A 144179-nucleotide genomic window follows, 5' to 3' on the forward strand; every position below is an offset into this window, starting at 1 on the left:
AGGGGAGAGCCTAAGCCTGGCTGTTCTCCCCACCTCGCCTGGGGTTGGCTGTGTGACCCAGTGCCCTGGTGGTCTCCTCTGAAACATTGGTCCAATGGGGAGGTAGTGCGGTAGCACATATGGAAATGTGGGGCAGTCTGGCTCTGCACCTTACTGTCTGTGTGACATTTGACCCATCCTTGTGTCTTTTGGGTCCTCAGAGACAATGTGCTGTTCCTAGGAGTGGGTCTGGCTCAGATTTTCTGGATGGCTGGGGCCAGGTCTCTTGACCTCTCCCTGGGTTCCTTTCCCATTAAAGGAGGCCCTTCCAGGTTAGGTTGGCTGTGGTTAAGCCCACAGTCCTCTAATTCTATGATGAATGAATCACTCCTCATCATTTGTCCCTTCATTCCACCAAGAGTCATCGAACCCATCAGGGGTGAAGCCCAGCTGGGGGCAAGCAGGCAGCATAGACCCAGACCCCATCACTGGACTCATGGGCCCCTCATGCCCACAAATCCTCCCACATACACCGTTGTGTCTATACTGCCTGTGAGCTGGGAAAGTTCACACCGGGGCTCTCAGTCAGGAAGGCTGACCAGAGATGAGTCTGGAGCTACAATCTGAAGGGTGTGTAGTTCACTAGTCATAGAAGGAAGGGAGAAGCCTTCTAATAAATGGAACTGTGTGTGCGAAGCTCTTGGGGTAGGAAGGCGTAATGTTCATTCAAGGAGCAGAATGCAAGGTTATTCTGGCTGAGGCCAAGAGCTGGAGTGCTCTGCAAGATGGGGCTGGGGAGCCTGGTGATGCCTGGAAGCCTTAGAGTTTTAAGGAAGAGAGGGATTCAGTTGATATATGTTTTAGGAAGGCCCTTGGCTACTTGGAGGATTGTGGATGAAAGGGTGCATTTGGGGTGGGAGGTGATGGGGAAGATATTCTGGGCTGAGCTGGGGCCAGGAAGGATAAGAGGGGAAGGATGGACTGGGGACTTGCAGGAGGTTAGGAGCTGCCATGGAGGTGGCTGTGACTGGCCAGGGAGGGGTGGGGTGGGAGGTAGGAGTCCATGGAATTATGTCCCCATATGACACATGAGGAAACTGATGCTCAGAGGGGTTCTATGACCTGCCCAGGCCTTGAGGTTAAAAAGCAGGGAAGGGAGAGCTAAGATGGTGGCATAGAGAGGAGTGGAATTTTGTAAGTCCCCTGGAGCAACTGATAAACAACCAGAAATGACTAGTAAATAATTTGGAATAACTGCTGGGAGCCAACCGTGACTGTTCACACATTATATAGCAATATGGATTGGGAGGAATGCCTGAGATTGCAGCATAAAATCTGTAAGTAAAATGTGCAGAACCATGCTGGGAGGCCCCTCCCCCCACAGCAGGCTGAGCTGCAAAACCTTGCTGTGGCAGAAATCAGCACTCTCTGAGCAAGCAAATATAGCTCAGCCAAACTCCAACTGGGGATTTAATAACAAATGTGGACTGCTGAATACAAGCTACAAAAGTCTAATGAGCAGACAGATGCTTTTAGTAATGACTAACCTTAAAGAACCAGAAAAATCCACTGTCCCAGGAGAGAGGGCCCAGAAGACCAGATGCTACCTCTGGCTGACTAGTGAATCTTGGGGGCCATGGACTGGCTCTGAAAGGGGGCTTTCTGTCCCTTTTCCTCTCTCTCCACCTGAGGGTCTCAGTGGAGAGAGACTCAGACACTTTCACTTCACAGCACTCTTATCTAGACAGGGGTGGAGATAACAGAGCCAGAGAAACAAAGAAGCTATTCAAATGCAGATGATAACTCTGTGATGGTTAGGTTCATGTGTCAACTTGGCTAGGTGATGATACCCAGCTGTCTGGTCAAGCAAGCACTGGCTTAACCATTGCTATGAGGATGTTTGTGGCTGATTAATAAACCAACAGGCTGGTTTATTAAATCATCAGTCAATTGGCTGCAGCTGTGACTGATGACATCAATGAAGGGTGAGTCTTCCACAATGAGATAATGCAGTTGACTGGGCTTAATCCAATCAATCAGTTGAAGACTTTTAAGTCTGACAGATAGAGGACCTTCACTTCTTCTTTGGCTGACCAGCGAAGTGTTTCCTGAGGAATTCATTGAAATTGCCAGTTCATTTCCTAAGGAGTTCATCAAACATCTTCATCGGGGTTGCCAGTTTGCTGCATGCCCTATGGAATTCGGACTCATGCATACCCACAGTTGCATGAGACACTTTTAAATATCTTATATTCATAGATACCGCTCATTGATTCTGTTTCACTAGCTAATGCTAATATAACTTGGTACCAGGAGTGGTTCTTGAGAAACAGAATCTTAAAATGGGCTTTTACAATTTGTTTTCTACTCTGATTAGATTCAAAGGCACTAATGTCTCCATTTCCAATAAGCAAGAGGGAACTGACAGTCCATGACCTGAGTCGGTAAAGGAGATATGCAAAATAGCACCATTTGATTCTCCTAATCATACTCTTGCATGAAGCAAGGCTCTGGGTTACAGTGTTTTCAACACCTTCACAGAGTTTTGCAGAATTAAGAGGTATAATGATGTTGGCTGGCTGCTCTTAGATACATTGGATAAAGTTATAAGAGAAAGGGATCAGTTAAAGGCTTCAAATTTAAAACTTAAATGCTGTATGGCAGATGTAAAGATTTCTATGTGTGCTCTGAAAGAAAATCTTATTTCCTGTGGCTGCAGACTTGAGATATCTGAAAACCAGATGCAGACTCTCATTGTGGGAGTGGCAGATTTACAATGCAAACTAAAATCTCAACCTCTCATGGTGTCTGCTGTTAAAGTAAAGGCATTGATTGGAAAAGAATGGGACCCCAAAACTTGGGATGGGGTCATATGGATTGGTAATAATGGCAGTGAGGACACCGGAACCCTGTATTCTGCTGAGTCATTGTCAGATTTTCTTGTAGAGTGATGTCCTGATGAAACAGCCCCCCCCCCAACTCCAGCCCACTCTGAGGAGACAGCTTCCCCACCTCCAGTCTGCCCTAAGGAGCCTGCCATCTACACTCCACCTAAAGAGATTAATTCTTCAGTAACTGCTAATCCTGTAATCACCTCCCCTGAGGAAGTAGCACTCGTGCCTCTGTCTGCAGATATTAATCCTGTTTTAAGAGATGAAAATGCAACAGAATGTCCTGAGGTAAATGGCTTGAGGGATAATTCTACTTCTTTTCATGACCCACCCCCACTACCAGTCTTTGCTTCAAGACCTATAACTAGACTTAAGTCCCAACAGGCCCCAAAGGGTGAGATACAAAGTGTGACCCATGAGGAAGTATGCTATACTCCAAAAGAACTGTATGAGTGTTCCAACTTGTACAGACAGAAACTGGGGGAAAATGTGTGGGAATGGATATTAAGGGTGTGGAATAATGGTGGAAGGAATATAAGACTGGATCAGGCTGAATTTACTGATATGGGCCCAATAAGCAGAGATTCTGCATTCAGTGTTGTAGCTTGAGGGGTTAGAAAGGGTGTTAAGAGTTTGTTTGGGAGGTTGGCTAAAACATTGATCAACGGTGGCCAGGCCAGCATTACCAGAGGTTGAAATACCAGAACTGCTCTGGTATAATGTAGAAAAGGGGATTCAAAGGCTTAGAGAGATTGGAATGTTAGAGTGGATTTATCATGGAAGACCTGCTCACACACCCCTGGAATGTCCAGAGGACACACCTTTTACCAGGACTGTGAGGAATAAATTTGTGAGACTAGCTCTGTCATCCCTGAAGAGCTCTGTAGTCACTCTTCTCTGTAGGTCAGATATTACTGTAGGAACTGCTGTCACTGAGCTGCAAACCTTAAACACAATGGAGATAATTGGATCCTGAGTTGGCAGAAGCCAAGTGGCTGTAATTAATTGCCACAGACAAGGTGGGCATGGCTACCATAATGGAAAACAGGCTCAAAGCAGTAATCAACATAATCTGACTTGTAGGGAGCAATGGCATTGGCTAGTAGATCATAGAGTACCAAGTGGTAAAATAGATGGGCAATCAACTAATTCTTGGTTGTAATATATAAGCAGAAGAATTCTAGATCAATTGAACAAAAGTCTACCTTGAATTACAAAAACAGAGAGTCATGGCCCCTTAATCTATTCCCAGACTTGAGACAGTTTACAGATCCAGAGACCCTTGAATGAGGGAAGGCTGAGTACCATTGGGGAAGGACCCTGTTTCACTGCCAAAATTTATACAGTTAATCTTCCTCCCAGCCTTCCCCAGGGGCACCTACAGCCTTTTACCAGGGTAATTGTGCATTGGGGAAAAGGAAATGATCAGATATTTCATGGATTATTAGACACTGGTTCAGAAATGACATTAATCCAAGGAGACCCAAAACATCACTCTGGTCAATGAGTCAGAGTTGGGGCTTATAGAGTTCAGGTGATTGATGGAGTCTTAGCTCAGGTCCAGCTCACAGTGGGTCCAGTGTGTCCCTGAACTCATTCTGTGGTTATTTCCCCAGTGCCAGAATGCATAATTGGAACAGATATACTTGGCAACTGGCAGAATCCTCACATTGGTTCCCTGACTCATGGAGTGAGAGCTATTATAGTAGCAAAGGCCAAGTGGAAGCCACTAGAACTGCCCCTGTCTAGCAAAATAGTAAACCAGAAGTAATACTGGATTCCTGGAGTGATTGCAGAGATTAGTGCCACTCTTAAGGACTTGAAGGATGCAGAGGGGGTGATTCCCAATACATCCCCATTCAACACTCCTATTTGGCCTGTGCAGAAAACAGATGGGTCTTGGAGGATAATGGATTATCATAAGCTTAACCAGGTGGTGACTCCAATTGCAGCTGCTGTTTCAGATGTGGTATCATTGCTTGAGCAAATCAACAAATCCTCTGGTACCTTTTATGCAGCTACTGAGCTGGTAAATGCTTTTTTCTCAATAGCTGTTAGTAAGGACCACCAGAAACAGTTTGCATTCAGCTGGAAAGGCCAGTAGTTTACATTCACTGTGCTACCTCAGGGTTATATCAACTCTACAGCCCCATGTCATAATATTGTCCACAGGAAACTTGATCATTTCTCCCTCCCACAAGACATCACACTGGTACATTACATTGATGATATCATGTTGATTGGACCTAGTGAGCAAGAAGTAGCAACTACTCTAGATTTGTTGGTAAGGTATTTGCATGGCAGAGGATAGGAGATAAATCCAACAAAAGTACAGGGATATTCCACCTCAGTAAAATTGCTAGGTGTCTAGTGCTGTGGGGACTCTTGAGATATCCCTTCTAAGGTGAAGGACAATCTGTTGCATCTGGTCCCTCCTATGACCAAAAAAGAAGCACAGCACTTAGTTGGCCTCTTTGGATTTTGAAGACAACATAGTCCTCATTTGGGTGTGCTACTCTGGCCCATTTACAGAGTGACCAGGAAAGCTTCTAGTTTTGAGTGGGGACCAGAACAAGATGAGGCTCTGCAACAGGTCCAGGCTGCTGTGCAAGCTGCCCTGCCACTTGGACCATATGATCCAGCTGACCCAATGGTGCTGGAAGGTTCAGTGGCAAATAGAGAGGTTGTTTGGAGCCTTTGGCAGGCTCCTATATGAGAATCACAACATAGGCCCTTAGGATTTTGGAGTAAAGCTTTACCATCTTCTGCAGGTAACTACTCTCCATTTGAGAAACAGCTGTTGGCCTGCTACTGGGCTTTAGTAGAGACAGAATGCTTAACCATGGGCCACCAAGTTACCATGAGACCTGAGTTACCTATCATGAGCTGGGTGATGTCTGACCCACCAAGCCATAAAGTTGGGCCTGCATAGCAGCAGTCCATCATAAAATGGAAATGGTATATATGAGATAGGGCTTGAGTGGGTCCAGAAGGCACAACTAAGTTACATGAGGAAGTGGCCAAAATGCCCATGGCCCCCACTCCTTCCACCTTACCTTCTCTTTCCCAGCCCATAGCTATGGCATCTTGGGTAGTTACTTGCCATCAGTTGACTGAGGAAGAGAAAGCTTGGGCCTGGTGTACAGATGGTTCTGCACAATATGCAGGCACTGCCTGAAAGTGGACAGCTGTAGCACCACAGCCCCTTTCTGGGATGTCCCTGAAGGACAGTGGTGAGGGGAAATCCTCACAGTGGGCAGAACTTCAAGTGGTTCACCTGGTTGTTCACTTTGCTTGGAAGGAGAACTGGCCAGAGGTGCATTTTTATACCGATTCATGGGCTCTTCCTAATGGTTTGGCTAAATGGTCAGGGAATTGGAAGGAACATGATTGGAAGATTGGTGACAAAAAGTCTGGGGAAAGGGTATGTGGATAGACATTTCTGAGTGGGCAAAAAACATGAAGATATTTCTGTCCCATGTGAATGCTCACCAGAGGGTGACTCCAGCAGAAGATTTTAATAACCAAGTGGATAAAATGACCCATTTGGTGGATACCAATCAGTCTCTTTCCCCAGCAACCCCTGTCATTGTCCAATGCACTCATGAACAAAGTGGTCATGGTGGTAGGGATTGAGGTTATGCATGGGCTCAGCAACATGGACTTCCACTCACCAAGGCTGACATGGCCACAGCCTCTGCTGAGTGCCCAATCTGCCAGCAGCAGTGACTCACTCTCAGTCACTGATATGGCACCATTCCCCAACGTGATTAGCCTGCTACCTGGTGGCAGGTTGATTACATTGGACCACTTCCATCATGGAAGGGGCAGTGATTTGTTCTTACTGGAAAAGACACATACTCCAGATATGGATTTGCCTTCCCTGCATGAAATGCTTCTGCCAAAACTACCATCCATGGGCTTACAGAATGCCTTATGCACCATCATAGTATTCTACACAGCATTTCTTCTGACCAAGGAACCCACTTCAGAGAAAATGAAGTGAGAGAATGGGCACATGCTCATGGAATTCTGTGGTCTTACCATGTTCTCCATCATCCAGAGGCAGCTTGGTTGATAGAATGGTGGAATGGCCTGTTGAAGATTCAATTACAGTACCAACTAGTGGATATACCTTGCAGGTCTGGGGCAGTGTTCTCCAGGAGACTATGTATGCTCTGAATCAGCATCCACTCTATGGTGCCCTTTCTCCCATAGCCAGGATTCAGGGGTCCAGGAATCAAGGGGTGGAAACAGGAGTGGTACCACTCACTATCACTCCTAGTGATCTGCTAGGTAAATTATTGTTTCCTGTCCCTGCAAGCTTAAGCTCTGCTGGTCTACAAGTCTTTGCTTCAAAAGGAGGGGTGCTTCCACCAGGAAACACAACAATAATCCCATTGAACTGGAAGTTAAGACTGCCACCTGGTGACTTTGGGCTTCTTATGCATCTGAATCAACAGGCAAGGAAGGAGATTACTGTACTGGCTGGGGTGATTGATCCTGACTATCAAGGGAAAATAGCACTGCAACTACACTTTGGAGGTAAAGAAGAGATTTCCTGGACATAGGACAACATCTCCCAGAACAACTGCAAAAAGAGAGCAAGGTGGAAAATACAGAAAACAGGGAGAGTCAAAGAGAGACAGGAATCCAACACAGGAGATCAAACATGTCAATCATAAGAGCCCCAGAAAGGAAAAGAAAGAAATGGAAGAGAGGGGCTCATAGAAATAACAGAAGATAATTTTTGTCTTGTAATGACTTTTTGTTTTCATTACTAGTATCTGAAAATAATAGTCAACTGCAGTAGCACCAACTTCACTGTCCTTTACCATTGTATCTCCTGACTGCCCTTGGTCTAGGGAAGTTCTCTTATCACTCCTGTTTTCTAGTTGAAGAAACTGCAGCACAGTGAGGTAAATTCAGCTGTCCCAGGTCACACAGCTGTGGTCAGTGATTAAAGCCAGGATTTGACCCAAGATCCAACCCCTGAGCAATGTGCCTGACCATTCTGACAATCCCTGTTCTTGAGGGAGCCCAAGAAATGAGTCCTGGGGACTTCTTACTTTAATCTTTCCAGGTCCCTTGCTGACTATGAATCACATAAACAAATTATGACTAGAAAGAAAGGATTGTCTACACTCTGCTATGTTAATGTGACCTAACATTCTAGTCAGGTCTGCACTCTCAGCTCTGTGACCCCAACCTCTCTGGGCCTGTTTCTGCAGGTGGTAATGAGGAGCTGGAGCAGATGTTGCTTGAGGTCATGGATGGTCCATTGAGTCTGCAGGCCAATTTCTGATCTTTAACCAAGTGAAAGGCTGCTCATGGCTCCAGGAGGACAGGCAGGCACCTTTTCAGGGCCTTCCATGTAGATGGTGAGCTCCATTTGGCATGGACTCTGTTCATCCTGCTGGGCTAGGAGCCATGCCCTGGCTGAGGGCCTGACTTGTGCTCTCATTTCATCCTCACATCCACACCTGAGGAAGACTTACAGCACATGAAATTCTCACCTCTGGACAACAGCAATCACAAACTTCAGAGGCAGCATGCAGGGCAGCATCATGTAGGACATCCTCTGGGGGAAGAAGTTCCCCATCTTGCTCATGTGGCCACCTCTGCCTTCACTGCTTCACTTAGTGCAAAAGGAAAATTAGGTGACTCCATGTAACCCTTTTATCATAGTAGCACATGAAATTTCTATGAAACACTCCCAGCTGCCTTTTGAGGATTGAATCATGGCCCCTACAAAAGGCATGTTCAAGTCCTAACCACCAGTCCTGTGGGTGTGAAGATGCTGTAAGTTGTTAAGGTGCCCAAACTGAATGCAGGTGACCTTAATCCAAAGAGGCTGAAGTCCTTATAAGCCAAGGAAACTGGGCCCAGAATTAGAAGGCAGAAGTCAGCAGAAGCTAAGGGGCAGACACAAGGAGAGAGAGAAAGAGCCAAAGTCTGAGGATTGCCAGAATGCTACAGATTCTGAGGGAACGTAAGGCCTGCCAACACCATAATGTCAAACAACTAGTCTCTAAAACCATGAGGCAACAAATTCTTGTGGATGAACCCAGCCAGTTTGTGGTATCTCTCACAGCAGACCTGGCAAGCTAAGTCAGAGCCAGAGTCAGAAGCATTCCCAGCGAGAAATGGACTGGTCCCTCTCATGGCAACAGCTTGCCAGGATCAAACTGGGAACACAGCCCAGAAGAGCCCCAAGATGGTCTCCAGGTTTCCAATGAACAACTCTCTTTTACACTGATACATAGTTTTGGAGAAACATGAGAACTCCCTCTCAAATACCCTGTTTTATGAGCTTCTCCTTGCACCTCTCACCTAGATTGATCTTCTTCCCAGAGCCCCAATTTTTTCTTATTTTTAAAAAATTCTGTTTACTGAGGTCTAGTCACATACCATACAGACATCCACAGTGTACAGTTGTTCACATCAAATAGCTGTGCATTCATCACCACAACATTTGAACATTTTTATTACTCAAAAAAAAAAAAAAGAAAAAACATATAAAGGGAAAAAGAACACCCAAAACATCCCATCCCTCCAGCCCTCCTTATTATTAATTTAATTTCTGTTCCTGTTTTTCTACTTATCTGTCTATACACTGGCTAGAGGGGGTGTGAGCCACAAGTTTTCACAATCACACAGTCACACTGTGTAAGCTATATACTTATACAATTGCCTTCGGGAATCAAGGCTACTGGGTTGCAGTTCAACAGTTTCAGATATTTCCTTCTAGTTTTTCCAATACATTAAAAAATTAAAAGGAATATCTATTTAATGCATAAGAATAACTTCCAGAATGACCTCTCAACTCCTTTTGAAATCTCTCAGCCACTGTTGTAGATGTGTGAGGTTACAGCCAGTTCATCAAGTCTCCAGGCTGTTTCTCAGCTTGTGCCAGATGACAGGGTGCTCAGGGATCCAGGAGCAGGTGGACACCTTTCTAGAGCCTTCCATATAGACTGTGAGCTCTGGTCTGCAGGAACTCTGTCCTCCTGGGCCAGGAGCAACACCTTGGCTGAGGGTCTGATCTGTGCTATCACAGGCCTGACATAGAAGCTGGTTTATACAACCATCTACCAGTCCACCCAATATTTGCTGAAATTATAAAATATCCCACCTTTCCACAGAGGTTTATAATTGTTGATTTGAAGGAAGGGGGAAATTAGGAAAGTCATCTCTAGGAATGAGACTTTGTGATGGGTCAGTGGGCAGAGAGCAGTTACTGGGACAGCACTTGAAAAGAATGAGCCAGTTCACAAGGCAGAATACCCATGGGTGTAGAGCAGCTGACTGTGAGAGGTGGTGGCCCAAGCTTCAGCTATCTCTGTTTGCTCTGCCCCATCTCTTCCCAATCTGGCAGCATCATCTTACTCCACAACACACAGGAAAGAAACTCTTTTCTCCTTCAAACTTCCAAAGAAAACATCATTTGCCTGTTCCCACCCCCTGAACAGTTGGTACCTACAGTGAGTTTGGGGCTGAGGGTCTCCAGCAGCTCATCTCCTTTGGACCATGTCCCCAAAAGGGAGCTGCCTCCCAGGGAGCTTCTAGGCCCATGTTTCCCCAGCACAGGGCAATAACCTCCAGCTGTCTTTCTTCCAAGGATAAATTCAGACTCCACTGTGACCTGATACAGATGCCAATGAAGGGACTGGGAAAAAAACATCAGTCTGATTTGGGAATTACTTGCCTACACACCCACCCAGAGAACCAGAGGGTAGGCAAGCACACATAGGGGAAACTGCAGTCCTGTTATTAGCTGAAACCAAGGACAGACAGGCATTTCTAATAAAGAGAAACAGAGGGGTTCTTTGAAGCTAGATAGATGTCAGTTCAGCTCCTGCCTCACTCACTAACCAGCTGTGTGGGTCCCACATCCATATCTGGATTCATGCAGTTGAAAGATAAGGGTTATAATTAAGGTCTATAACTGACCCAGTGTTTAAGCTGTTGCAGGCACTGATCTAGGAACATCGTATTCAGGCTTGACAGTGGCCATTCAATTGCTGATATTATCATTTTCTCCATTTTTTCTGATTCAGCTGAGGAATCAGAAGCACAGAGAAGTTAAGTGACTTGTCCAAGGTGAAACAGCTAAGTATGTGACAGAGCCAGGAAATGAACCAGACTGACATCCAGTATGGCACTCTTCCATTACACTGCCTTGCCACTCAGTCACCTACTGGTGAAATAAATGGAAGGAGCACTAAGTAAGGTGGCATCAGGCAGGTTGGGCACTGTCCTAGTTGCTGACCCAGTAGTCAATACCAGGAAGTGCTTCCTGACAGGTAGTCATAAATGCCCAGGATTGTACCTGGTTCAACTCTCCAACCACCCTCAGGGTCAAAAGACCAGGGGCTGCTCCTGAATGGCCACACCTTGCTTCCCAAGTTACATCTCACTTGTGTGATTCCCTTTAGATGTTTCTAGGCCTCTGTTAATCACACTGCACACAGTCTGAGGTGTCACTTTCCCCCAGGAACATTTCAAAGATTCCATTCACAGAGGAATGGGATGTCAGGACAGCAGCACTCTGTCCGCTGCAGAGCCCCAGGAAGGCCAGCCTGGTCAGGAATCTTGCTTCAGTCTTTAAACCCAAATCTAGCTCAGAGGCTATGTGGGCTTGGTCCCCATTGATCTTGTACAATTAGTAGGAATTACCTAGACATCCTTTAATTCAAGCTCACCTTGCTGTGATGTGGACAACTAGGACCAGGCAGTGAAAGGTTTGTCCAAATTTGCCAAGTTAGGAAATGGCAGAGCTGAGACCAAAAGTTATGCCTGCTGAGTCAACTTTCAGGGTCCCCTAAATTTCATCCCCAGTCCTGGCTTCCCTCCCAAACTGCAGACCCCAGTACCAGGCATGCAAGTATTCTCCTGGGGAAACCCCCATGCTGTGAGTACAACATGGAGCACACCAACATTCCTGCAAATCTACTCCCTTCTGGGAGTCCTTTTGCTGCTGGAGCCAGAAGCCTGGGCTTTACCCTTGACTCCCTCTTTCCAAGCATCTGGTCCTCCCCAAGTCCTGTTCCTTGGACCTCTTTGAGCCTGTCTCTCTCTCTTGCTACCCTCACTGCAGACTGTTGCAATGTTTCCTCCCTCCCCTCTGGATGTGCTGCTCACCCTCTTCCCCCATTCCTCACAGTGCAGCAGAGGGCCCTCCAAAGCTCTCATCTGATCCTCTCACTCCTGCTTCAGCAAGCCTCAGTGGCTCCTCCTTGCTCTGGGATGTCAACTCCTCTCCATGTCCATAGGCCCTGCCTCACCCTTTAATTAACTCATCAGCATCTTGCCCCCTCTCTGTCCATGTCTCCCTCTTTCCCCATCCCCTGTCACTGCAACTCTATAGATCTTCTTTCCTTTCCTCCACCAGGTCACACTCTCTTGCCTGCTGCCATTACACCCATGTCCCGGTGCCTGGAACTCTGTTACCCATCCCCATTCTCAACTTGGATTCACATTCTCCCAGAAGCCCCAGTTCCCCTAGGGGAACATGAGGAGGGGGCAGCATGCAGGTCAGGCACTGTCCTAGGTTCTGGGACCCAGCAGTCAACACCCAGAGATGGTCCCTGACAGGTAGTTAGAGATGCCCAGGGCTGCACCTTGTTCAACTCTCATGAGATCCCTCCTGTGTGATTCTAGGGCATCTAGTGTCTTCCTGCCAAGTTTCTTATCACATTTCCACTGACTTCTCTGCCTGCCTGTTCCAAGACTATAAGCTCCAGGAGGGCAGGAGCCACATCTCTGTGTACTGTAGTACCTCTAGCTCATAGCCACTTACATGGCATTCAGCAGGGACAGAATAAATATTTCCTGAGTGGAGAAATATGTACATAGTCATTTCTTGTTATTTACAGTAAAGTTCTATAAAGTCACCACCAACATTGAGTTAATGAATATTGAACCATTTCTCCTGGGAATGTACAGGCTTCAGTTCCTGCAAGCCTCTAGTCACAATAAATTCATCAATGACCTTGTTTTCTGCTTGTTTCTGTTTAAAGACACTTTATTTAATATTTACTGTGTATCTTTTTAATATACATTGTTTTTACTAACATTGAGCTCATGGGCAACTGCACAAGAACTTGTGCCTGAATGCAGGTGATCTAACACATATATTTTCTCTTTGAGGCCCAACCCAGCTATTTCACAATCAGGGACACTAGACAGCTCTTTGGCAGTATGCTTGGGGCCATTTAAACAGTGAAGTCTCCAAAAACTGGTACAAAAATGCAAATTACATGACACTAAGTAGACTGTGAAAAGCTTATATGTTTGCAGTATGACCACTGAGATGAGAAGGCTGAGCACCACCTTGCTCGATCTCAGCTAGGAATGGGTGCTTTGGGTCACTCAAACCTTTAACCTTTCTGTGCATGGCTGTGCATGACCTCAAAGGTGCTATGAGCATTGATTTTGGGTTTACAGGCACATTTTAGTGAGTGGTCAAAGTTGCAAATACGGAATCCATGAAGAACGAGGATTGGCTATATGTCTTTTTAATCACACTGTCTCTGCCTTACCACAAACAAATCCAGAGGTGCAATAAATCAACAAAGAATACAACCAAGTTTTAGTACTCAAGAAAAATAGCTCAAAACACATCTAATGTTTGACTCTGCTCTAATGCTTACAGATGCTGGAAGAGCTGGGATGAGTTGAAGATGCCATTCTGCCCCAGATAGAATAACTAGCTTACCAGGTTGGAGCCAACTACATTGCTTGCTTCATTTGAGACCCCAGTTTTGACTTCATCCCCTGTTTAATGAATGGTTTGCTATGGTTCAAGCAGGAAAGTAAAACAAGCATAAGTGCCTGCAGATGAGGTGTCTCTGGGGGAGGAGGAAGAGCCCTGGGGTCACAAGTTTCTGGGGTAAAATACCAGCCCTGCCCCTCAGTGCCACATGGTCCTTGCTAACCTCTCCATGATTCTGTTCCCTCATCTATAAAGTAGGACAAGGATTTCCTGTTTCACTTGGCTAATATATGGATTGGGCAAAATTGGTGTGAAAGTGATAAGCCCCAGGAGATGTAACTGAGGCTCAGTCTTCTGTTTCCAAAGACTGCCAACAAGAGAGCCTGCTAAAGTGGCTCATCTGACCTCCCACCCCACATGTATCCTGCTCTCCAAGAATCTAAGGGTGTCCAAATATCCTCAGAGGCATATGTCTTCAAGTACCTGTGAGCAATCAAATAAGGTAACTGCAGAAAGGAACCCATAAGTGCCATTTAGTTAAACATCATCTGAAGACTGCAGAAATGCAGTGAAGGACTCTTCAAATCCTGAGCTCCTCTGTATGCTTTGCAGGGCCACAGCAAAGCCGAACAAGGAGCTTTGTGCTCCTGGGAGACAGCACTCCCTCTCTTCTTTGGGACTTGGCTCAGATGTCACCTCCTCCATGGAGCCTTTGGTGGAAGCCAGGCAGGACAGGTATTTGTTTCTTTGGTCTCCCTTTGTCCCTGGGACAAGCCTCCCTCTGACATATGTCAGACATGGCCCTAGTTGTCACTCTCCCAACAATAGCTGCCTCTTCTAACCAATGTATGACATGCTCCCCTGCTCACTGCAGCAAGGGCAGCAACAGTGTCATGGGGTCCCATAAATGACTGATTTCTATAAACTACACAGGAAAACCAGTTCTGTTGTACAGCAGTTCCACTCTCTGGGAGTGTCAGCTGTTGGTATACATTGTTTCACACAACACTCTTTTAGGAGGCACTGACAGTGAATGCAGTCCACACATTCCCTATTATGGCCAGGAGGAAGGCACACTAAAACAAAAATGCCCAAACATGGTAAGCCACTGAATGCCATAGTTCTTGACTGTGGCTGCCAATAATAATCACCAGAGGGACTTAAAAAAAGATTCTCATGTCCATGCTTCACCCCTGACCAATCTCTAGGAGTGGGGTCTGAGCACCAGTTGTGTTTATATGTTCCAAGGTGATTCCAATAGGCAGCAGGATTGAGAATCACTGAACTTCAGGGAAAAGCTTTGTTTTTCACCTAATGTTTTCAATGACTCTTTCTGCTTATTTGTACAGAACAACTGGTATGTTCTGGCAAACATGAAGACAAAAGAACTTCATGCACAGACATGTGCTCACACACACTTACCTTGAGGTCTGAGAAGAGTATTCTGAGTATAAGGTAAGAATTTGCTGAGCAGAGAAGCAAACTGAGTTGTTGATGTTCACATGAAGAAAGTTTGTGGACTTGACCTTGAGCAGATGTCATGCTCCCCTAGAAGGAGGATACAGTGATGGTTGTTTTGGCATCAGTGAAGGGCACATTGTCAGTCAAACCTCCATCCATGTATCACTGTTAAGGGAGGAAATCAGGATGCATATTGCTGGAAGTTTTGGGCTAGAGATTCATAGGTTTTCCTGACAATGGGGAGAGGCTCCTCAGAGTTGCTAGCAGGGTGATGCAGTGGGAGACTAGTAGCTTTGGAATCACACTTACTCAGTCTTTCAATGAATCTTTCATGAGTACTTCTATGTCAGGCACTCAGGGCTGCCTTGAACTATTGTGTAGTTTGTACAATGCACAAAGGTGCTTAGCCAAGAGGCAAGATGGAGGCTGGAGGCCATCCACCATCTGCTAGCCAAGTCCTATGCCCAGGTGGGCACCCATGTGAGTGCCTTTTATAATGTGCATAAAGGTGGCATGTAAATGAGGGCTCCCAGTGAGAGGGTTGTTGGAGACCTGGCTACTGCCCTAGAGGAGACAGGTGGTCATGGGTTCAAAGGCAAACCTCCTTGGTGTTTGGGAAATCTTAGACAGGAAACTTAACCTCTGTAGATCTTCTCCCTGCACACCTTGAAAATGCAGATAACCATCACCTTGAGAACTGCTTGAGACTTTAAATGAAATGGTGAACCTGCAGCCAAGATGGCCCCTAGAAGATGGCCTCTTATTGTCCAACTTCAGAAGTGGCATTTTGAACAAATTTTGCTGATGATGAGTTTTCCTTCATCTACATGGTTAAAAAATCTTATTGCCCACAGCCAAGCTGGGACAGGCAGTTGTTGAACAGAGTTTCTGCCTGTGGAATTGGTATCTAGAATGGTTCTCAAACTACAAACAGCCCACCTAGTTGTCCGGATGCCCCCAGAAGAATGCCTTCAAACACACAAAAATGGAATATGTTCCTCAGTTGGTCCTTCTAAGTGGCAAAGTGCAGAACTTGTCTGAAAAGAGGCCCAGAAAAGAACTCGCCATCATTAGCCATGTTTTGACCATTACCAGAAACTTCTCTTGAGTCCAAAAATTATCAGATAGGTACACAGAAACATCTTCAGAAGCATAGCCTGTACATAATTTCTGTGGAAGACATAGGAAGGCATCAAAACTTCCCTGGCATAAAGGAACATAGAACCAAATTTCAGAAATCTCTACTTAAGGATTTCTACATTGGCGGCCACTTTGACTTTTTCCATTTAAAGGATATTGCAACATCCAGTTTCTCTGCCATATAAAATTTTTCCTTCCATTTTGAAGTTTTCTACACTAATGTTCAGAGTTTGCTCTGTGGACTCCCAAGAATGATGAGTTGAGCTTCTCAGCAGGGTATAAGTGAGTGTACTGAAGGGGTGATTATATAGCAGACATAGCCAGAGTGGCCTGGGGGCCGGGGTCACTTCCTAGAAGAGTGCTGCCAAGAAGCCCAGCACAGACCCAATGCCTAGGCCACAGCCCGGAGATCACCTCGACTCCTGGTTCCTTGGCCCCGGCATGGCCCAGGAATCAACCAGTGCACTTATTTGTTGAATTCAACTGAATCCCAGCAAAGTCTGATTAAACCTTTGGGCCAAGGACGCTTTTCCCTTCCCCGCCCTCCCCCTGCCCTGCAGTCCCTCCCAGGGACCCCTGCGCGGCTCGGAGCGGGGCGTCGGTGGCGGCTGCACTCTGCTGGGTTGCACCTCGTGTCAGGCTCTGGTGTGCGCGCAGCCCGCTCCGGCCCGGCGGGGAAGCCCTTAGATTCGCGGCACGTCGAGTGAGGGCGGGTGGGGTAAGGGTCCCAGGAGGTGGCCGCCAGCCTTTGGGCACTGACTGACTGCACCGCGCTGGGGCTCGCCACCCCCTCCCCCGAAAGCAACCCCCGGGTCGGCGGCCCCACGCGGAGGACGCCCGGCTGCGCAGAGCGAGGAAGCAAGAGGGGCCGTCCTCCTCCCGGAGTTGGAAGCGCCTTCCACGGGTTCAAAATGCCCAAGAAGAAGCCGACGCCCACCCAGTGGAACCGGGCCCCGAATGGCTCCGCGGCTAACAGGACCAGCTCGGTGTAGACCAACCTGGAGGCCTTGCAGAAGAAGCTGCAGGAGCTGGAGCTTAATGAACAGCAGCAGAAGCGCCTTGAGGCCTTTCTTACCCAGAAGCAGAAGGTTAGAGAACTGAAGGATGATGACTTTGAGAAGATCAGTGAGCTGGGTGCTGGCAACGCCGGGGTGGTGGTATTCAAGGTCTCCCACAGACCATGCGGCCTGGTCACGGCCAGAAAGCTAATTCACCTGGAGATCAAACCTGCAATCCGGCACCAGATCATAAGGGAGCTGCAGGTTCTGCATGAGTGCAACTCCCAGTACATCATGGGCTTCTATGGTACATTTTACAGCGATGGTGAGATCAGCATCTGCGTGGAGCACATGAACGGCGGTTCCTTGGAGCAAGTCCTGAAGAAATCTGGAAGAATTCCTGAACAAATTTTAGGAAAAGTTAGCATTGCTGTAATATGGGACTGACATATCTGAGGGAGAAGCACAAGATTATGCACAGAGATGTCAAGCCCTCCAACATCTTGGTGAATTCCCGAGGGGAGATCAACCTCTGTAACTTTGGGCTCACTGGTCAACTCATCGACTCCATGGCCAATTCCTTCCTGGGCACAAGGTCCTACATGTTGCCAGAGAGACTTCAGGGGACTCATTATTCTGTGCATCAGACATCTGGAGCATGGGGCTCTCTCTGGTTGAGATGGCGGTGGGAAGGTATCCCATCCCTCCTCCAGATGCCGAGGAGTTGGAGCTGATGTTTGGGTGTCAGGTGAAGGGAGATGCAGCTGAGACACCACCCAGGCCAAGGACCCCTGGGAGTCCCCTCAGCTCTTATGGAATGGACAGCTGACCACCCATGGCAATTTTTGAGTTGTTGGATTACATAGTCAGCGAGCCTCCTCCAAACTGCCCAGTGGAGTATTCAGTGTGGAATTTCAAGAGTTTGTGAATAAATGCCTAATAAAAAACCCTGCTGAGAGAACAGATTTGAAGCAGCTCATGGTTCATGCTTTTATCAAAAGATCTGATGCTGAAGAAGTGGATTTTGCAGGCTGGCTCTGCTCCACCATTGGCCTTAACCAGCCTAGCACACCAACCCATGTGGCTAGCATCTAAGCATTTGGGAAGCAGCAAAGAGCGAGTCCCCTGCCCAGTGGCATGCCATTGCTTTTGGGCCTCTTTGTCATCCTTGACTCTGATGAGGCATGTATTTCACCTATGACAAAGGATGAAGAACACAACATGTGCCAAAATTCTACTCATGTCATTTTTACTCTTGCTGTCTTTATTCTTATTTACACTTGTTTCCCCTGAGTGGATTGGCTTTGTGCTTGGGGCACTTGTATGTATGTTGCTCAAAACATGTGCAATGCTGAATTACAGTGAAACTTTGGTGACTGTGGGTAATTATTCCTACTGAAAACTGCACTTCTCTTCCCTCACCTCGACTAGCTGGCTGCCTTTGTTTTCAGGATTCTTTGACACTTGTTGGTATTTCATTCTTGCCAGGTATACCTTCTCTCTATTCAGTGGGGGGGAACCCTATGAGATCCTTCACAAGCAGTGCATGTGAAGAATGCTTTGCTGCTAGGAAAATAAACATCAGAAAGTGTACATGGTGTTATTTTATTTTATTACTATTTTTTGCTTTTTTTTTTTTTTTTTTTTTTTTTTTTTTTTTTACTATTTTTTGCTTTTGATGTAGAATTCAGCAGTTTCCATCAAAATCTAGCCAGATCATACTGTGAACAGTTGACTGTATACCATGGATGATTGTATGGTATGTGAATACATTTCAATAAAACTGAATTTAAAAAAAAATCTAGCCAGAGCCCTTCACTGCCATGATAGATTTTCCCAGTCTGTCTCCTGTGATGACTTGTAGACTTCTGGTTGTATTTCTATATTTATTTTTAAATATACTGTGTGGGATATTTAGTGGTGTATGACTATTTAAGTTTGGATTGATGTCTCTAAAATGGCGGTTATTTTTGACTGCCACAAATGGATCAAGGCATTAAAATGTGTCAGATTTATCTTTTCCTGAATCCAAGTGCTGATGCTATTGTTAAACAAGTGTGTACAGTGCCTAAAAATTATATGAAAATCCTTTTAACCATTTTAATCCAGATGTTTACCAAATATAATCTTTTATTCTATTAAATATACTATCAAGTTAAAAAAAAAAACAAACTTTGGGCTGAAAGTGACTAAGACCCCAAAGGGACTGGATCTCTCAACCAGGAGGAAGAGCCAGAACTGAAGACTATGGAGTCAGCGGCCATCAGTAGGAGGCTCCTCAGTGCCCTGGAGGAGCCTAATTCTGGGGGAGGTAGAAACATCCATGTGCAGCCACTGGTGGGGCAGGGAGCTCTGCCTGGGCCAGGCCAAGTTGTGACAACACCAGGATCCAAACCGTGCTTGGAGCACTTGGTGCCAGATCTGAATGGCCCCGTGCAGCCCTGTGCTTGGTGGGACTGGGAATGGGGGAAACAAGCTTCCATCCAGGTGGACTAATTCAGACCTCATCCTGTCCAAAGGTGGGACACAGACTCCAGCCTTCCTGACTGTGGTCCCTAAGGGTGTGGCAGTCACTGCATGTCCCTGATTCTCCACTTTCCCACCAGTCACATGGGATGAACAATTGCATTTCCCTTTAGTTGGCAGGACTGAATAAGATAATGTCTATGAAATAGATTTGAACCTCATTAGTCAGGGATTCCTCTTTATGGCCATGGTCATTTGTGGATCTGCACAGAGCAGGGGTAAAATCTGGTGGGCTCGTTCCCTGGTGAGGTCAAAGAATCTCATACTGTAAATAAGTGTCCTCACAATATATTTAGTGACACATTTTAAACATTTTTGTGCTTTTTACAGGTGAGTTTGCTGTTTAAAAGGCCAACCAGCCTAGTGCTGAATTGCTTTCTAGTGTCCCTGTTTGCAAGAAAGCTGTGGTGTGCCTTTTGGAGAAAGTATGTGCCTTAGATAAGTTTCCTTGAGTTCTGTGTTCTAGTGCTGTTTCTTGTGAGTTCTGTGTGAATGAATCAACACCTAATTTAATTACTCCACCCACTCCACCCCAATACAACTGATGATGAAAATTGCCTAAATTTATATTCTGAGACTTTGCCATATGTTGCTCTAAAATGTCCTGAAGGCAGTTATACTTTTTCTAGATGTGGATTTAGGGGGCAGAGTATCTTAAAGGCAGTGAAACAAAAAACTTTCTAGGGAATCATTATATGCAAATTTCAGAAGGAAGCAAAAGATATAAGGTGTCTTTAAATAGATACACATCTAGAACATGGTTAATGTTGTGGGACTGTTGTGATGAAAGGCTCCCAGGAACCTAACCCCCATTTCCCCTAGGGGCAGTGTTCAGTCCTGGCCACTTCAGTGTTCTGGAGACTTCAGAGAACACAGCTCCTGTGAATACTGAGATTGACTATACTTGGTTTTTATTAGCTGGTTTGTAAATGTGAGTTCTCTCTGCAAGTTGGTTCTGCTTATTTTGCAAACAGGGTTGTATCTAATATTCTGTGGCTATTCCCATAAGTACATAAATGTCCCTAAAATGCAAAGATTTTAGAGCTTAAAGTTTGTCTTATACCACAATGTAGAGAAACAAAATAAGACAAAAAGGTTGTGAAGCCAGATTTGCAGTCCTTTTGGTTTAGAAAACATATTACTTTTATATTTCCCCCTAAGAATCAAGCTCCACCTTACATGTGTGGTACATTGGAAAGCATCTGATACCGTAGGCCACTGGGAATCAACCACTGGGACTTGGTGAAGATGAAGTAAATGAGCCAGATTACCTGACAGGTAGCCAGGTAATTATGCACAGTGTTGCTTTTTTTGCTCAGGTGACCTGGAAGGGGGCTGGCTCTGGCTTCTCATTTGAAAGGCTGAGAAGCACAAGGTTCCACATATGGGGATGGGGGAAGGAGGGGAGGCGTTGAGCCTGGTGCCTGGCAGGAAGGAGTGGAGCAATCACAGCTTTAAAGGAAAGCCCGGGGGACTCAGCCTTAGTAACCACCAAAAAGCAGACTTATGACACCTCTGAAGGAAGGAGGTGTCAAGCCACAATAGGAAGGGACAAAGCAGGAACAAACCAAGACCCGTGAAGACATAAGGAAGTGAAACCACTGGCCAAAACATAGTCTGCCTGCCTTTTATTCCCCTGGCCTCTTATAAATCTTCTTCTAACAAGCAGGCAACAAAGGTGAAAATCCTCTTTGCACAGAGGAGTGGATTCAATCAATGATGACCCAACATAGGACTTGGATTTCAGGATGTGTAAGCTCCTTAGCCAAAGCATCCATGAGGGACTTAGACTTCCTTTTCTCCACAAGAGATCTGTGCTAAGACCCTGCAGAAGGACCAAGAGTTACTGGCTCTTTGACAGATTGGGAAAGAGCTAAACTGGGGGCTTCTCAATCACTGATGTTCATCAGAGTCATCGGGAGAGTGTGTTGACACCAGGATTCTGGTCTCCACTCTTAAGATTCTGATCTGTGGGACTGGGGTGACTGCCCTAGAGTCTGCATTTCTAACAACTCCCAGGTGATGTTGCCTTTACAAGGACCTCACTTTGAGTCATACTGTGCTCTAGAAAATTAAGCAAGATGGAAAACTGATTCATGGAGAGCTAGCCATATGGGAATGGACAGGTGCTGGCTGCCTAGCAAAAGCTTTTGGAAATAAGCAGCAATGAAAATGGGCTACTGAGACACTGCTGGGCTGCTGGTTATGGGGCAAGGTTGCTGTCTCAAACAGATCTTTGTTAAGCATCCACAAAATTAAATGGTATTTTGATATTTCAGGTGATCTTCTCTGTGCTGGGACCTGGGGACAGAGGCAAGGAAGAAATGCTCCCACCCTTGTGTGGCCTCAGTCTAGAAGGCCTCCTCATGATGGAGCACATGTAGACTGTGTGGTGGTGAGGACCACACCCTGGAAAGGTTCCCTGGAAGAGGTGGTCACAAGCTGAGTCTTGAAGGATGAGCAGGGATTACTTGAAATGTAACTGTCTTGGAATATTTAGGGTTTACAGATGCTACAGATCAGACCACACAATGGACACAGAGTTTATGCTGCTCTGCAACAACCCTGCATCACATGCAGCCAGCTTCCCTTGGATCTCAGGAGATGGGGTAGGGGGCCTAGAACATCCCTCTCTGTGTTGCTCCCAGAATTAAACTTGACACCACCCAGAGAACTAAACAGATTGTGTCCATGACTTCCTCTTTGGACTGAAAATCAGACAGCAGCATATTTTCCCTGTCAGACACAGCTGGCGGATGTTGTCTGGGAGGTGTTTGTGGAGGTCCTCTAGAAGGTACTTGCTGCAGTTGAAGGTCAGGTGCAGAATGCCAAGTTTCCATTCCTGACACTCTGGACAAGGTGGAGGATCTGTAAGTTCTGGTCTGGTGGCTGAAAACAAATACACACAAAAATGTATCACAGATTAAGCCTTAGAGCAAGGAGGCTGCCCCGCTTTTCTCTCCACCTCTGCTGTCCAATACATTAGCCAGTGTTAAGCCCTTGAAATGTGGCTGGTCCAAACCAAGATGTGCAAAATACATACCCAATTTCCAAGGCTTAACACACATCCCAAAGAATGTGAAATATCTCATTAATCACTTTTCATATTGAAACGGTGTCTTTAGGATGGGACATTTATCTCCTAAATATTAGATAAAATGCTGTCTTTAAGCTGTTTGTCCCAAAGGGGGCTCCTCCTCAGTAAATGGTTCTAACCATAAGACTCTGAGGTAAGAACCAGCAGCCTGTCGAGTGGGTGGGGCACGTCCAGGCTCCCCGTGACCTCCCTCGCTGGCCAGCACGGTCCCTGCAGGGCCCCTCTCCAAGCCTGACACCTGGTCCACTCCCTCCTTCCTAGCACTCCTGAAAGACTGGGGTTTCAGTCCTGGGGCGGGGTTGTGGGGAAGGCATGAGCGTCGCGGATCCGGAAATTCACGCTCCGGACCCCCACTGCCCTGGGCCGGGGCCGGAAGAAAAGACCCCCAGGCGCAACCCGCCTTGGGGCCGGCATCAGATCGCGGGGCTCGAAACAAGAGGTCGCAGCAGAGAAGAATGCCTCTGGGAAGGGCAGCTCTGGGATGCATCTTCTGTGCCTTCCTCCAATCACGGCCCTACGGGGGCGTCCCAGTCCCAGGAGAGCCCCCTCCCCTGGTAGCCAGGGTGGCGGCCCGGGGGCACCCAGCGTGATCCCGGCGACGAAGGCGGCGCAGTGCAGCGCCCCGGGATGAGGAGCCCAAGAACATGCGGGCGTCGCGGAGGAAGTGCGGGGTGCGCTCGCTCAGGCCCAGGTCACCCGGACGAGGTAGAGACCGAGTAAGCCGAAGCCCACGGACAGGCTGCAGCCGCACTTAGGGTCGTCCCTGACGGCGGGAGGTCGCCTGGGGCCTTGTTCTGCTGCTGTTGTCTGGCGTAGGCGCGCCCTGAACCTGGAGTCCCGCCCTGAACCTGGAGTCCCGCCAAGGCCTGGGAATTCCCCGGCTGAGACTTGTCCTGGGCACCAGCCCCTGCCTCGCCCCATGCAACTGATCCCTTTCCTGCCCCCCTAACTTCAAAGGACAAGAAGATCCTAGAGAGAAATGCCTTCCCTGAATCGGTGCTACAGATTCCTTAGAGTCCATTTGACACGTAATCTCCCTTAAACAGGCACCAGTATTGAAATAGAATTTAAGGTCTTTGCTTTGCTTCCTTGTAGTTTTTCTGTATGAGGGTCTTGGATTCATGGCAAGTGGTAAGGCTTTTTCATTTAAGATAGTGACAGAAGTTTCCACCTTAGCGATTCACTTGTAAGCAAGCACCATGAATATCCTGTGCTAGGGGTGTGTGTGCAGATAGGTGGGGAGTCTGAGAGGCTTGAATAGTTGGCACTGGTGCCTTTAGCAGGTGCCTACATGCCACTCGCCCTCTGTGTGCACACTCCCTGCTGTGACCGGCACAGCAGCCACGTGGAGAGGTTAGTCTTTGCCCAGAGTACATAAGCAGTGGGTGCAGGGTTGGAAGCCATCACAGTGCCTGGGTCCCCACCTCTCTCTCGTGTGCTCTACCCCGTGCCCACTGTTCCTCTCATTCCCTTCCTCTCTCTCCCTCTCTCTCTCTCTCTCTCTCTCTCTCTCTCTCTCTCTCTCCCCCATCATGTACTCATGCACTAACAGTGACATTTTATAAAGAGTCACCTGGACACTGCTGGTGGTGGGGTCCCAACCTCAGTGCCATCACAGTGAACCATAACACCCACTTTTATCTGTCATCTAGCAAAACACTTCTGCACATCTCTTGAACTTTTTCCTTAGAAGAAAAGGTGACAGCCAGTGAGAAGATGTGTGGGTTGTGCCACTGCTTACATCAGACAGACATTACTTTGAAAAAGGGGGAGGATTGGCAGCCAACACACTTAGGAAAGAGAGAAGTTGAATTAACTTACCAAATGCTTATCAGAGAGCACAGAGGCAATTAACTCTTGCATAATGCTGCTTTGTTTCCCAGACAGGCCGAGTGTTCTTTGTGGAACTCGAGGTACCCATGATATAGCATGGCATTGGCAACATCTGTGCCTGGAGGCTGAGGCTCGTTTTGCAGTATTAAACAATTTATATCACTTTTTACAATTGTGCTTAAATATACATATTCTACATATCATTATAACCATTTCAAATGGACATGAAGTACACTGACAAAACTATGTAACTTTTATCACTATCTATTTCCAGAATATTTTTATCATCCTAAACCCAAGCTCAGCAATAGCTCCCCATTCCCTCTCCCCTCACCCTTGTAACCGCTATTCTGTGTTCCATCTTTATGAATTTGCTTATTGTAATTATTTCATTTCAGTGAGATTGTACCATATCTGGTCCTTTGGTGTCTGGCTTATTTCAGTCAACATGATGTCTTTCAAATTCATCCATGTTGCAACAGGTAGCAACACTTCACTTCTTTCTACTTCCAAATTATATTCCATTGTATGGATGTAGCACATTGTGTTTATCCATTCATGCGCTGAAGAACACTTGGGCTGTTTCCACCTTTTGGCTGTTGTGAATAATGTTGCCATGAACACTGCTATAGATATATTTGTTCAAGTCCCTGTATTCATTTTTGGGTGGTATATACCTAGGAGTGGAATTGCTGGATCCTATGATATTTCTATATTTAACTTTCTGAGGCATAGCAAAACTGTTTTCCACAGTGGTTGCACCATTTTTTAAAAATTCATTTTTATTGAGATATATTCACATACCATACAATCATCCAAATTGTACAATAAATTGTTCACATACCATCATAGAGTTGTGCATTCATCACACCAATCTATTTTTGAACATTTTCCTTGTACCAGGAAAAGCAAAGAAAATAATTAAAAAAAAAGTAAAAAAGAGCACCCAAATCACCCCCAACCCTATTTTTCATTTAGTTTTTATAGCCATTTTTCTACTCATCCATCCATTCACTGGATAAAAGGACTGTGATCCACAAGGCTTTCACAATCACACTGTCACCCCTTGTAAGCTGTATTGCTATACAATCATCTTCAAGGGTCAAGGCTAGTGGGTTGTAGTTTGATAGTTTCAGGTATTTATTTCTAGCTATTTCACTGCACTAAAACCTAAAAAGGGTTATCTATATAGTGCATAAGAATGTCCACCAGAGTGACCTCTCAGCTCCATTTGGAATCTCTCGGCCATGGAAACTGTTTCATTTCATTTTGCATCCCCTTTTGGTCAAAAAGTTGTTCTCAATCTCATGGTATTGGGTCCAGATTCATCCACAGGAGTCATGTCCCATGTTGCCAGGGAGATTTACACCCTAGGAGTCAGATCCCATGTAGCGGGGAGGACAGTGAGTTCACCTGCTGAGTTGGCTTAGCTAGAGAGAGAGGGCCACATCTGAGCAACAAAGAGGTACTCAGGAGGAGACTCTTAGGCACAATTATAAGCAGGTTTAGTCTCTCCTCTGCAGTAACAAGCCTCAAAAGGGCAAGTCCCAATATAGAGGGTTTGGCACATCAAAGCTTCAGTCCTCAATGCTTGTGAGAACATCAGCAACAATCCAGGTGAGGAAGCCTAGTACCTCTGCACTTTCCCCTGGCTCCTCAGGAGGGCCCTGTGTATATATGTTTATTGTCTGCCCAAATTATTTTGGGATGTGTTGTTATTTCACAGTAACCTATGCAAACGTACCAGATCTCACCTCCTATTAACGTTCCATGTAATTATGGTATTTGAACAAACTGTATGAGTTAAAGTGTTTAGGAAATATAGCTCTTGCACCAATTAACCATCTCTTCCCTTAGTCTCATATGGAATTTGAGTTTTTAAAATGCAGTCAGTATTGTCTTTACCCTTTGGCCAGATTTGCCCTAGTCCTAACCATGTCTGCTTCATTCATATCTCTAGTTGAAATCTGGAGTCTTTTTCAGCTTTTTTAACAGTTGCTGTATGTTCTAATACTGACATTCATGTTTGCCTAGCTCTAGCTCTGAGTTTCAGTTGTCACACAGATACCCAGTGTTCTAGAGACCAATCAGGTTATACACAAAGGGATCAGCATCTCAGAGTTTGGAAACAGCCATTATAAGTCAGGAATAGATTTGACTGCTGTAAGAGATTACAATCTAGGGACCATTAAAATAATTGTTCCCCTGTTAGGCTGTGCTGTAAGATTCAATTCTGAGTTTACACATTGTAGTTAGTCATATTGGAGAGGCATTATAGTGTTTGCCTTTGTTTCTGTTGTAGTTCACCCAGAATGCTGTCCACAGGTTCCATTCCCCTTGTCGGGTATCTCACAGCTTCACTCGTTCTAACAGTTGCTCAATATTCCATCGTATGCACACACAACAGTTCACCATTCTGTTCCTCAGTCGATATACTCTTAGGCCACCTCCAACCATTGCAAATCATGCATATTCTCTCCATAAACACCAGTGTGCCAATGTCCATTCATGTCCCTGCTCTCAGATCCTCCAGATAAATGCCCCCTAATGAGTTTGCAGGACCTTATGGCACCCACATACATACTTAGCTTAATTTAGAACCACCCCACTGTCCTCCAGAAAGGCTATACCATTCTACCTCCTAACTGACAGTAAATATGTACATCCTTCTCTCCATGTTTTCTCCAGCACTTTTATCCCTGTTTATATTTTTCATAGAATTTTATAAGAGCTATATTCACAAACCATATAATTACCCACAATGTACCATCAGTTGTTCATGGTATCATCATACAGTTGTGCATTTGCCACCACAGTCAGCACTTGAACATATTGATTGCTATGGAAAAAAGTTTTTTCAATGAATAATACAAAAGATAATAAAAAGAAAAAAATCATACCATACAATATAATAGCAGTTTCAGACAACACCACTACCAAGAATCCCATATCCCTCCCTTATACCCCCCTCTCATATGCATTTACCTTTGGTATATTGCCTTTGTCACATTTAATGGAAGCACATTGCAATGTTACTGTTGACCATAGACTCCAGTTTGCTTTGCTTATATTTTTACCCAATTGTTCTAGTTTGCTAATGCTGCTGGAATGCAAAACACCAGAGTTGGATTGGCTTTTATAAAAGGGGGTTTATTTGGTTGCACAGTTACCAAGGCCATAAAGTGTCCAAAGTAACACATCAGCAATCAGGTACCTTTACTGGAGGATGGCCAATGGTGTCTGGAAAACCTCTGTTAGCTGGGAAGGCACGTGGCTAGTGTCTGCTCCAAGTTCTGGTTTCAAAATGGCTTTCTCCCAGGACATTCCTCTCTAGGCTGCAGTTCCTCAAACACATCACTCTTAGTTGCATTTGGGATATTTGTCCTCTCTCAGCTTCTCCAGAGCAAGAGTCTGCTTTCAACAGCTGTCTTCAAAATGTCTCTCATCTCCAGCTCCTGTGCTTTCTTCAAAGTGTCCGTCTTGGCTGTAGCTCCTCTTCAAAACATCACTCACAGCTGCACTGAGTTCCCTCTGCCTGTCAGCTTATTTATATAGTTCCACTGATCAAGGCCCACCCTGAATGGGTGGAGCCATGCCTTCATGGAAATATCTAATCAGAGTCATCACCCGCAGTTGGGTGGGGCACATTCCATGGAAACACTCAAAGAATTACAATCTAATTAACACTGATAATTCTGCCCATAGAAGATTACATCAAAGATAATGGCATTTGGGGGACATAGTATATTCAAACTGGCACACCAATACCATCCTCTTTCCAACACTCTGCATAATTGACATTCATTTGTTCTCCCACATGCAAGAACAGTTTTATATTCGTACATTTAGCCACAATCCTTGACCACTCCATTTTTTGCTAAGTTAAATAGTCCTGGTCCTTATCTTCTATCTTTACCTCAGGTGTCATTCAGACCCCTAGCCCACCTCTTTCAGCTTTACTCAGAGACATCTTTGTTCAGTGTACTTAGAATATTGTGCTACCATCATGCAATATTATGCTATTTCTGGATCTACACAATCAATCCTGCTGAACATTCTGTAGTCCTTCTGCATCTAATGCCTGATCTCTACCCTCTATCTATCTCCTGGTAGCCTGTTTCATCCAGCTTTTAACTCTCAAAGTTTGCTTATTAATGTTAGTTCATACTAGTAAGACCATACAGCATTTGTCTTTTTGTTTCTGGCTAACTTTGCTCAACATGATGTCCTCAAGGTTCTTCCATGTTATTATATGTTCCATGTCTTTGTTCTGTCTTACAGCTCATAATATTCCATCATGTGTATGTACTACAGTTTATCCACTTGTCCATTGATGGATATTTGGGCTGTTTCCATCTCTTGGCTATTGTGAATAATACCACAATAAACATTGGTGTACAAATGTCTGATCATGTCTTAACTTTCAGGTCCTCTGAGTATATACCTAGTGATGGAATAGCTGGGTCATATGGAAAATCTACACTTAGCTTCCTGAGGAACTGCCATACTGTCTTCCAGAGTGGTTGCACCACTCTACATTCCCACCAATAGTGAATAAGTGTGCTTCTTTCTCCACATCCTCTCCAGCACTTGTAATTTTCTGCTTTTTTGATAAAGGCCATTCTGGTAGGTGTGAGATGATATCTCATTGTGGTTTTGATTTGCATTTCCCTAATAGCAGATGAAGCTGAGCATTTTTTCATATGTTTTTGAGCCATTTGTATTTCCTCTTCAGAAAAGTGTCTGTCCATGTCTTTTGCCCATTTTTAATTGGGTTGTTTGTCTTTCTGTTGTTGAGTTGTAGGATCATTTTATATATTCATGATACTAAACCCTTATCTGACATGTAGTTTCTGAATATTGTCTCCCATTGTGTAGGCTGTTTTTTTTATCTTTCTGACAAAGTCCTTTGGTGTACAAAAGTGTTTAATTTTGAGGAGATCCCATTTGTCTATTTGTTCTTTGGTTGCTTACACTTTGGGGTGTAAGGTCTAGGAAAACACCTCATATCACAAGATCTTTAAGAAATTGCCCTACATTTTCTTCTAAGAGTCTTATGGTCTTAGCAGTAATGTTTAGGTCTTTGATTCAAGTTAATTTTTGTATAAGGTGTAAGATAAGGGTCCTCTTTCATTCTTTTGGAAATGGATATCCAGTTCTCTAAATACCATTTGTTGAAGAGGCTTCTCTGTCCCAGTTGCTTTGACTTGATTGCCTTATCAAAGATCAATTGTCTGTAGATGCAAAAGTTTATTTCTGAACACTCAATTCGATTTCATTGGTTGGTATATCTATCCTTATGCCAGTACCATGCTGTTTTGAGCACTGTAGCTTTGTAATATTCTTCAAAGTCATGTAATGTGAGACCCCCCACTTTATTCCTGTTTCTCAAGATATTTCTGGCTATTTGGGGCATGTTGCCTTTCCAAATGAATTTGGTTATTGGGTTTTCTATTTCTGCAAAGTAAATTGTTGGGATTTCATTGGTATTGCATTGAATCTATAAAACAGTCTCAGTAGAATTGACATCTTAATTATATTTAGTCTTCCAATCCATGAACATGGTATGTTCTTCCAGTTTTAGCTACTGTTTGATTTCTTTTAGCAGTTTCTTGCAGTTTCCTTTGTATAGGACTTTTGTGGCCTTCATTAAGTTTATTCCTAAATACTTGATTATTTGGTGGCTATTATAAATGGACTTTTTTCTGGATTTCCTCTTCTTGCACATTATTTGCATACAAGAACACTACAGATTTTTGCATGTTGAACTTTCAGCCTGCCCCTTTTTGTACTCATTGATTTGTTCTAATAGCTTTGCTGTAGATTTTTCTGGATTTTCTACATATAGAATCGTTTCATCTGCAAAGAGTGAAAGTTTTACTTCTACCTCTCCAATTTGGATGACTCTTATTTCTTTTTCTTGTCTAATTGATCTAGCTAGAACTTCCAGCACAATGTTGACTAACAATGTAGACAGTGGGTATCCCTGTGTTGTTCCTGATCTTAGAGGGAAAGCTTTCAGTCTCTCCCCATTGAGTAAGATATTAGCTGTGAGTTTTTCTTATATTGCCTTTATGATATTGAGAAAATTCCCTTCTATTCCTATCCTTTGAAGTGTTTTCATAAAGAAAGGATGTTGAATTTTGTCAAATGCCTTTTCTGCATCAATCAAGATGATCATGTGGTTCTTCTGCTTTGAATTATTGATGTGGTGTGTTACATTAATTGATTTTCTTGTGTTGAACCAGCCTTGCATACCTGGAATAAACCCCACCTGGTTGTGGCATATAATTCTTTTAAAATGTTCCTGGATTCAATTTGTGTGTATTTTGTTGAGGATTTTTGCATCTATATTCATTAAAGATGTTGGTCTATAATTTTCTTTCTTTGTAGTGTCTTTGTCTGATTTTGGTATTAGGGTGATTTTGGCTTCATAGAATGAGTTGGGTAGCTCTCCCTCCTCTTCAGGTTTTTTGGAGAGTTAAGCAGGATTGGTAATAATTCTTTCTTGAATTCATGGTAGAATTCACATATGAAGCCATCTGGTCCTGAGCTTTCCTTTTTTGGGAGCTTTTTGATGACTAACTCAATCTTTACTTGTGGTTGGTTTGTTGAGGTTGGCTATTTCTTCTCGAGTCATTATTGGTTGTTTATGCTTTTCTAGGAAGTTGTCCATTTCATCTAAGTTGTCTAGTTTATTAGCATATAGTTGCTCATAGTATCTTCTCATTATCTCCTTTATTTCTGCAGGGTCAGTAGTTATGTTTCCTTTCCCATTTCTGATTGCATTTATTTTCATCCAGCCTCTCTCTCTCTCTCTCTCTCTCTCTCTCTCTCTCTCTCTCTCTCTCTCTCTCTCTCTCATTAGCTTCAAGGTCCCAGCTTCTGGTGTTGTTGAGTCTCTTTATTGTTTTCCTATTCTCAATTTCATTTATTTCTGCTCTAATCTTTGCTATTTCTTTTCTTCTCTTTGCTTTGTCATTAGTTTGCTGTTCTTTATCTAGTTCTGCCAGGTGAACAGTTAAATCCTCAATTTTTGTTCTCTTCTTATTAATATAGACATTTAGGGCAGTAAATTTCCCTCTGAGCACCACATTTTCTGCATCCCAAAACTTTTGATATGTTGTATTTTCATTTTCATTTGCCTTGAGGTATTTATAACTTCTCCTGTAATTTTTTTCTTTAACCCACTGGTTTTCTAAGAGTGTGTTGTTTAGTATCCATATATTTGTGAATTTTAGTCTTCTGCCTGTTATTTATTTCCATCTTCATTCCATTATGATCTGAGAAAGTGCCTTTTATGCTATCAATATTTTAAAACTTGTTGAGACTTGCTTTGTGAACCAACATGTGGTCTATCCTAGAGAATGTTACATGAGCACTTGAGAAAAATGTGCATCCTGCTGTTGTGGGGTCTAGTGTTCTATAAATGTCTGTCAAGTCTAGTTCATTTATCATACAATTTAACATTTCCATTTCCTTACTGCTCCTCTGTCTAGGTGTTCTATCCATTGAAGAGAGTGGTGTACTGAAATCTCCAACTATTTTTAAAGAGTGATCTACTTCTTCTTTCAGTGTTCTCAGTGTTTGCCTCATGAATTTTGGACCACTCTGGCTTGGTGCATAAATATTTATGATTGTTATGTCTTCTTGATGACTTGACCCTTTTATTAATGTACAGTATACTCTTTGTCTCTTTTGTTTTACTTTTTAAGTCTAATTTGTCTGATATTAATATAGCTACTCCTGATTTTTTCTGGTTGCTGTTTGCATGAAATACCTTTCTCCAACATTTCACTTTAAGCCTACTTTTGTGCTTTTGTTTAAAGTGAGTTTCTTGTAGACAGCATAAAGGTGGGTCCTGTTTTTTAATCCATTCTGCCAGTCTGTGTCTTTTTATTGGGGAGTTTAACCCTTTAACATTTAGTGTTATTACTATATAGGCAGCTCTTTCTTTTACCATTTTGTCTTTTGGATTTTATATGTCATCTTATTTGTCCCTCTCTCTCCTTTTACCCTTCCTGATAATCTTCATTTCTACACTCTTCTCCAAACCTCTCCTTCCTGTCTTTTCCTATCAGCCTATAGCACTCCCTTTAGCATTTCTTGCAGCACCGGTCTCTTATTCACAAACTCTCTCAATGTCTGTTTGTCTGAAAATGTTTTAATCTCTCCCTCATTTTTGAAGGACAGTTTTGCTGGATATAGAATTCTTCACTGGCAGTTTTTCTCTTTCAGTATATTAAATATATCATACCACTGTCTTCTCACCTCCATGGTTTCTGTGGAGAAATCTATATGAAGTCTTATTGAGCTTCCCTTGTATGTGATGGATTGCTTTTATCTTGTTCCTTTCAGAATTCTCTCTTTGTCTTTAACATTAGAGAATCTGATCAGTAAGTGTCTTGGAGTAGGCCTATTGGGATCTATTCTGTTTGGGATATGCTGTACTTTTTGAATCTATAATTTTCTGTCTTTTATAAGAGTTGGGAAATTTTCAGTGAGTATTTCTTCTATTATTCTTTCTGCTCCTTTTCCCCTCTCTTCTCCCTCTGGGACACAATAACATGTATATTTGTGTGCTTCATATTGTCACTCAGCTCCCCAAAACCCTGCTCATATTTTTTCATTCCTTTCACCATCTGTTCTTTTGTGTGTGTGAATTCAGATGTCTGGTCTTTCAATTCACTGATCCTTTCTTCTGGCTGTTAAAATCTACTGTTGTGTCCCTCTACTGTCTTTTTCATCTCCTCCATTATGTACTTCATTCCCATAAGTTCTGCCATTTGGTTTTTCAAGTTTATGAATTCTTCCTTATGGTCATCCAGTGTCCTTCTTATATCCTTCATCTCTTTTGCTATGTCTTCCCGCAGTTCATTGACTTGATTTTTGAATTGATTTAGATTTGTTTGAACATCTCCTATTAGTTCTTCCTTCAGTTCATTGAAGTGATTTAGCAGCAATTGCTTCAACTCCTGTATTTCAGTTGAACTATTAGTTTGTTCATTTGGCTGGTCCATATTTTTGTGTTTCCTAATATGGCTCATTATCTTAAGCTGTCTAGGTATCTGACTTTCTTGATTAGTTTATTCTGGAGGTTGTTTTCACTCTTTTACCTAAGGTTTTCTTGTTGGTTGGCTTTCTTCTCTAACCTTTGATGTTCCGTATGACTTATTCTACACCCCCAACTTAGATTCTGTTTAGTTGATCAGAGTTTTTCACCTCTTGTTTTTCTGTTTCTTGCCTTGCCTCTATGTAGCCTTTTTGTGTGGGCACTTCCTCAGATATGGTTAATCCAAGTCAGGTTTTTGCAGTCCAGCAAGGCCCAGGCCTCAAGAGGAGGGTATGGAGTTTCCTTGAGGATGAGACCCTCCTATGAGGTCTTTAGACTCTGTGGTTTTCCTATGCTGTCCAGGCTGAAGCTCCTGCATCATTGTAAGGAAGTGCAGTGCCTTTAGTTCTCCCAGTGACCCTGACCCTGTTGGTGTGTGGCTGCCAGAGGCTGGTTTCTGAATTCCTGCCCCTGGGGTCTGATTTCCCCAAAGGAGGACTGCCACTGGAGCTGGGCCATACCCCTTTTCTTGGGAAGTTATGGTCTTTAACAAAGTTTCTCCCCCACTAGACTTATTGCTTTGTCCCCAGAACTATCTTTGCTCTGCTCTTGCCTGGGCCCAAATTGCAATTCTTTGAGGCTTTCTGTAATGGGCTACTTAGAATAGTTATTTTTTAAAAAGAGAGAGAAAAAGGTGAAGAAAAAGACAATAGGAAAAGAAAGGCCCAGTATAGACTAAAGACAAGACTTTATTTCCTTCCTTGCAGCTCTGATGGCCTATTGACACGTAAAAAGACAAGGAAATTGAGTAGCAAACATGAAACCAAGTAAACAGACTTTTCAGAGAAGGTTTCCCCAGTTTACAAATGTGCCATGTTCTGCTTGAGCCCAGCCCTTCTCCATATTATGTTCAGCCCAGAATCCAAAAGCCTCTGTTTGTATTTTTGTTTTTTCTCTACTGTTTTTGCTAGCTCTATCTCCTTTCTGCCAGCTGACAGCTTCCAGATTCTCCAGAGTCTGGTCTCAGATTATCTATGGTTGTAGTTTTTGTTCAGCAATCTGAGTTTGTTAATCAGTGCTGCAACTGCCATTCTCCCTCCTAGTTCCCATCACAGACTGCCCCTCCTCCCTTGGGAGACTAGCAGCAAAACAGTCTGTTGTGCCTGGCAGGGAGGGGAGCAGTCCTCCTGCCATAAGAATTTACAGATTTCACTGATCTCAGCTAGTCCATGCACTTGGGACTGTTGTGTGCTGTGTGTCCAAGCTCATATTCCTCTGCAGCATCCATTCCACACAGTTCCTGTTTATCTACCAGCTGCACAGAGGAGTAACTAAAAGACACAGCTCACCATTCCCCCATCTTTGTTGCACCATTTTACAAGGCCACCAACAGTGAAGGTTGGTGAGGCTTCCTAGTTCTCCACATACTCAGCAACACTTGCTATTTTCAGTTTTTAAAGTAATAGCCATCCTAGTTGATGTGAAGTGGTATCTTCTCATTTTAATTTGCATTTCTCTAATGGCTAATGGTGTTGAGCATCTTTTCATATACCTGTTGCTCTTATGTTTGGTATAAAATCTAAAAGACCATTGTCTACTACAATGTCCTGAAGATATTTCCCTACATTTTCTGGTAAGTGTTTTATAGTATTAGCTCTTATATCTAGGTCTTTTGTCCATTTTGAGTTACCATTTGCATATGGTTAGAGGTAAATGTCCAGCTTCATTCTTTTGCATGCAGATTTCCAGTATCCTCAGCACCATTTGTTGAACAGATTATTATTTCCCTATTGAATGGACTTGGCATCTGTTCTGGTATTCTAATGCTGCCATTTGCAAAATACCAGGAAATAGATTGGCTTTTAGGAAGGGGGTTTATTTGGTTACAAAGTTACAGTCTTAAGGCTATAAAGTGTCCAAGGTAAGGCCTCAACCCAGGGTACCTTCACTGAAGGATGGCCTTTGGTGTCCAGAAAACCTCTGTTAGCTGGGAAGGCACATGGCTGGCATCCACTTGCTTCCAGGTTGCACTTCAAAATGGTGTTCTCCAAAATGTTGCTTTTTGGGTGGTTTGTCCTCTCTTAGCTGCAGCTCTTCTTCAAAATGTCACTCTTAGCTGTTCTGAGATCCTTCTGCCTGTCAACTCGATTCCAGTGATCCAATTAACACCCACCCTGAATGGGTGGGGTAACACTTCCATGGAAATTATCCAACCAAACATTTCACTCAGTTGATTGAATCACATCTCCATGGAAAAAAATCAAAGGATTCCAATCTAATCAACACTAATACATCTGCCCCCACAAGATTGCACCAAAGTACATGGCATTTTTGGGGACATAATACATCCAAACCAGCACAGCATCCTTGTTGAAAATAAAGTAGATATGTATATGTGGCTTCTCTGGACCATTCCATTGGTCTGTCTATCCTTATGCTTGTATCACACTGTTTAATTATACTAGGTTTACAGTAAGTTTTGAAATCAATAAGTGTGAGTCCTCCAACTTTGTTTTTCTCTTTCAAGATTGTGTGGGCCCTTTGTAGCCCTTTGCAAACTGCAATTCCATATCAATTTGGGTATCAGCTTTTCCATTTCTGCAAAAATAAGACTGCTAGAATTTTGATAGGGATAACATTGAATTTGTAGAATGCATTAGACAGAACTCATATCTGAATAATATTAAGTCTTCCAATCCATGAACATGGAATCTATTTCCATTTATTTAGGTCTTCTTTAATTTCCTTCAGCAATATTTTGTAGCTTTCAGTGAACAAAGTCTTTCACATTGTTGGTTAAATTTATTCCCAGGTATTATATTCTTTTTAATGGTAATGTAAATGGAATTTTTGTTAAATTTTTTTTCCAGAAGGTTCCTGACTGGCATATAGAAATCCATTCAATTTCTGTGTGTTTATTTTTTTTATTGCATACTTGGGAATTTTAATATTTTTAACTGACATAAAATTTAATAGGTACTGTGTCCTGATAGAATCACATAGTTATTCCAAATACAGAAAACAATATAATCACATTTACTCTTTAAAATAATGATTGATTTGTTCTAAAACAAGTAAAGTGATTTGTATAAAGTAGCTTGATTTAAAAGTTGCCATTTAGACCCGGCCCATAGCATCACTTTGGTGCCCAGGCCTCCACCGATGGCATAGGCAAAGACCCTGAGGGTGTGGAAATGGCAGTGGGGAGTAGCCAGGCCATGGAGACCACAGTCCAGTAGTTAGGACAGGATTCAATCTACCACAGGACTACCACCATTTGAAATGTGGCACAAGAGCAGAGAAATCTTCCAGCTTCTTTAACAGTCACTGTATGGAGTTATGCTGACTTTCAGAGCTGCAGAACTCTAGCTCTGCATCTCGAGTGGCACATGGATACCCAAATTTCCAGGGGCAGACAGGGAGTTCAGCATCTCAGAACTTGGAGACAGCAGTTTGCAGCTCATGAAAGGATGTGGCTGCTGTAGGAGCTTACAATCTAGGAACCTTTACAATAAGCATAATTGAACATTCTATACTCCTTTATTGGAGATTGCCCAATCTCTGCTACCATTCTATCCCCTGATAAGCTATGCTCTCAAATTCAATTCTCAGTGTTTGCTCATTGTAGTTAATTTACATTGGTGTGTCCTTACAATAGTTGTCCTTTCATTTCTGGCTTATTTCACTCAGCATAATGTCCTCAGTATGCCTGGGTGTGTGCCTTGTGACTTCATTCCTTCTTGTGGTGGTTCAGTGTTCTCTTGTGTGTGTGCACCACAGTTCACCCCTCTGTTCATCAATGTGCCCTTAGGCCACCTCCATCTGATGCAGATTGTGAATGATGCCACCATGGTATCAGTGTGCAAATGTCTGTTCATGTCCTGCATTCAGTACATCCAAGTGTACACAACATAACAGGGCTGCAGGATCATATGGCAGTCCTAAACCCATCATCCTGTGGTGCCATACACTGCCCTCCACAGGGTCTGCACTGTTCTGGTTCCCTACTAATGGTGAATAGGTATATTTGTCTCTCCAAATCTTCTCTAGCACTGGTATCTTTCTGTTTTTTTTTATTTTGAAATAAATTCAAAGTTATAGGAACCGTTGCAAAAACAATACTGACCCCATACCCAGAATTCCATCACACCCTGATCCCCCTCTCCCAATAGCCCAATCCACCAACTTTAACATGCTGTCACATCATTATTTCTTTCCCTCCCTCCCTCCCTATCTATCATCCATCATCTATTGCTCTGTCTTCTGCACATATGAGAGCTAGCTGCACACACCCTTGAACAAACACTATAATTCACATATACACCTCCCATGAATAAGAACATTCTTTTATGCAATCCCATTAAGTGCAGCTAAGAAGTACAAGAGATTCAACAGTGATACAAAGCTTACATTCTATATTTCCTTTTCCTTATGTCTCAACTGTGTCCCTTTGAGCCTCCTGTCCTCCATCCTCCAATCCCATCCAGGCTCATCCTTGACATTCAATTGTCATCTATTTAGACTGTCTTTTTTTTTTTTTCAATTGTGGAAACATATATACAGCATAAATCTTCCCATTCCACCCCCTCCCTAGCCTTCCATTAGTGGGATTAATCACATTTTGAATGTTGTAATGCTCTTTCCCATCATCCATTACTAGAAGTTTTCCTTCACCTCAAACAGAAACCCTACACTCATTTCTTAACTCCCCATTGCCCCTTCCCCCATTTCTCTTAACCCATACTCTACTTTTCATCTCTATGTTTATATTCTCTGATAATTTCTGTGTGTTTACTGTGGGGCTTAAAATTAACCTCTTAAATCCATGACAATCTTGTTTGTCTTTGATACCACCTTCATTTCAATAGGACACATAAACTATGTTCCTATACTCTTCCATTCCCCCACCTTTATATAGTTGTCTAAAATTACATGTTTTACATTGAGTTCAAAACCACTGATTTGTCATTAGAGTTTGTGTATTTTATATCATGTAGGAAGTAAATAGTGGAGTTACAATTCAAAAATTATTGACTTCTATTTGTATTCCATTGTGGTTGGAGAATGTGCTTTGAGTATATTCAATTTCTTTTTTTTTTTTAATTTATTGAGGCTTGTTTTATCCCAGCTTATGGTCCATTCTGGAGAAATATCTGTGATCACTAGAGAAAAATGAGTGTCCTGATGATTGGGATGTAAGGTACTATATATGTCTGTTAAAATTCTCTGTATCTCTTTCTCCTTTCTTTGTTTCTCTGTTGGTAGGGCTCCCTTTAGAATCTGAAGTAGGGCAGGTCTTTTATTGGCAAAGTCTCTCACCATTTGTTTGTCTGTGAAAAATTTAAGCTCTCCCTCAAATTTGAAGGAGAGTTTTGCTGGATAAAGTATTCTTGGTTGGAAATTTTTCTCTCTCAGAATTTTAAATATGTCATGCCACTGCCTTCTTGCCTCCATGGTGGCCACTGAGTAGTCACAACTTAGTCTTATGTTGTTTCCTTTGTATGTGGTGCACTGTTTTTCTCTTGCTGCATTCAGAACTTGCTCCTTCTCTTCAGTATTTGAGAGTCTGATCAGAATATGTCTTGGAGAGGGTTTATTTGGATTTATTCTATTTGGAGTTTGCTGGGCATTTATGCTTTGTGTATTTATATTATGTATAAGGTTGGGAAAGTTTTCCCCAACAATTTCTTTGAATACTCTTTCTAGACCTTTACCCTTCTCTTCCCCTTCTGGGACACCAATGAGTCTTAAGTTTGGACATTTTATTTTATCTATTGTATCCCTGAGATCCATTTTGATTTGTTCAATTTTTGTCTCCTTTCTTTCTTTTGTTCTTTCATTTTATGTTCTGTGGACTTCTAGGACACTGAGACATTGTTCAACTTCCTCTAATCTTGTATTGTGAATATCCAGAGTCTTTTTAATTTGGCCAACAGTTTCTTTTATTTCCATAAGATCTTCTATTTGTTTATTTACTCTTGAAATGTCTTTTTTATGCTCTTCTAGGGTCTTCTTTATGTCGCTTATATCCTGGGCCATGTTCTTCTTGATGTCCTTTAAATCCTTTGCCATGTTTTCATTCCTTGATTATAGTTCTTTGATTAATTCTGCCAAGTACAGAGTCTCTTCTGATATCTTGATTTGTGTGTTTGGAGTTGGATTCTCCATATCATCTGGTTTTATCATATGCCTTAAGATTTGGCCCCTTGGCATTTGCTTTGATTGATTGGGCTCTTTCAAGTTGTAAAAAAAAAAAAAAAAAAAAATCTGATTTTTCAGAAACACAGTTTCATGATGTACACTTTTCCTAACTAACCAGCAGATGGCATCTGTGAGTCACCTATACCCCTCAAGTCAGTTCTCAACCTTGTCCCTGCAGTGTGTGGGGAAATGATTCTTGTGGGGCACAGTTGGAGAACTCAGTTTGGGTGTGTTGCTGGAGTTGTCTGCCCTGAATGTGGGGCATGTGTATGGGTGGCCAGGGAGGAATGGCAGCTTTAATATTCAAATCCCCCAGGTTCCTGGAGATTCAAGGCTTCTGCAAGAGTCTAAGCCTTCATTTCATTTCAGCCCCAGACCCTCTCTCTCACTGTCCCACAAACCACTGGACTTGGCGTAGTGTTCCTGGGTTCTCCAAGAGGGTCCCCCCTCCCAGGTGTGATCCTCCAGAAGCTCTGCTGAGGGAATGCTGTGCTACATCACAAATGCACGCAGTCCCTCAAGAGAAGACCCAGAATGCTGGGCTATGCAGCAGTGCTGTCAGCCTGATGCAAAGATGGCTGAACAGAGCATCTCAACCCCCCTTCCTTGCACAGTTCCTCCTTCCCAGCTCTGGGACAACTGGTGGGGCTCTGGGCTGTGGGCATGGCCCTGGGCAGGAGTTTATCCAGCTCTCCAGGGAGCCAGCTGTGAGCTGCAGGGTTTCTTTCAGCTTCTGGTTGTCCCCTGTGTTCCCCCAGCCCCAAGGGTATCTGCAGCAGACTATCCTCCAGGTCAGACCCCAAGAGGCTGGCCCAGCCCCCTCTTGCTGTGCTATACTGCATGGTTCCCACTCCCACAACTGCAGCCACTTCTGGGTTTTTCCCTTTTTTTTTTTTTTTTTAAAGAGCCAGTTGGTCTCCAAATGCCAAGTCCTGGCTTCTGCACAATGCCACGTGGCTGCGAATCTTCCAGCCAGCTTACTCACTCATTTCAGAATGCAGACTCCCAGTTTCACTAAGTATACAGCCCCTGTGATACTAGCAGACCTCATCCAGCTGGAGCATCACTGTAACTGGTATTCTGGGTCACCTTCTGGTTTTTATCTAGTGTTTTTCACAGAGGTGTTTTTTTGCCCTATCTCACCTAGACACCATCTTCGTTTCTCCTCTGTGTGTTTATTTTGTACTGAAAATTTGATGAATTAGTTTATTAGTCCCAATTATCTTCTTGTGGATTTTTTGGGATTTTCTATACAGAGTCATGCCATCTGTGAATAACTGTAATTTGACTTACTCCTTTTCAATTTGGATGCCTTTTATTTTTTTCCCTTGCCTGATTTGCTGTGGTTAGAACTTCCACTACGTTGTTGAGTAACAGTGGTGACAGTGGGCATCTTGTCTTTTTCTTGATCTTAGGAGGAAAGCTTGCTGTCTTTCACCATTGAATATGATATTAGTTGTGGTTTTCTCTTAAGTAACGATTGTCATGTTGAGAAAATTCTCTTCTATTCCTAGTTTTCTAACTTTCTATCATGAAATGATGTTGGATTTTGTCAAATGCCTTTTGTGCATCAATTCAGTTGATAATGTGAGTTTTCCCTTCATTCCAAATTGAGTGTATTACATTGATTGATTTTCTTATATTTAATCACCCTTCTATTCCTGGAATAAAACACACTTGGTCATGATGTATACTCTTTTCAAAATGCTGTTGAATTTGGTTTCTAGTATTCTATTGAGGATTTTTTGCACCTATATTCACATGGCTTATTGAATTGTAATATTCTTTTCTATATCTGTCCTTATCTGCCTTTGATATGAGGTTAATACTGTTCTTCTAGGATGACTTAGGAGGTTATCCCTCTTCTTCAATTTTTTTGGAAGAATTTGAGAAGGACTTACATTAAATCTTTAAATGTTTGGTGGAATTCCATCTGGTCCTGGATTTTCTTTCTTGGGGGGTTTTGATTACTGACTCAATCTTACTACTTGTTTAAGGTTTGTTGCAATTTTCTATTTCTTGTTGTGTCAGATGAGTAATTGGTATGTGTTCTGGTTTGCTAAAGCTGCAGTTATACAAAATACCAGAAATGGATTGGTTTTTATAAAGGGAGTTTATTGGGTTAGAAATTTACAGTTCTAAGGCCATAAATGTGTCCAAACTGAGGCATCAGCAAGAGGATACCATCACTGAAGAATGGCAAATGGCATCCGGAACACCTCTGTCTTCTGGGAAGGCATGTGGCTGGTGTCTACTGGTCCTTTGCTTCTGGGTTGTGTTTCAAAATGGCTTTCTCCAATATGTCTCTGGGCTTCTGTCTTTCCTCCTCTCTCTCAACTCCTGTGCATTCTTGCTTCTTTCTCCCAGGGCATTTCTCTCTAAGCATCTGGAGATTCCTCTCTTAGCTTCTCCAGGGCAAACTCTGGGCTTCATCTCTTAGTTTAGCATCTCCAAACATCCTTCTGTCTGCCCCTCCAAGCATCTTTAAGCATCTCTGTCAGTTCTGGCTCCTGTCTCTCTTTCTGAACCTCTTAAAGGACTCCAGTGATCTAATTAAGACCTACCCTGAATGGACAGGCCACATCTCCATGGAAATAATTTAATCAAAATATCTCTCCCACAGTTGAGTGAGTCACATCTCTGTGGAAATAATCAAAATTTCCACCCTAATCAAAAGACTAGTATGTCTGCCCCCACAAGATTGTATTAAAGAACATGGCTTTTGTAGGGGACATAATAGATTCAAACCGGCACAATATGTTTCTGTGAATTTGATGATTGCTTCTAGGCTACCTAATTTGGGGCATATGATTGCTTATGGTACCTTCCTATAATCCTTTTTATTTCTCTGAGGTTGGTAGTAATGTTTCCATTTTAATTCCTGATTTTATTTGTGTCCTGAATTATTATTTTTTTTTGTCAGTCTGACTAATGATTTGTTGATTTTATTGATTTTTTTAGAGAACAAACATTTGGTTTGGTGATTCTCTTTATTCTTTTCTATCCTCTATTTCATTTATCTCTGCTCTAATGTTTAGTGTTTCCTTCCTTCTACTAACATTGGGTTCAGTTTGCTCTTCTTTCTCTTGTTTCTTTAAGATTGAAATTAGGCAATTGATTTGTGATCTTTCTTCTATTAAAATATAGGTATTTAAAGCTATAGATTTCCCTTGGCACTGATTTCACTGCATCCCATAATTCTTGGTATGTTGTGCTTTCATTTTTTTTGTTTACCTCAAGTTATTTCCAATTTCCCTTGTGATTTCTTCTTTGATCCATTGGCTGTTTAGTAGTGTGTTGTTTAATTTCCCCATATTTGTAAATTTTTGAAATTTCCTTCTGTTGTTAATGTCTAGGTTTATTACATTGTGATGTGATAATATGGCTTGTATGATTTAAATATCTTAAAATTTATTACATTTTTTTGTGGCCTAACATATGGTTTATCCTAGAAAATGTTCCTTGTATCCTTTAGAGGAAATTGTATTATGCTGTTATGTGGAGTGTACCATATATGTCCATTAGGTCTAATTGGTTTATGGTGATGTTCAAGTCCTCTGTATTGTGTTGATCTTATGCTTGGATGTTCTATCAGTTATTGAAATTGGTGTGTGGAAGTGTCCAAATCAATTGTAGAACTCTGCATTTCTCCCTTCAGTTCTGTCAGTTTTTGTTTCATATATGTTGGGACTGTGTTGTGAGGTGCATATACATTTATAATTGTTATATCTTCTTGCTGACTTGAACATTTTATCAATGTATAATATCCTTCTTTGTCTCTCATAATCTTTTTTTTACTTAAGCCTATATTTTTCTGAGAATATTATAGTCAGTCTGGCTTTCTTTTGATTACTGCTAGCATCTTTTGTGTCCTTGTACCTAAGGGGGGTCTCTTGTAGACAACACATAGATACTTCATGCTTTTTCATGAAATCTGCTAATCTCTGCCTTTTAATAGGGGAATTTAATCCATTGACATTTAAGGTAATAACTGAGAAGAAAGAATTTTCTTCTGCCATTTAGCTATTTGTTTTCTGTATGTCTTGCATGTTTTTTGTTCCTCCATTACTCCATTACTGACTTTTTATATTTAGTTGTTTTCTTTATGGTGTATTATTTTGATTCTTTTGCATTCCTTTCCCTATATTTTTAGTTAATTTCTTAATGGTTACCCTTGTAAATATAATGAACATATTAAACCCAGAGCAACCTAGTTTGACTAGTACCAACCTAGTTTTAGTCATATTCATATTTGTGCTGGTTTGGATATCTTATGTCTCCCCCAAAGCCTTGTTCTTTAATGCAATCTTGTGGGGGTAGACTGATTAGCCTGTTGATTAGGGTGGAAACATTTGATTAAATTATTTCCATGGAGACATGGATCCCACCCATTCAGGATGGCTCTTAATTAAATCACTGGGGTCGTATACAGAGCTCACAGATCAAAGGAGCTCAGAGCAGATGAGAGAGGCTTTTGGAGAGATGCTTGCTGACACTTTGACATGCTTGGAGATGTTTGGGGATGATAGCCCAGAGTTTGTTCCAGAGAAGCTAAGAGAGGACCCTGATGCTTAGATGCAACAGGAGTGAAGAAGCTAAGAGAGACAAGCCCAGAGACATTTTGGAGAAAGCCATTTTGAAATGCAACTCTGGAGCAAAAGACCGGCAGACCCCAGCCACATGCCTTCCCAGCTGACAGAGGTGTTCCAGATGCCATTGGGCATTCTTCAGTGCAGGTATCCTTTTGTTGGTGCCTTAGTTTGGACACTTTTATGGCCTAAGAACTGTAAATTTGTGACCTAATAAATTCCCTTTACTAAAACTAATCCATTTCTGGTATTTTGCCTAATGGCAGCATTAGCAAACTACATATATATATATATATATATATATATATATATATATATATATATCTGTAAACCTATATATCTTGGTCCCTTCCCCTTATTATTTGTATTGTCTGAGTTACATCTTTATACATTGTCCATTAATATAGATTTATAATGTTATTCTACATATTCAAATCAAATTGGGGGAACAAACCAAAAGAAAAATATGGGATATTATACTTATCCATTTAGTTACCTTTGTTAGTGATCTTTTTCTTCTTATGGCTTCAAGTTATTGTCTTGTGTCATATGTTTCAGCCTGAAGGACTCACTTTAGAATTTCAAGTAGGGCAGGTATTCTGGTAATGGACTCTTTGAGCTTTTGTTTATTTGTAAATCTCTTAATTTTAGAAAGATAATTTTGCTGGGTAAAGTTTTTGGTTGACAGTTTTTCTTTTTTTAAAGTAAGAACTTTAAATATGCCATCCCACTGTCTTCTGGCCTCCATGGTTTCTGATGAGAAATCCACTGTTAATGTTATTGGGGATTCCTTGTTATGCGATAAGTTGCTTCTCTCTTGCTGCTTTGAAATTCCATTATTTGCCTTGTATTTTGGCAATTTTACTATCATGTGTCTATCCTGTGTGGAGTTTGTTGAGCTTTCTGGATGTGTGTATTCCTGTCATTCACCAGATTGGGGGAGTTTTCAGCCATTGTTTTCTCAAGTGTTTTTTCTGCACCTTTCTCTCTTGTCCTTCTGGGCTTCCAATGATCCGTGTGTTGGTATGCCTGATGGTGTCCCACAAGTCCCTAAGACTCTCTTCATTTTTCTTCTTAATTTTTTTTCTGCTCCTCAAATTGGGTAATTTCTGCTGCCTTCACTTCAAGGTCTCTGCATGTTTCTTCTGTCTGTTCAAATCTGCTGTTTAATGCATCTAATGAGTTTTTCATTTAAATTACTGTACTTTGAAGCTCCCAAAATTCTGTTTAGTTCTCTTTCTTGAATGTCTATTCTGTTGTTTTGTTCTTTAAAAATCTTCTTAATTTCCTTTAGTTCTTTGTAAATGGCTTCTTTTACCGCACTGAATATATTAAGATGGTTTATTTGAAGTCTTTGACTAATAGTTCCTATTTATGAGATTATTTGGGATGGTTTCTGGCAAATTCTTATATTCCTGTGAACAGCCCATACTCTCCTATTTTTTTGTGTGTGTTTTGAATTTTTTTGTGGATAACTGGATATTCAGAGTATTATGTTGTTGTAACTCTGGAAATACAGTTCCTCTGTATCTCTGAGTATGAAGATGTTTTTTGGTTGCTGTTGCTGAGGTCTGAAGCTTCAATTTGTGAAGTGATCTTTCCTAGGATTTTTGCTCTAAATGGAGAAGGGAAAGTGTGAAGAGGAGTAAAGATAAGATAAAAAATATGTGTACTTCCTCTTCAAGGATTCTCTGCCACTATTTCCTGGGTGGAGGGGAGTGGGCAATTGGAACAATAGCCCCTTAGAGTGTGCACTCAGCAGTCCAAAAGACCTGATCCAAAGCAGTGATAAGCAATCAGACCACACTGCCTCTGATTATGGATGACTAGGTCCTTATAGCCAATGTGACACCACCAATCTGCACTAGGAGCCCAGGCTGTAGTCTCCACTGCTGCCTGCCATGGGATTGGGGCAAGGGGGATCATGACCACTATGAAGGGTGAAAGTAAAGTATTTGCTTCAATTTACCTGTGTCTTCCTCCTGCTATTCCCTGGGTGCTGCATAGTATTCCTCTTGATTACACAGTTCCAAAACAGTTGATTTGTACAGTCCCTGACAGTTCAATTGTTGTTATGTTGGAGAGATTAATTCTTGAGCTTCCTACTCTTACATCTCCCCACAATCCTCTCCAATTTACATTGTTTTTAAATGTTTATATTTGTGGGTCTTCACATAATTTCTGAAACTTAATACCCGTTCTTTACCTTGGCAGGTAGATGCCTATGGAATGGAAAAATAGTGGATAGTTTTATTTTGATAGATAACATTTAGCATTATTTTTAATTGTCAGTTATATTTAAATAAATTAGATATAAATTTTTATAATATTTAGACAAATCCCATGTAGGCTGACCAAACTTGCCCAGTTAGACTAGGACATTCTATGTTCTGGTACCAAAGGTCTGAAATCCTGGGAAGCCCTTCAAGCCAGACAAACTCAATGGGTCACCATTTGTCCTCTTGCCCTCTGCCTGCAAACTTAGAGGTAGCCTATCTGGCCCACATAAGCTTCAGTAAGTGGTAGTGGCTGTTGATATTATTGCACAGGAGATGGCTAAACACTGGTCCAGAGACCTGTGAGGAGACACAAAAAATGAGCAATGGTCTCCAAATAGAACAAATGTGCCATCTTGACTTTCACAAGGAGAAGCAGGTGGATGCCATGAATCTTGGCTTTGCTTCCTCTGCAGAACTGGATATACAGGGTAGTCAACTCTGACCATGCTGCTCAGCATGCACATCTGTGGTCTAGCCTGTGATGGGCCTGTCCCTTCTTCTCCCCCCAGTACCCAGCAAATGGAGGGCCAGGAAACTTTACCTGGTTCCAAATCCCAGCCCCTCAGGAGACTATGTGGAGCCTTACCTCCTTTTCCACCTACGAGCATCTTGAACCTCTCACAGCAAAATAATTCTGTGAACAGAAGTGGCTAATGTTAGCTGTGGGCAAAAAGGGAGTCAAATTGAGATTTAGGGCAGATGAGATGGAGCTCATGTGAGCACAGTCCCTTGCCCACTGTCCCCTCACAGAACTCCAGCCTCTGTTCTGAACTTCCTTTCCTGAAATTTCCTGATTGCAGGAAATACAGCAGTGAAACTCCAGGGAGTGAATCCTTGGATTCATTTTTCACAACTAAGAAGCAATTCAGAATTCCATATAATCAGAAAGCTACTCCAGTAAGAGACATAAAACTGAGGATTATCAGGGATTGTGTGGAAATAATTAGTCATTGAAAGTAGACAACTGTCCCAAAAGTTTCAAAACAAGCAGGTTATCACAGTTAGTGGATAACCTTCACCCATGATATCTGCCCCAAGACCCCTATCTAATTCTTGTTTTGTTTTTTATCTGTTTGCTTATCATCATTCTTCTAATTCTCTGTAGATATTTTAGATTCCTAGCTGCTAAAATAAATACCATGCAATGGGTTGGCTTCAACAACAGGAATTTATTGGCTCATGCTTTTGAAGCTAGGAGATGTCCCAAATGTACGCATCAGCAAGGTGATGCTTTCTGCCCAAAGACTGCTGGCTGCCCCTGATCCTTGGTCCATGGCTTTTCCATCATGTGGCAAAACACATGGCATTGTCTTGTGTTTTCTGTTGCAGTTCCTATTGACTTTCAGCTTCTTGATTCCATGGCTTCTCTCCCTGTGACTGTGTTTATGAGGCATCCAGTAATTGGATTAAGTCCCAACCTGTTTCAACTGGGCTGGACCTTAGTAAACTCATCAAAATGGGTTTACACACACAGGAATGGATTAATATTAGGTGCATGTTTTTCTTAGGCTGTGTAATGCCAAGTCTTCACAGAAGACCTCTGGTTGTTGCCACCTTTTCTTTTTTGCTAATGCTGCCATTTTGCAAAACAACAAAAAGGGATTTGCTTTTATAAAGGGGATTATTTGTTACACAGTTACAGTCTTAATGGCATAAAATATCCAAGGTGATACATCAGCAATAGGGTACCTTCACTGGAGAAAGACCATTGGCATCTGGAAAACCCCTGTTAGCAGGGAAGGCACATGGCTGGTATCTGATTGTTCCCAGGTTGTGTTTCAAAATGCCACTCCCCAAATTTCAGCTCTCAATGGCTGTCTTCCAAATATGCCTCTCAGCTGCAGCTCCTCCAAAATGTCCCTCTCCATTGTTCTGAGTTCCTTGTGTTTGCTAGCTCATTTATGTGGCTCCAGTGATTTAATTCACACCCATCCCAAATGGATGGGGTAAAAACTCCATGGAAATTGTCCAAAGTCTTGCCCACAGTTGATTGATTCATATCTCCATGGAAACAACCAATAGGTTCCAACCTAATCAACATTAATATGTCTGACCCCTCAAGATTGCATCAAAGATAATGGTGTTTCGGGGGCCATAATATATCCAGATTGGTGCATCACACATAATGGCTTTTTCTCTTTCCTTCCTTCCTTATAATAATTGTTAGAACAGAACATATCATTCTTTTTTCAATTCAATTCTATTGAGATATATTCACATACCATATAATCATCTATGATGTACAATCAATTGTTCACAGTACCATTATATAGTTGTGTATTCATCACCACAGTAGAGTTTTGAACATTTTCATTACCACCCACAGAAAAGAATAATAATAAAAGTTTAAGTAAAAAAGGACACCCAGAACATCCCCTATCCCCCATCTCTCCCTATTTGTCCTCATTTTTTCTATTCATCTGTCCATACACTGGATAAATGGAGTAGGAACCACAAAGCTTTCACAATCACACAGTCACACAGTGTAAGTTATGTAGTCATAAAATCATCTTTAAGAAGCAAGGATACTTGATTGCAGTTCAACAGTTTCAGATATTTTCTCCTAGCTATTGCAATACACTAAAACCTAAAAAGGGATATCTATGTAATGCATAAGAATAAACTCCAACATGACCTCTCATCTCTATTTGAGGTCTCTCAGCCACTGCAACTTTATTTTGTTTCATTTCTCTTCCCCCTTTTGTTCCAAGAAGGCTTTCTCAATTCTGCAATGCCAGTGTGAAGCTCATCCCTGCAAGTCATGTCCCATGTTGCCAGGAAGAGTTACACCCCTGGGAGTTGAGAACATATTTATTCTAACATCATTCCGAGATTATAACAAACATTAGCCACTGTCTTCAGTTTTACTGGTTGCTCAATATGCCATTGCCAGATCCCCCCAGGATAAAAACCTCTGGGAAATTCTGGTTTCATCAAACGAGACCATAAGGAATTACAGACAATGGTGTTTGCACTTGCATCTACATGGAAAAATGACCTAGAATAAACTAACCTCACACTTTACCAGTGTCCTTCTCTCCTAGAAAAAGAACCTGTTTTTACATTCTATTGTTCAATACCTAGGTGATTCCAGATTTGAATTCAGTAACCTTTGAAGGGTGAAAGGCCAAATACTTACCACCTGAAAGAGAGTAATGGAGATCCAAATGTATAACCCAGCTAATTTAAGGCATTTGTTCTGACCTTTTGTGAACAACACCTTTTTTCCTGGGTCTCCATATGACTCCACTTGGTACTACTTACTTGGTGGCCAGAACACCTGGCCTGGTTTGCCCTAGACTAACACCTCATGCATTGCAGGAATGATATTCTGAGAGTTTTCTGTACCCAGGGACCATAACTCTATAAATAGACAAGGCTGGATATTCTGACTCAGATTCAAGCTCCAAATTGAGATCACTCTTGATTCCTCAGGGACTGCTACCAAGGATAATCACTAGCTGACTATTTATTCTAATACTCAGAGATATGTTCCCATTGGTGGGAATCATACAAATAGGAAAGACTGTTAGAACCTTATCAGTAACTCTGGCAGAAGCTATTAATGATACCACCCCTGCCCCAGGTGGAATAGAGGTCAGTCTCAACTCACTAACACAAGTAATGATGGGCAATCATGTTGCTTTAGATTTCTGGTTGGCTGGTCATGGTGGCACCTGTGTCATTACTAATAATTACTGTTGTGTTTTGAGCAATGAAACAGGAATGTAGAACAGCCCTAAAGTAACAGTTATTTTGCTCACTAAGGCTGATTCTCATGGTCTAAAGGATTCATTTTCTTAGCCAAGATTGGGCAATTGGAGATTCTGCTTCTGAAGCATGGTACAGAGACTATTTCACTGTTCTTGTTTTTGCCATAATGGTCATGATGCTAGTCTGTTGCATTCTATGCAGTACTTTTAATGCTTCTGCACAGTTGCTTTGCCAAAATGACACCACCAACAAAAAAGTTCAAGAAGATCTCACAATAAGATAGACTATGAAGACAACAGAGGAATCTCCAAGCAGTAAATGTATCTATTTCTAGCTTTCTCTGAATTTGTCAACCTCTTGCAAATGAGAACATGAAAAAAGGTGGGGACTAAATGCACATATAGGACAACAGTCGGGTGATATATAAAAATAAATGCTCTGACCCCCAATTTACAGCAACCTGTTCAAGAAGCCAAACCATAACTTCTGTAGCAATTGGCCTAAACCAGTTCAGGAATTTGCCACTGCCACCACTTCCAACTTAAGACCAACCACAGAAAGCCATGTATGCTCCCTTTACTAATTAGTAGGATGCTTCCAGTTAGCCCACCTCCAGCTTCCCCATGGCCACAACCTCCAATCAGAGCATGCTTGAAGCCATCCCTTTTTCCATTATAAAGCTTCAACACTTCTCTGACTGCCTTTGACTTTCTGACAAGCACTGGTGTTGGTGATTGACTATCTTGCTATAGTAATCAGTGAATGCATAGCTTTAATTTTTCTCATTTGTATGGTCTTCATATTTTTCCACACTAGTCTGGATCAGTCTTCCCCAGTTTTGCTCATGGTGTGCAATGGTGTCTTGAAAACTATGTACTCTATGATGGTTAACTTCATGTATCCACTGGATAGTTTATGGTGTCTTGGATTTGGTTAAAGAAGCACTGCCCTGATTGTTACCATGAGACAGTAATTTATAGATGGATTTCCAATAGTCAGTTGACTTGATGCAGGGATGATTCCATTTGCAATCAACAAAGGATTTGTCTCTTCAATGTGGGGAGTATCCTAATACAATCAGTTGGAGTTATCCAGGGCTGATTCCATTTGCAATCAACAAAGGATTTGGCTCTTCAATGTAGGGAGCCTCCTAATCCAATCAGTTGGAGGTCTTCAAAGTCAGAAATAATAATTTCAGAAGTTGAAAAGGAGAATTTCTGCTTTTCCTGCAGCCAGCCATCTTCTGCTGCAAATTTAGCTTCACCTTCATTGGAGATCCCAGTTTGCAGCCTGACTTATGGAATTTCAACTTGGCAATCTCCATCCACTGTCACATGAACCTGTCTGTGCCAATTTGAATGTATCATGCCCCCAAATGCCATTATCTTTGATGTAATCTTATGTGGGCAGACCTATCAGTGTTAATTAGATTGAAATTCTTTGAGTGTTTCCATGGAGATGCACACCACCCAACTGTGGGTGATGACTCTGATTGGATAATTTCCATGGAGGTGTTACTCCACCCATTCAGGGTAGGTCTAAATTAAATCACTGGAGCCATATAAATGAGCTGACAAACAGAAGGAACTCAGTGAAGCTGTGAGTGACATTTTGAAGAGGAGCCACAGCCAAGCAGGACACTTTAAAGAAAGCACAGGAGCTGCAGATGAGAGATATTTTGAAGATGACCATTGAAAGCAGACTCTTGCTCTGGAGAAGGTAAGAGAGAACAAATACCTCAAGTGCAACTAAGAGTGACATTTTTGAGGAACTGTAGCCTAGAGAGAAACATCCTGGGAGAAAGTCATTTTGAAACCAGAACTTTGGAATAGACACCAGCCACATGCCTTCCCAGCTAGCAGAGGTTTTCTGGACACCATTGCCCATCCTCCAGTGAAGGTACCCGATTGCTGATGTTACCTTGGACACTTTATGGCCTTAAGACTGTAACTGTGTAACCAAATAAACCCCTTTTATAAAAGCCAATCCATTTCTGGTGTTTTGCATTCCAGCAGCATTAGCAAACTAGAACAGATTTTGGTACCAGGAGTGGGGTGCTTTTGCTGCTTAGTTTGCAAATACCAAACATGTTGGAACAGTTTTTAAGTGGATAAGGGGAAGATTCTGGAAGAATTGAGAAGAGCTTGATAGAAAAGGCCTAAACTGCTTTGAAGAGACTGTGGAAATATGGACTCTAAAGATACCTCTGATGAGGCCTTGAACAGAAATGATGAATGTGTTTTGAACTGGAAGAAAGGTGATCCTTGTTTTAAAGTGGCAGAGAATTTGGCAAAATTGAGTCCTGGTGTCAGATGGAAGGAAGAATTTGACAGCAACAACCTGGAATACTTAGCTGAGGAGACCTCCAGACTATGTGTGGAGGATGTACCCTGGCTCCTCCTTGCAGCTTATAGTAAAATGCAAGCGGAGAGTGACAAACTTAGCACTGAACTCTTGGGTTCAAAGAAACCAGAAGCTGATGGCTTGGAAAATTATGAGCTTCCAGGGGGTGGAATCCCAGAAGCTACAGCCCAACATGAGGATGTAACCAAACATGGAACCCAGCCACCATTTCAGTACAAGCCAAGATTGGAAAAGGAGTTAAGCAGAAAGGATTTGTGGAAAGTCCTATTGTCTGATGGCTTTGACCCCTGTGTGCTTCATGCAAAGCCAACAGAATTTTTACAAGCTCTTTACAGACAGAGCCTTTGCCAGTCTGGACTGGAGGAGACAGACAAGGAACAAATTGAAGGAAAAATTTCTTCAGGACAGAGCCATGGAGGTTGAGGTCTGGAGTCAAGAGGCCTTGGGCTGGGAGAGCAGAGTGGCCCACATGCATGGAAAGGGTGACTTTTCCCCAGAGGTCAAGAGTGGGCTTTCCACCAGGATTCTCTAGAAGAGTTTTGCCACCCCAGGACCCAAAGAGGGTGGAGCACATTCCCAGGGGAATGGGGAGAGCCTGGCCACCACCCCATTGTTCTGAAGGGGTTGAGTGTGTGCCCCAGAGATGGAAGAGAATCTGGGTACTGCCCCAATGTTTGAGGAGGGTGGGGCCAAGAAGGTGGTCTCTGCAATGTGTTGATATGTTGGAGAATTCACCCCAGCATTTGGAGAGGAAAGGGCTGCCAAAAAGGCCCTTAGGAATGGTTAGACTCCTGCTCTCTCAAGCCCCAAGGATGCAACGTCATTCTGTTAATGGCTCTTAGACTTTGAAATCTAATGGAGTTTATCCTGTGGGTTTTAGGAACTGTTTTGGTCCTGTGAACCATTTTCCTCTCAGTTTCTCCTTATGGCAATGGGAATGTTTATCCTCTGAATGTCCCTCCTTTGTATATTGGAAGCACATAACTTGTTCTAAGTTCACAGACCCACAGCTAAAGGAAAATTATGCCTTAGGATTGACCATGCCTATAGTTGATTTTGATGGAATTTTGTACTTAACTACTGTTACTGAAATGGTTTAAGTTTCTGTGATATTGTGGGATGAATGTATTTTGTATATGGAAAGATAATGTCATTTTGGGGTCCAGGGGGTGGAATGTGCCAGTTTGAATGTATTATATCCCCCAAATGCCATTATCTTTGATGTAATCTTATGTGGGCAGACCTATCAGTGTTAATTAGATTGAAACTCTTTGAGTGTTTCCATGGAGATGCACCCCACCCAACTGTGGGTGATGACTCTGATTAGATAATTTCCATGGAGGTGTTACTCCACCCATTCAGGGTAGGTCTAAATTAAATCACTGGAGCCATATAAGTGAGCTGACAAACAGAAGGAACTCAGTGAAGTTGTGAGTGATGTTTTGAAGTGGAGCCACAGCCAAGAAGGATACTTTGAAGAAAGCACAGGAGCTGCAGATGAGAGATATTTTGAAGATGGCCGTTGAAAGCAGACTCTTGCTCCAGAGAAGCTAAGAGAGAAGAAATACCCCAAGTGCAACTAAGAGTGACATTTTTGAGGAACTGCAGCCTGGAGAGGAACATCCTGGGAGAAAGCCATTTAGAAACCAGAACTTTGGAGCAGACACCAGCCACATGCCTTCCCAGCTAACAGAGATTTTCTGGACACCATTGGCCATCCTCCAGTGAAGGTACCCAATTGCTGATATTACCTTGGACACTTTATGGCCTTAAGACTGTAACTGTGTAACCAAATAAACCCCTTTTATAAAAGCCAATCCATTTCTGGTGTTTTGCATTCCAGCGGCATTAGCAAACTAGAACACTGTCTTATGAAAAAATCTCTGTCTCTGTCTCTCTATGTCTATCTCTATCTCACTTCATTTCTATTGGATACCCTGACAGGCACATAATACTTTGCACAGTTTTAAGTTAACATTGAAAATTTTCTTCTATGTAATTAATCACTTTTAAAATTATGTCAAATGGAATCTAATTCCTCAGTTATTTGAAACACATGCATTTAAAAGCACTAAGAAAAGCTTGTCTTTAACAGTAAACAGAGTTTTGCATCAAATTTTTTGTCTTTAAACATATTTTGCTACCCCATATACATTAAATACAATACAAATGCAATATATTTTTATACTTTCAAACTTTTTAGGTATCACCTTTGTGCAACAAAAATAAATAGAAAAATTTTAATTTTTTTTCTGACCATAAGGCTCTCAAGGGAACTCTGTAAATATCTTGAGATGAATGAAAATGAAAATACAACATAGAACTCATAGGATGAAGGTAAGGGCAGTTCTGAGTGGGAAATTTAGAGCCCTAAATACATACATTATAAAAGAAGAAAGAGCTAAATTCAAAGACCTAACTGAACACCTGGAGGAAATAGAAAAAGAATCACAAACTAACCCCAAAGCAAGCAAATGGAATGAAATAACAAAGATTAGAAATAAATGAAATTGAGAAGAAAAACAATAGAGAGCTGTAACAAAATCAAAAGTTGCTTCTTTGAAATAATCAATAAATTTGACAAATCCTTACCTAGACTGGTAAAGAAAATAAATAAAATTTTAAATGGGAGGGGGGCATTACTGACCCCACAAATATAAAAAGGATCACAAGAGGATGTTGTGAACAACTGTAGGCCAACAAATTAGACAGCATAGATGAAATAGACAAATTTCTAGAAATACACAATGTGCACCGACTCTGGAAGAAATTGAACACCTCAACAGACCAGTTACAAGTAATAGATAACCAAAACTGTCCCAAAAACAAAAGCTCAGGACTGGATGTCTTCACAGATGAGTTATACCAATCATTCTAAGCAGAATTAGTCCTGCTTAAACTCCTCCAGAAAATTGAATATCAGTGAATACTAGTTAACTCATTCTATGAGGCTGTCATCCTAATTCCAAAACCAGATAAATATATTTCAAGAAAAGAAAATTCTTATCAAGAAAAAAATTCTTTTCAAGAAAAAAAGACCAAATTGTCTTATGAAAATATTTGCAAAAATTTTATGGAAAATACTTGCAATTCAAATCCAATAGCACATCAAAAAATTGTATGCCATGATTAAATGAGTTTTACCCCAGGTATGCAAGGGTGTTTCCACATAAGAAAATCAGCTAATTAATAAATCACATTACAGATCAAAAGGGAATAACCACATGATCATTTCCATTGACTCAGAAAAGTATTTGACAAGATCTAGCACATTTCTTGACAAAAATCCTTCAAAAGATAGGAATAAATGGAAGCTTCCTCAACATGATAAATAACATATATGAAAAACCCACAGTGTGCATCATACTCAATGGTGAAAGACTGAAATCTTTCTCTCTAAGATCTGGAACAAGACAAGGATACCCACTGTCACCACTGTTATTCCACTTTGTGCTAGAAGTTCTACATAGAGCAGTCAGGGAAGAAAAGGAAATAAAAGGCATCCACATCAGAAAGAAAGACGTAAAACATTCACTATTCACAGATGACATGATACCCTATACACAAAGTCCTGAAAAATCTACAACAAACATACTAGAGCTAATAAATGAATTCAGCAAAGTGGCAGCCTATCAGATCAACATGCAAACACTAGTAGTTTTTATATACACTTGTAATGAGCAAACTGAGGAGGAAATCAAGAAAAAAATCCATTTTAAGCAACTAAAAGAATCAGATATTTAGGAATATACTTAACCAATGATGTAAGGAACTTATACACAGAAAACCAGAAAACATTGCTAAAAGAAATCAAAGAAGACCTAAATAAATTGAAGGACATTCTGTGTTTGTGAATTGGAGGACTAAATGTGGTTAAGATGTCAATTCTACAAAAATGATTTACTGATTCAATGCAATGCCAATCAAAATTTTAAGAGCCTATTCACAGAAATGGAAAAGCCAGTTATCAAATTTATTTGAAAGAGTAAGAGACTCCAAATAGCCAAAATCATCTTGAAAAGGAAGAACTAATTTGGAGGACTCACAGTACCTGACTTTAAAGTGTATCACAAAATGACAGTGTCAAAACAGCATAGACTGGCACAAGCATAGATATATTGACCAATGGAATCAAATTGAGAGTTCAGACATTGACCCTTACACCTTTGGATAATTGATTTTTTAATGTTATTTGTATTGTAGAATATAAGTTATACATAGAAGTGATAACCTGCCAGGTGCAATTTACCAAGTAGTTAGAGAGCAAATTTCAAAGAATATTATGTGTTAGAGTTCTATAGTTTCAGTTATTTCCTTATTGTGAAATATAACTTATATACAAAAAGATAATATCTTTCAAAGTATGATTTAACAAGTAGTTATGTAGGAAATTTCCAAAGTTGTTATGAGTTACAGTACCATAGTTCCAGTTATTTCCTTATTGTGAAATAAAACATATATACAAAAATGGTGATAGCTTTCAAATAAATTTCAAAAGATGCTATGGATTAAAGTTCCACCATTTCAATTCTTTCCTTCTAGCTATTCTAATATCCTAGCAACTAAGAAAAAGAAAATTACATAGAGACTCCATATTCACAATCCTTTGTTAAATTCCATCGTGTCTGTTGCTATAACTTCCTCTAGTTTAATCACTTTCCCAGTCTTCAGGGATGTCTATGCAATGACCACCTTAACTTGTTCATGTTGAAAAGGGTGTCTACAGTAAGGGAAAAGGGGATGTATCTGGTGGATGTTCTTGAAAATGCTATTGCCTCTGGGTTTTGTGACTTGGCTGGCATAGGAGTTCTCTGAAGGATTTAAGCTTCTGAAGAATGAACTTAATGAAACTTTTATAGAGTCTCAGATAGGGATTTGGTATCCTTTAAGATTTTCAGGACACTGTTGACTTGGGCTTAAAATAACGTGGTCATTTGGTATATCTAGGTGAAGCTTTCATAGGAGTAACCTCTAGGGTAACCTCTTGCCTCTATTTGAATTCTCTCAGCGACTGAAACCTTATTTTGTTACCTTTCTTTTCCCCCTTTGGTCAAAAAAGGCATTCTTGATTGCTCCATGCCAGGCTCAGGCTCATTCTTGGAATCCATGTCCCAGGTTGCCAGGAAGAATCATTCACCTGGGGGGTCCTGTCCCATGTCAGAGGGAGGGTGATGAATTTATTTGCACAGTTAGGCTTAGAAAGGGGAAGTCCATATTTGAGCAACAAAAGAGGTCCTCTGGAGGCTTACTCTTGCCTTTATAACCATAAGCTTCACCTGAGGACTCTTCAAGATCAAGGGTTTGACTCATAAAGTAGAGGTTTCCTAAGTTTGCATTGCATATGTTATGTCCATGATAATCCATCCACATCTCACATTATCACCATTCAGTTTTACAATCCTCACCACTCTCCATTTTAAACAATCCTCATGACAAAAAACACATTGTAGCTCTTGTCAGCCCTTAATTATTGTGGTACCACACAAATTAGTATTTGTGTGGTACCAGTAAGGTATTCCTATTAATTATAGCCTCTAATATGCAATAGGTAGATTTTTCCTGTATACTCTCCTGTTTTCAACTCTCTGTGCTAGTGTCATGCCTTAGAAGTATATCATGGAAGCACCTATCTATACTTATGGTGCTGATCTGTGAGAAACATGCCTTTAAACAACCCCTTTCAATCTTATTTGTGTTCAATACAGCTCTGATACTTATAATCCCATTAACAAACATCATCACCCCTATCCATTCCCATACCTCTGAATTCACAGTCATTAACATATCTGAACATGTTAGATTATCATTCCACCTCACTAGCTTCTATCCCTAGCTCTCCAATATTCGACATTATAAGACATTGATTTTACATTTTACAGAGGGTTCATATAAGTGGTAACATACAATATCTCTCCTTTTGTGTCTGACTTAATTCACTCAGCATTATATCTTCAAGGTTCATCCATGTTACCATATGTTTCAGGACCTTGTTCCTTCTTACTGCTGCATAGTATTCCATCATATGTCTATAGTAAATTTTGTTTATCCACTCATCTGTTGAACATTTGGATTGTTTCCATCTCTTCACAATTGTGAACAATGTTGCTATGAACATCAGTGTACACATGTCTGTGTCTCTCCTTTCAAATCTGTTGTATATATATCAAGAAGTGGAATTTCTGGATCAAAGGGTAGCCCCATATCTAGTTTTCTAAGGAACCACCAGACTGTCTTCCAGAGTGGCTGTACCATTATACATTCCCACCAGCAATGAATAAGTGTACCAATTTTTCCACATCCTCTCCAGCCTTATTTCCTGTTTGTTTAATGGCAGCCATTCTTATTGGGGTGAGATGGTATCTCATCATGGTTTTGATTTGCATTTCCCTAAGAGCTAGTGAAGATGAAGATTTTTTCATGTGTTTTTTAACCATTTGTATTTCCTCTTCAGAAAAATACCTTTTCCTATCTTTTGTCCATTTTATAATTGGGCTGTTTGTACTATTGCTCCTGGGCTGTAGGATTTCTTTATATATGCAGGTTATCAGTCTTTTATCAGATATATCGTTTCTAAATATTTTCTCCCATTGAGTTGGCTGCCTCTCCATCTTGTTGACAAAGTTTTTCAAGACACAAAAGCTTTTGATTTTGAGGAGTTCCCAATTATCTATTTTTTCTTTTGATGCTTGTACTTTGGGTGTAAGGTCTAAGAAGCTACCTCCTATTACTAGGTCCTGAAAATGTTTCTCTATATTATCTTCTAAGAGTTTTATTGTGCTGTGTCTTAAATTGAGGTCTTTGTTTGACTTTGGGTTAATTTTGTAAAGGGTGTGGCTTAGGGGTCCTCTTTCATTCTTTTGGTTATGGCTATCCAGTTCTCCCAGCCCTCTTGTTGAAGACACTGTTCTGTCCCAGTTCTGTGTATTTGGGGCCTCATTAAAAATTAATCAACCATATATCTGGGGTCCTATTTCTGAACTCTCAATTCAATTCCATTGATCAATATGTCTATCTTTATGCCAATACCATGCAGTTTTGACCACTGTAACTTTATAATGGGCTTCAAAGTCTGGAAGTGTAAGTCCTCCCACTTTGTTCATTTTTGGAATGTTTTTGGCAATTTGAGGCCCCTTTCCCTTCCAAATAAATTTATTAACTAATTTTCCTAGTCCTCAAAGTAGGTTGTTGAGATTTTGATTAGAATTGCATTGAATCTGTAGATCAGTTTGGATAGAATTTACATCTTAATAATGTTTAGTCTTCCCATCCATAAGCGTAGAATATGTTTCCACCTATTTAGGTCCTTTTTATTTCTTTAAGTAAAATTTTGTAATTTTCTGTGTAGAGGTCTTTTACATCCTTGATTAAGTTTATTCCTAGGTACATGATTTTTTTTTTTTTAGTTACTATTATGATTGGATTTTTTTAATTGCCTCTTCAGTTAGGTCATTACTAGTGTATAGGAACATTCTTGACTTATGTGCATTAATCTTATATCCTGCCATTCTGCTGAAGTTTTTTATTGACTCAAGTAGCTTTGTCATTGAATTCTCAGGATTTCCCAAATATAAGATTACATCTGCAAATAATGACATTTTTACTTCTTCCTTTTCAATTTGAATACCTTTTATATCTTTGTCTTGGCAAATTGCTCTGGCTAGAGTGTCTAGCACAATGTTGAATAATAGAGGTGACAGTGGGCATCCTTGTCTCATTTCTGATCTTAGGGGGAAGGATTTCAGCCTCTCACCTTTGAGTACTATGCTGGCTGTGGGTTTTTCATATATGCCCTTTATCATATTGAAGAAGGTTGCCTTGATTCCTACCTTTTCAAATGTTTTTATCAAAAAGGGATCTTGTATTTTGTCAAATGCCTTTTCAGCATCTATCATGATGGTTATTTTATTTTTCCCTTTCAATCTGTTAATGTGTTGAATTTCATTAACTGATTTTGTTATGTTGAACCACCCCTGCATGCCAGAAATCAACCCCAGTTGATCACGGTGAATAATTCTTTTCATGTGCCTTTGGATTCAATTTGCAAGTACTTTGTTTAGGACTTTGGCATCTATATTCATTGGGGAGAATGTCCTATAGTTTCATTTTTTGTAAAATCGTTATCTGATTTTGGTATCAGAGTGATGTTAGGTTTATAAAATGAGTTAGGTAGTGTTCTTTTTTCTTCAATTTTTTGAAAGGGATTGAGCAGGAAAGGTGTCAATTATTTTTGGAAAAATTGGTAAAATTCCCCTGTGAAGCTACCTGGCCCTAGGCTTTTATTTGTAGGTAGATTTTTGATGACTAATTGGATATCTTTGCTTGTGATTGGTTTGTTGAGGTCTTCTTTTACTTCTTGGGTTAGTCTAGTTTGTTCGTATGTTTCCAGGAAACTGTCCATTTCCTCTACATTGTCTAGCTTTTTGGCATACTGTTCATAGTATCCTCATGATTGTTTTATTTCTTAAGGATCCATAGTAATTATCCCCCTCTCATTTCTGATTCTGTTTATTTAGATCTTCTCTCTTTTTTACTTTGTCAATCTAGCTAAGGGTCTGTCAATCTTGTTTATCTCCTCAAAGAATCAACTTCTGGTTTTATTTATTCTCTCTATTGTTTTTTTTGTTGTTGTTGTTTTGTTTTCCAGTTCATTTTTTCTGCTTTAATCTTTATTTCTTTTCTTCTACTTGCTTAAGGGTTATTTTGCTGATTATTCTCTAGCCTCTTCAGTTGTTCAATTAGGTCTTTGGTTTTAGAGCTTTCTTGCTTTTTGATATATGCATTTAGAGCTATAAATTTCCTTCTAAGCACTGGCTTTGTTGCATCCAACAGAATTTTTTAATGTAATTCCATCAAAATATATTTGCATACCATAAAATCATCTAAAATGTACAGTTGTTCACAGTTTCATCATATAGTTGTGCATTCAACACCACACTCATTTTTGAACATTTCCATTACTCTAAAAATTAAAAATGAAAATAAGAATAAAAATAAGAGAAAATAAAGTGTAAAAGAGAAAACTAAGACATCTCATACCCTCCTCTGCCCCCAATTTACATTTTTAAATTTTTAATTGAAATATATTCACATACCATATAATCATCCAAAGTGTAAAACAATTGTTCACAGTATATAGTCATGCATTCATTACCACAATCCATTTTTGAACATTTCCATTACTCCAAAAAACAAAAATGAGAATAAAAATAAGAGTAAAAGAACACCGAAAATGTCCCATAACCACCTCCTCCATGTTATTCATTCACTTTTTGTCCCCATTTTTCTACTCATTTGCCCATACACTGGATAGAGGGATTGTGAGCTGCAATGTTTTCACATTCACACAGCCACACCATATAAGCTAAATAGTTGTATGATCATCTTCAAGAGTCATGGATACTGGATACCAGATTGCAGTTCAACAGTTTCAGATATTTCCTTCTAACTATTCTAATAAACTAGAAACTAAAAAGGCATATCTATATAATTCATAAGAGTTATCTCCAGAATGACCTGTTGATTCCATTTGAAATCTCTCAGCCCTGAAACTTTATTTTGTTGCAATTCTCTTTCCTCTTTTGGTCCAGAAGTGTTTCTCAATCACACAATGCAGGGTTCAGGGTCATCCCCAGGAGTCACATTCCACATTGCCAGGGAGATTTATACCCCTGGGAGACATGTCCTACATAGGGGGAAGGCAGTGAGTTTATGTGCTGAGTTGGCTTAGAGAGAAATGCCACATCTGAGGAACAAAAGATGCCCTCTGGGGATGACTCTTAGGCAGAGTTATGAGTAGGCTTACCCTCCCTTTGCAGTAACAAGCTTCATAAGGGCAAACCCCAAGATTGAGGACTGAACCTATTAAGCTGGTTGTCCACAATGTTTGTCAGAATATCAGGAATTCCCCAGCTGAGGAAGTTTAGTATTTCCACATTTTTCCACAGTCCCTCAAGGGGAATTTGCAAATACTTTTCATTCTATGCCCAGTTACTTTGGGTTGCATCAGGGCTTCATGGTAACCTGTGCAAACTAACAAGTTCTCACTCCCTAGTCAAGGTGTTATGTAATTATGGCATTTGAGTAAACTTTTCATACAAGTTAAATTATATAGTGTGTTACAGAAAATATAGATTTTGCACCATATAACCATCTCTTCCTTTGGTCCTGCACAAAAGCCAAAGTTTTAAAACACACTTAATAATATCTTTTATCCAATCTCAACCAAGCCCATTCTGTTCATACCTCCAATCAAAAGTCTGATATCCTTTTCAGCCTCTTTAACAATTGATTCATGGGTCAATGCCAACACTCACAGATGCTGACCTCTGGCTCTGAGTCCCAGGGGTTGCACAGACACCCAAAGCTCCAGGGACTGACCACATCACACACAAACAGCTCAGAATCTCAAAATTTAGAAATCACTGTTACAACTCATGAATAAATGTGACTGCTGTAAGCGCTTACAATCTAGAAACCTTTACATAAGCCTTCCCCTTATCACCCATGCTTGCAGAGTCAATTCTCAGAGTTTATGCATAATTATTAGCCCAAATTAGTGAGACATTATAATGTTTGTCTTTCCATTTCTAGTATGTTTCATTCAACCTACTGTCCTCATGATAGACTCATTTTGTTTCATACCTCACAACTTCATTCCTATTTGCTGCTCTCTCATGAAAAACACTCTTATATTTTTATATTTAATCTCACTCATTGACCACTCTAGTTTTCACTAAGTTATACAGTCCCAGTCTTTATCTTCTATCTTTCCTCCTGGTACCATACAGATCTCTAACATTCCTCTTTCAACCATATTTACAGTCACCATTTTTCAGTGTACTTACAATATTGTACTATTATCACACATATCGTGCTATACATTTCTAGATCTACACAATCAGTCCTCTAAAACATTCTATATTCCTTCAACATCAAATGCCCAATCTCTACCCTCTATCTCTTGATATCTTCATTTCTGTACTCTTCTCCAACCCTCTGTCTCCTGCCTTTTCCTTTCTGTCTGTATCACTCCCTGTAGTATTTCCTGTAGAGGAGGTCTCTTGTTTACAAACTCTCTCAGTGTCTGTTTATCTTTAAATACTTTAAATTCTCCATTTTTGAAGGATGGTTTTGCCAGATATAATTTTCTTGGTTGGCATTTTTTCTCTTTCAGTATCTTGAGTATGTCTTCTCACCTCCGTGGTTTCTGCTGAGAGATCCACACTTACTCTTATCAAGCTTCCCTTGTATGTGACGGATTCATTTTCTCTTGCTGACTTCAGAATTCTTTGTCATTGATATTTGAAACTCTGGTTAGTAAGTGTCTTGGGGTAGGTCTATTTGGATCTCTTTTTTGGGGGGATATGCTGTGCTTCTTGGACTTTTAATTTTATGTCTTTCATAAGAGTTGGGAAATTTTCATTGATTATTTCCTCTATTATTCCTTCTTCCCCTTTTCCCTTCTCTTCTCCTTCTGGGACACCCATAACACATATGTTCATGTGCTTCATGTTGTACTTCAGTTCCCTGAGACCCTGTTCATAATTTTCCATTCTTTTCCCTATGTGTTCCTTTGTGTGCAGGATTTCAGGTGTCCTGTACTCCATCTCACTGATCTTTTCTTCTGCCTCTCTAAGTCTGCTGTTTAATGTCTCCATTGTGTTGTTAATCTGTTGTATTGTTCCTTTCATTCCCATCAGTTCTGCCATTTGTTTTTTCAATCTTGTGGATTCTTTCTTATCACCACCAGTGTCTTCTCTGTATGCTTCATCTCTTTTGTCATGTTCCCTCTGAACTCATTGATTTGATTTAAACAATCTATTTGAACATCTATAATTATTTGTTTCAACCACTGAATCTTAGTTGAAATGTTAGTTTCTTCCTTTGAGACATATCTTCCCCTTTCCTAATGTGGCTTGTGAATTTCGCTTACATCTTGACATCTGACTTTCTTGGTTGGTTTATTCTGAAGGTTGTTTTCTCTCTTTTACCTAAAGTTTTCTTGTTGTTCACTTTGATCTCTATTTTTTCTTTTTCTCTCCCTGGCCAGTTGTCAGACTGGCTCTGACACTCAGTCCCCCACCCAATTATGTATCCACCATGACCTGCCACAGGGATGGGAGGTAGGCACTGGGCACCCCAGAAGTTCACTATGTGTGGTAATACAAATGTGCTGGCTTCCAGTTGCCGAGGGCCGGCCTCAGCAATGGTCAGGGTCCTGATAGGGGGGCTGGAGTCGGCGAAGAAAGAAGACAGACACCTTGTCGTGTCTGGGTACGAAGATGAAATCTCCGACCAAGCAGAGCATCAGAGCTTTATTTTTATAATTTTCTACAACATACGCACTAGCATTTAGGCATGCAATAGTAGAATAGTTTGGCTAAATCTCAGGCATTATTTATTCTCACACAATGATCAATGGGCTAGCAGGGACAGACTCCCTGGAGCGCAGCAAGACACAGTGTCTGGGCACAGGCATAGCAGTTCCTGTTATTTGGTACCAAGCAATCTATAACTATTTTTTGTGTTCATGTTTTTGAATCTGTTAATCATTACCTTTTTGTTTCTTCTAGCTAACTCTTCCAAAGCTATTTATTTCTTCTAGCTAACTCTTTCAAAGCTTGGGAAGGGGGATTACCGCCTAGATGACAGGTGGCCAGTGGGAGTGAGCAGAAAGGGTGACCTTTTGTCCTCTAAGAAAGGAGCAGGCATTTTCACTACGCTGACGCTAATGCAGGGTAAGCTGCTGGCTCATTAATGTAGCTAGATGTGGGAGCATTCCACCACCACAGGGCCCAAAAGACACCAAATGGGAAAAAGAAGCAGTAAGAATATAAGAAACAGCAGCAAGAAGCAAATTCCTTTTAGGCAGGAGTCATAGGTGCCACTCGGTGCTCCACCTTGCAGAATGGTCACCGTGACATGTACTGAAGGCCCAGGGACCGTGCCACTAGGCCGACTGCTGGGTGCTGAGTTGGCTGCCCACATCCAGTAGTGCTTTATTTTCCACTGGGTAGCAAGACCTGGATTTGTATTGGGGACCTGCTTTAACAGTGGGGTCTTCCCTATTTCTCAGCCACAGCAGGGCTGTTTATCCATATAGGATGTTTAGACTGTCCAGCAGATGGCACTGTTTGGTAACTTAATCATCCTCAGAGTCTTGCCTCTGAGCACAGGCTTTGTCTGACTCAGCCTGGTGAAACTGCAAGATTCTTATGCTCTCACTTTTTTTTCTCTAAGCTCTAGGATCTTAGTTCTCTGAGGGAGAGCTGCCACTTCAGCTGGGCCCCACCCAGGGGTTATCTCCTCCACTTGAATTCCTCCTTTGTTTCTCTGACTCTCTTAACTCTACCCTTGCTTGGGACAGCATGACAATTGAAACTGCCTGAGGCTTTCTCTAATGAGCTTCTTGGAATAAGAGAAAAAAAGGAAAAAGAGCAAAAGCCCCTTTTCAGAGCCAGTACCCAGCCCCTCAGTTTCACTGGTTAACGTGTTTGCACCCAGTTTTCCATTCCCCTTTTCTTGGGAAACAACAGTTTTCCAATATTCTGAGCTCAGCCATCTCCAAAAGCCTTTTTTTAAATTTAGTTATGTATTTGTTTTTTTCTTCAGCCCTGCCTCCTCTCTGCAGGAAGGAACCTCAGATGGATGCTTGCTCAAGTCTTATCTGCACTTGTAGCATGTATTCAACAATACAAATTTGTTATATTAAAACCACAATCGGAGTTTGGTTGAGCTACTTTCCCTTTGCTCCCAGCAGGTACTGCTTCTTTCTCCAACAGCAAAGTTTTGCAACTCAGCCTGCCTTGTTGGGATGGGGGGCACCAACTCAGAGTTTTACTTACAGTTTTTATGCTGTCATCTCAGCCATTCCACCAATTCCTGACTGGTGTATGGTGTGTGAACCATCACAGATGTCCCCCAACAGATTTTCCAGACTATATGCTAGTTGTTCCTGTCTGTTTACTAGTGCTCTAGAGGACTAATTAAAATCCACACCTCTCTTTGCCACCATCTTGCCACACCCCCATCCCACAGGTTTTTATATGATGTGTTCCTGTTTCCGTTTGTCTCTAGATATTTACCAATTTCTCTTGCAATTTCTTCTTTGACCCACTGGTTGTTTAGGAGTGTGTTGTTTAACCTCCACATATTTATGAAAGATCTGGTTCTTTGGTGGTTATTGATTTCTAGTTGCATTCCTTTATGGTCAGATACTGTGCTTTGAATAATTTCAATCTTTTAAAGTTTATGAACTTTGTTTGTGCCCCAGAATATGATCTATACTGGAGAATGTTCCATGGGCACTAGAGAGGAATGTATATCCTGGTACTTTCTGATATAATGCTCTGTATATGTCTGTTAAGTCTAATTCATCATATTTTTTAGGTTCTTAATTTCCTTATTGTTCCTCTGTCTAGTTGTTCTATCTGTAGAAGAGAGTGGTGTATTGAAATCCCCCACTATTATTGTAGAACTGTCTATTCTTCCCTTCAGTTTAGCCAATGTTTGTCTCATGTATTTTGGAGCACCTTAATTGGGTGCATAAACATTTATGATTGTTATTTCTTCTTGGTGAATTGTCCCTTTTATTAGGATATATTGTCACACTTTGTCTCTTATGACATCTTTGCATTTAAAGTCTATTTTGTCCAATATTAGTGTAGCTACCCCAGCTTTCTTTTGGTTGCAGTTTGTGTAGAATATTTTTTCCATACTTTCACTTTGTCTCTTTGTGTCACAGGTTCAAAGATGAGTCTTTTGTAAACAGTATACTGTTGGATCATGCTTTGTAATCCATTGTACCAGTCTGTATCTTTTAATTGGAGAGTTTAATCCATTCACATTCAATGTTATTACTGTGAAAGGTGTTCTTGAATCAGTCATCTTTGCCTTTGGTTTTTAGTTGTTATAGGTATTATTTTTTCCCACTCTCTCTTTTTTTCCTTTAAGTTACCCTTACTAATACTCTTCAGTTCTATGCTCTTCTCCAGACCTCTCTCTCCTTTCTTTTTCTCTCAGCTGTAGAGTTTCCAGGACAGGTCTCTTGTTAACACATTCTCTCAGCATTTGTTTTTCTGTGAAAACTTTAAACTCCCCCCTCAGTTTTGAAGGAGAGCTTTGCTGGATAAAGAATTCCAGGCTGGCAATTTTTCTCTTCCCAAATCTTAAATATGTCATATCACTATATTTTCACCTCCATGGTTCCCACTGAGTAGTCAGTACTTAGTCTTATGTTCTTTCCCTTGTATGTGGTGAATCACTTTTCTCTTGGTGCTTTCAGATATTTCTTCTCTTCAGCATTTGACAATCTAATCATTATATATCTTGGAGTCGGTTTATTTGGATTTATTATATTTGTTGTTTGTTGGGCATCTTTTATTTGCATGTTTATGTCATTTAGAAGGATTGGGAAGTTTTCCCCAACTATTTCTTGAAACAGTCTTCCTAGCTCTTTACCTTTATCTTCTCCTTTTGGGACACCAAACTTTCTTATATTTTTTCATTTCATGTTGTCCATCATTTGTCCTTCAAATTTTTTATAGTTTTTTCCAATTGCTTCTTTTGTGTGCTAGCATTCAATTACTCTGTCCTCAAGTTCACTTATCCTTTCTTTTGCCTCTTCATATCTGCTGTTGTGGGTCTCTAGTATATTTTTACTTTGATCCACAGTGTCTTTTATTTCCATAAGATCTGCTGTTTTTAATTTACTTTTTCAAATTCTTCTTTATGCCCTTGTAGAATCTTCTTGATTTCCTTTATGTCTTTAGCCATCATGTTGAAATTGTTTTGAAGATTTCTTTGTACTTCTTTAATTAATTGCTCCAAATTTTGTGTTTCTTCTGGCTTTTTAATTTGTTCATTGGCTTCTCCATATCTTCTAGATTCTTCACTTGTTTTGGAATTTTCTGTTGGCTTCAGGCCATTGCTTTTCTTGATAAGGTTATTTTGGGAAATGCAGGATTATTTGAGCATTCATATATAATTTGATAAAGCTAAAGCTTTCTGGAGTGCAGTTTCCCAATCCTAACAGCAGGTGGCACTCTTGAGATACAGCTTGCTGGAGTGCAGTTTTGCTAACCTACCAGGAGGTGGTGCTGTCAAGCTGGTCTTCCTGGAAGTTTTCCTGCATGCTGGGCAGAGTACAAAACAGGTGGGGAACCAATCAGTGCACCAGTTGTCCATGTGAACTGGGGACTGCCCACCCTGGGTTTGTGATGTGGGCCCTGAGCAGGTAGGCATGGAGTCCACTCAATGGAATGTGGGCCCTGCCTGCCCTACTCCCTGCCTACCTTGTGCCAGTGATTCTCTGGGGTGTGGGAGGGGCTCCTGATCATTGGTATGGCAACTCTCCCTTCCCTGCTTCTTGCAGGTGCACACACACACACACTTCTCTAAGGGGACAGTAAATGCTCTCTGCCATCTGACTGTGGAGGATCACCCCCCAGCCAACTGCAAACATAGGTACATGGGAGTAGGGAACTTCTGCTCACTCCCTTAGCTGGTGGTGGCATTGCTGCTGCTGGCCAGGAGGCAGTCCCTAGGAAAAAACTCACCCATCCCTGGAACCACCATTTCATACGTTTTTATTGCCATCCCCTCCACATAATGTGGGGGACCATCTATGGCCAGTCACACCCTGAAACTGTGGTTCTGGGCATCTTCTGAGCCCTCTCTACTTTCATGGAGGAGAAGCCCATTCCACCTCATTTACTCCACCATCTTCCTGGAAGTCTCCTGATTTTTTAAAAATCAGTTTTATTCACACACCACACAATCCATCCAATGTGTACAATCAGTAGCTCTTAGTATAATCACAGAGTTGTGTTTCCATCACCACAATCAATTTTAGAACATTTTCATTGTTCAGAAAAGAAAAACCGCATATCCCTTATACCTCCCTATTATCGACACCTTGCATTTGTCTGGTACTTTTTTACATGTGATGGAAGAAAACAATAATATTTCATTAACTGTTGTCCATAATTTGCATTAAGTGTATTTTCCTCCATATACCTCTACGTTATTAACACCTTGGAATAGTGATGTACGTTTGTTCTATTTCATGGAAGAACATTCTTACATTTGTACTATTCACCACCTTTGTGTTCCACAACAGGGTTTACTATGTTATACAGTTCCATGTTTCATCCTCTGGCTTTCCTTCTAGTGAAATTTCCCCATTCAACCATAAACATACCCATGATTCAGCACTCTTTATTACATCATAACAATGTGTTATCATCACCTCTATACATTTACAAACATTTGCAAATAACCTAATTGAAAATTCTGTACAAATTAAGCATTAGTTATCCATTCTCAACCCTTATTCTATTTCCTGGTAGCCTGGATTCTAAATTCTAACTCTGTGAGTTTGCTGATTATAATAAGTTCATATCAGTGAGATCCTACAATAGTCTTTTGTGCCTGACATATTTCACCAAACATAATGTCCTCAAGGTTCACCATGCTGTAGCATGCATCAGGACTTCATTCCTTCTTCCAGCTGAATAATATACCATCATATGTATATACCACATTTCATTTATCCATCATTGGTTGATGGAACTTGTGTTGCTTCCATCTTTTGGCAATTGTGAGTAATGCAACTATAAACATCAGTGTGCAAATATCTGTTCATGTCTCTGCTTTCATTTCTGTGTATATACTTCATAGAAGGATTGCTGTATCATATGGCAGTTCTATATTTGGCTACCTGAGGAATCACTGAACCATCTTCTATATTGGCCACACAAGTTTTACATTCCCACCTGGAGAGAATTAATGTTCTTATTTCTCCACATCCTCTCTACCACTTCTACTTTTCTGTTTAATAGTGGCCATTCTAATAGATGTGAAATAATATATCATTGTGGTTTTGATTTGCATTTCCTAATGGCTAAAAATGTTGAGCATCTCTTCATGTGCTTTTTAGCCATTTGTATTCCTCTTTGGAAAAATGTCTATTCAAGTCTTTTGCCCATTTTTTGTGGTTTTATTTAGATATATTTATACACCATACAATCCATCCAAAGTATACCATCAGTGGCTCAGAGTATCATCATATAGGAGTGCATTCAACACTGCAGTCAATTTTAGAACATTTTCATTTTTCCAGAAAAAGCCCCCCAAACATCCTATACTCCTTTTCTTCCCATTGGCCCCTAGCATTGTTGTACACTTGTTACTGCTGATTAAAGAATATTATTAAAATATTACTGTCAGCTATAGTTCATACTTCAGAATAGGTGAATTTCCTCCATATAGCACTCTATTATTAACTCCTTGTAATAATGACACATATGTGTTCTAGTTTATCAAAGAACATTTTTATATTTGTACTATTACAAATTTCATATTTCACCACAGGGTTCACTGTGTTATACATTCTCATATTTTAACCTCGGTTTCCTTCTGGTGACATATCTGACTCTGAAATTCCCCTTTCAACCACAATCACCCATATAATTCAGTTCTGTCAGTTATACTCACAATAATGTGCCACTATCACCTCTATCCAATTCCAAATATTTAAATTTGACCTAATTAAAAATTCTGCACACATTAACCATTGGCTGCCCATTCTCTACTCTTATGGTACACATTAACCATTGGCTGCTCATTCTCTACACTTATGGTACACATTAGCCATTGGCTGCCCATTCTCTACTCTTACAGTATCTCCTGGTAACATATATGCTAGATTTTATCACTATGAGTTTATATATTAAATTGGTTCAAATGTGAGATCATACACATTTGTCCTTTTTTCTGACTTTTTTCATTCAACATAGTGTTCTTAATTTTCATTCATGTTGTTTCATTCTTCAGGACTTCATTCCTTTTCACTGCTGAATAATATTCAATCATATGTTTATGTCACATTTAGTTTATCCTTTCATTGGTTGGTGGAAACTTAGGTTGTTTCCTTTATTTTTGCAATTGTGAATAATGCTGCTATTAACATTGGCATGCAAATCATGTGACTGCACCACAATTTATGAATTCTATTGCTGACAGGTACTTAGTTTCTATCCAATTATGCTGATTTGGCCTGTGGGATTCCTTTTAGGCTGTCACTAGTGTCCTTTTCAACAATCGACATCATTTTTGGGGAATTCTTTCTTTTTTGGCCCAAAAAAATATTTTAGGCTTCTCTTTTGACTTTCTTGCTCAGTCCTGGGATCAACCTTTTCCCCAAGGAGTCCTGGTTTCTTTTGGTGGGAAAGTACTTAGAAAGCAAGGTCTGGATACTTAGTGTGCCTTGTACTCCTGGGATATTATTGTCCAGAAACTTTTACAGCCAAGATAGTAAATAATTTTAAAATCATTAATTCATCCTCATGTCTCTAATTGCAACCCAATATCACAAGGATCTTCCTTGTCTTCACCCATAATTAGAACCCTCACTGGAACCATAAGTAAATACATTTATTTGCCCAATCCCTCTAGCCTTTGGCTAGATGCCCTTGTGCCACTACACGAATTGTTCTTAATAATGTCTGGGTTCTTGAAATGCCCCCTGCCCATGTTCTGGTTTTGTAAGACATCCACAAGCATCCTGAGTCAGGATTCATTGCTGCCTTTACTCCCTTTGCTGACAGTGGATATGTGGCCCAAGCTACTGAGTACATCTGTGTCTCACTTGCCAAACTGCAAGTCTCAGACTAGCTTCTGTTCACCCGCTTTGCTCCAGATTCTTGCTGGCATGTTTTTCTCCTTCCATACTTCCAGCTCTTGCATTTTGAAATAGAGATTATCATTTTCAGTTGAGGTCACTGAGTCTCAGAAATTCAGACCAGGGATGTATCTTTTTTTATCATTGTGTTCCCCAAGCCCCCAGCATGTAGTAGGGGCTTGTGCCAGCTTGGATATATAATGTCCTGCAGAAAAGTCATATTATTTAATGCAATCTTGTGGGGGAAGACTGTTTAGTATGTTCATTAGGGTGCAACCTTTGATTGAGTGTTTCCATGGAGATGTGACTCACCCAACTGTGGGTGCTACCTCTTATTGATTTCCATGGAGCTGTGGTCCTTCTCATTTAGGGTGTGTCTTGATTAGTTCACTGGGGTATTTAAGAGGGAATCAAACAGCTGGTACAAGCCCAGATGGTTGCTGACACTTGGAGACTCTTGGAGACGCTGGGAGATGCAGACAAAAGGATGTTTGGAGGTGCTTAAGCTATGAAGCCCAGAATTTGCCCTGGAGAAACTAAGAGAGGACACCCAGAGGCTTATAGAGAAACATTCTGGGAGAGAGAAGAAAGGATGTACAGGAGCTGAGAGAGAGGAGCTAAGAGAAACCCAGAGACATTTTGGAGAAAACCATTTTGAAGCCAGAACCCAGAAGCAAAGGATCAGCAGATGCCAGCCATATGCCTTCCATGCTGACATAAGTGTTCTGGATGCCATTGGCCTTTCTTCAGTGAAGGTATCCTCTTGTTGATGCCTTAATTTGGCCACTTTTACGGCCTTAGAACTTTAAATTTGTAACCTAATAAATCCTCTTTATCAAGGCTAATCCATTTCTGGTATTTTGCATAACAGCAGCTTCAGCAAACTGGAGCAGGGCTTAATATATGTTTGTTGAGTGAATGATTGGATGAGAGGTGGTTGTTCTGAAATCTCTTTCATATTCATTGTTCTCATAATAGTAGTCTGCATAAGGAGAAATATATTAAATGCAAATTTCTGGGACCTATCTCAAGATAGTCTGTCTGTAAAGAGTGTGGGGCTGTTTTCAGAATCTACAATTCAATATTTCCCTTACCCATGATCCCCACAATTGTGCAGCATCATTTTCAAAGCACTGATCATGAGATGAAATCATCTTGGTTACTTATTTGTCATCTCTCTGCTCATGTTGAATGTAAGCTCCAAGACAGCCAGGATTTTGTCTGTCTTCTTCCTGATGCATCTCAGGAATCTCTTTCAGATCTTGTGTTCCATAAATATTTGTTGAATGAATGGATGAATTTTTTTTACAGCCATGAAGTTTAATGCTAGTGAATGTACATGCTGGAAGGCTGTGAGCAAGAAGTCTCCAAAGGAGAAGAAGCCCAATGAATGACAGTTTATGGTCACTTCTATTTGAAATATTCCATGAGACTGTATTGAGCACTTGCCAAATTCATCAAGCAGTGAAATGAATGCCTGAACTTTCCAGTGGAGGACCTGCCATTAGCAGGCTGGAGGAGGAGGAGAAGGAAGCAGAGGAGGAGGAGCAGAAGGAGGAGAGGCCTGGGGTCTGGGATTGTCCTTGGGGGCAATGGTGTTCCTGTGTGGGGCACCATGAGTTCATGTCCCTCTTACTAATTGCTAGTATTGCACTCTACCCATTTTAATACTTAAAATAGAGGTAGGTTAGCTAAGAGAGTGTAGTATTGTCACAGATAAATATATAGATCAGTGGAACAGAACAAAACATTCAGAAGTCAATCCATACAAATGCAGCCAACTTTTTTTTTTGCTATATAGTTAAACAATCATTATCAAAGATCAAGGGCACTGGATATCAGTTAATCAACTTCAGATATTTCCTTCTGGCTATTCTAAAACACTAAAAAGAAATATCTGTATAATCAGTCAACACTGGCAGTCATTTGTTAAATCCAAATTTTCTCAGTTACACCTCCTTGCTCTCATTTTTCTTTCTATCTTCAGAGTTATCCGGGCAATGACAATTTTAACTTCTTCATGCTGGAAAGGGGTGCTGACCTTATGGAGCAGAGGCACGAAACTGTTCGGTGTTCTTGGAGAGACTGGTACAACTGGATTTCAGGGCTTATCTAACATAGGATCAATCTGGAGGCCTTAAGTCTCAGAAAAAGTAAACTTGATGTCAAAAATTTTTATACAGACTTAGATAATGCCAAGAACACCCCCTAGGGTTTTCAGGAATGTTAGTTGGGGCTTCACAACTGTGATAGTTTGCAATGTCTAGCTAAATATTTCATAATAGTAACCTTCATAATAATCTATCAATTATATTTGAAATCTCTTAGCCACTGAAACTTAATTTTTTTCATTTCGTTTCCCTCTTTTGGTCCAAAAGGTATTTTCAATATCATGATGCCAGGTCCAGGCTCACCCTGGGAGTCATGTCCCACATTGCTAGAGAGACTTATACCCTTGGGAGTCATGTCCCATGTAGTGGGGGAGGGGAGTGTAGTGAGTTTATTTGCAGTGGCTTAAATAGAGAGGTCATATCTGAACAACAAAAGAGGCCCTCTGGTGGTGACTTAGGCATAATTACATGCAAGCCTCGCTTTGACATTGCAGAAATAAGTTTCATAAAGGCAAGCCTTAAGATTGAGGGTTGGCTTAATCAATTGTGATTTCCTAGTGCCTGAGAGAATATCAAGAATTCCCCAAGTAGGGAAGTTTAGTAGTTCCACATATTTCCTCAGTTCCTTAAGAAGTCTTTGCAAATACTTTTTTAAATTTTCTGTCCAAAATACTCTGTAATGTATCCAGGTATTACAGTAATCTGTACAGAATATTAGGATCTCATTCCCTTTTCTAAGTTCCATGTATTTGGGTTGTTTAAGAACACTGACCAGACAGGTTAAATTAGATTGTGTGGTACAGAATATTTAAATTTTGGGCAAAACAAACATTTCTTCCTTTGGTCTCACACAGAAGTTGAAGTTTTAGAATAGAGACAATATCATCTTTTATCCTGTATCCTGATTTACCTTAGTTCTAACAAGGTCCATTTCATTCGTACCTCTAATTGGAGTCTGATCTCTTATTTAGCTCCTTTGACAGTTGATGTATGGAGTAATGCTGACTTTCAGAGCTGCAGAATTCTAACTCTGAGTCTCTGGTGTCACACAGATACCCAATGTTCCAGGGAACTACCAGGTTATTCACAAAGAGTACAGCATCTCAGAATTTAGAGATCACAGTAAAAACTCAGGAATAGATGTGATTGCTGTAAGAGCTTACAATCTAGGAACCTTTACAATGAGCTTTATTTAATCATTCTGTACTCCTAATCATCAATAACACATTCTCTGCCCATTTTCTATCCTCTGATAACCTGTGCACTCAAATTAAATTCACAGCATTTGCTCATTATAGTTAGTTTATATTAGTGAGACCATACATTATTTGTCCTTTTCTTTCTGGCTTATTTAACTCAACATTGTGTCCTCAAGCTTCATTCACCTAGTTGCATGCCATATGACTTCATTCTTTCCTATTGCTATTCAATATTCTTTCCAACAGCATATTAAAAGAATTGTATATCATGATCAAGTTGGATTTATCCCTGCTATGCAAGGTTTGTTCAAAAGAAGAACATCAATTAATGTGATACCACACATTAAGAGAATGAATGAAGAAAATCATATCATTTCAATTGATTCTGAAAAGACTTTTGTCAAAATACAGTACCCTTTCTTGATAAAAACATGAGAACACTAAGAATAGAAGGAAAGTTCCTCAACATGTTAAGGGTGTATATAAAAAGTCCACAGTTAACATCCTACTTAAAGGTGAAGGACTGAAAGCTTTTCCTCTAAGATTAGGAATAAGACAAGGATGCCCCATTGTCACCACTGTTATTCAGCATCATACTGGAGTCCTAACCAGAGCAATTATGCATGAAAAAGAAGTAAAAGGCATCCAAGTTGGAAAGGAAGAAGGAAAATTTTACTATTTGCAGATGAAAAGATCCTATATATATAAAGTCATAAAACATCTATATCAAAGCTACTAGAGCTAACAAATTCAACCAAGTAGCCAGGTACAAGATCAACACCCCCAAATAGGTAATATTTCTTTAAACAAGCAGTGAACAATCAGAATAAGAAATCAAGAAAAAATTTCATTCACAATAGCAAGTAAGGGAATCAAGTATCTAGGAATAAATCTAACCAAGGATCTAATAAAGGAATTGTACACAGACATCTGTAAAACATAGCTAACACAAATTTTAAAAGACCTAAAAATATGGAGGGATGTTCCATGTTCATGGGTTGGAAGACCAAACATCATTAAGATGTCAATACTACCCAAACCAGTTTGTAGATTCAATGCAATTGCAATCAAAATCCAAATCCAAAATCCAAATAATCTTCTTTACAGACATGGAAAAGCCAATCATCAAATTTATATGAAGGTGTAAGGGACCCTGAACAGCCAATACTATCTTGAAAAAGAAGAATGAAGTTGAAAGAGTCACACTTCCTGATCCTAAAATGTATTACACTAATCAAAACAGCATCATACTGGCACAAGGATAGACACATAGACCTATGGAAATGAATTGAGAGCTCAGAAATTAACCCTCACATATATGGCTGTTCTAGTTTTCTAATGCTGCTAGAATGCAAAACACCAGAAATGGATCAGCTTTTACAAAGGGGATTTATTTGGTTACACAGTTACAGTCTTAAGGTAATAAAGTGTCCAAGATAACACTTCAGCGATTGGGTACCTTCACTGGAGGATAGCCAGTGGTCTCTGGAAAACCTCTGTTAGCTGGGAAGGCATGTGGCTGGCATCTGCTCCAAAGTTCTGGTTCAAAATGGCTTTCTCCCATGATATTCCTCTCTAGGCTGCAGTTCCTCAAAAATGTCACTCTTAGTTGCATTTAGGGTATTTTTCCTCTCTCAGCTTCTCTTTAGAAAGGGTCTGCTTTCAATGGATGTATTCAAACTGCAGTTCCTCTCTCAGCTTCTGGGCATTCTTCAGAGTGTCCCTTTAAGCTTTAGCAGGTTGCTCCTTCTTGCCGAGGTCCTGCCTCAGCAAACATGACAGGGTCCTAAAGTGGGGGTCGGCGTCGGCGCAGCAAGGAAGGAGACAGACACGCAAAGTGTCTGGGACAAAGCTCAGGGCTCCGACAATTTTAATGAAAAAGTGATTTTCTTTTATAGCTCAAAGTTACATAAGCTCTGCACCTGGATTACACGGGTGAGAGCTGGCAAGCACAGCATATAAATCACAAAACCATTGTTACTCAATTCCAGGGGACATTGGGGTCTGAACAGGGCGGGGGGGCCGAGCAGTGTGTGTTTTCATCCCTATGTTAAGACAACTCTGTTCCAGTGCAGACCTTCCAAGTTTCTCATAATATTCTTCCTTGTTCTCAGTAATGATCTCTGTTTTGGCTATTTTTAATTATTTAGAAGGGCTTGTTTTTGAACCTAAAGTAAATTAGCTGTGGGCTCATACGAGGAACTACTCTCGTACCATAAGCCCGTGGGGTGGGTGCCCAAAGAATTTTTTGTATGCTCTGGCTGCCCGAGGCCAGCCATTAGGCACTAGTGGAGTGTGTTGACCCTGATTCAGTTCTAACCTCGGCAAACAACGGGGCCTGTCAAGGAACCGGGTGATGAATTACGTGGTTTACATTGCTTCTGCTTTGGCCTTCTAATCGCTTTCTCAGTGAAATATTTTTGGATGTCAAAGGGGGAACTTGTGTAAAGGAGGATGTCTGGAAAGGGGCAAGGGGGCTTCAGGCGGCTAAATGGGGTGGCTGCTTTCTCATAGGTGGAGGAGGGGGTTCATCGAAAGGTAAAATCATCAGAAGGTGCCCAACACTTTGTCATATCTTTGATTATTATCCAGAGTATATCCCAAATAATAACATTAGCAAAGAAAAAGAGAAAGCAGAAGCACAAAGATTAAAAGAATCAGCATTGCAATAGTCCATCGGTGGTAGGCTTTGCCAGGATCCGTCGAGGGGCCACACCTGCCGCCGTGCGGCACATCCACAGTAATGTTTTCTGTTGAACCTGAGGCCTTGCCATCAGGTTTAGGATGTGGCGATTTGGCTCCCGACACCTTCTGTCTGATCTTATATAGTGCTCCAGTAATTTAATTCAGACCCACCCTGAATGGCCAGGCCAACACCTCCATGGAAATTATCCAGAGTCATCACCCACAGTTGGGTGAGGTGTGTCTCCATGGAAACACTCAAAGAATTACAATCTAATTAACACTGATGGGTCTGCCCACACAAGATTACATCAAAGATAATGGCATTTGGGGGACATAATACATTCAAACTGGCACAATGGCCAACTCATTTTTGTCAAGGTGTCAAAGATCACTTGGTAAGGAATAGTCTCTTCAACAAATGGCTCTGGGAAAGCTAGATCTATATTTACAAAAAAAAAGGAAGGGGACCCCTACCTCACACCATATATGAAAGTCAACTCAAATGGTTAAAAACTAATAGAAATACTAGAGCTATCAAAGTCCTAGAAGGAAACTTAAGGAAATATCTTTAGGACCTTGTGGTAGGCAATGATTTTTAGACTTTACATTCAAAGCACAAGCAAAGAAAAAAATAACTGGGACCTCATCAAAACTAAAAACTTTTGTTTGCAAAGGATCTTATCGTGAAAGCCAAAGTGACAACCTATGCAATGGGAGAAAATATTTGTAAACCACATATTTGATAAAGGTTTTAATACCCAGAACATAAAAAGATATCCTTCAACTTAAAAACAGAAAGAAAATTAAAAATGGTTAAAAGACTTGAATGGACATCTTTCCAAAGAAGATTTACAAATGGCCAGAAAGCACATGAAAAGATGTGCAACATCATTAGCCATAAGGGAAATGCAAATCAAAACCACAATGAAGTAATATTTCATATCAATTACAATGGCTGCTATTAAAAAAGGTAGAATAACAAGTATTGGAGAGATTGCAGAAAATAGGAACACTCATTCATTTCTGGTGGCAGTGTAAAATGGTGCAGCCACTGTGAAAGATATTTGACAGTTCTTCAGATAGCTAAGTATAGAACTACCATATGACTCAGTAATCCCACTACTAGGCATGTACCCAACAGAATGGAAAGTAGGGACTCGAACATATATTTACATACCAATGTTCACGGGGGCAATATTAACAATTGCCAAAAGATGGAAGCATGCCAAGGATCCACCAACCAATTAATGGACAAACAAAATGTAAAATGTATATACAACAGAATGTTATTCAGCCATGAAAAGAATGAAGTCCTGATACATGGGACAACATGAAGTCCTGATACATGGGTGAATATTGAAGATGGCATGTTGATTGATATAAGCCAGACAGAAAAGTACAAATATTATATGATCTCACTATTTTCAATTAGTTATGGTAAGCAATCTCATAGAGTAAGAATCTACAATATAGATTACCAGGGGATGGTGGGGGGGGCGCATAAAGAATGGAAAGTTGAGGCTTTAAATGTACAGATTTCCTATTTGGAATGAAGGATGTGTTTTTTTGGGGGGGTTGTAAAATATTTTATTTCTGGGTTGTGTGTGTGTGTGTGTGTGTGTGTGTGTGTGAGAGAGAGAGAGAGAGAGAGAGAAAGAGAGATTGAGAAAGGAAGAGCATATACATATATCACACTAAAAATGTTTGGATCACATTATGCCCATTGATTGTAGCTACTTTTCTTTGACTCAACAATATATACCCCAAATTCCCCCACATCACTCAATATACTTCTACAAAATTTGTTAAATATAACCTACATACAGTAAAGTACACAGATCTTAATTGTATTGCTAATTATATCACCTGGGTAGCTAGCACCTAGGTCAAGTTATAGAACATTCCAACACCCAGAAGGCTCTCATGCCATTTCCCAGTCCATACCAATCCCCTTCCCTCAACTGAGGTAACTACTATCAACTTCCAAATATACACCTTAGTTTTGCCAAAGCTGTTATGGCAAATACCACACAATGTTTTGTCAAAAACAATGGGAATTTACTGGCTCATAGTTTTGGGGGCTAGAAGGCTTTTTTCCTCCCAGAGTCAGTAGTGTTCTGATGCTTGTGTAGCTTGTATACCTACCTCCTGTATATGGCAATGTGACTTCCTGATTCTCTCTTTCCTTTTTTTTTCTTTTTTTATTTCTTATTTTTTATTGAGATTGTTCACATACCATACAATTATTCAAAGATCTAAAATGTACAATCAATTGCCCGTGGTATGGTCATACAGTTGTGCATCCATCAGCAGTTAATTTTTTTCAATTTTTAGAACATTTTCATTAGTCCAGAAAAGAAATAAAGACATACAAAAAAAGGAAACTCAAATCCTCCCATACCACTAACCACCACCCCTGCATTATTGACTCATAGTGTTGGTATAGTACATTTGTTACTGTTGATGAAAGAATGTTAAAATACTACTAACTGTAGTATATAGTTTGCAATATGTATATTTTTTCTATATGCCCCTCTATTATTAACTTCTAGTTATAGTGTCATACATTTGTTCTAGTTCATGAGAGAGATTTCTAATATTTGTACAGTTAATCACAGACATTGTCCACCACAAGATTCACTGTTTTATACATTCCCATCTTTTAACCTCCAACTTTCCTTCTGGTGACATATGTGAATCTGAGCTTCCCCTTTCCACCAGCTTCATACACCATTCAGCACTGTTAGTTATTCTCACAATGTGCTACCATCACCTCTGTCCATTTACAAAAATTTAAATTCACCCTAGTTGAACATTCTGCTCATAATAAGCAACAGCTCCCCATTCCTTACCTCATTCTATATCCTGATAACTTACATTTCATGTCTATGAGTTTACATATTTAATCAGTTCATATCAGTGAGACCCTGCAATATTTGTCCTTATGTGTCTGTTTTATTTCACTCAATATATTCTCCTCAAGGTTTCTTCATCAACCCATTTTTAAGACAGTTTTTTTCACACACCATACATTCCATCCTAAGTCAACAATTGATGGTCCCCTGTATAGTCACATATTTATATATTCTTTGTGTATTCACCACCATTACCGCTATCTGTATAAGGACATCTCCATTTCTTCCACAAAGGAGGAGGAAGAATCAAACAAGTTAGAGAGACAGGAGAAAAAGAAAAAAGAAAGAAAACAAAACAAAACATGACAGCTAGGAAACAACAAAAGGAAAGATAGCATTAAACTAAAGTAGAATAAAGAGTCAGAAAACATCACCAATGCCAGGAGTCCCATACCCTTCCCCTATGTATCCCCCATATGCATGTAGCTTTGGTATATTACATATGTTATATTAAAGGAAGCATAATACAATGTTTCTGTTAACTGTAGTCTCTAGTTTGCTTTGGTTTTATTTTTCCCCTAATCCCACTCCATTTTAACACCTTGCAATGTTGACATTCATTTGTTCTACCTCATGTAAAAACATATTTGCATCTTTTATCACAATCATTGAGCACCCTAGGATTCACTGAGTTATACAGTCCCAGTCTTTATTTTTCCTCTTTCCTTCTGGTGTCCCACATGTTCCTAACCTTCATCTTTTAACCAAACTCACAGTCATCTTTGTTCAGTGTACTTACATTGCTGTACTACTATCTCCCAAAATTGTGTTCCAAACCTCTCACTCCCATCTTTTCCCTTCTGTCAGTAGTTGTTCTAGTTTGCTAATGCTGCTGGAATGCAAAACACCAGAAGTGGATTGGCTTTTATAAAAGGGGGTTTATTTGGTTACACAGTTACAGTCTTAAGGCCATAAAGTGTCCAAGGTAATGCATCAACAATTGGGTACTTTCAATGGAGGATGGCCAGTGGCATCTGGAAAATGTCTGTTAGCTGGGAAGGAATGTGGCTGGCATCTGCTCCAGAATTCTGGTTTCAAAATGACTTTCTCTCAGGATGTTCCCCTCTAGGCTGCAGCTTCTCTTCAAAATGTCACTGCCAGTTGCTCTTGGGGGCATTTGTCCTCTCTTAGCTTCTCTGGAGCAAAAGTCTTCTTTCAAAGGCCATCTCCAAAATGTCTCTGTAAACTGCAGTTCCTCTCTCAACTCCTGTGCATTCTTCAAAGTGTCTCTCTTGGCTGTAGCAAGCTCACTCCTGTCTGAGCTTATATAGTGCTCCAGTAAACTAAACAAGGCCCATGATGAATGGGCAGGTCCACACCTCCATGGAAAGTATCCAGGGTCTCACCCACAGTTGGGTGGGTCACATCTAAAGAATTACAATCTAATCAACACTGGTACATCTGCCTGCACAAGATTACATCAAAGATAATGGCATTTCGGGGGACATAATACATTCAAACTGGCACAGTAGTTCTCCCTTTAGTGTTTCCTGTAGAGCAGGTATCTTATTCACAAACTCTGTCATTGTCTGTCAGAGAATATTTTAAGCTTTCCCTCATATTTGAAGGATAGTTTTGCCAGGTATAGAATTCTTGGTCAGTGGTTTTCCTCTTTCAGTATCTTAAATATATCACCCCACTTCCTTCTTGCTTCCATGGTTTCTATTAAGAAACCCACACATAGTCTTATCAAGCTTGCTTTGTATGTGATGGCTCACTTTTCTCTTGCTGCTTTCAGGATTGTCTTAATCTTTGACATTTGATAATCTGATTATTAAGTGTCTTGGCATGTTCCTATTCAGATCTATTCTGTTTTGGGTACACTGCACTTCTTGATCTGTAATTTTATTTCTTTCATAAGAGATGGGAAATTTTCATTGATTATTTCCTCTATTATTGCTTCTGCCCCTTTTCCCTTCTCTTCTCCTTCTGGGACACCGATGACACATACATACCTGCATTTCATTTTGTTCTTAAGTTCCCAGAGACATTGTTCATATTTTTCCATTCTTTTCTCTACCTGTTCTTTTGTGTGTAGGCTTTCAGGTGTCTGTTCTCCAGTTCCTGAGTGTTCTCCTCTGCCTCTTGAGATCTGCTGTTGCATGTCTCCATTATGTCCTTCATCTTGTGTATTGTGCCTTTCATTTCCATAGATTCTATGAGTTGTTTTTTTGAACCTTCAATTTCTATTTCTTGCAAGCCCAATGTTTTCATAATACACTTCATCTCTTTTGTCATATCTTCCCTAAACTTTCTAAATTGATCCAGCACTAGTTGTTTAAATTCCTGTACCTTAGTTGAAGCACAAGTTTGTTCCCTTGACTGGGCCATAATTTCACCCCTCCTAGTGTAGGTTGTACTTTTCTGTTGTCTGGGCCACTGGCCTCCTTGGTTACCCCAATCAGGTTTTCCTAGACCAGAATGGGCTCAGGTCTTGGAAGATGGCAATAGTTTCAGGTCTCCCTGAAGGTGTGTCTCAGAAGATTGGTACACCCTGTGAGGCCTCAAGTCACTGTGCTTTTCTGCCCAGCAGGTAGCACCTGTCAGCCTGTCACTCCCAACTGGTGTAAGAGGTGTGGCCTGTGGCTGTTTTCCCCCAGGCTCTGTGGTCTGGTTCTGAATGGAAGGTGAGTAGTAGAGCTTTGCACAGCCTCTTTCCTCTTAGGCAAGATATACCCCCTGAGGGGAGGTCATTTGTATTTGGATCATCTCTGACTGCTATCTCCACCCTTGTCTGGGTCTGACCACTGGGAATTGAAAATGGCTGAGGCTTTCTCCACTGATCCAAAAAAGGGACAGAAAGACCCCCTTCAGTGTCATTCTGTAGGCCCCCTCAGTTTTACCCATCAGCCAGAGACAGCACCCAGTCCTCTGGGCTCTCCCTCCCTCCCAGAGTGGTCCTCAGGCTCTCCAAGGTCAGTGAATGCCTCTGTCTGCTTGTTGGGGATTCATATCATGCTAATTAAAACCCCAGTTGGAGCTCAGCAGAGCTATATTCGCTTGCTCAGAGAGTGCTGCTCTGTAGCACTGCAACACTTTTCAGTTCTGGCCATGGGGGCAGGGGGCTCCAGGTTCAGATCCACAGTTTTACTTACAGATTTTATGCTGCCATCTTGAGCATTCCTCCCAATTCAGGTTGGTGTATGGTGAGTATATGGTCATGTTTGTCCTCCCCCAAATTATTCCAGATTATTTCCTATTTGTTCCTGGTTGTTTATTAGTTGTTCTAGGGGGACTGAGTAGCTTCCACTCCTCTCTATGCTGCCATATTCTTCTCTCTCTCTCTCTCTTTTTAAATTCAATTTTATTGAGCTGTATTCACATACCATACAGTCATCCACAATGTACAATCAATTGTTTACAGTATTATATACAAAGTTAAAGTAAAAAAGAATACCCAAAACATCACATATCCAATCCCTCCCTATTATTCATTTGCTTTTTGTCCTCATTCATCTATTCATCTGTCCATACACTGGATAAAGGGAGTGAGAACCACAAAGTTTTCAAAATCACAGTCACACAATGTAAGCTATAAAGTTATATAATCATCTTCAAGAATAAAGGCTACTAAGTTGCATTTCAGCATTTTCAGGTATTTCCCTCCAGCTATTCCAATACACTAAAAACCAAAAGGGAATATCTATATAATACATAAGAATAACCTCCAGAATGACCTGCCCACTCTGTTTGAGGTCTCTCAGCCACTGAAACTTCATTTTGTTTCATTTATCTTCCCCTTTTTTGGTCCAAGAAAGCTTTCTCAATCCCATGCTGCCAGGGCCAAGCCCATCCCTGTGAGTCATTTCCCATATTTCCAGGGAGCTTTAGACCTCTGGGATTCATGTCCCATGTAGGGTGGGGGGTGCATTGAGTTTACCTGCAGAGTTGGCTTAGAGAGAGAGGCCACATCTGAGCAGCAAAACAGATTCTTCAGGGGTGATTCTTAAGCTGTATTTTAAGTAGGCTTAGCCTCTCCTTTGCAGCAAGAAACTTCATAAGGGCAAGCCCCAAGATGGAGACCTCAGCCTTCCAAACCGGCAGTCCCCTATGCTTGTGAGAATATCAATTCCCCAAGTGGGGAAATTTGATATTTCCACATTTCCCCTGAGTCCCTCAAGGGGGCTTTGCAAATACATTTTATTCTTTGCCAAAATTACTCTGGGATGTATTGGGGCTTCACACTAGTTTGTATAAACCAACAAGATTTCACTCCATATTCAACATTCCATGTAATTATGTTGTTTGAATAGATGACCATATAAGTAAAATCATATAGTGTGTTACAGACAGCATAGATTTTGGACCTAATAAACATCTCTTCCTTTGGTTTCACACAGAAGTTGATGTTTTTAAGACACTGTCAATATCATCCTTTACCCTTTAGTCTGATTTACCTTAGTCCTAACCACGTCCATTTTGTCCATAGCTCTAATTGAAGTCTGATCTCATTTTTTCAGACTCTTTAACATTTGCTGTATCAGGTAATGCTGACATTCATAGCTGGTGGACTCTGGCTCTGAGTCTCAGATGTCACACAGATACCCAAAGTTCCAGATACCAAGCAGGTTATAAACAAAGAGCTCAGCATCTCAGAATTTAGAAATAGCCATTACAACTCAGGAATAAATGTAACTACTGTAAGAGCTTACAATCTAGGAACCTTTACAATAAGCCTTCCTCTGATAACCTATGCTCTCAGCTCAGGGCTCAGAGTTTGCACATTATAGTTAGTCCATATTAGTGAGGCATTATAATGTTTTTCTTTTCATTTCTAGTTTATTTCATGCAACATACTGCTCTCAGTGTCCATTCACCCCACAACTTCACTACTTGTAGCAGTCTAACATGTCACTGTATGTATACACCACAGTTCACCATTCCATTAACAATTCAGTGTTCCCTTAGGCCACCTCCATCCACTGACACCATATACCACACTGTACAAATGTTCATTCTTGTCCCTCTTTTCAGTTCTCCCAAGTAAATACCCAATAACCATGTTGCAGGACCTGGCAACTCCATGCTTAACTTCCTGTGGAACCACCACACTGCCCTCCAGATGGGCTGCACCATTCTACTTCCCAACCAATGGTGGTTAGGTACATCCCTTTCTCCACATTTTCTCCAGCACTTTTATCCCTCTGTTTATTTTTAGATAGTTTTCACCATTCTTTCCATCCTACATAAACAATCAACAGTTCCCTGTACAATCACATAGCTATACATTCACCACCACTATCTATATAAGGACATTTCTATTTCTTCCACAAAGAAAGAGAAAGAGGCAAACAAGTAAAAAGATAAAAAAAGAAAAAGAAAGAAAAATGATAATAAAAAGCAATAAAAGAAAATGTAAAATTAAAATGAAATAGAATAAAGATGTCAGACAACACCACCAATGCCAAGGATCCCATACCTCTCCCTTATATCTCCCTTAGAGGCATTGCCTTTGCTACAATTAAAGGAAGCATATTACAGTGTTACTGTTAACTGTAGATTCTAGTTTTCATTAACTGTATTTTCCCCCAACACCACCCCCTTTTTAACACCTTGCAAAATTGGTATTCATTTTTCTAACTCATGTAAAAACATATGTACATTTCATCACAACCACTGACCACTCTAGGTTTCATTAAGTTATACAGTGCCCATCTTTATCTTCTCTCTTTCCTTCTGGTGTCCTGCATGCCCCTAAGCTTCCTCTTTCAACCATACTCACAGTCATCTTTGTTCAGGGTACTTACATTATTGTGCTACCATCACCCAAAACTGTTCTCCAATACTCTCTCTCCTGTCTTTTCTATCTGTCTATAGTGCTCCCTTTAGTATTTCCTGTAGAGCAGGTATCTTGTTCACAAACTCTCCCACTGTCTGCCTGAAAATATTTTAAATTCTCCCTCATATTTGAAGGACAGTTTTGCCAGATATAAAATTCTTGTTGGTGGTTTTGTTCTTTCAGTATGTTAAATATATCATACCACTGCCTTCTCACCTCCATGGTTTCTACTGAGAAATCCACAGTCTTATCAAGCTTTCCATATATGTGATGGATCACTTTTCTCTTGCTGCTCCCAGAATTCTCTTTTTCTTTGACATTTGATAATCTGATTAAGTGTCTTGGTGTAGGTCTATTCATATCTATTTTGTTGAGATATGCTGCACTTCTTGGATCTGTAATCTTATGTCTTTCATAAGAGATGGGAAATTTTCAGGGATTATTTCCTCCTTACTGCTTCTGCTCCCTTTCCTTTCCCTTCTCCTTGGATATTCATGACACATACATTCATGCACTTCACACTGTCATTCAATTCCCTGAAACATTGCTCATATTTTTCCATTCTTTTTTCTATCTGTTCTTTTGTTTGTAGGATTTTGGATGTCCTGCTCTCCAGTTCATTAACATTTTCTTCTGCCTCTTCAAATCTCCTGTTTTGTGTCTCCATTGTGTTTTTCATCTCTTGTGTTGTGCCTTTCATTCCCATAAGGTCTAATTGTTTTTTCAAACTTTTGAGTTTTTCCTTATGTTTGCCCAATGTCTTCTTTATATTCTTCATCGTTTACCATATCTTCCCTCAACTTGTTGATTGATTTTTGAATTGATTTAGCATATTTGTTTGAAGATATTTAATTAGTTCTTTCAATTCCTGTATCTCCATTGAAGTGTACACTTGTTCCCTTGACTGGTCCGTATCTTCATTTTTCCTAGTGTGATTTGTAATTTTCTATTGTCTAGGCATCTGGTTTCCTTAATTACTGCAAGTAAATCAGATTTTCCCAGAAAAGATGGGCCCAGGTCTCAGAAGGAAGCTGTATTCAGTACCAGGTTTTCCTGAGCATAAGTCCTAGAAGATTGACAGACTTTCTGTGAGGCCTCTAGACTTGGTGCTTTTCCTATCCTACCCAGCAGGTGACAATTGTCAGCTTGCAGCTCCCCACTGCTGTAAAGAGATGTGGTCACTTTAATTCTCAGCAAACTCTGTCCTGGCCAGGGGTTGAGGCTGTCAAATGCCAAGTTTAAGTTGTTTTTGCTTTGTTCATTTGTTTTTCCCCAAGCCCTAGTGTGTGAATTCTGAGGGAGGGTAGCGACTTGAGCTGGTCCCACCTCCATTTTCTTAGGGAAGATACGCACTTGAATTCCTCCTTTGTCTCTTTGACTCTGTTATCTCCACCCTTGCCTGCAACAGCAGGGACAATTAAAAAGGCCTGAGGCTTTCTCTAATGGGCTGCTTAGAAAGGGGAAAAAAAAGTAAAAGAGCAAAAGCTCCTCTTCAGAGCTGGTCCCCATCCCCTCGGTTTTTCTGGTCAACTGGTGTTCATACCCAGTTCTCTGTGTCCCCTTTCTTGGAACACAGCTGTTTTCCAGTATTCTGAACTCAGCTGTTTCCAAAAGCCTCTGTTTTAATTTAGTTATGTATTTTTTTTTCCATTAGCCCTGCCTCCTCTTTGCAGGAATGGACCTCAGTTTCCTTTCCTGCTTTGTCTAGGATTATCTGTGCTTGTATCTTATATTCAGTAGTCCAAATTTGTTAATTAAAACTGCAATTGGAGCTTGGTTGAGTTGCTTTCCCTGTAACATGTTTCTTTTTTCCACATGGAAGTGTTTCATCTCAGCCTGCCATGCCTGTGGGGGAGGGGCCCCAGCAGTGGGTTTGGGGAGCTTTACTTACAATTCTGTGCTGTAATCTCAGCTGTCCCACCCATTCCAGGCTGGTGTACAATGTGTGTCTATTCATGGATGTCTCTCAACAGTTTTTCCAGATTCTTTATTAGTTTTTCCTGGCTATTTACTAGTTGCTCTAGAGGACAAACTAAATTCCACACCTCTCTATGCCACATCTTGCCTCTCCACCAAAGGATATGTTTTTGTAATGGAAGAGGTGATGGTAGCATAACACTGTGAATGCAGTTAACACCATTGAAATATATATCTGAATATGATTAAAAATGGAAATGTAAGATTGTATATATGGTAACAGAAAAAACTTGTTAAAAATTGATGGAACTACACTATATAAACAGTGAAACCTAAGTCAAACCATTGTCTTTAATTATTATCATACAGTTATAAAAATGTGCTATCATCAGTGGTAGCAGATATTCCACACCAATGCAAAATGTTGGTAGTGGGGTGGTATATGAGAATCCTGAATTTTATGCATTCTTATGCTGTAAACCCACAACATTTCTATTTAAAAAGTAAAAGCACATTACAGGGCCTGCACCCAGACATACTGAATCAAAATATCTGGGAAGTGGAACCTAGAAATCTGGATATTAAAGTAGTACACCAGGTAATGCTTTGGCCCACAAGGTTTAAGAATCTCTGGCTTGTTTCACTCTTTGTTTCTGTGTCATTTGGCTTTGCATACTGTGTCTGCTGAATGAATCACTGGATTAATGAATGAAGCCCCTTTGTCTACTTAGTTTCCAGAGTCTTTGAAAACAGATCTCGTAACGTGCCTTTGGGGAACCTGGTCAGAAATGGGGTGGAAAGGGTGCAGAGCAGTAGTAGGGGGAGGAGGAAGGGGTGGAGGCAGCCAGGGTGGTACCAGGTGGTGTGGGACTAGGATACAGGATGGATAAAGGCATTCTGGATAGCCGGCACAAAAGCAGAAAGGTGTGCAGTGCCAGCTCTGGGGAGAGGCATCAGGGACTGGGCTTGGCTAGAGAGGCAGGTGACAGGAGCATGCACTGCCAGGAGGTGGAAGAACTGGGCCATCAGTTAGCTGTGGGAGCCCAGGAAAGTCACACCCTCTCTGAGTGTCAGTGTTCTCCCTAACAAAATAATGGGATGGGATTGCTAAGGTCTCAGCCAGTTCTACAATGATTTTAAGAATCTGATTAGATTTCATACTAGCAAGTAATAAGCCCTGGCAGCTGCAGGATTTTATTACATACTGGATAGCCAATTGTCAGTGTAATAAGAGATGAGTTCCCATTGAGCAGCTTTGAAAATGGGCTTTATGGATAGACCTATGAATTTTAGTCATGGCTTTACCACTTCTAAGCTGTGTGGCTTTGGGCAAGGCCCACACATTGCTGGGCTGTTTTCCTTTCCATAAAATGGGGATAGTAACAGACTCTGCCTCATGTGGTTGCTCAGAGAATCATTGAATTAATATATGAAAAGGTGTCCCTGGTTCTGAAAGAATCTGGGCACTATTGTCCTTGAAACCATGAGCCAGCAACCATGCTAAGTGCTTTTCATAAATGGTCTCATTTACCCATCACAATAAGGAGGGAGCTATTACTGTCAACCTTTTATAGAGGATGAAACTGAGGCCCCAATAAAGTAAAGAATTCACCCTAAGTCCCAGATTTTGCAAGCCAGGTGGGACTCTAACCCAGGAGTGTCTCACACAGGCCTCACTCTTTGCCACTTCCAAATGCTGCTCAGATGTCACAAGATTGGGCAAAGGGTAAAGTAGATGAGGGCTCAGCAGCCTCTCCACCCTGGAATCCCCTCATGGGACAATTTTAAAGGAGTAGAAGGTCTGGGGAAGAACTGGCACACCCAATAGTCTTCAGTTGCCAAAAATCTACATAAAGGAAGCTCAAATGCTGCCTGCCTGCTGCTCCCTGGCAGGACCCTCTGGGTTATTGTAAGTAATTCCACAAGCTGGAACTTTGAAAGGCCAACCAGTGCCCAGCTCATTGCCCATAAGCCCAGCTCCTGGGGTCTAGGACACATACCCTTGGCCACCAAAGTGAGGTTTCTGTCATCCCACTGATCCCCACTCATACTCAAAAGGTGATTTTATGTGTGAAAACTTTCAGAGGGATTTTGGAAGAATATCTAGAGATTAACAAATTTTAAGCATAAGTCAAATAAGCTGGATACTTATTTGAAGTTCATTTGGGAGCCTCAATTTCCTGGTATGTGAAATGGGGTTTGTAACAGTTACTGAGGCATAATGTTATACTGAGGATTGAGTGAGGGAAATCCTGGGGCCAGCAACCATGAACTCACACACAAAATCAGATTTTCTTTCCCCAAATGATCTTCTTGTCACTTCTGTCTCAGCTTTCTTCTGTCCAGTATGCCTCTTCTAAACTACAGCCATGAGGTTGCCCTGCAGATGGCAGTGAGAGCAGGAAGCAAATATCTGTGGGTCCTCTGTGTGCCAGAAACTGAAAAGTTTCTGGGCCAGGGTGGGAGAAAAGTTTGGCAAAACAAAGTCACAGGCTTTACCCCCAGGCAAACTCTGTCTCTGAGGGTCCCAGTGTACATTAACATACTAAAGGCCCTGAGAAGTCCTGCTGTAGATATCTCTGTTTACCCTGCCTTAACTCAGTATGTCCTGAATTTATGGGATCATAGATGCTTCCTTGTTTCTGTTTTTGAGGTGTATGTGGCCTTCAGTGGTGCTGTTCACCAGCATTTCTGTTGCTCCTCTTTTGGGCCCAGGGTAGAACTGCATTTCCATGATCCTACCATGTGACTTGCTCTTGTGAACGCATCATGAACAGAAGTGAAGTGTTTCACTTCTGAGTGAAAACTTTGAGAACTATATTCCCTTCACCCCTCCATGGTGATCTGTGCTCTTCTAAATGGTGGTCTGGGAGTGAAGACCACTTAAAGCAGAGCTCCAGCAGGTCTGATGGACATGGAGCAAGAGGAAGAAGTAATCCCTCTGGAACTTCTTGTTAATGTAGCCAAACCAAGCCTATCCTAAGTGATAAAACCACCTACTAACATCTGCAGGGACACCAGTCTCCTGAGGATGTGGTTTATGGAGTGCTGACCTGGCCCAATCAGAGGTGGAAAGGCAGTTTCAGTGGTGACCCTGGTTGTCATAATGAACTCAAACCCCAAGTCTGGGAGGCCATGGGGTGGGGTGACTGGATCTCCCAGCCCTTCCTCTGTTCTGCTCTGACTTCATGTGCTCCCCAGATCCCTTCAACATTCCTGCTGCTTTTCCTGGTGGCTTCAGGGGCATCTCACCTTCTTCCTATGGCCTGAGGTTGGTGTTGGGTCTGGTGACTGTGACAGCACCTTTGGGCAAGCTCTGTCCAGCTCTGCCCAAAGATGTCTTCCATCCACATGGCCAACTCCATGTCCATGCTAAGGATGACCCTCCCATGTGCTCCCATTTCTTTGAAAGCACCAATCCCTGCTCTTCTACCTTCAGCCCCTCCCCAAAACATTGGTCCCCCTTGGCCAAAACTGACTTGTTCACTGGCAGACTTCACATAAGTTGGGCCAACAAATCCCTTCCTATCCTTAAAATATTGCTCCACAGAAGTCATTACTGCCTCTTCTCCATGTACAGAAAGGCAGACGGCAGCAAGACAAGTAACCAAGGTGTTGAAAATGATAACAATGACAGCTAAAGCTATTGAGTACTTCCTCTGGGTCAGGGACTGTGCCAAACACCTTCCATGAATTGACTTATTTCACCCATTTGGCTTCGCTCTCCCAGTTTATCCCAGTCCTGTTGTCCACTTGCTGTGGAGGCATTCTGTAGATGGAATTAGCACCTACAATCAGTTGAGTTTTAGTAAAAGAGATTCAGTAAGGTGGGTGGGCCTCTGCTAATGAGCTGAACACTTATAAAGAGCAAAGAGCTGAGGTTTCCCAGAGTAGAAATTCTCCTGTAAGACTTCCCTATCAATTCCTCCCTGCATTTCCAGCCTGCTGACCTGCCTTACAAGCTTGAGACTTGCCAACACCCACAGCTGCATCAGTCAATTTCCTAAAATAAATCTCTTAATAAATGTACACATGTATCCCATTGGTTTTTGTTTCCCTGGAGAACCCTGGCTCATACTTGGAAAGGACATAGAGACAATGGAAGGATTTTTAAAAATAGTTTTTATTATTAGTTATACTTTGATTATAAATTGAGATATGTTCATCATAGAAATCTAGAAAATACCTAAGAACAATGAGTAAAATATAATTATAAATAATCATAAAATGATACCATTGTAACTATTCTGGAATATATCCCTTTAGTCTTTTTTCCATTTATATATCCATATACTATAGACACCAACATACATTTTATTTTATTGTTTAACATAACTGGGTTGTGCTGGTTTGAATTTATTATGACCCCCACAAAAGCAACATTCTTTAATGCTATCTTGTGGGGCAGACTTAGTCTTTAGAGTAGGGTGGGAAATTTTTATTAGGTTTTTTCTAAGGAGATTTGACCCACCCAAATGTAGGTGAGACCTGTGATTAGATCATTTCCATGGAGGTCATCTAGTTTACTGGAGTCCTTTCAGAGAGCTCATGGAGAGAAGGAGCTCAGAGAGACAGAGAGACACTTTGGAGAGAAACTAAGATATGTAATCCAGAGTTTGCACCTGGGAGAAGCTAAGAACTGACACAGAATGAGACACTTGGAGATGCTGTGAGATGCAGACAGAAGGACATATGGAGATACTAAGCTAAGAGTTGAAACCCAGAGTTTGCCCAGGAGAAGCCAAGAGAGGACTCCCAGATGCTTAGAGAGAAACATCCCAGGGGAACCAAGCAGAAAGGTGAGTTTCATTTCAAAACTGCAATGCAACCCGGGAGCAAAGGACCAACAGATGCCAGCCACATGACTTCCGAGCTGACAGAGATTTTCTAGATGCCATTGGTCACTAGGACCCTACTTGCCCAAATACTGGCCATTCTAGGACCCTCACAGAGGACATTCCATTAAGATAGCTATGAAGCAGAGCCAGCAAAGGACCCTCCTTGCTTGGCTTCCCAGGTGCCATGTTCCAAGCAACTGACCCAATTGACTCAGACACTTACATATTAGCTTTCCAGAAAAGTTGGACATCCACTTATAACAACATAATCTTCCTAGCTTTTCCTAAAAAGAACTTCATTACATGTGTCTTTGATAAACAATAAATTGAGTCTAGAAGCCATGGTTGTATACTCCTGAAGCACCAGTTCATTAAAAGGCCAAGGATAGGTAACATCACAAAGGTTGGGTGGGTTTAGCAACCTGGGAAGAATTTTTTAATCTCATCTCCTGAAATGACTTAGAAACCCTTTTCTAGCCCTCCCATCTTGGCAGCTACTTTGCTGCCTGAGTAGATCAGGCCAGAATGGAGGATGGATTGCTGGGTGGCCTCAGCTTGTGCCCTAATGGCAGTCCACAGAGCAGGCATCCAGGCTCCTGGAGGCATGGGGAGGCCATCAGCATCAGTCATGTTCTGGTTATGCAAAAGGCTGATGCCCTGGCACTGGAGTTTGGCTTCTGAACCACAGGAAGAAAGCAAGCTTAGCCACTGTTTCTGCTCTGACAACTTCCATCATAGAGTCAGCTGACCTTCTGGGAGCTCAGTGCTCTGCCATGCACACTGAGTACTCCAGGGAGGCCCTGCTGCCACCTGGAGCTCCCACCACCACCCATGTGCTGGGGTGACAGCACCATCCCTGTCCTCTCTATCCCCAGAGCATCACCCACTGAACATCCACAGGCATCTCCACCAATTGACAGGGTCCATCTATGCATTCACACAAACCAGCTCCCCAACAGGTAAGCCATCTTCCACTTCCCACAGCAAACCAAATCCCCAGGCTTCCCTTTTTAAACCCTTCCAATGGCTTCCAGTAATAATAAAAACAACCAGGACAACAATAACCCCATTTCCTGAGATGAGGATCCTTCCCATTGACAGGAGAGGAAAAGAAGCCCATGATTTTCCAGGTAAGGTTCAGTCCCTGAATATCCACAAGGGCCCTCCTGCTCTGCATCAGCAGTTGTATGAATTCAGATTGTGGCAGCATTGCCTGGATAGGTCATTTGTTAAGTACATAGATTGCCAGGTTCCATCCTCAGAGCTGGTTCCCCTTAGCCCATCCTGAGAAGCCTGACCTGGTCCACACCACACCTACCTACCTAGGTTGCAGGCATCCAGAGCTGTGTCCTGTAAGCAAAGCACAGGCTGTCTGACATTCCCCAACCTTCATCCTGCTCCCTCTGCCTGAGTTGCCCTTCCCCTGCTCTATCATCCAGCTCTGTCCTCTGCCAATAAGACTAAGCCCCAAAGGACTCCTCCCATGGGAAGGCTTCCCACATCTCTCTTCAGCAGGCCAATGCACCATGTGCAAATCTGATTTCCATTTTCAGCACTGTAACCTCTGATTTATTCAGCTGCCACCCCAAGGCAGAGGCTCCCTCCATTAGAGTACAAGGTGCTTACCACCAATCAGGCACACAGCGAAAGGTTTCTGAAATATTGTGGTGGTCTGATCAGAAGAATAGGATGCCTGTGCAGTCCCCACACTAACAGTATGATGATTTATATGGAAGTGGAGAGCAGATAAGCCATCAAATGAGAGTAAATTTGGGCATTTGCCCACTGCTGCCACTGCATGCCATCAGGAATATATGGGAAGCACATCACCAGCCTGTGGGAATAAAACCCAAAGCAGCAATATCTCATTCATGTGTGTACACACACACACATGCACACAGACACAACTACTTTACCAGCTTGTAGGGGTACACATGCACTTATACATGCACACACACACATACACACACTCCCACACATGAGCGTTGTTATCAACATTCTAAAAAAGGGAAAAAAACAGAGGGATAACAAGTGCTGGAGAAAATGTGGAGAGAGGGATGTACCTTTGCACTGTTGGTAGGGAAGTAGAATGGTACAGCCTGTCTGGAGGGCAGTGTGGTGGTTCCACAAGAAGCTAAATATGGGGTTGTCATAAGGTCCTGAAACCCCATTACTGGGAATATACTTGGAAAAACTGAGAGCAGGGTTATGAATGGACATTTGAACACTGGTGTTTATGGCAGCAGTATTCATGATTTGCAATGGATGGAGGTGGCCTAAGGGTACATCATCTGATGAACAGAATGTTGAAATGTGGTGTATGTGTGCAATAGAATATTGAGTGGATGGAAGAAGGAATGAACATGAGAGGCATGCAACTAGGTGAATGGACCTTGAGGACAGCATTTTGAGTGAAATAAGCCAGAAACAAAGAAAAACATCATAATGAGTCACTAATACAGACTAACAATAATGTGCAAACTCTGAGAACTGAATCTAAGAGCACAGGTTATTAGGGGGAGGCTTATTGTAATGGTCCCTAGATTGTTAGCTCTTACAGCAGTCACATCTATTCCTGATTTGTAATGGTTATCTCCAAATTCTGAGATGCTGAGCTCTTTGTGTATAATCTGGTCAGTCCCTGGAACTTCAGGTATTTGTGTAACCCCTGAGACTCAGATCTCAGAGTTCAGCAGCTACAAAAGTCAGTATTAACCCATGGAGCAACTGTTAAAAAAGCTGAAAAAAGAATTCAGACTTCAATTAGAGATATGAATGAAGCTGATCTGGTTAGGACTAAGGCAAATCAAACTAAAGGGTAAAGGACAATATTGACAGTGTTTTAAAACTTCAACTTCTGTGTGAAAACAAAAGAGATGTTTATTTGGTACAAAATCTATATTTTCTGTAACACACCATATAATTGAACTTGGATGGTCACTTTATGCAAACACCATAATCATAAGGAACTTTGAAAGGGGGTAAGATCTGGTTGGTTTGTAGAGGTTAGTGTGAAGCCCTAATACACCCCAAAGTAATTTGGGCAGAGAATAAAAATGTATTTGCAAAGCCCCCTTGAGCAACTGGGGGAAAATGTGGAAATATTAAACTTCCTGACACCTGGGAAATTGGTATTATTCTCACAAGCATTGGGGACTGCCAATTTAGAAGGCTGAAGCCTCAATCTTGGGGCTTGCCCTTATGAAGCTTTTTTACTGCAAAGGGTAGGCTCAGCCTACTTATAATTGTGCATGATTCACCTCCAAAGAACCTGTTTTGTGGCTCACATGTAGCCTCTCTCTCTAAGCTGACTCAGCAGGTGGACTTGCCTTCATCCTTATGTGGGACATGACTCCCAGGGGTGTAAATCTCCCTGACAACATGGGACATGACTCATGGAGATGAGCCTGTACCAGCCATGCTGGGATTGAGAAAGACTTCTTGACCAAAAGGGGGAAGAGAAATGAAACAAAATAAAGTTTCAGTGGCTGGGAAATTTCAAGTGGTGTTGATAGGTTATTCTGCAGGTTATTATTATGTGTTATATACATATCCCTTTTTAGTTTTTAGTGTATTGGAATAGCTAGGAGGAAATACCTGAAACTGTTGAACTGCAAGCCTTGATTCCTAAAGACAATCATATAACTATATAGCCTTCATGGTGTGACCATGTGATTGTCAAAACCTTGTGGGTCACACTCCCCTTAGCCAGTGTATGGAAGATGAGTAGAAAAATGGTGACAAAAATTAAATAAATAATAGGGGGTTGGGATGTTTTGGGTGTTCTTTTTTACTTTTATTTTTATTCTTATTTTTGCTTTTATTGGTATAATGAAAATGCTCAAAAATTGATTGTGGTGATGAATGCAAAAGTGTATGGTGGTACTGTGAACAATTGATTGTAAACTATGGATGATTGTATGGTATGTGAACATATATCAAAAAATTTGAATTTTTTAAAAAGCCAAGATTTAAAAAAAGAAGAAGAAACAAAAAGAAAACATCAACCCCAAGTGCAGCTATCTTACAACAGCACCTTCAGTCTGGGTCAATTGCCAGAGTTGCCTCTAACTCTAGTCTGATGAGTTCCCAGAAGGTGAACTTGGAAATTGAGACCAAAAATAAGCCTAACAGAGCCCTAAAGCAAAGGTAGACCACTTTGATACAAGGAAGAGCAAGGGATTTACATGGAAATAAAAGAAAAAAAAAAAAAAAAAAAAAGCCTGGGCTCTCACAGATCACACAGCTGTGGTCAGTGGTGGAGCCAGGATTTGAAGCAGGGAAGTCCCATCCCTGAGCCATGTGTCTGACTGTGCCCAAGAAACAAGTTCTAGGAGCCTCTTTCTTTGACCTTTTCATCTCCTTTGCTGACTGTGAATCACATCAACAAACTAGGGCTAGAATGAAAGAAGGAATTGCCTGCACTCTACGTTAACCTGATTTAACATTCTAGTCACCCCTGTGCCTCCAGAGCTGTGATCCCAACCTCTCTTGTCCTCAGTTTCCCCAGGGGATGATGAGTGATGGGAGCAGATGCTGTGTGGCCATGACTGGCTCATCAAGTCTCCCAGCTCGTTTCTGAGCTTGTGCCAGGTGACAGGGTGCTCATGGCTCCAGGAGGACAGGCAGGCACCTTTCTGGGACCTTCCATATAGACTGTGAGCTCCAGTCAGCAGGGCCTCTGTCCATCCCACTGGGCCATGTTATGGCTGAGGGCCTGGACTGTGTTATCATCCTCACATCAACCCCTGAGGAAGACTCAGAGAATATGAAATTCTCACCTTTTGACAAGAGCAATCACAGACTCCAGAGGCAGGGTGCAGGATGGCATCATAGATGACATTATCCTCAGAGGGAAGAAGTTCCACATCTTGCATATGTGGCCACCCGTGTCTTTCATTGCTTCACTCAGTGCTGAATAAGAAAATTGTATAACTCTATGTAAGAGATATCTCCCACCAGGGTAAAAACCAAACACTTTTACCTAGTAGTGCTTGAAATTTCTATGGAATAGTCCTTGCAACCTGATATGGGAATTAAGTTGTATCCCCCCTCAAGTCTTGTTGAAATACTGACTCCAGCACTGTGGATGTGAAGATGCTGTTATCAATCAAGATGCCCAGATCAAATGAAGGTGATTTTAACCCAATGAGGCTGAAGTTCTTATGAGCCAAGGAGACCCACCAGGTAGGACAACTGTGCTGGTATATAATGACCACCCTGAGCTCAGCCTGTGCCTGTGAGAAGTGGTGGCCCCATGATCACCTTGTCCCTGGTCACTTTTCCCCATTTCTTCTCAACTAGGCCACATCACCTTCCTCCACAACACACAGGAAAGAAACCCTTTTCTCCTCCAAATGTCCACAGAAAACAACTTCCTTCACCTGTCCCCACCCCCTGAATAGTTGCTACCTTTAGCAAGCTTGGGAGAGAGTGTCTCCATCAGCTCAGCTCTGTTGGTTTTCATCTCAAAAGCAGCTGCCTCCCAGGGAGCCTCCAGGCTCATGTTTTCCCCACGGGGAGCACTGACCTCAGACTTTCTCTCTTCAGAGGGTAAATTCAGGCTTGGCCCTGGCCTGGTGCAGATACCTATGAAGAGCAAAAAGCATGGGACAAGCCCATCAGGATAATTTGGGAAACAGACTGTTACTTACCTACTTATGCACCCCCTGAGCTAGAGCATAGGAAAGCAAACACATGGAAACTGCAGTCCTTTTCTTAGCTGAAATTCAAGGAGGGGCAGGCATTTATAATGAGGAGAAAGTAGTGAGGGTCTTTGACGCTAGAAAGATGTGAGTTCAGCTCTTGGCTCCCCCACTCACCACCTCTATGAGCTCAATATCCACACCTGGATTCATGCAGTTGAAAGATAAGGGTTATAATTAATTTCTAATAACTGACCCACTGGTTAAGATGTCCCAGGCCCTGAGCTAGGAACATCATAGTCTTGATAGTAGCCATTTGACTGCTATCATTACATTGTCTCCATTTATCAGCTGAGGACTCAAAAACACAGAGATTAAGGGACTTACTCAATGCCACACAGCTAATGTGTGGCAGAGCCAGAAAATGAACCCAAGACTGATATCCAAGGTGGCACACTTTTCCATCACACTGCCTTGCCTGTGTCACCTACTGATGAAATAAATGGAGAACTAAGTAAGGGGAGGTGTGCAGGTCAGGCACTGTCCTAGATGCTGGGACCCCATATCCAACACTGGGAAGTGGTCCCTGATAGGTAGTTAGAGATGCCCAGGGATGCACCTGCCAACACTCCATCCCAGCCTCAGGGTAAAAAGACCAGACCAGGGGCTGCTCCTGAATGCCCACACCTTGCACCTCAAGTTACACCTCATGTGTATGCTTCACTCTAGATGTTTCTGGGCCTCTGTTAATCATACTCCACATCCTCTCTGACATCACTTTCCCTCAGATATATTTTAAATACTCCATTCCTGCTGCAGAGCAACAGGAAGGCCAGCCTGCTCAGGAATCTTGCTCTGATCATTATAAACAAATGCAGCCCAGATGCTATGTGTGCTTGGACTCCACCTGTCACCAAAATTATTAGGAATTGCTTATACTTCCTTTCTTCCAAACAGCCCTTGTTGTGATGTGGATGCCAAGGCCCAGGGAGGGAAAAGTTTCTCTAAAGTCATCAAGTTGGGAAATAGCAGAACTGAAACCAAAAATTATGCCCACTAAGTCCACTTGTGCGGTACCATGAATTTCATATCCAGCCCTGATTGCCTTCCCATACTCCAGACCCCAATACCTGTCAGGAAGGGATGCCCCTGGGGCACCTCTCTCCCTGTGTGTCCTACACAGAACACACCAGGTCTTTTTGCAAATCTGTTCCCTTCTGAAGACCTACAGCTGCTGGATCCAGAAGCAAGCCTCTACCCCCAACAATTTCATCAATAGATCAATCCATAACCTTGTTTTATCTGTGGTTTTCTTTAAAGACTATTTAATACATGTTGTCAATTTGCTAACATTGAGGTCACAGCCAACTGCACAAGAACTCAAGCCTGAAGAAGGCTGATCTAACACATGTATTTTTGTCTTAAGGCCCATCACAGTCTCCTTACCCTCAGTATTCTAGACTGCTCTTCAACACTACAATTGGGGGCCATTTTAAACAGTGAAATCTCCAAAAATAAGCACAAAAAATGCAACAGCCATGGCATTAAATAGACTGTGAAAAGGACACTTGCTCTTGGCAGTATGAGCTGAGAAGGATAAGTGACACTTGCCCTGACCTCAGTTGGGAACATGCACATCAGACCACTCAAATCTTCCAACCCTTTTCCATGCATGACCTCTAAAGTGTTGCTAGTACTGCTCTTGTGGTCAGCAGTACAATTTAGTGAGTAGGTGAATTTGCAAACACAGAATCTGCAGAGAATGCAAATTGTATATATGTCCTTTTCACCCTACTGCCTCCTTTATGTTGGTCAAAAACTAACCCAGGGGACTGGTAAAGCAACCAAGAATCTAAACAACTCTTAGTATTCAAGAAAAGTAGCTCCAAAGACACCTAATATTTAATTCCACTCTAGTGCCTCTCGAGCCTGAAAGAGCTGGGATGACTCAAAGTTGCCATGTTGCCCCGGGTAGAACTAGTTTTCCAGCTGTGACCCCAACCTGGATGGTGATGACCATTCTGATTACATCATTTTGGCAACAGAATTGAACTCAGTTCAATTTCATTCCCTGTTAAATGAAATATTCACTATGGTTCAAGTAGAAGAGCAAAAGAATCATGAAAACCTGCAAGCAAGGTGAAATCACTGCCCTCCCCCCTATGTGGAATCTGACACCCAGGGGAGTGAATCTCTCTGGCAATGTGGAATATGACTCCCGGGGAGGAATGTAGACCCAGCATCATGGGATGGAGAACATCTTCTTGGCCAAAACAGGGATGTGAAAGGAAATGGAACACACTTCAGTGGCAGAGAGATTCCAAAAGGAGCTGAGAGGTCACTCTGGTGGGCATTCTTATGCACAATATAGACAACCTTTTTTAGGTTCTATTGAATTGGAATAGCTAGCAGTAAATACCTGGAACTATCAAACTACAACTCAGAACCCATGAATCTTGAAGATGATTGTATAAAAATGTGGCTTATAAAGGGTAACAATGTGACTGGGAAAGCCATATGGACCACACTCCCCTTTGTCTAGTTTATGGATGGAAGAGTAGAAAAATGGGGGAAGGGAAAAAAAAGGCACCCAGTGTTCTTTTTTACTTTAATTGTTCTTTTTCACTTTAATTTTTATTCTTATTATTTTTGTGTGCATAGTAATGAAAATGTCAAAAATTAATTTTGGTGATGAATGCACAACTATATAATGGTACTATAAACAATTGAATGCATGCTTATTTTGTATGATTGCATGGTATGTGAATATATCTCAATAAAAATGAATTTAAAAAAAAACCTGCAGACAATATGACTCCCAGGGATGAATCTGGACCTGGCATTGTGCGATTGAGAATATCTTCTTGACCAAAAGGGGAATGCAAAATGAGATGAAATAGTTTCAGTGGCTGAGAAATTTCAAATGGAGTTGAGAGATCACTCTGGTGGACATTCTTATGCACTATATAGATAATACCTCTTAGGTTTTAATGGTATTAGAATAGCTAGAAGTAAATACCTGAAACTATCAAATTCCAACCCAGTAGTCTGGACTCCTGAAGACAATTGTATAATAATGTAGATTACAAGGGGTGACAGTGCAATTGTGAAAACCTTGTGAATCACACTCCCTTTATCTAGTGTATGGATGGATGAGTGGGAAAATGGGGACAAAAACTGCATGAAAAATAGAGTGGGATGGGGGGGAAAGTTTGGGGTTCTTTTTTACTTTTATTTTTTATTCTTATTCTGATTCTTTCTGATGTAAGTAAAATGTTCAGAAATAGATTGTGGTGATGAATGCCAAACTATATGATCATACTGTGTACAGTTGATTGTATACCATGGATGATTGCATGGTATGTGAATATATTTCAATAAAACTGAATTTAATTTAAAAAAAACCTGCAGATAAGGGGACCCTGTGGGAAGTGGAAGAGCCCTGGGCTCATAAGTTTCTGGGGTAAATACCAACCCTGCCCCTCAGTGCCATGTGGTCCTTGGTAAACTCTCCATGCTTCTGTTTCCTCATCTATCAAGTGGAATAAGATTTACTATCTCATTTAGCAAATGCATGGATTGAGCAAGAGTGGCACAAAAGAGCTGAGTTCTGGTAGATGTAACTGAGGTTCAATCTTCTGTTTCCAAAGACCACCAACAAGAGAGCCTGCTAAAGTGGCTCATCTGACCTCTCACCCTATACTTACCCTGCTCTTCCAAGAATCTAAGGGCATCCAAATATACTTGGAGGCATGTATCTCTAAGTACCTGGGAGCAAATCAAATAAAGTAATTGCACAGAAGAATCTGTTAAGTGCCATTTATTAAACATCACTTCAACACTGCAGAGATGCAGTGCAGGACCCTTCAATTTCTGAGCCCTTCTGAGTGCCTATCAGGTTCTCAGTGAAGCTGAACAGAGGGCTTTGGGCTCCTGGGAGACAACATTTCCTCTAAACTGTGGGATGTGGTACAGATGTCACCTCCTGAATCGAGCCTATGGTGAAAGCTCAGACAGGACAGGTGCTTGTTTTTCAGGGATCCCTTTGTCCCTGGAACAAGCCTCCCTTCTGACACATGTCAGACCCTGTCCTAGGTATCACCAGTCCAACAGCAGCTGCCTCTTCTGCTAACTGTATGACCCTCCCCTGCTCCATGCAGACAGGAATAGCAACTGTGGGGTGAGGTCCAATTAATAACTGTCTTATAAACCACACAAGAAAACCAGTTCTTTTGGACAGTCTTCCCTCCCTCTGGTGGTGTCAGCTGTTGGTGGTATGCAAAGTATTGCATAACCCTCTTTATTTCCCAGAGGACCAACTGTCTGTGGACACAGTCTACACCTTGCTTTATTATCTGGGTGGAAGGCAGGCTCAAACAAAAATGATCCAAAGTGGTTAAACCACTGAATTCTGTGGTTCTTAACAATGGCCACAAATAATAATATTCTTGTAACTTAAGAAAAAGATTAAAATTCTTAGGCTTCAATGCTGGCCAATTACATCACAGACACTAAGAGTGAGGTCTGAGCTTCAGTTGGGTTTTAATGTTCCCAATGGACAGCAGGGTTGAGAATCTGTGAGCTTCTGCTACAAGCTACTTGTTTTTCACTTCATCTTTTCAATGACTATTTCTGTTATTTGTATATAGAAAAAATGGGTATCTCCTGGCAGACAGGAAAGCAAAATAACTGTGCACACACACAGATGCTCACACCACACACAACTCTTTCATGCACCACTCACCTTGTGATCTGCAGGGAAGAATGTTCTGAACAAAAGGTAGGCATTTTCTGGGCAGAGACACAGACTTAGCTTGCTGAAGTTCACATGAAGAAAGTTTGTGGACTTGACCTTGGGGCAGATGTCATGCTTCCCACAGAAGGGGGACACAATGATGGTTGTTTGGGCATCAGTGAAGGGCACATTGTCAGACAGACATCCATCCATGTATTGCTGTTAAGGAAGGAAATCAGGACAAATATTGCTGGATGTTTTGTGCAAGAGTTTCATGTGTTTTCTTGACTATAGGTAGAGGCTTCTCAGAGTTACAAGCAGGGTGATGCAGTGGGAGACCAGGGGCTTCAGAATCACACTTAATCAATCTTTCAATAAATCCTTACTGAGTATTACCATGCCAGGCATCCAGGGCAGCCTTGAGCTGTTGTGTAGTTTGTTCAGTGCACAAAGGTGCTTGGCCAAGAGGCAAGATGGAGGCTGGAGGCACCCACCATCTGCTAGCCAAGTCCTATGTTAGGTGGGTGCCCACACAAGTGGTTTTTATAATGTGCATAAAGTTAGCATGTAAATGAGGGGCCCTGTAGAAATTGGGGGGAGAGTTGATGGAGAGCAGACCACTTCCCTGGAAGGGACAGGTAGTCATGGGTTCAAAAGCAAACCTCCTTGGTGCTTTGGAAAACTTGGACAGGATAATTAATTAGGGTCTTTTCCCTCCATACCTTGAAAATGCAGATAATTGTCTCCTTGAGAGACATTGAGAATTAAATTAAACAACAAACCTACAGCCCAGACTGCCTGCAGAAGATGTCCTTTTATCCTCCACCTTCAAAAAGTCGCATTTTGCACAAATCATGCTGAAGATGTCTTTTCCTTCATCTATATAGTAAACATTCTTATGGTTCACAGCCAAACTGGGACAGACCAGTGTTGGTAAAATTTGGATAGTGTTTCCATTTGTGGAATTGGTGTCTGTAATGATTCTCAAATCCCAACAAGCCCACCTAATTGTTAGTATGCCCACAGAAGAATGATTTCAAAACACTAAAAACGGAACATGTTCTACCTTCCAAGTGGGGAAATTTTATGGCAGAGCTTCACTAAAAACATGTCCAGAAAAGAGCTAGCTATGATTGGTCATGCTCTGGCCATTAATGGAAACTTCTTTTGAGTCCAAAAATTATCAGATAGGTACACAGTAACACCTTCAAAATCATAGCCACACAATTTCTACAGATGATGGAGGAAGGCTTCAAAATCTAACTGCTATAAAGGAACTTGGAACTAAATGTAAGAAATCTCTATTAAGACAGAGGGAGGAGAAGACCATATGGACTCTTTTTCATTTAGGGGATATCCCAAAATCTAATTGTTTCTGCACCACATAAAATTTTTCCTTCCATTTGGAAGTTTTCACCACTAATGTTTTGAGTTTCCTCAAAGGACTCTCAAGAATGACCTGTTGTACTTTTCAGGAGGGCTTAAGTGAGCATATTGAATGGGTGATTGTGTATCAGCTATGGCCAGAGTGGCCTGTGGGAGGGGAAAGGTAATAACATCATAACCTGCATTACCAAACACTTATATGTGCCTGGCTCTGTGCAAAGCACTTTATCTGCCTTATCACATTCAATTCTAAAACAATTCCATGATATTGTGCTACTATAAATCCACATCTTACAAGTCAATCTCAGAAAGGTTAAGACACTTGTCCCAAGCGGCCCATCTCATAAGTGGGAGAGCAGGAATCCAGTTCTAGGTTTTTGTGTCATGAAGAGGCTGTGAAGGTTTGGGATGGCCACATCCTCGTGTTAGACCTGGGTTTCCTCCCTGCAAACAAGGTTGGCAGTGCATCTGGGCTATGAGTGAAGCTCTGAGAGTGTAAATAAATGCCTCCATTCTGCAGACATATGGCCTATACCTGTATTAATCTGTGAACTGAGAGGGCCTCTAAAGTGATTTCCTGATCCAAGACAGTGGGATTTCATGAACTTCCTCCCTAGAACAGGGTTAACAGGGCTTATTAATCTTGGCACTATGGCCATTTGGGTCATATAAGCCTGTGGTGTGGGCTGTCCTGTGCCCTGCAGAATGTTAAGCAGCATCCCCAGCCTCTATCCTCTAGATGCTAGTAGCAGTTGCCCAGCTATGACAATCCAGTGGTGATGAAAGTGGTACTGGGGATTCAGAATCATCTCCTCTTGACAACCACTGCCTAGAGGAATGCTTTCATGTAGCCTAGCACAGACCCAAAGCCTAGCCCAAAACCCAGAGATTGACTGAATACCTGCTTCCTTGTCCCCACAATGGCCCAGGAATCAGCCAGTGTTATCTACTCATTGAATCAAATCCCAATACTACTAGCAGCTTCTGATCAAAACCTTCAGTTGAAAAGCACAGAGTCAGACCCTGAAGTGACTCAAACTCTCAACAAGGAAGAATAGCAAGAACTGAGCACTGGGCAGTCAGGGGCCACCAGCAGGAGGCTGCTGGTTACACTGATGCTTACTTCTGGAGGAGATAAAAACATCCATGTGCAGCCCCTGGAAGAAGGGACTGTGCCTGGGCCAGGCCATGCCATTGCAACAACAGGAGAGAAACCATGCTTTGGGCATTCAGTTGGGGTGGAGAAGGGGAAGGAAGCTCTGATCCTAGTGTCTTGCAGGAAGGAGCTGTGCAATCACATCTTTAAAGGTAATCCCAAGGACCCTGAAGTCAGCACTAGCAACCCCTGAAAGGGAGACTTACCACACCTCTGAAGGTTGGAGGAATTAAGACACTGTAGAAGGGGACAAAGCAGGAACAAACTAAGACCTGTGAAGACAAAAGGGTGTGACTCCACCATCCAAAAAAGAGTCTGCCTGCCTTTTATTTCCCTGGGCCTCTCATAAGCCTTATCCAAACAAGCAGCCGAAAAAGCTAAAAATTCTCTAGGCACAGAGGAGGTGCTTTGGTCAGTGGCTTGAATGAATGATGAACCAATGTAAGACTTGGATTTCAGGTCCATGTGTTTTCTCTAGAGTGTAAAGTCCTTAACAACAGTGTTATGCTGGCCTTAAACTTCCAGCCTCTGTTCCCCACAAGGAGGCATGCTGGCCACTGGAGACAGGACAAAGTTACTGGCCCACTGACAAATTCAGAAGGGGCTAGACTGAAGGCTTCTCAAGTTCTGATATTCATCAAAGCATCTGGAGAGCTTGCCAACACCCAGACTCTGGGCTCCACCCTGAGATGGATTGCCAGGGAGATTCATTCCCTTGGGTGTCTGATCCCACGTAGGGGGGAGGGCAGTGATTTCACCTTTCAAGTTGGCTTAGCTAGAGAGAGAGGGCCACATCTGAGCAACAAAGAGGCATTTGGGAGGAGGCTCTTAGATTTTGATTCAGTGGTTCTGAGGCAGTTTCCAGTGAGTGTGGATCTCTAAGAACTCCCAAGTGATGCTGCTGCTTCCTCTCCAAGAACCAGACTTTGAGTCATACTGTGATGGAGAGAATTAAGGAAAATGGGGCACTCATTCATTGATAGCTACTCATATGGGAATGCACAAGTGATGGCTGCCTAGCAAAAGTTTCTGCAAACAAGAGAGGATGAAACAGAGCAGCTGGGCTGCTTGTTCCATGGGCAAGTTTTCTGTCTTATACAGTCCTGTGTTAAGCATCAGCCAAATTAAATGGTAATTTGATATGCAGGTTATCTTCTCTGTGCTGGGCCCTGGGGACAGAGGCAAATAAGATATGCTCCCACACTTGTGGGCCTTGCTCTAGAAGGCCTCCTCATGATGGAGCAGGTGTAGAACATGTCAGGGTGAGGGACACACTCTGAAAAGTTTCCCTGGAGGAGGTGGTCACAAGCCGAGTCCTGAAGACTGGGCAGGGATTATTTGAAACTGAAACTGTCCTGTATTATTCAGGGTTAAATGATGCTACTACCTGAGGCACACAGAGTCTACACTGCTCTGGATCACACACCAAATCAGCATCATATGCAGAGAAGTTCATTAGCATCTCATGAGACAGGGCAGGAATCCTAGAACACCCCACTCTGTGTTCCTTCCAAAACTAAACTTGACAACACCCAGCAAAGTAAACAGCTTACATCCACAAGTTCATCTTTGGACTGAAAATCAGACACCAGAACGTTTTCCCAGTCAGACAATCTGGTGAGTGAGGTGCACAGTTTCCCGGAGACAAGCTGGTGGACATTGTCTGGGAGGTGTTCCAGGAGATACTCTCTACAGTATTTTTTTATGGATAAAGATGGGTGGAAGATGCTAAGTTTTCTTTTCCTGGTTCTCTGGGCTAGGTTGGTCAGCATGCATATAGTAGATTCCGGTGGTGGGAGACAAACATAGAGAAGAATGTACCACATTGGAGACATGATATGCTTTATGCCAAGGCCAGATGAAGCCAAACATTGAGGAGACTGACAGGCTTTCTCTCAACCTTCATTGTTGAACACAGTCACCAGTAGCCAGATGTGGCTAATGAACCCTGGTTTAGTGTATAGACCAAACTTAGATGTTTAAAATAGGCACCTAATTTCAAAAGCTTGGCCAAATATCATGAGGGAGACATAAAACATCCCCTGCAAAAATCTCCCTCAGTATCCACTTGCTTGGCACTTTGGAGGATTATAGAGACTGGAGAAGTATGCCCCAAAGTCTGAATCAAAAAGGAGAAATGCAATCTCCATGATCAGATATGAGGCATCCTGCCCAATATGCCAGTTCAAGCATGACCCTCATTGGTCCTGCACAGCTTGGGAGTCTTTCAGAGGCAGCACAGCCAGGTTCTTTCTACCACAGGTGCAGAATATACAGTCACTCACAGCAGTGAGTTGGAACCCCATGGAATCCAGGCATAGGGACCCAAGTCTGCAGAGACCCAGGTGGCAACATAACCAGCTAAGGAGTTCTGTGTTGGACAATGAAGGTGGAGACAAAGGCTGTCACTTTCCTCAATGTTTGGCTTCATCTGGGAAACAAAAAGCATTTTAAAAAGGAAACTGCAGCAGAACTCTTGGAAAGAGGAGTGCACAGTGACTGCAGACTCTGGTTAAATACCTTAATTTTTTTGATTGACCCACCTTTCTGGATTGACCATTCCTGAGTTCCCAAGGCAGGATACCCTAACAGAGAAGAAACCACAGGTAGAAAAGTCTTAAAGGAAAACAAAACTCTGGGAGATGTGACCTAATTCCTGTACAATGGGACATGTACCAGAATTAAAAATTGTTAGGAAAAGAGGCCACTGAATAGGGAAAGAATTTAAGCAAATCATATAACTTGGGAGAAAATTATGTAAAAAAAAATCATCAGAACATATCATGCTTCCTGGAGAAGGAAGGGAGGAAAGCAATCTTTCTCCTGGACATGAAACAATAGCATAAAAAGATGATTTTTTTTAAATCTTCATTTTATTGAGATATATTCACATACCACACAGTCATACAAAACAAACCGTACATTCGATTGTTCACAGTACCATTACATAGTTGTACATTCATCACCTAAATCAATCCCTGACACCTTCACTACCACACACACAAAAATAACAAGAATAATAATTAAAGTGAAAGAGAGCAATTAAAGTAAAAAAGAACACTGGGTACCTTTGTCTGTTTGTTTGTTTCCTTCCCCTATTTTTCTACTCATCCATCCATAAACTAGACAAAGGGGAGAGTGGTCCTTATGGCTTTCCCAATCCCATTGTCACCCCTCATAAGCTACATTTTTATACAATTGTCTTCAAGATTCATGGGTTCTGGGTTGTAGTTTGATAGTTTCAGGTATGTACCACTAGCTACCCCAATTCTTTAGAACCTAAAAAGGGTTGTCTAAAGTGTGCATAAGAGTGCCCACCGGAGTGACCTCTCAGCTCCTTTTGGAATCTCTCTGCCACTGAATCTTATTTCATTTCTTTTCACATCCCCTTTTGGTCAAGAAGATGTTCTCCATCCCATGATGCTGGGTCTACATTCCTCCCCAGGAGTCCTAGTCCAAGTTGCCAGGGAGATTCATTCCCTTGGGTGTCTGATACCACGTAGGGGGGAGGGCAGTGATTTCACCTTTCAAGTTGGCTTAGCTAGAGAGAGAGGGCCACATCTGAGCAACAAAGAGGCATTTGGGAGGAGGCTCTTAGGCATGATTATAGGGAGGCCTAGCCTCTCCTTTGCAGCAACAGTCTTCCCAAGGGTAAATCCTGTGGTAGAGGGCTCAACCCATCAAACCACCAGTCTCCTATGACTGTGGTCATGTTAGCAACCATCGAGGTGGGGTAGGCCAATACCCCTGCATAAAAGATGAATTTTAAACGTTGTACCAAATATCCACAGCAAGGTTAAGATGAAGAAGACCTGAGAAAATGTGAACAATTTAACAGGTGCTTCTCAAAAAGTCCAGAATAAGATGGACCAGTCTTCAGAGAAGAGCCTTAACACAAAGGCAATCACCAATAAAATACTAGAGAAAGGGGATAAATTGACCTTCAGATTTAACACATCAAAATAATCAGGTTCCAAGACTTCAGCAAAAAATTATAAGCCATTCTAAGAAACAGGAATATATGGCTCAGGCAAAGGGACAAATGAAAACTTCAGAAGAGACACTGTACTTGGAAGAACTAATCAAACAAGTTCAGACAGATCCCCTAAATCAGTTTAAGAAGATGAAGGAAAATATGTATATGCAACTAAAGGATATTAAGAAGACAATGAGTAAGCATAAAGAAGAATTTGAAAGTTTAAAATGGAACATAAGTGAAATTATAGGGATGAATGACACCATAATGGAGATTAAAAATACACTAGAGGCATCCAACAGAAGATTTGAACAGGCAGAAGAAAGTATCAGTGAGCTAGAAGACAGGAAAATCACCACCATACAGTCAGAGGAGCAGACAGAAAAAAGAATAAAAAACTTGAGCAATGTCTCAGGGATTTGAAGCACAAAAACATTGTGTTATGTGTGTCCCAGAAGGAGAAGAGAAGGGGAAAAGAGATAAAGACTATTTCAGGAAATGATGAGTGAAAATTCTGTAACTTTAATGAGAGAACTAAATATACAAGTCCAAGAAGCACAACATGCTCCAAACAGGATAAATCCTAATAGACCTACTCTATTTGTCGTATACAAGGGATCATCAATAAGACCAAGTGCCTATTTCTCAGAAACTATGGAGGCAAGAAGGCAATGTATGATATATTTAGGGTACTTAAAGAGAAAAATTGAAAGGTAAAAATTCTTTATGTGACAAAATTGTCCTCCAAAAATGAAAGTTAAAAAAATTCCCAGATAAATAGAAAGAGTCAGATCAGTAACAAAAGACCTGCCCTACAAGAATTACTAATAAAAGTACCACAGATTGAAAGAAAAGAAAGGAGATAATGGCATGGGGTAGTGTGAAGAAATGTGCTCTTCAGTAAGGGTAACTTAAAGGGTAAATGCAAAACCCGGTACTACTCTATCCTTAATGTATAACCCTGCTGTTTAATTCCTATAAGAGTAAGAATACAACTGATTGAGAAAAAGGCATATTTCCTGATAAAGGACATGCAAACTACAGAGAGGTAATGTGGAAGAAAAACAACATATAGAGGGGAAACAGATGGGTATGGGAGCAGAGAATGTGTATGCTCTCCAAACTAAATTGGCATCTTTTAAAATTAGTAGCTTATAGATGTAGGCTGTACAATATAAACCCCAGGGTAACCACATAGAAAGTATTTTTAAAATACACAGAACCAGAAATGAAAAAGAAATCAGTCAGATACATCACATTAGATCAACTCTACAGAAAATGAGGCTGCAATAACAGAATGAAGAGATGCAGAAGATAAGACATATAAAAAACCAAAGGATAAAATGGCAGAAGTAAGTAGTGCCTTTATGGTAATAACCCTGAATGTTAATGGATTAATCTTGCCAAGCAAATGACATAGATTGGCACAACGAATAAAAAAAACAATGGCCCAACTATATGTTGTTTACAAGAGACTCATCTTAGAAAGAAAGACACAACTCAGTTGAAAGTGAAAGGATGGAAAAAAATATTCCATGTAAACAGTATGAAAGGAAGAGCTGGGGTAGGTCTACTAATATCAGACAAAATAGACTTTAAATCAGAATCTGTTAGACAAAGAAGGACATGATGTATTAACAAAAGGGAAAATCTACTAAGAAGAAATAACGGTCATAAATATTTATGCACCTAACCATATTGCCCCAAAATTCATGAGAAAAACCCTTGCAAAATTGAAGAGAGAAATAGACAACCTCTAAAAGAAAACTTGGAGACTTCAGTACAATTTTCACAACAATAGCCATTGAGACAGATGATCAATTATGAAAAAGAGAACTTTAAAAATATGATAAATAAACCAGTCCTAACAGTCACATAAGGAATATGGTACCCCTAAACACCAGGATATACAATTTTCTCCATTGCACATGGATCATTCTCCAGGTCAGACCACATATTGGTCACAAAACACAGCTCAATAAACTTAAAAATATTGAAAATATACACAGCATCTTCTCTGATCATAGTGGAATGGAATTGGAAATCAATAACAGGCAGGCACCTGGAAAATCTACAAATAAATGGAAGTTAAAGAACACACTCTAAAAATCAATGGGTCAAAGAAGAAATTATAAAGGAAAGCAGTAAATATCTTAAGTCCAATAAAAACAGTAACACAAGATATCACCACTTATAGGGCGTAGCAAAGGCCATGCAAGAGATTGAAATTTAGAGCCCTAAACACATACATTTAAAAAGACAATACAGCAAAAATTAAAGACATAACTGCACACCTGGAGGAAATAGAAAAAGAACAGTAAACTTAATCCAAAGCAAGCAAAATGAAAGAAATAACAAAGATTGGAGCAGAAATAAATGAAATTGAGTATTTTAAAACAATAGAGACCATTAACAAAACTAAATGTTGGTTTTGAAAAGATCAATAAAATTGACAAACAGTCAGTCTACATAGACAAAAAGATATAAGACACTAATATAATCATAAATGAGATGGGGAACATTACTACTGACCCAATGGGAATAGAAAGGATCATAAGAGGATACTATGAACAATTGTAAGCCAACAAGTTAGACAACCTAGATGAAATGAACAAATTCTGAAAAACACACAAACAACCTACACTGACTTGAGAAGAAATAGAAGACTTCTACAGAAAAACAACAATTTAATGGATTGAATCAGTCATCAAAAGCCACCCAACAAACCAAAGCCCAGGACCGGATGGCTTCACAGGTGAATTCTACCAAGCATTCCAAAAATAAATTTCTGAAAAAATTTGACAGGGGGAAACACTACCTAACTCATTCTATAGGCCAATATCACCTTAATACCAAAGCCAGATAAAGATAAACTACAAGAAAAGGAAATTAGAGACCAAATAAAGAAACAAGAATCCTCTATATAATAGTTGCAAATCAAATCCAACAGCACATTAAAAGAATTATAGAACATGTTCAAATGGGTTTTATCCAAGGTATGCTAGAGTTGTTCAGCATAATAAATCAATTAATGTGATACACTACATTAAGAGAACAACCAGGGGAAAATGCTCAATCATCTCAATTGATGCAGAAAAGGCACATGACAAAATCCAGCATCCTTTCTTGATTAAAAATACTTAGTAAAATAGGCATAGAAGGAAATTTCCTCAACCTGATAAGGAGAATATATGAAAAATCGACAGCTAACATTTTACTCAATGGCGAAAGACAGAAAGTTTTCCCTCTAAGATAGCAAATGAGACAAGGATGCTGTCTGTCACCACTGTTAATCAACATCTTACTGGAAGTTCCAGCCAGAGCAACAACAGAAGAAAAAAAAAAGCATCCGGATTGGAAAGGAAGAATTATAGCTTTCACTCTTTGCAGATGACATGATACTATATATAGTAAGTTTTGAAAAATCTACAGCAGAGCTACTAGAGCTTACAAATGAATTCAGCAAAGTATCAGCCTTTGAGGTCAACACACAAAAACCAATAGTGTTTCTAGACTCATAATGAGAGCTCTGAGGAGGAAATCAAGAACATAATTCCATTTAGAGTAGAAACTGAAAGAATCAAATGACTACCAATAAATTTAACCAAGGATGTTAAAGACACGCACATAGAAAATTGCAAAATATTGCTAAAAAATAATCAAGGAAGACCTAAATAACTGGAAGGACATTCCACATTCATGGATTGGAAGACTGGAAATCATTAAGATGTCCAATTCTACCCAAAATTATTTACTCATTCATCTCAATCTGAATCAAATTCTAGCAGCCTACATTGCAGAAGCAGAAAAGCCAATTTTCAGATTTGTTTGGAAGGGCAAGGTAACTCAAGAAGCCAAAATTATATTGAAAAAGGAAAAAAAAAAAACAAAACTGGAGAACTCACACTTCCTGAATTTAATTCTTATTGTACTTAAAGCTTATCATATTTATTATTTTATATTTATTATATTTTGGATTTATTGGGTGAAACAAAATATACTATCAATATTACTTTCACTGGTAACTTTTAGTCTTTTACTTTTGTCAGTGTGGCCACTAGAAAATGTACAGTTATCCATGTGGCCTGCACTGTATTTCTATTAGACAGGGCTACTCTAGCTCTTCCTACAGGAATAAGCCCCCATTTCCAGGGGTCCAAGTATGCTGACCCCATCCCCATTGTCCACAAGACAGACGGCAGGAACTCATTGGCACCAGAGCTTCAATTAGCACTGCAGGGTGCAGGAGAAAGAAGGCAGGCTTGGACCTGAGTTAGAATCCCCATTCCATCAGCTTATTAGCTAAGAGGCTTCAGCAAGTGACATCACTATCTTTCTTAGCCTCTTCATTAAAGATGACTTAAAGACACCCTCTTTAATATGGTGATGATATTTATCTACTGTTTGAGGTCAGAAAGGATTAGATAAGATGCTGTCTGTAAGATGCTTGATGCAGAAGGGGTTTCCCATGAATAACTGGTGCTAACCACAAGCCTCTGATGCCAGAACCAGCAGCCTGTCAAGTGGCCAAGGGGCACATGTTCAGCCTCCCTCTGATCTCCCTTGCTGGCCTGGCCCTGTCTGCCTGGTCTGCAGGGCCCCTCTCCAAGCTTGAGACCTGGCCAGCCATAAATCCTGGACTGCAGCAAGACAGAGTTCACCTCCTCCCAAGCTTCCCCCTGGCCCTGCCAGTCACAGCTCCAGCCCACAATTCCTCTGTCCCCCTGCACTGGAGGGGACCCTAGGACCAGCCAGCCCACATGGCAGGGGATTCCTGGCAATTGGGAGCAAAGTCTCTCCCTGTTGGCTGTGCCTTCCTCCACCACAGCAGTCACCAGGCAGAGTAAAGAGCAAATTGTTAAGGAAACCCAGGTAAAGTTGGGCTAATAAAGGGCATTATTTTCCTGTCAGAGGACCTTTAGGTGACAACAGCTTCACCCTGAAACTGGTCCCAGGCTCTACCCTCTGGTCATTGGACAGGCTGATAACACATCTGCACATGTTTGCTTGGGGGGAGTGGGGGAATGGGAGGTGGGATTCCCCTAGAGCTGTGGGTCAGCCAGGCACAAACCCCACACCCAGGTCAGTGGAGATGAAAGGAGACAATGGGGGATGTCCAGGACCCACCAGGTCCCAGGAAGGGTCCTGCATAATGTTGAAGGAGAGAGAGGCGATGAGTTTCTCTCCCACCACCCCACCTTCTCCACCAAGCACAACACCCCGGTGGTCACGACCCGAAATCAGTTCTGTCCTGGAAGACACCCAAGGATGGCCCACTCCCAGCAGCTGCTGGGCTCCCAGATGCCTCGTCGCGATGACCGCGTGTAGCCCAGGGAAGAGTGAGTTATCTAACTTTTTCTTTTTCTTGATTGTTTTGGCCATTTGGGGTCCCTTGCAATTCCTTATGAATTTGGGGATAAAACCTCATCAGATTTTCTCCTATTCCATAGTTATCTTTTCACTTTCTTCTAATGTCGTTTAATGTAAAAACATTACAATTTTGATGAAGTCCCATTTCATACCTGGACCGGCCCCAACCTCCACCCCGGGGCCCCACCGCTTCCCCCTATGGCACCGGGAGGACCCTGGTTTCGGTCCGGGGTGGGGTCGGGGGTTAAAGCGTGAGCGTCCGGGATTCGACAAGGCCCAGCTCTGGCTGGTTTCGCTCACGGTTCCGCGCCCGGAAAAACTGACCCCCAGGAGCGCCCTTCCCCAGGCGGGTGACAGAGCGCCCCGCGCGAGGCGAGAGGGCGCCGCGGAGGATGCATCTGTCCGGGAGGAGCAGCCCCGGGAGCCCCCGCTGTGTCCTCCTCCAACCCCTGCCCCACGGGGCGCCCCAGTCCCGGGAGAGCCCCCTCCCCTGGGAGACTCGGAGGCGGCCGAGCGCACCCAGTGGGATCCCGGCGAGGAAGGCGGCACAGTGCACCGCCCCTGCAGAGGCGCCAAAGAACATGCGGGCGTCGCGGAGGAGGTGCGGGACGCGCTCGCTCAGGCAGTGGGTCACCCCGACGTGGTAGAAGCCCACGAAGCCGCAGCCCGCGAAGGACAGGCTCCAGCCGCGCTCGGGGTCGTCCATGACGGCGGCAGTCGGTCCCGGGGTCACGGCCGCTGCTGCTCTACAGGTGTGCTCTGAGCCCCGCATCCCCACTGCGGCCCAGAAATTCTGGGGCTGAGACCCGCCCCGGCTGGCCCCTCCCCGCCCCTAACCCCATGCAGATGAGCGCCAGGCCCCGCCCCTAAGTCGGGAGTGTTTCTCTAACTCCAAGGGGAAGGTCCTGGAAAGAAATGCTTTCCTTTTCATTTCCTAAATCAGGAAGGAAGTCTTATTGGCTCCGCTGGGTTCTTAGCGTGCCTTGGACACTTAATCTCCCTGAAGCAGGCACCGGTATCTAAATAGAGTTTAAAGTCTTTGCTTTGCTTGTTTATAATTTGCTGTATGATAGTCTCGGATTCATGGCAAGTGGTAAGGCTTTTTCATTTATGACAGTGACAGGATATTTCCACATTAGTGATTCACTTATAAGCAGATGCCTACACGCCACTCTTTCGTATTCATAGTGGCTATTAGTATATCAACTTTAGGGAAATGTCTATTCAAATCCTTGGCCCATTTTTCAATTTATTTGTCTTTTTGTTGTTGAGTTGTAGGAGTTCTTTATATATTCTGGACATTAAAACCTCATCAGATTTTCTCCTATTCCATAGTTATCTTTTCACTTTCTTCTAATGTCGTTTAATGTAAAAACATTACAATTTTGATGAAGTCCCATTTATCTATTTTTTTCTTTTGTTGCTGGTACTTTTTGGAAAGGGTTTTATATTAATAATTCTTATATCTAGGTGTTTGGGCCATTTTGAATTAATTTTTGTATATGGTAAGATGTAAGGGTCCACATTCATTCTTTTGCCTGTGGGTTTCTAGAATCCCCAGCACCATTTGTTGAACAGACTATTCTTTCCCCCATTGAATGGACATGGTACCCTTGTTGAAAATCAATGGGCCATATATATGTGGCTTCTTTGTACTCTTAATTCTGTTCCACTGGTCTATATGTCTTTCCTTATATTGATCTCCCACTGCTTTAATTGCTGTAGCTTTTTAGTAAGTTTTGAAATAAAGAAGAGTGAGTTATCTAACTTTTTCTTTTTCTTGATTGTTTTGGCCATTTGGGGTCCCTTGCAATTCCTTATGAATTTGGGGATAAGCTTTCCCATTTCTAGAAAAAAAGAAGAAAAGTAAAAGGATGTGGAATTTTGATACGGATGGCATTGAATTTGTAGATTGCTTTAGGCAAAATTGATATATGAACTATGCTAAGTCTTCCAATCCATGAACACAGTATGTTTTTTCCATTTATTTAGGTCTTTTTAAATTTCTTTCAGCAATATTTTATAATTTTCACTATACAATTCTTTTTTTAGTCCTCCTCAGATATTTCCTACTTTCCCTTTTGATTTCTACTTTCACCAATTGTTTGTTTAATAGTGTGTTTTTAATTTTCACATATTTGAGCACTTTACATTTTCCTCTGTTGATTTCTAACTTTATTCCATTGTGATCTGAGAAGATACTTTTTATGAGTTCAGTATTTTAAAATTTATTAAGATGTGATTTGTGGTCTAACATATGGTCTATCTTGGAAAATGTTGCATATTCAACCTCAGAAGTATGTGTAATGTGTTGTTGGGCAGAGTGTTCTATCTATGTCCATTAGGTCTAATTGGTTTATAGTGATGTTCAAGTCCTCTCCTTTTTTATCATCTACAGGATGTTTTATCACCTACTGAAATGGGTGTATTGACATTTCCAACTATTATAGAACTTTCTATTCATATCACTGCTGTCAATTTTTGCTTCATATATTTGGGGCTCTCTTGTGAAGTGCAAATATGTTTATAATCATTGTATCTTCTCTCTGACTTGAACCTTTAATCAATATGCGATATCCTTCTTTATCTCTTGTAATCTTTTTTCTCTTAGTGTCTATTTTGTCTGAGAATAATGTAACCAGTGTGTCTCTCTTTTGATTACTGTTTGCATAGAATATCTTTTTCCACCTTTTACTTTCAACCTCTTTGTTTCTTTCTGCCTAAAGTGAATCTCTTGTAGACACCATATAGATAGCTCATGCCTTTTCATCCAGTCTGCTAATAGGTGCCTTTTAATACACAGTTCAATGCATGGACATTTAAGAGAAGAAAGAATTTCCTTTTGCCATTTAGCTATTCATTTTCTCTATGTCTTTTATGTTTTTTGTTCCTCAATTACTCTGTTACTGCCTTTTTGGTATTTAGTTGCTTTTTTGTAGTGTACTATTTTGGTTCTCTTCTTCCTTCCTTTTCTTTATATTTTTTAGTTATTTTCTTAGTAGTTCTCTTTGTAAATAAAATAGACACCTCAAACTAAAAACTTACGTTGATAGTACCAACCTAGTTTTGGTTGTATTCAAATTTTCTATTCCTATATATCTCTGTCCCTCCCCAACTATATTGGTAGTGTCTCAGAGTAAATATTTATACATTAACTGCCCATTCACACAGATCTATAATGTTTTTTTGTTTTACATATTTTCCTGTTAAATTATACTTGGGGAAAACAAATGTATAATAATACAGGATTTTATATTTACCCATGTAGTTACCTTTATCAGTGTTCTTTATTTCTTCTTATGGGTTCAAGTTACTGTCTCATGACATTTTGTTTCAGCCTGAAGGACTCCCTTTCACATTTCTTATAGGACAGTTCTTCTGGCAATGAACTCTTTCAACTTTATTTACTTATAAATATCTAAATTTCTCCTTTATTTTTAAAAGATAATTTGCCAGATGTAGAACTCTTGGCTAACAGTTCTTTTATCTGAGGATTTAAATATTGCATCCCAATGTCTTTTGGCCTTCATGGTTTCTGTTGATAAATCTGCTATCAATAATATTTAGGATCTCTTGTATGTGACAAGTTATTTCTCTCTTGCTGCTTTCAGAATCCTCAATTTGCTTTGGATTTTGACAATTATGCTATAATATGTCTTGGTTCAGATCTCTCAGCATCTATTCTGCTTGGAGTTGATTGAAATACTGGATGTGTATGTTAAAGTCTTTCATCAGATTTGGAAGCTTTTGGCCATTATTTCTGAAAGTGATTCATCTGTACGTTTTTCTCCCTCTTGTCCTTCTGGAACTCCAATGGTGTTTAAGTTGCTAGGCTTAATGCTGTCTCAAAGGTCCCTCAGGCTCTGTTCAATTTCTTCATTATTTATTCATTCTGTTCCTCACACTAGATCATTTCCATTGTCAAAAATCTCCAGTCAGATCCAACCTGAAGCCTTCCCTGTCTTCCATTATAAACCTTTAACCCTCCTCTGCCTGCCTTTGAGTTTCTGCCAAATGCCAGAGAAGGTGGTTTGCTTCATTGTACTGAATAAATAGCCTTTGTTTGTTTGCATTTGCCGTGTTTGATGATTAGGTTCATATATCAGCTTGGCAAGGTTATGGTGTCCAGTTGTTTGGTCACATACTGGCCTTGTTATTGCTGTAGGGGTAATTCATAGTTGTGATTAGCATCTATTATGAGCAAAAATATACTCTCAATATGGGGGTGGGCCTCATCCAATCAGTTGTAGGTCTTAAGAGCTAGAATTATGGGTTCCAAGGATCTCAGGGAAAGTTTGCCTGAAGATCACACCCCCCCCCCCACTCCTTCCTCAGATTGCAGACTAAGAAATTTAGACAAGATTTCTACATCACTCTTACTAAAATTTCTTGCTTTTGGTCTGCTCTATGGACTTTGGACTTTTCAAACCCTATAATTGTTGGAGATAATTCCTGACTATATATCTCATACATGTATATCCACATATATATAATATGTGTATATTCATGTGCACACACACATCTCTATGTGTATTCTGTGGGTTCAGTTTCACTGGAGATCCCTGACTGATACAGGTGTTCTCCACTTATATCCACAGTTATCTAGAGATTCCAGTGAGATCTGCTCATAGGACCTGCCACCAAAGAACTCAGCCTTGCACCAGGTATGGTATTTCTGAGGCCCCATGTGCCCTGCTGTGCATGGTTGTCAAATCTGGGCCAACGTGGTGAGTCAGCACCAGGCCTGAACTCTGCTCTTTTACATGAATTCCTTCGCTGTTCATTCTATTTTTGGTACCCAGGTTTTTGTTATTATTCTCCAAGTTTTTGGCTTCCAAGGGATACCAGGGCATTCCTTTCCTGCTGTTTTTTGTGTTAGTGTTTTGTGTTCTGCTGCCTAAAATTGCTGATTATGTTAGTAAGGAGAATCATAGGGGAGCACACACACCCAGGCCCTCTAAGCCTGTTGTTTGAACTGACCTCACAGACCAGTAAGTCTGCAGTTCTCAAAAGACCAAAGTCCACTTGACAAACTTTGTTGTTGGTCACCAAAAAAACCTGTTGAGGATCTTCCTTGGTCTAAATTTTTTGTTCTGAGTGCTTGGCTTTGACCCAGAGGGAGTGCTGTCTCTAGTTTTCTGCCTGGTGGAAGGTTCAGACTTTTTAGTTTATGTTCACAGGCAGCTAAATGTCAGTTTGGGGTCACAAGATAGGAGTTGAACAAGCCTTAAAATTCTACAAAGCACTGCCAGCTCTTGTGGGGCCACCTAAGTCTAAATCCGGTCCTCTAGGAAATGTTCCTGCTTCTTACATGCACTCTCTTTACAATCCTAATTCTTGTGCCTCTCTTTCTACATGTCATAACTTCCCCAAGGATGATTTGAGCCTTTAGTGGCCTGGCTTGGAAACATTTGACTTAAACAAAATAAAATCATTCATTTGAGAAGATCCTTAAAACCCTAAGAGAATAAGAGTTTTCATGCCTAGTAGGCAGCATTTTTGGATTGGTTTTCACAGGCATCCCAACCAAATTATGAATCAAAAATTTCTTCCCTAAAGATTCTTTGGCCAAGATTAATAAATTTTACCAACTTAAGCAAAAACAAACTAATTCCATAAGACATCCTTCCCTTCCTTGTCCTCCACCTGCCTCTCTCCAACTCTCCCCCTTCACCTTCAGATCTCTCTCCTTCTGTACCTCCATGAGCTTCTCCCTCCTTTCTTCACCTTGTCCTGCTCCCCTACCATTTCCCAATAACATTCCTCAAACCCCCAAATGCCAGTTGTCCCTATACAGCCACCCCTCCCATGAGCCAAGTATGCTGGCCACATTAGAATGAAACTTTGGATCCAAGCTGAAGTAAGAGCTATAATCAAAGATTTCCCTAAGCCTACACTAGACCAGAAAATATTGATAGAATATTTTAGAATACTTTTACTTCTTATGACCCAGAATTACCTGATATATATCAACTCATAAACATACTGGTTGGAGCCACAATTTCTAATCCTGGATGGCAAAATGTTACTGGACTCACATGGAAAGGAAGCTAATGGATCTCTCTTTCACACTTACCCAGAGGGATTAAAAATTCCTCAAAATGTAGGGCAAAATCTCCTAAAAGCCATTCCTAAATCCTGAATAATTTTTTAAAACTGATTGCACCATAACTTTATCATGCAAACAGAGAAAAGTTGAAATTATAGGACACTTTCAGGATAGATTGGAAAATACCTACTGAAAATATTGAGGAATTTAAGAAGGTGCTGAAGTAATAGGAGCTCTTTTATCTCATTTTGTCAGGAGAATGAAACCTGAATTTGAAATTCAAAAACAAAAATTAGAATATGAAATAGCTCCTTTATCTGAACCACAGCACCTGGCAAAACATTTTGAAAGGGCTTTAGAACAAAAACAAGAAAGGACCAAAAGAAAACTTGTGGCCCTGCAGAACAAACATCTAGGTAGTCCATTTCCCAACCAGCCACCTACTGATGAACACTTATAGATACTGTAAGCAGAAGAGACATTGGGAAAAGAAAAGATTGTCACATTTTATGAATGAAAAACCAAGGCAAAGAAAATCCCTCAATTTCAATTGAAGACAATATTCTGATTAACAAAAGAACAATTGTCCTACTTTAGCCTTCAACACTCAAGGTGAATTAAATGTAAATATACTTGGTCAGCATCATCCATTTCTGGTAGATACAGGTGCTTCTCTCTCTTCAATACTGCCACTTTTCCTCAACCTCTTCTGGGGATGGGTCTTTCAATTAATCCACAGATTTTTCCAATCACCATGCCCTTAACTCTGGCCCTTGGGTATTAGCTGAAAAACATTCCTTCCTTTTCTGGGGTTCTACCTCTACAAATTTAATACACATGACAAAGTATTGCAAGGACCTTGTAATATACCCAGATATTTCACCAGTAGGTTAAGACTGCCTTCCCACAGCATCTTCTAAACAGCCTTTTTGTGATCCTCAACCAGGAGATTTCATCTATTAGAAGAGGCTTAGAGAAAAATTGCTCTTGATCCTTGTTGGAAAAGAACTTCTCAGGTACTGTTAACTACATATAAAGCAGTGAAACTTCAGGGAGAAAATCCTTGGGTTCATGTTGCACAACTAAAGAAGCTATTCAGAATTACATATATTTAGAATGCAACTCCAAAAGGGTACCTCAAACTGATGATTTTGGAGATTTTGTAGATGTATCCAATCACTGAAAGCTGACAGCTGACCCAAAACTTTCAGAACAAGCAGATGATCCCAGATAGTGGACAGCTTCTACCCAAGATGTCAGTCCAAGACCTCTCTCTAATTCTTCTTTTGATTTTTGTTGGCTTGCTTATCTTCATTCTTCATCTCATTCTTTATAGTTATTTTAGTTTCTTAGTGGCTAAAACAAATACCATACAATGGGTTGACTTCAACAATGGGAATTTATTGATTGGCTCATGGTTTTGAGGCTAGGAGATGCCCAAAATCAAGGCATCGGCATGGTTATGCCTTCTCCCTGGAGACTGTGGTGTTCTGGGACTGGCTGCAGGCAGTTCTTGGTCCTTTATTTTTCCATCACGTGGCAATGCACATGGTGGCATTTTTTGCATCTATTCCAAATCCCATTGACTTCCAGCTTCTTGCTTCCCATGACTTCTCTCTCTGTGGCCTTCTGTAAGTGGCCTCCAGTACTCTGATAAAATCCCATCCTGATTCAGCTGAATGATACTATAGTATCCTCATCAAAAGGTAATATTTACAATGGGTTCACACACACAGGAATGCACTGAGTTTATGAACAACTTTTTCTAGGGGTACATAATTCCAAGCCACCACAGTTCACCTCTGGTTGTTGCCACCCATAATGGTTATTTTTCTCTCTTCTTCCACCATTAATATAATTGTTAGAACAGAGCATATTCATTCTAAAGCCATTCCTAGATTATCTCAAACAGTAGCCACTGTCAGCAATCTTATTGATTGCTCGATATGCCATAAATCACCATTCTTGCCCCCCAGGATAATATTCCCCACAGGAAATTCTGGTTTCCTCAAATGAGACCATAAGATATTCAGCCACTGGTGTTTGAACTTTCATCTATATGGACAAATCATGTTAATCAAATCAACCTGACACTTTCTTAGTGTCTTTGTCTCCTAGAAAAGAAACCAATTATTACATTCTATTACTCAGAACCTAGGTGATTCAGAATTTGAATAAATAACCTATGAAGGGTGATGAATCAAATACTTGCCACCTGGAAAAGACTAATGGAGATCCAAATAACCCAGCTAATGTAAGGCCTTTGTTCTGACTTTGTTATGAACAACCCCTTTTTTCCTGGATCTCCATATGACTCCATTAGTTATTACTTACTTCATGGCCAGAATGCCTGGTCTGTTTTGCCCCAGACTAACACCTCATGCACTTTAGGAATAGTATTCTGAGAGCTGTCTGTACACAGAGACCATAACTCCATAAATAACCAAGGCTGGATATTCTGACTCATTCTCAAAATCCAAATTGAGATCATTCCTGCTTACTCAGGCCCACTACCCAAGAAAATACTAATGGTTTATGTGACACTCAGAGCTGTCTTCCCATTAGTAGAAAAGACTGTAAGAACCCTATCAGTAAAATAGATTGGGATGATGAATGCATAACTATATGATGGTACTGACAGGTGACTGTACACCATGGATGACTGTATGGTATGTGAATGTATTTCAATAAAACTGAATTTAATTTAAAAAAATTATTCCACTCCCATTGTAAGTGCATGATGGATTAGCAGAGTGGGGGGATGACTTTGGTGTACAGTTACCCAGGTACAAGGCTGATGGAGGTTCCCTTACCTTAAAATTGTATCACCTAGAATATGCAGCCTTTCTCAGTATATGCAATAGAAGAACAAATCTCCCCAAATCTTATGTTTTGTCCTGGAAATAGTACATATCATACTCACTCGTAGCCCAGTGGCCAAACAAGTTACATAGCACTGTCTAATTGTCAAAGGAGGGAAAATATTTTCTTCATGCTCAAAAAGAGAGGAAAATTGGATATTGGTAACTACTAGTAACAACCTGTTAACAATGGAATTATTTTATTTTTTTAATTATCTTAGAGTAAAATTGACTATTCTGTGGTGTAAGTCTGAGTTTTGACACATGGATAATTACTGTACATACCAGCATACTCAGGATATGGAATAGTTTCATCACCCCAAGAACTCCCCCTAATGCCTCTTTGTAGTCCCACCCTCCCCCACACCCAATGCCTGGCAACCACTGATCTGATTCCTGTCACTATAGTTTTGCCTTTTTCAGAATGTCATATAAATGGAATTGTACAGAATATTGAACTTGACTTCTTTCATTAAGTATAATGCCTTTGATTCATTCATGCCATTGTATGCACCAATAGTGCTTTCTTTCTATTGCTTAGTATTCCATTGAAGAGATGTACCACTGTTTGTTTATCAATTCACTAGTTTAAGGATATTTGGATTATTTCCAGTTTGGGACAAATATGAACAAAATTGCTATAAGAATTCCAAAAAAAATAAAAAAGAACCCTATCAGTAACTCTGGCCGAAGTTATTAGTGATACCACCTCTGCCCCAGATGGATTAGAGGTCAGTATAAACTCATCCCCCAGATGGGTTAGAGGTCAGTGTAAGCTCACTGGCTTTAGACTTTTGTTGGTTTGTCATGGTGGCACCTGGTCATTACTAACAATTACTGTTGTGCTTTGAACAGTGAAAGAGGAATGTGGAACAGCCTTAAGGTAAAAAGGTTATTTGGCTCACTAAGGATGATCCTCCTGGCCTATGGGATTTGTTTTCCTGACCCAGTTTGTGCAATTGGAGTTTCTGGTTCTGAAGTGTGGAACAGAGAGCATTTCTCTGTTCTTGTTTTTGCTATGCTGATCATGATGCTGATATGTTGCATTGTATCCAGAATTTGAAATGCTTCTGTACAGATGTTTGCAGTGATGACACCAACAACAAAAAGGTCAAGCTCTTGCAATAAGGTGGGATATGACAACAACTGAGCAAGCTCCAAGTGGTAAAGATGTGTTTCTCTGACTTTCTCTGGATTCATCAGTCTCTTGCAAGGGAGAGCATGAGAAAAGGTGGGGACTAAAGGTACAAATAAGACAACAGTCAGACCATGTATAAAGATAAGGACTCTGACCCACAGTCTGCAGGTATCTGTTCAAGAAGCCAAACCACTGCCTCTGTAGCCCTTGGCCCCAAGGAGTCAGGACTTAGCCACGGCCAGCTTCCCTATCTTTTGCCACCATTTCCAACTTAGCACCAACCATAGAGATCCAAGTATGCTCCCCTTACTAATCAAGTAAGATGCTTCTAGTTAGCCCACCCCTACCTCCCCATGGCCACAACCTCTAATCACAGCATACCTGAAGCCATCCCTCTTTCCATTATAAAGCTTTTATGATCCTCTGCCTGTCTCTGACTTTCTGCCAAACACAAGTGATGGTGGTTGCCTCCCCTTCTACAGAAATCACTGAATACATAGCCTTTGCTTGTTCTCATTTACATGGTCTTTATTTCCATACAAGCCTGGATCAGTCTTCCAACATTTTTGTTCATGGATTACAAAACTTTCTTGAAATACTATGTACTCATGTGTCCACTTGGATAGATTATGTTGTCTGGGTATTTGGTCAAGTAAGCACTGACCTGATTGTTACTGTGAGAGTATTTTATAGATGGAGTTGCATCTATAGTCAACTGATTGCATCTATGGCTGATTGCATCTACAATCAACAAAGTATTTGGCTTTTAGCAATTTGGGGGAGTTTCCTAATCCAATCAGTTAGAGGTCTTAAAATTCATAACTAAGGATTTCAAAAGTTAAAAAGGAGAATTTCTGACTCTACTACTGCCAGCCAGCTTCTCCTGGAGAGTTCACCTTCAGTTTTATTGATGTTCCCAGCTTGCCACCTGCATTACAGAATTTGGACTTGGCAGTCCCCACCCATTGTCTTATAAGCCTGTCATATCTCTCTATCTCTATCTCTACATCTCTATCTTCTCTCTGTCTGTTTCTATCTCTATCTACACATCAATATAGATAGATGTAGATATCTATATATCTATGTATATAGAATCATCAATTCTGTTTCTCTGGGGTACCCTAATACATAATAGTTTCTACATTTTAAGTCAATATCTAAAATTTTCCTCTCTCTATATAATCACTTTAAAAAAAACATGTCAAATACTATCTACTTCTCCAGTGATGTGAAACTATCATGCATATAAAAACACTAAAACAGGCTTATCTTTAACAGTACAGAGAATTTTGCATCACAGTTTTTGTCCTTGAAATCACTTTTCCAATCCACATCCATAACAGTATTTCATACCAATGTAATATACTTTTATGCTTGAAAACATTTTAGGCATCTCTTTTCTACACTAAAAATGAATAGAAAAATTCTAAAATTTTCTGTGGCCATAAAGATTGCAAGGAATATCAATTAATACCTTGAGATGAATGAATATGAGAACACATCAGCATTTATTGGATGCAGCTAAGGCAGTGCTGAGAGGGAAATTTAGAGCCCTAAATATTTGCATTATAAAAAAAGAAAAACATAAATTTAAAGTCCTAACTGCACACCTGGAGGAAATAGAAAAAAGATCAGTAAACCAATCCCAAAGTAAGGAGAAGGAATGAAGTAACAAAGATTAGAGCAGAAATAAATGAAACTGAGAATAAAAAAACAACAGAAAGCATTAACAAAATCAAAAGTTGGTTATTTGAAAAGATCATTCAGGGCTAAATGGTGTGAGAATGTGGTGGAAAGGGGAAGTTTAGAGTTGTGTATGTCACCAAAAGGAAAGTAGGAGGTTACAACATGGGAAAGTATAACAGTGACTCTTGTGGTGGACAATGTCCATGATTAACTGTACAAATATAAAAATGCTCTTTCATGAACTAGAACAAATGTATGACACTATTACAAAGAGTTAATTATCAACAGGTATATGGGAAAAAAGTACCCATTACAAATTATTGACTATAGTAAATAGTAATGATTTAATACTCTTTCATCAACAGTAACAAATGTACTAAAGCAATACTATGAGTCAATAATGGGGGGATGGATAAGGGCTATGGAAGAATTTGGGTTTTTTTTTTTCCTCTTTGTTTCTTTTCTGGAGTAGTGAAAATGTTCTAAAATTGATCATGGGTTTATATGTACAATTATGTGATTATACTTTGAGCTCTCCCTATTCCTTTTGGTCAGTCAGGTGCACATTGTCTGTTTTATTCCTTTCATATCCCTTCTTCACCCAACTTTGCTCCCCACAGGCCTACTCCTAGAATTTCTAATGTCTGATCTTTCAACCACCTTCACAGACAGTTACCCATATTATTTAAATATATATATAGTAATGCTTGGGGAATGTTTTTATTTTAATGTTTGTTAAATGCTATCATGAAATAAACCTCATTCTGATTTTCCTGTCACTTCCAAGGCTGTATTTCATTGAGTGCCCCATCCTGTCAGGCTCCCCCATTCCCCCATCCAGGGATGCCCCAGGGTGTCTAGGGGAGAGGAGGGCATAAGGTCACCTGTGTCCCACTGCAGTCAACTGTGTCATCAGCTTCATTCTCTGCATCACCATTTGGACACATAGGGGATGTCATCTGGGGATTCAATTTCCCCCAGTGCTCCTGTCTTGGTTTCCAGAGCTGCTGTCCAGTTTACAGTGTTGTGGGGAAGTTATTTGATCTATCAGAGCTTCCTGGCTGTGTTGGTGCCTGAGCCTCTCCAAGTTGGGTCTCCCTGGCTGCATGTGGGTATGGTGACCCCTATACCCACAGCTGTGAGCTCAGCTAGTAGCTCCAAAGAAAGCCTTCTGCCTGCAGGTGACCACCTAGTGCTATCACCCCTAGCAACCCCTACCCCCATGGCTGGGCATTTGGTTCTGGATCTGGGTTTGTGGGTGCAGCCTCAGAGCAGAAACAGCTTTGTAGGTCCTTGAATCCAAGCCACTCACATTATCCACAAACACTACAGTCCAGAGAGGGTGAAGAATTTTGGAACATTACCCAGGAGCCAGGGTGCTGCCTAGAACCCAGGCCTCCTACTGCCCACATCTCTGCCTGGTGCCTGCACCAGGACATCTGCAGAATTAGGACTAGATTGACCTGGAAGGCCAGGTGTGGTGGGTGCAGCACTGCCACTCCCTGGCTGTCACTTTCCCTCCCTGCATCTCAGATCCTCGGCTGTGAACAGGGGTAGAAATGATGTTTTTGCCAAGACTACCAGAGATCAGACCTAGATTAGGCCCCATGCCCCAGAGTGCAGTCACCTGGAAATGTGGGACTGCCATCTGGAGCTGGGACAGGGGATGACGTCTGGTGCCTAGGCATTCATGGGGTGCAGCCACTTGTCAGGCATAGCCCCAGACACCTAGATGGTAGAGGGTGGAGTGGGGGATTGAGAGCTGCTTCCTGGCCCATTCCTGACTCTAAATCTTTCCAGATCTCCAAAGTCACATCTGGGCCCCAATGTGACTGACTTCCCTTCTGCCCCACTTGCCAAGGGCCACTTCTTGGAGGAGGAAGGCAGCTGGATCCTGTCCTTCACAGGCTCTGGTTTCCTAGGTCTCTACCACATGGGTGTGACCCATTGTCTGCAAGAAGTGGGAGGGTGCATCTCAGGCTTCTGGGGAGAGGAGGGGCCAGGAACCAGCAGGAAAACCCTAAGAGGAAGCTTATTTGGCCAGAAGGTGGGTGGGCACACAGAGAGTGGTGTTTTTAGGGACTCTGTTTCAGTTTGCTAATGCTGCTTTTATGTAAACTATCAAAAATGGATTGACTTTTACAAAGGGGGTTTATTTGGTTACAAAGTTACAGTCTGAAGGCCATGAAAATGTCCAAATGAAGGGATCAACACAGGTGTACCTTCACCAAAGGAAGGCCAATGGCATATGGAAAACCTCTGTTAGCTGGGAAGACACGTGGCTGGCATCTGCTGATCCCAGGTTGTGTTCCAGTTCCACTCAGCTCCTATGCATTCTTCTAAGTGTTTCCCTTGGCTGCAGCAACTCCTGTCTGTGAACTGTTTTATAGGACTCCAGTGATTCAATTAAGACCCACCCTGAATGAGTGGGGTAATGCCTCCATGGAAATTATCCAAAGTTCTCACCAACAGTTGATTGAGTCACTTTGCTATGGAAACACTCAATCAAAGGACTCCAACCTAATCAATACTAATACATCTGCCCACTCAAGATTTCATCAAAGAACATGATGTTGGGGGGACATAATACATCCAAACTGGCACATTCCACTTTCTGCACCCCAAAATGACAAGATCTTTCCATGTACAAAATACATTCATCCCATCACAAGATCACTGTGCCAGTTTGATCACCATTATCTTTGATGTAATCTTGTGTGGGCAGACATTATTAGTGTTGATTAGATTGTAATTCTTTGAGTGTTTCTGTGGAGATGCACCCCACCCAGCTGTGGGTGATGACTCTGATTGGATAATTTCCATGGAGGTGTTGCTCCTCCCATTTGGGATGGGTCTAAGTGGATCACTGGAGCCATATAAAGGAGCTGGCAAACAGAAGGAGTGTGGTGCAGCTGAGAGTGAACTTTTGAAGAGAAGCTACAGCCAAGAAGGACACTTTGAAGAAAGCACAGGAAGTAGATGAGAGACATTTTGAAAATGGCCATTGAAAGCAGAGTCTTTCTCCGAAGAAGCTGAGGGAGGACAAATATTCCAAGTGCAACTAAGAGTGACATTTTTAAGGAACTACAGCCTAGAGAGGAACATCCTGGGAGAAAGCCATTTTGAAACCAGAACTTTGGAACAGACACCAGCCACGTGCCTTCCCAGCTAACAGAGGTTTTCCAGACACCACTGGCCATCCTCCAGTGAAGGAACCCGATTGCTGATGTGTTACCTTGGACACTTTATGGCCTTAAGACTGTCACTGTGTAACCGAATAAACCCCATTTTATAAAAGCCAATCCATCTCTGGTATTTTGCATTCTGGCAGCATTAGCAAACTAGAACAATCACTAAAACTTAAATCATTTTAATCATTTGTTCTTAACTATTGTAGTTAAGATCCCATTGAAATAAATTACAGGCATAGTCTGTCCTAAGGTAAATTTCTTTTCTAGCTGTGGACCTGTGAAAGTTAGAACAAGTTATGTACTGTCAATATACAAAGGAAGACAGTCATAGGATAAATATTCCCATTGTCATAAAGAGAAACTGAAAGGAAAACAAGGTTAACAGGACCAAAACAGTTCCTCAAACCTGCAGGGCAAACTTCAGTAGACTTCAAAGTTTGAGAGTCATTTATGAAATGACGTTTTATAATTGAGGCATGAGAGAGCAGCTGTGCCATCCTTTCCAAAGGCTTACGCAGTAGCCCTTTCCTCACAAAATGCTGGGGTGAGTGCTCCAACATATCCACCCACTGGACAGACCACCTTCTCAGCCCCACCCTCCACAAACATTGGTGTGCCACCTGGAGTCTTTCTCTCCAGGGCATAGGGTCTCCCCTCTCTGAACAGTGGGGTGGTGGCCAGGCTCTCCTCCCTCCCTGGGGAATGCCAATCTGGAGTTCCTGAATTCATGGGTTATGAATTTCCTTCTGGGCACTGATTTCTCTCATGGCCTGGGGAATGTGCTCCACCCTCTCTGGGGCCTGGGATGGCAGCACTCTTCCTGAGCATCAAGGCAGAAGGCCCACCATCTGCTTCCAGGGAAAACTCACCCTTTCCTCCTGCATGGACCACTCCACTCTTCTTGCCCAAGATTTCATGACTCCAGACCTCAATGTCCACAATTCTGATCTTAAGAATTTTTCCTTCAATTTGTTCCTTCTCTGTCTCCTGCACTCTAGACTGGCAGTGGCTCCATCTGTATAGACCTTGCAAAAATCTTGTTGGCTTGGCATGAAGCACACAGGGGTCAAAACCATCAGACAACAGGAGTTTCCACAAATCCTTCCTGGATAACTCCATCTCCAATCCTGGCTTGTACTGAAATGGTGGTCAGGTTCCTTGTTTGGGTAAATCCTCACATGGGGCTGTAGCCTCTGTGGTCTCACTTTCTGGAACCCTGGAATTTTCCAAACTATCAGTTTCTGGTTTCTTTGTACCCAAGAGTTCATTTCTCAGCTTAGCTCTGTCCTGTCACATTTTACTATAATTTGCAAGGAGAAGCCAGGCTTCATTCTCCACATATAGTCTGGAGATCTACTCAGCTAAGTATCCCAGCTTGTCACTTTCAAATTCTGCCTTCCATCTGACACCAGGACTCAATTTTTCCAAATTTTCTGCCAGTTTAAAATAAGGATTGCCTTTCTTCCAGTTGGCAATAACACATTCATCATTTCTGTTTAAGCCTTATAAGAAGTATCTTTGGAGTCCATATTTCTACCAACAGTCTCTTCAAAGCAGTTGAGGCCATTTCTATGAAGCTCCACACAATTCATCCAGAATTGTCCCCTTATCCATTTAAAAAGCCATTCCAACATGTTTGGTATTTGCAAGCTCAGCAGCAGCAGCAGCACCCCGCTCTTGGTACCAAAATCTGTTCCAGTTTGACAATGCTGCCATTATGCAAAATACCAGAAATGGATTGGCTTTTATAAAGGGGATTTATTTGGTTACAAGGTTGCAGTCTGAAGGCTGTGAAAATGTCCAAATGAAGGCATCAACACAAGTATACCTTCACCAAAGGAAGGCCAATGGCATCTGGAAAACCTCTGTTAGCTGGGAAGGCATGTGGATGACATCTGCTTTCTCCCAGGTTGTGCTTCAAAATGGTATTCTCCAAAATGTCTGCATCAGCTTCCAATGGCTGTCTTCAAAATATCTGTCTCAGCTACAGCTACTCTCAGCTCCTGTGTGTTCTTCAAATTGTCCCTCTTGGCTCTAGCAAGCTTGCTCTTTCTGTCTGAGCTAACATACTGGTCTAGTAAACTAATCGAAGCCCATGCTGAATGGGCAAGGCCATGCCTCCATGCAAATTATCCAATCACAGTTATCACCCACAGTTGGGTGGGTCACATCTCCAAGGAAACAAAGAATTACAATCTAATCAATATTAATATATCTGCCCACACAAGATTGCATCAAAGAAAATGGCGTTTTGGGGGACATAATACATTCAAACTGGCACACTATGATTCTCAGCCTTCATTCCTGGGTTGGCTGCAAGTTTCCTACCCTGGCTTTCTGAGTAGCAGTTGTCTGCTTGTGTTTCCTGATACCTAAGGCAGATCCCTGCCCAAAGAGGTCCACATGCTTCTTTTCCAGTTTCCATGAGGGTAACAGTGAAACTAACTCCCAGAAGTTCACCTCCCCTCACAATTTACAAAGCCCATTATCTAATTTAATTCTCAGAGCAACTCTGGGAGGTAGAACTTATTCTTCCCATTTTATTGTTGAGGAAACTGAGGCTCAGAGAGGTTATGTTAACTGTTGAGTATTAGAACTGGAAATGTGCAAGTGTGCTTCAGGCAGCAGGAAGAGCCCTAGACTATCACCACTTCTCCCTGCCCCTACTCCGTAACACTGTGCAAATCTTTTCCTCAATCATTGCCTCCATTTCCTTGGCTTAAAATCAATGGTTGGACCAGTTGGTTTTCCAAGTGTTCTCCACCTCTGCTCTGATGCCATAACACAGACAATTGATGCCATAAGGTTCAGAGGGAGAAATGGTTATTTCAGGAGGGCGATAGCCACAGAGGAACTGGTTTCTGAACTGAGTCTTTGTGGATACTTATAATTTGGGTTGGCTGGAAAGTCATTCCAGGAAGGGGCACTGAAGGTGCAAAGGTAGGATAGTGGTGGCCATGGTAAATTAAACCAAGGAATCTGAGACTCAGAAAGGTGAACTGACTTGTCTTAGTTCACACAGCCAGTCAGTGGTCAAGTGATCATTCAAGCCATGCTCAGAATGTGGTTAAACCCTGATTGCTCACTGGAATGCTAGGTATAAGTACTGATGCTTGGACTCTCCTGTAGAGATTCTGATTTAACTAGTCTTGGCCCAGAACTGTCTGGGCAGGAGTGTGTTTGGAGCCTGTAGTTCCTGGGCTCCCCTGTCAAGTGTCATCCTTTGGGTGTGATCACCTGCCTGAGTCTGCAGCCTGTGCATCAGGATTTCTCAGTATCCTCTATGGCAAAGAGGTCTGTATGTCCCAATTTGGGGCTGGGGCCACCTGATGCTAAAGTGGTGATCTCTGCCCTTGTATGATGTCCTGACCTCTCTAGGCATATCCAGGCAGCTTCCTTAAGCCTTTTGAGCTTTGTATTGCATGCAGAAACCTGATCATGTACATGAATTGGGTATGTGGTTTTGTCAAAGAATCACATTTTAGCTGTGTTAATATATTGTGATTATGTTTTCAGAGAATCTTCATCTTTCAGAGGTCCATACAGAAATATTTATGAATGCAATGATACAATAACTGGAATTTGCTTCAAAATAATGTGGGTGAGGTGGGGGTAAGGAGTTGATAAAACATGATTTGATAACTTGCTATGAATGACGGGTACTTAGAAGTTCATCATACAATTCTCATTTTAAATATGTTTATTTTCCATAATAAACAAATACCTGACATTAAAAATATGATAGTTCAAGTTGAAAACATTCATAAATATAGAATCATACAATTCTCATTTTAAATATGTTTATTTTCCATAATAAACAAATACCTGACATTAAAAATATGATAGTTCAAGTTGAAAACATTCATAAATATAGAAAAGAGAACAAAGCAAGGCCAGGCGCACCAGGAGCTGTGGTCCTAAAGACCCAGTTGGGAGACCCCCTACATACTGCCGAACTATGCATATTCAGCACCACGGAGAAAACCTGCCAGCGGCCCGTGTTCAGCACCAGGGAGAGAGACCCGCGGCCACGCCCCTGCAGCAACAGCAGTCCTGCATCTCAGAGGGCAGAGAACATGCAGGACTACGAGAACCACTTTATTAGAGACAGGCTCTTCTGAACAAAGGGTCTTCCATCCTGTTCTTACATATCTCCAGACATAGGGTGTTCCCTACCCAGGCTTTGTGGACAGTTTTAGCTGATGAGAAGATTTTCTATTCTCTGGTCTTTAAGGCTACCTTGGTCATATGTCAATTGCTCATGTATATCTGTGTGTTTTTCTGGGATCACTATGCTCTTCCATTTATCTATGTGACTTTGCTAATGTAAATTCTGTGCTGTCTTGATTTATAGCTTCAAAGTAGGTAACTGCGGTCGCAGTTGATTCGTCTGGGGGAGGGTGGCGGCCGGTTGCTAAATCCTAGGCTCCCAGGATTGCTCCGAGGGTACCGGCGGCGGGGGCTCTTTCCCGGAGGCGAGGGCGAGGCGGGGGACTTGGCCAGGTCCCCGGCGGGAGGCGTGCAAGTATGGAGGGCGGCGAGAAAGGAACAGGCGGGACACGTTTCTTTTAGGATGATGAAAACCAAGAGAGAGAGCTTTATTAGGGGAGAGTACAAGTTTATATCGGGCATTTAGAGGGCGGGGTAGCTGCAAGGGTTAAAGGTTTGGATTGGTTCTGAGAGGGCGCGGAGGTTGATTGAAAAGGGGCGAGAGTTGCTCCCATAACGGTGTCCGGCAACAATGTATGCGCACCGGTGGTGATGGGAGTTGCGCTGGCAACGGGGAGTGTCCGGGCAAGATAAGGGGGTGGGGAAAAGGCGGTTCCCTCCGGCAAGCCTCTCCTAACATTTGGTATATTTTGGGTGAGGAAATGGGGCCTGCCTCCGGCCTCACTTTCCCAGGCCCGAGGGGCTGTAGAGGGCGCACTCACCCGTACCCACTACCCTCCCCAGGGGTGGATCCGGTCCCCCAGCCCAGGCCCGCCAAGTTAAGGCACGTAATCAGTGTCCCGCAGGTAACTGTATAGTAAGTCTTGAAATAGTGTAGTGTGAGCAAGTCCCCCACCTTTTAAACTGTTTTTGAAATTGTTTTGCCTTTCCTGGCTCCTTTGCATTTCCATATTTTAGAACCAGTTTGTTAATTTCTATGAAATACTTTCTAGGATTTTGTTTGGAATTGTGTTGGCTGTATAGATGAATCTGAGGAGAAAGGACATCTTAACAATGGTGAATTTTCCAATCCATGAACACTGTCAATCTCTCCATTTCTCTAGGTTTTGCTTAATTTCTCTCATCAGAGTTTTGTAGTTTTTGGTGTACAAATCCTGCACTTATTTTGTTAGATTTATTCCTAAGTAGTACATGTTTTTTGATGCTACTGTAAATAGTGTGTTTAACATGTCAAAATCTCATTGCTTGTAGCTAGTACATAAAAGATACAATAGATTTTTGTTGACATTGTGTCATGTGACCTTGCTAAAGTCACTTATCAGTACTAGTAGCTTCTTTTGTAGATGACTTTGGGTTTTCTATGTGTGTGATCATATTAATAGAGTTTTTTTTAGGTTTTTATTCTGATAAAATTGAAACTTCTAGAAAGGTCAGAAGAAGTAATATAACTATGGTAGGGAAAATAAAAGTCCCCCAGTGATGTCCAAATCCTAACCTGCAGAACCTGTAAATATATTGGGAATATGAGTATAGGAAGTAGAGGATACAGATGAAATTAAGGCTGCTAATCAGCTGACCACATAAGAAGATTTTCCTGGATTACCTGTGGGGGCTGTTAGAAACAGAGTTGTACCTGGAAGAAAACTAAGGCTTGCCTGATTGTCAAGGAGGAAAGAAATTTACTTTTGTTCTTGCAAGAGTGGGAACATGACCAAAAGAAAATGGAATGGATGGCACCCTGAACAAAGGAGGCAGCACAATTTATTTCCTAAGCTTAACATGTAGGTCTCTCCCCTGTTTTCCCATTGGCTGGGTATTCCAGAGGTTACAGCTTATCCAAAAGAGCTGACTAACCCAACTTTGATTACACCTCATATTCCTTCACATTTCAGTGACCGTGGTTGTTACTGGCTGTCTTAGTTTGCTAATGCTGCAGAATGCAAAACACCAGAGATGGATAGGCTTTTATAAAACGGGGGTTTATTTTGCTACACAGTTACAGTCTTAAGGCCACAAAGCGTCCAAGGTAACACCTCAGCAATCGGGTACCCTCACTGGAGGATGGCCAATGGCATCCAGAAAACCCCTGCTAGCTAGGAAGGCAACTGGCATCTGCTCCAAAGCTCTGGCCTCAAAATGGCTTTCCCCCAGGACATTCCTCTCTAGCAAGCTTGCTCCTCTTCAAAACATCACTCACAGCTGCACACACTTTCCTCCCCCCCCCAGTCAGCTCATTTATATAGCTCCACCAATAAAGGCCCACCCTGAATGGGTGGGGCCACGCCTCCATGGGAACATCTCATCAGAATCATTACCCACAGCTGGGTGAGGCACATTCCAAGCAAATCCAACCAGCACAAAACTTCTGCCCCACAAAACTACAAAGATAATGGCATTTGGGGGACACAATACACTCAAACTGGCACATTCCACCCCCTGGACCCCAAAATGACATTATCTTTCCAAATACAAAATACATTTGTTCCATCACAATATCACAAAAACTTAAATCATTTCAGTAACAAAAGTTACATACAAAATCCCATCAAAATCAATTTAGGTGTGGTCAGTCCTAAGGCACAATCTTTCCTTAGCTGTGGATCTGTGAACTTAGAACAAGTCATGTGCTCCCAATATACAAAGGCGAGACATTCATGGGATAAACATTTCCATTGCCATAAGGAGAAACAGTAAGGAAAACAGGGTTAACAGGAGCAAAACAGTTCCTAAAACCCTCAGGACAAACTCCATTAGATTTCAGAGTCTAAGAGTCATTAACAGAACAACGTTGCATCCTTGGGGCTTGAGAGAGCAGTAGCCTAACCCTTCCTAAGGGCCTTTTTGTCAGCTGTTTCCTCTCCAAATGCTTGGGTGAGTGCTCCAACATATCCACACATTGGGGAGACCACCTTCTCAGCCCCACCCTCCTCAAACATTGGGGCAGCTCCCGGATTCCCTTCCATCTCCGGGGCACATGCTCAACCCCTTCAGAACAGTGGGGTGGCAGCCAGGCTCTCCCTAATTCCCTGGGAATGTGCTCCGCCCTCTTTGGGACCTCAGATGGCAAAACTCTTCCAGATCATCGAAGCAGAAGGCCCGCCCTCGACCTCCAGGGCAAACTCACCCTTTCCATGCATGTGGGCTGCTCCACTCTCCCAGCCCGAGACCTCTTGACTCCAGACCTCAACCTCCATGGCTCTGTCTTTGAAGAGATTTTTCCTTTAATTTTTTCCTTGTCTGTCTCCTCCAGTCCAGATCAGCAATGGCTCTGTCTATAAAGATCTCGCAAAAATTCTGTTGGCTTTGCATGAAGTACACAGGGATCAAAGCCATTAGACAATAGGACTTTCCACAAATCCTTTCTGGATAATTCCATCTCCAATCTTGGCTTGTACTGAAATGCTGGCTGGGTTCCATGTTTGGTAACATCCTCATGTTGGGCTGTAGCTTCTGGGATTCCACCCCCTGGAAGCTCGTAATTTTCCAAGCCATCAGCTTCTGGTTTCTTTGAACCCAAGAGTTCAGTTCTAAGTTTACCTCTCTCTGCTCGCATTTTACTATAAGCTGCAAGGAGAAGCCAGGATATGTCCTCCACACGTAGTCTGGAGATCTCCTCAGCTAAGTATTCCAGGTTGTTGCTTCCAGATTCTTCCTTCCGTCTGACACCAGGACTCAATTTTGCCAAATTTTGTGCCACTTTAAAACAAGGATCACCTTTCTTCCAGTTTGCAACAACACATTCATCATTTCTGCTCAAGTCCTCATCAGAAGTATCTTTAGAGTCCATATTTCCACAAACAGTCTCTTTAAAGCAGTTTTGGCCTTTTCTATCAAGCTCCTCACAGTTCTTCCAGAAACTTCCCCTTATCCATTTAAAATGCCATTCCAACATGTTTGGTATTTGCAAACTCAGCAGCAAAAGCACCCCACTTCTCTCGGTACCAAAATGTCTTAGTTTGCTAATGCTGCAGAATGCAAAACACCAGAGATGGATAGGCTTTTATAAAACGGGGGTTTATTTCGCTACACAGTTACAGTCTTAAGGCCACAAAGCATCCAAGGTAACACCTCAGCAATCGGGTACCCTCACCAGAGGATGGCCAATGGCGTCCAGAAAACCTCTGCTAGCTAGGAAGGCAGCTGGCATCTGCTCCAAAGCTCTGGCCTCAAAACGGCTTTCTCCCAGGACGTTCCTCTCTAGCAAGCTTGCTCCTCTTCAAAACATCACTCACAGCTGCACTCACTTTCCTCCCCCTGGAGTCAGCTCATTTATATAGCTCCACCGATAAAGGCCCACCCTGAATGGGTGGGGCCGTGCCTCCATGGGAACGTCTCATCAGAATCATTACCCACAGCTGGGTAGGGCACATTCCAAGCAAATCCAACCAGCACAAAACTTCTGCCCCACAAAACTACAAAGATAATGGCATTTGGGGGACACAATACATTCAAACCGGCACACTGGCATTAACTCTAGGTTTACATCAGAGGCCCTTTCTTTTCCTCTGATTGTAGTCACTTTGTGCTAGTTGGTTTAGCTTCTATTTCCCCTATTCCATGTCACCTTCATGTGAAAGCTAAACTTAACCCTTTCTTACAGATTTCCCTCTTCTTTCTTTTAAACATCTTTTAGTTTTCACATTCTAGTTTTTCAAATTTGTTAAGAGCTTTTTCACATTCTTTATCATAGGGGTCTTCCTCTTTGAGGGGGTATAGATTGTTCTGCTTATAATTCACGGGCATTTGTTTGGCTAGGGCAGTTTCAATGAGTTTTTTTTTTTTTTAATCATCATTTTATTGAGATATATTCACATACCACGCAGTCATACAAAACAAATCGTACTTTCGATTGTTTACAGTACCATTACATAGTTGTACATTCATCACCTAAATCAATCCCTGACACCTTCATTAGCACACACACAAAAATAACAAGAATAATAATTAGAGTGAAAAAGAGCAATTGAAGTAAAAAAGAACACTGGGTACCTTTGTCTGTTTGTTTCCTTCCCCTATTTTTCTACTCATCCATCCATAAACTAGACAAAGTGGAGTGTGGTCCTTATGGCTTTCCCAATCCCATTGTCACCCCTCATAAGCTACATTTTTATACATCTGTCTTCGAGATTCATGGGTTCTGGGTTGTAGTTTGATAGTTTCAGGTATCCACCACCAGCTACCCCAATTCTTTAGAATGTAAAAAGGGTTGTCTAAAGTGTGCGTAAGAGTGCCCACCAGAGTGACCTCTCGGCTCCTTTTGGATTCTCTGCCACTGAAGCTTATTTCATTTCCTTTCACATCCCCCTTTTGGTCAAGAAGATGTTCTCCGTCCCACGATGCCGGGTCTACATTCCTCCCCGGAAGTCATATTTCACGTTGCCAGGGAGATTCACTCCCCTGGGTGTCTGATCCCACGTAGGGGGGAGGGCAGTGATTTCACCTTTCAAGTTGGCTTAGCCAGAGAGAGAGGGCCACATCTGAGCAACAAAGAGGCATTCAGGAGGAGACTCTTAGGCACAAATATAGGGAGGCCTAGCCTCTCCTTTGCAGCAACCGTCTTCCCAAGGGTAAAACTTATGGTAGAGGGCTCAACCCATCAAACCACCAGTCCCCTATGTCTGTGGTCATGTTAGCAACCATGGAGGTGGGGTAGGCGAATACCCCTGCATTCTCCACAGGCTCCTCAAGGGGGCACTACATCATTTTTTTCCCTTGTTTTTCTTTCTTTCTTTTTTTTTTTTTTTTAACTTTCCCTTCTTTTTTAAATCAACTGTATGAAAAAAAAAGTTAAAAAGAAAACAAACATACAATAAAAGAACATTTCAAAGAGACCATAACTAGGGAGTAAGAAAAAGACAACTAACCTAAGATAACTGCTTAACTTCCAACATGTTCCTACTTTACCCCAAGAAAGTTACCTAATATAGCAACCTTTCTGTGAACTTGTTCCTACTATATCCATCAGAAATTAACAGACCATAGTCATTTCTGGGCATCCCCAGAACGTTAAAAAGCGTATCTGTTCTTCTTGGATTATTGTTCCCCCTTCCTTAATTGCTCTCTACTGCTAGTTCCCCTACATTCTACATTATAAACCATTTGTTTTACATTTTTGAAAGTTCACATTAGTGGTAGCATATAATATTTCTCTTTTTGTGCCTGGCTTATTTCACTCAGCATTATGTCTTCAAGGTTCATCCATGTTGTCATGTTTCACGAGATCGTTCCTTCTTACTGACGCGTAGTATTCCATCGTGTGTATATACCACATTTTATTTATCCACTCATCTGTTGAAGGACATTTGGGTTGTTTCCATCTCTTGGCAATTGTGAATAATGCTGCTATGAACATTAGCGTGCAGATATCTGTTCGTGTCACTGCTTTCTGATCTTCCGGGTATGTACCGAGAAGTGCAATCACTGGATCGAATGGTAGCTCTATATCTAGTTTTCTAAGGAACTGCCAGACTGACTTCCAGAGTGGCTGAACCATTATACAGTCCCACCATCAGTGAATAAGAGTTCCAATTTCTCCACATCCCCTCCAGCATTTGTAGTTTCCTGTTTGTTTAATGGCAGCCATTCTAACCGGTGTTAGATGGTATCTCATTGTGGTTTTAATTTGCATCTCTCTAATAGCTAGTGAAGCTGAACATTTTTTCATGTGTTTCTTGGCCATTTGTATTTCCTCTTCAGAGAACTGTCTTTTCATATCTTTTGCCCATTTTATAATTGGGCTGTCTGTACTATTGTCATTGAGTTGTAGGATTTCTTTATATATGCAAGATATCAGTCTTTTGTCAGATACATGGTTTCCAAAAATTTTTTCCCATTGAGTTGGCTGACTCTTTACCTTTTTGAGAAATTCCTTTGAGGTGCAGAAACTTCTAAGCTTGAGGAGTTCCCATTTATCTATTTTCTCTTTTGTTGCTTGTGCTTTGGGTGTAAAGTCTAGGAAGTGGCCGCCTAATACAAGGTCTTGAAGATGTTTTCCTACATTATCTTCTAGGAGTTTTATGGTACTTTCTTTTATATTGAGATCTTTGGTCCATTTTGAGTTAATTTTTGTATAGGGGGTGAGGTAGGGGTCCTCTTTCATTCTTTTGGATATGGATATCCAACTCTCCCAGCCCCATTTGTTGAAAAGACCATTATGGCTCAGTTCAGTGACTTTGGGGGCCTTATCAAAGATCAGTCGGCCATAGATCTGAGGGTCTATCTCTGAATTCTCAATTCGATTCCATTGATCTATATGTCTATCTTTGTGCCAGTACCATGCTGTTTTGGCAACTGTGGCTTTATAATAAGCTTCAAAGTCAGGGAGTGTAAGTCCTCCCACTTCGTTTTTCTTTTCTAGAGTGTCTTTAGCAATTCGAGGCATCTTCCCTTTCCAAATAAATTTGATAACTAGCTTTTCCAAGTCTGCAAAGTAGGTTGTTGGAATTTTGATTGGGATTGCATTGAATCTGTAGATGAGTTTGGGTAGAATTGACATCTTAATGACATTTAGCCTTCCTATCCATGAACATGGAATATTTTTCCATCTTTTAAGGTCCCCTTCTATTTCTTTTAGTAGAGTTATGTAGTTTTCTTTGTATAGGTCTTTTACATCTTTGGTTAAGTTTATTCCTAGGTACTTGATTTTTTTAGTTGCTATTGAAAATGGTATCTTTTTCTTGAGTGTCTCTTCAGTTTGTTCATTTCTAGCATATAGAAACATTACTGACTTATGTGCATTAATCTTGTATCCCGCTACTTTGCTAAATTTGTTTATTAGCTCTAGTAGCTGTATCATCAATTTCTCAGGGTTTTCTAGATATAAGATCATATCGTCTGCAAACAATGACAGTTTTACTTCTTATTTTCCAATTTGGATGCCTTTTATTTCTTTGTCTTGCCGGATTGCCCTGGCTAGCACTTGCAGCACAATGTTGAATAACAGTGGTGACAGCGGGCATCCTTGTCTTGTTCCTGATCTTAGAGGGAAGGCTTTCAGTCTCTCACCATTGAGTACTATGCTGGCTGTGGGTTTTTCATATATGCTCTTTATCATGTTGAGGAAGTTTCCTTCAATTCCTACCTTTTGAAGTGTTTTTATCAAAAAGGGATGTTGGATTTTGTCAAATGCTTTTTCAGCATCTATTGAGATGATCAATTGACTTTTCCCTTTTGACTTGTTAACGTGTTTAATACATTGATTGTTTTTCTTATGTTGAACAATCCTTGCATGCCTGGAATGAACCCCACTTGGTCATGGTGTATGATTTTTTTAATGTGTCTTTGGATTCGAATTGCAAGTATTTTGTTGAGGATTTTTGCATCTATATTCATTAGGGAGATTGGCCGGTAGTTTTCCTTTTTTGTAGCATCTTTGCCTGGTTTTGGTATTAGATTGATGTTAGCTTCATAAAATGAGTTAGGTAGTGTTCCCTTTTCTTCAATGTTTTGAAAGAGTTTGAGTAAGATTGGTGTCAGTTCTTTCTGGAAAGTTTGGTAGAATTCCCCTGTGAAGCCATCTGGCCCTGGGCATTTATTTGTGGGAAGATTTTTGATGACTGATTGGATCTCTTTGCTTGTGATGGGTTGGTTGAGGTCTTCTATTTCTTCTCTGGTCAGTCTAGGTTGTTCATATGTTTCCAGGAAATTGTCCATTTCTTCTACATTGTCCAGTTTGTTGCCATACAGTTGTTCATAATATCCTCTTATAATTTTTTTAATTTCTTCAGGATCTGCAGTTATGTCACCTTTTTCATTCATTATTTTGTTTATATGGGTCTTCTCTCTTTTTGATTTTGTCAGTCTAGCTAGGGGCTTGTCAATCTTGTTGATCTTCTCAAAGAACCAACTTTT

The 144179-nt window shown here is 41.3% G+C and overlaps 1 protein-coding gene and 1 pseudogene across 1 annotated transcript; one reads left to right on the forward strand and one right to left on the reverse strand.

The window, feature by feature from the left end:
* Positions 1-17099: 17099 nt before the first annotated feature.
* Positions 17100-18334, forward strand: LOC119541674 (annotated as a pseudogene).
* Positions 18335-18891: 557 nt separating this feature from the next.
* On the reverse strand, positions 18892-116940 carry LOC119541675 (1-acylglycerol-3-phosphate O-acyltransferase PNPLA3-like). Its single transcript, XM_037845780.1, has 7 exons — positions 116756-116940; positions 108442-108676; positions 107095-107160; positions 104356-104565; positions 103319-103379; positions 99379-99555; positions 18892-22601 (listed from the first exon to the last, which is right to left on the reverse strand). Exons 1-7 carry the CDS (start codon positions 116938-116940, stop codon positions 22387-22389), a joined length of 1149 nt encoding a protein of 382 aa, XP_037701708.1. The 3' UTR covers positions 18892-22386.
* Between the last annotated feature and the right edge of the window lie 27239 nt (positions 116941-144179).

This window comes from Choloepus didactylus, chromosome 8 (assembly GCF_015220235.1).
Source record: "Choloepus didactylus isolate mChoDid1 chromosome 8, mChoDid1.pri, whole genome shotgun sequence".
NCBI lineage: Eukaryota > Metazoa > Chordata > Mammalia > Pilosa > Megalonychidae > Choloepus > Choloepus didactylus.

What these genes read in the sequence shown, in the direction of transcription:
- LOC119541675 (XM_037845780.1), bottom strand. Translation starts at nt 116,940, where the DNA reads ATGGACGACCCCGAGCGCGGCTGGAGCCTGTCCTTCGCGGGCTGCGGC. An exon ending in CCAAAGATGAACTTGTGGAT is followed by an intron (nt 107,161 to 108,441) that starts GTAAGCTGTTTA and finishes TTGTCTTCACAG; the next exon opens with GTCTTAGTTTGTTCCTGCTT. An exon ending in TCTTCCCTGCAGATCACAAG is followed by an intron (nt 103,380 to 104,355) that starts GTGAGTGGTGCA and finishes ATTTGCTCCCAG; the next exon opens with GTACTTAGAGATACATGCCT.